This window comes from Arachis hypogaea, chromosome 14, assembly GCF_003086295.3.
Source record: "Arachis hypogaea cultivar Tifrunner chromosome 14, arahy.Tifrunner.gnm2.J5K5, whole genome shotgun sequence".
NCBI lineage: Eukaryota > Viridiplantae > Streptophyta > Magnoliopsida > Fabales > Fabaceae > Arachis > Arachis hypogaea.
The window spans coordinates 134,674,254-134,800,126 of NC_092049.1; the positions used below are offsets into that span (position 1 = coordinate 134,674,254).

The 125,873-nt window shown below is 33.3% G+C and overlaps 5 protein-coding genes across 7 annotated transcripts; 2 read left to right on the top strand and 3 right to left on the bottom strand.

Annotated features, from left to right (window-relative positions):
* Positions 1–35,990: 35,990 nt before the first annotated feature.
* Positions 35,991–36,605, top strand: LOC140178758 (uncharacterized). Its single transcript, XM_072215999.1, has one exon. The coding sequence runs from the start codon at positions 35,991–35,993 to the stop codon at positions 36,603–36,605; it is 615 nt and encodes a 204-aa protein (XP_072072100.1).
* A 15,056-nt stretch (positions 36,606–51,661) lies between these two features.
* Positions 51,662–57,202, bottom strand: LOC112744365 (subtilisin-like protease Glyma18g48580). The gene is made up of 11 exons (XM_025793975.3): positions 56,986–57,202; positions 56,775–56,884; positions 56,552–56,649; positions 56,281–56,439; positions 55,180–55,303; positions 53,766–54,312; positions 53,560–53,654; positions 53,199–53,450; positions 52,956–53,070; positions 52,649–52,865; positions 51,662–52,430 (listed from the first exon to the last, which is right to left on the bottom strand). The coding sequence occupies exons 1-11, from the start codon at positions 57,073–57,075 to the stop codon at positions 51,886–51,888; spliced, it is 2,352 nt and encodes a 783-aa protein (XP_025649760.1). The 5' UTR covers positions 57,076–57,202; the 3' UTR covers positions 51,662–51,885.
* A 14,004-nt stretch (positions 57,203–71,206) lies between these two features.
* On the top strand, positions 71,207–75,146 carry LOC112744367 (uncharacterized). The gene is made up of 2 exons (XM_025793977.3): positions 71,207–74,149; positions 74,594–75,146. Exons 1-2 carry the CDS (start codon positions 71,296–71,298, stop codon positions 74,953–74,955), a joined length of 3,216 nt encoding a protein of 1,071 aa, XP_025649762.1. The 5' UTR covers positions 71,207–71,295; the 3' UTR covers positions 74,956–75,146.
* Positions 75,147–77,648: 2,502 nt separating this feature from the next.
* On the bottom strand, positions 77,649–83,917 carry LOC140178903 (uncharacterized). 3 transcript variants are annotated; one of them, XR_011871894.1, is made up of 7 exons: positions 83,504–83,917; positions 81,590–81,680; positions 80,744–81,465; positions 78,825–79,058; positions 78,528–78,620; positions 78,335–78,435; positions 77,649–78,222 (listed from the first exon to the last, which is right to left on the bottom strand). XR_011871894.1 is itself a non-coding variant. In XM_072216130.1 (6 exons), exons 3-6 carry the CDS (start codon positions 80,783–80,785, stop codon positions 78,403–78,405), a joined length of 402 nt encoding a protein of 133 aa, XP_072072231.1. In that variant the 5' UTR covers positions 80,786–81,465; positions 81,590–81,680; positions 83,504–83,917; the 3' UTR covers positions 77,649–78,402. The 3 variants fall into 3 exon arrangements, 1 of the variants encoding a protein (XP_072072231.1); XM_072216130.1 differs by having other exon boundaries at positions 77,649–78,435; XR_011871895.1 differs by having other exon boundaries at positions 77,649–78,435; positions 78,528–79,165.
* A 30,347-nt stretch (positions 83,918–114,264) lies between these two features.
* Positions 114,265–115,301, bottom strand: LOC140178759 (uncharacterized). Its single transcript, XM_072216000.1, has 2 exons — positions 114,995–115,301; positions 114,265–114,896 (listed from the first exon to the last, which is right to left on the bottom strand). Exons 1-2 carry the CDS (start codon positions 115,299–115,301, stop codon positions 114,265–114,267), a joined length of 939 nt encoding a protein of 312 aa, XP_072072101.1.
* Between the last annotated feature and the right edge of the window lie 10,572 nt (positions 115,302–125,873).

The following is a 125,873-nucleotide window of genomic DNA, read 5'->3' on the forward strand; positions in this document are numbered from 1 at the left end:
AAATTTCATAAAATCGATAAACTCATTTAAAATTATAATATTGAAAGATTTAAAGAGTTAAATCGAGATTCTAGCTACTGTTTCTATTATCTTAATTTAAGAATAATTAATTTTTAAATTTATTATTTTATTAATTTCTTCATTTTATACATTAATGTATGTAGAAAAAATTTTCCATTTAATAGATAAGTTTAGTTAAAATAATAAGTATATATCTTAAAATCTAATTAAAAGAGTTTGGATTCTAGTATTAATTTAAAATTGTAAAATATATTCTTTTATTAATATGGAGTATTTTAAAAAGAAATGTTTGGTGTACGTAAAAATAAAGAAAAATGTTGTTATTATAATATATTATATATTATATCAATTTCGCTATGTTACCAATAGTATTTCTGTCAATTCTTATTTATGAATGTATTTAATAGAAGTATCTTTGTCGATGTGTCTAATAAAAATGTCTTTTTTATGGCTGTGTCTAATGGAAGTGTCTTTATAGATGTATTTTTTAGATGTGTCTCTTTATACATATGTTTAAAATATCATAATTAATTATTATTGACAATAAATTGACAGATATTATATTGGTACCCTATACTTTTTATATAATAATAATAATAATAATAATAATAATAATAATAATAATAATAATAATAATAATAATAATAATAATAATAATAATAATAATAATAATAATTATTATTATTATTATTATTATTATTATTATTATTATTATTATTATTATTATTATTATTATTATTATTAATGATAATCAGTGGTTAAGAGAATAGGGGGTTGAATCTTAGCCCTTTTTTCTTGAATATTATTCTCTGACTTTTAAGGAAACTTTAGGAGATATTTCTATTTTTTGTCTCATAACAAGTCAAGAGACATTTTCTTTTTGTCTAGTAACTGGTTAGGAGATATTTTTCAATTTTGTCTCCAATGCAACAGAAACAGAACAAGAGTATAAGAGAAAGAGAGAATCACACCAAAAAGTATCCTGGTTTAGCTGCTAAGTGCAATGCAGCCTACATCCAGTCTCCATCACAACAGTGACGGAACTTCACTATAATCATCAGACTACAAATACAAATTCTTCCCTAAGATCTACCCAATCCTATCTGGGACAAATCTAGATTCTATCCCCAAATCTGAACTTGACTTGGACTCCTACCAAGCTTTTAACCGCAAAGTGCTAACCCAACTTGTAAGAAAATCCCCACAGGATCATGAAACACAAGATATAGATGTACAAAGAAACTCTGAGACATCTACGACTTTTTTTTTAATTTTGCTCACTGCCTTTTTCCTCTCACTGGCTTTTTCTTACAAACCTCACCATGTTTGCCTTTTACCATGAGACTTGTAAGGTCCCACATCGGTTGGGGAGGGGAACGAAGCATGCCTTATAAGGGTGTGGATACCTCTCCCTAGCATGACGCGTTTTGACGAGTGAGTGTGGGGGGTTTCGGCTATCATCCCTATCGTCAAAGGCAAAACAGTGTGGCCTTGTGCGCCAAAGCGGACAATATCGTACTAGTGGGTGGTCTGGACTGTTACAGATGGTATCAGAGCCGGAGCCCGGATCGATGTGCTAGCGAGAGCGTTGGACTCCCTTAGGAGGGGGTGGATTGTAAGGTCCCACATCGGTTGGGGAGGGGAACGAAGCATGCCTTATAAGGGTGTGGATACCTCTCCCTAGCATGACGCGTTTTGACGAGTGAGTGTGGGGGCTTCGGCTATCATCCTTATCGTCAAAGGCAAAATCGTGAGGCCTTGTACGCCAAAGCGGACAATATCGTGCTAGCGGATGGTTTGGGCTGTTACAAGACTCAGACAGACAAAACTAAAGAAAAGAATACAAAATAAACACCTTTGAAGGAGAAGAACTCAGGAAGCTTGGGTAGATATGAGAATTCTGTGCTTTCTCTCCTTTTTTTCAACCCTTGGCCGTTCACCCTTAATATAGAGGGGAAGCTTCCAAAGTTAAAATCGGTTCAACCAAGTCAGTAACATCTTCTCCAAGAAACAACAGCAGTTCGGACAGAGAGAAGAGAGAGAGGAAACCGAAACAAAACCAACATGCATGTACCTCTCTCAACCCTTCTCATCAAGTTCCTTCACTCTGAGCCCTTGATCTTGACTTTGGCTCCAAGAAAGAACTCTGACCCTTGATGAATCTCTGATCCTTGACAGCTCCTTCCTTTCCATATTTGCTTCTTCCTCTTCGTAGCTCTAGTAGCTACCTTCTATCTTAGAATAACAAAAATGGAAATGAGCTTTACCCACAAAGATCTTTTTTTCTGACCGAGACGAATCTTTCCTATTTTTGGCATGGAAGATTTTGAAGCTCTTCTTGAAATCTTGCCTTCAATGGCAAAGATCTAGCCACACTATGTTTCGGATCTTTCTTTTGCAAAGGCCATTATCATCCTAGCCTTTTTTTTCTTCCATTAACTCCACTGTTTTACTTTTTCTCTTTCTCTGATAGCTTCTACTTGCTTCTTTTCTCTGATTGAAGTGACAACTGAAAACAAGAGAGAGAGGAGAGAGAAGAGACAAATCATTTAATATAAAATTAACTCAATTTAATTTTATGTTTCAGTTACCTATGCAAGTAATTAATTCATTTGAATTTTGAATTCCATTCCACGATGTAATAGATAACCGTGGCTTGTATGGAACCTGTCTCTCTTCCTTTAATTCGGACCAAGGCTTTGTTGGTCTATAAAAAAAATTGTTTTGGGCTGTGTACACATTCTTTAGGCCAACTAGCCTTGCTATCCTTTTAAATAATTCAGCCATATAGTATAAAATAATTTTACACAAAGACTGATCACATTTTCATCATATTAGACTTATATTACCTTTTAACCTAAATTAAAAACTTACTTTAATTTTCTGCATACTAACACATTTATTATACAAACAATTAAAAGCAATTATTAAATTAATAATTTTTTTCATTAGTATTTTTAATTATATTTAATCATCATAATAATTTAAAATTTTTAAATTCAATAATAATAATAATAATAATAATAATAATAATAATAAATATTATTATTATTATTATTATTATTATTATTATTATTATTATTATTATTTTCTTTTTATATGCATAAATAATTAAATAATAACATGGTCCACAAGTGTTGCCACGCCCCCTCCCCCTCCAAAAAAAAAAAAAAAAAGAAAAATCTCACAATATTAAAATTATAGCACTACAACCGCCCTTGACTAGTTGACTATACTAAATTTTTGTACAATAATGAGTAGATCATTATTATTTATTAAGTGACTCCTTATATACATGAGTCATATTAAATATAGAGTATTTTCTCTAAGATGAATAAATTAAATGTGATAGAAATTTTGTGGATTATTATGGTCCACACGCATGCATCTTGTATGCCTCACAAAGTTGAAGCCACTTTACGTGAGGAAGAATGTAACATGCAAGGCCTAACCTTTTCTCTACCTTTCTTTTCTTTTCTTTTCTTTGTTGCTTCGCTTTTCCGAAACTGACCTGCATGCTCCATGCATGTTCTTTGTTGTTTTTTTTTTTTAAATATTATTCGTACAACAAAATCAACCACTAATATATATATATATATATATATATATATATATATATATATATATATAATTTAATTTATTTTTAATATATATTTATATTTTAATATATATTTTATACTATAATTAATTTTAGTAGCTATATACACATAGTATAATCAATTTTTTAAAGGTGTTATGATAACTATTAATTTATTATGACTATAGTATTTTAAAAAGTAATATTTAAAAAAGTGTTACTAAAATATAAAAAAAATATAATTTTAATTTTAATAATACTTATATAGTTACTACAGTCACTATAATATAGTCATACTATATTATTTTTTATGCACTCAAATTTTATTATTAATAAAAATGTTCTCAAATAATTTAAAAATACGATAAAAATGTCTAACATTACTACCAAAAATGCGGTGATTAGCCACGGAAAAAATCGTGGCTAAAATCAAAAAAATTCGTGGCAATTAAGCGTTAACAACGAATACATTTTTGTGGCTAACAAGGGTGACGCCTTTTCAGTTAGCCACGGTTTTCAGCCTGTTAGCCACAGTTTTATGACTCGTGGAGACATCTAAATAGCCATGGTTTTTACGTTATTGGCCACACTCTGAACCGTGGCTAAATAACAACAGTGTGACCAACAAGTGTAGTTTTGCCACAATTTTTTCGTGGCTAATATTGGTAGGTTGGACTTTTTTGCTATATTTTTTTTGTGGCTAAACAGTTCTGGGTTATTTAGCTACGATTTTTTTTGTGACAAAAAAAATGCACAAAAAATATTTGACAGGTTGGATTTTTTTCCATGTTTTTTTCCATGGCTAATATTTATGGGCTATTTACCAACACATAAATCCGTAGCTAATTTTTTTTTAATTTAAAAAAACTCTCAGCCATAATTACCAATTGAATATTTTTTTTTTTAAATTGATATTGCATATATTTATTTCTATATATATATACTAACATATTAAAAATATTTTATAACAATAAAAACAATCAAAGCAACGATAATAACTATTAAAACAAAAAAAATAGCAAACTAAGTAATAATAGTAAATTAAAGCATATGCATTGTTCATATATATAATAAAGAAATAACAAAAATCAAGTTCTATAATTCTGTACGACAAAAAATAAAAGTATCTCTAATAACAGTATAAACTAGATATAAATTAAAATTAAAATAAACATAACATGAGGTGCATCAATTCGACTGAATGTGTAGCACAGAATTAGAGAAGGTATGTACTTCATCATCGTATTTCTGTTGTAGAAATTTATAGAGAGTTGCCACTTGATTTTTAGCTTCTTGAAGTTGCCTCTCTAAATCTGCAACATGCTATTACAATGCACTGCTAGAACCTCCGCATATTGCCCCTCCAAAGATGCGCTTTGACTTACCAAAACCACTGGGACATGCAGCATTACTAAAGCCACATACTCGCTTACCATTTTCAGGACCGCAAACTTTTCCAATTGCAACATCTGGATGAGCCAAGACTTTTGAATGAATACCTTCAGTGGCAGCACGCTCTTGATCTTCAGGCAAATGCTTTGCTATTTTTTCCTATAAACAAATACACATCGCATTGGAGTAGAGTATTGATATAATCAAGGCATATAAAAAAATATACAGCCATATAAAAAAAATTGAGATACTCACAACTAATCGTTGTCCTTCCCCGCTTACATAACTCTCATCTTTCTTTAGTAAAGTTGATACAATAACTTCGCTTCGATATACAGGCCTTTCCAATTTTTTCTCCTAATACAATAAATAGAATATTAAAGGTAATCACAAATTTAATTAAAACCGCTAATTTTATAGTAATAATATAACAGCACTAGGCTCAATAATTAAAAAAAAAAATACCATCTGAGTTGCTCTTCTAGCATTGCTTTTACTTTCACCGGCATGTAAAACTATAAGCTTCTCACGATTTCTGGCGTTTTGCAAACATTGTTTCTATGATTTTCAAGAACAAGAAACTGGTAAATAAATGTTACCAGATATCCATAATAAATATTCAATAAAAAATTAAAAAATCATAGATTAATTATTTACCTTTGTTTTATGATCCATATAATGATCCACAAAAGCAATCCATTCAATAGGTGGTATGTTTGAGGGATTCGCAGCTAGAATTTCTATCTTTCTTTTGTTAGGAAAGAAGTATTCTCCTCGTAAATTATACTTATGGGCCTTCCATCTATCACCTAAGGTTCTCAGAACCCATTTGACGCCAGTAGCATAATCAAACTCAAAATTTTCCTTAAAATATTTCATATAGGAGATCAATTATTAAAAAATATGCGATTTGATAACCATACTACAGATTATATCTTAGAAAGATAATATTAAAAAAAGACCTTTTAAAGCTAATCCTAACCCGTGCTTACTATAGTTTATCCACTTCTGAAACATTCATAACAGTATACTGTAACACAATGTTGTGTCAGATAGCTGTCTAGCCCCAACGGCAGATATTTGAAAAGAAAAAAGATTGAGAAAATGGATGATATATAACAAAGGCCTACTTATAAGTTTTTATAATGAACATTCTTGCTATAATATGATTATAAACATGTATCAGCAAAAAAAGGAGGGAATCCAATATACAAGCCTAGTTGCAAGAAAACTCACGACCTCAAATACATAGCCCCTTTTAAATTCTGCTAGGGTAGAGCTAAAGTTTTTCTGATTGTAATTTTATCAGTTTTCATCAAACTGAGACAACTGTATATCTAAACAAAATTTTTCTCTCAAGTATATATTTTGCTCTCCAAATATTAATTTCAAAACATTCATGAAATTAGCAAATGAAACGAGAAAAGAAATCCAGGAAGTGTATCCTAACTCCTAAGAATGAAATGCAACTAACTTGACAATATTGATAGCAACAACATATAACCTTTAGCAGTATATGTTTAATACCTAATCAATTCATAAATCATAGAGCAATGACATCTTGTTATAGCTTACTTAAAGTACCTCCAAATGAATCCATCTACACTAAGATTTCAACTCTTACACCATTTCTTTTTAACAAGAAATAACAATAATAAACAGAAAACGCAAACCTAAATAGAGGCAAGCTAGGAGCTAAATTAGGATGACAACAAATCAATAAAAATGCACATCAAAGTGAAATAAACTTATTTCAATAAATTTTCACTATCTTTTTGTGTTATCTTCTGGCATCTTATCCCATCTTTTGATTGATATGGGACAAAATATAATTCGACGAGCTACTTGACCAACAAATCTCACAAGCAGGTTCGAGCCATTACCTCGACCTTATCCATCTGCATCCAACTTCATCATAACTTTTTCACTTTTTTCAAGGCGCAAACTTGAATCGCTGTCATCTTGCGAGTCATGATTTCTCCAGTAGAGGTGTCTAAATTAATGGAAGAACGTCAAGTCAAACTAAACCAAAATTAAAAAAAAAAACAAAACGGCATAGATGACAAACTTAAATTTATCAAATTAATTGTACACATATATATCACTAATTAATCTAAATTGCATACACATATCGGTACCAAACTAAATATAGTATTCGACAATAAAATCACAGTGGGTTGGTAAGAAATTGTCTCTAGAATCTTGAACTTATCAATTAAACAAGTGCGGCTTTAATGAAACGGAAAATTAGATTATATGGTTCAATGTTTCGTTACACTAAAAGTAGTTACCAACAAAGTAAACAAGCATATTGCTAGTTTGTCCATGCATTGATTAATCAAGATAAAAATAATATTATTAAAGCAAAGTATATAACAATAAGAACCAATTCAAGGCCAATAATTCCAACCACAACCAGTGATATTTTTATCCCATATATGACTTTTTCTTAATCATGTATAAAATGTATACAATCACAGTATCCAATAATTTTAAAATATATTTATAGTTACACATATCCAAGAGAAGACAGAAAAATCACAAATATATTTTGTGCAGAGCAAACATAGAAGGAACCAAAACTAAAGGGAACAAAAACTGAGTTGTGTAAATTAAAAAACAAGATGAGAAAAAAATCAGCCAGCACAAAGTTAATAGATTGGACTCAAAGAGAAGTTAGAATTTGAATAAACCTACCTTTGACCTTCACAAGCAGTGGCTCATTTTCATCTCTTTTATTCTTAGGTGCAGCAGGTTCTGGTAGATCAACACCACTTTGATTTAATATCTCCGTCTTTGAAATTTGATCCCCATCATCATTAAGACTTATTTGTTCCAACTCATCTTCCGAACTCAAGTTTATGTCTTCACTTTGTCTTCGTAGCTCTTCAAGGATTGATTGTCCATATGCTTTTTCATCCATAATGAATAGTGGGATTGAACGAAAGTTTTTGTCAGAAGCTTCTGGTGGATTTTCCGTTGTTCCAGTAGTCTCTGCAATCATGGCAGGTGCAATTAAGGTTCACCATCATGGCAGGTACAATTAGGCTTCATAAGATTCAGCTTTCTTTGGTCTTCAGAAGCATTTCTAATTGTTGAAATATCTTTAATTAAAAAGGAAATACATTACTGGTGTTTTCATAAACTCTGTTGCACTAAGGATTCACGTAACTCTTTGATAAGCTTTTGTAAAATGACACTGCCCCTTTTTTACTCTCAAAAGCAAGGGGAAAGACCGGAAGATGGAAAAATATAATTGGCATGTGTTAAGTTTTTCAGTGTCACAAAAGAATAAAGCATCTCTTCTGAAGTGAACACAAATATCTTAGATCCCTTACATGAATCTATCATGTATTAGATACATACTTAGCTGAGGCGTTTTATCGAGAAAATTGTCCATCTTATCTCTTAGGTAGCGTTTGTCTTTAGAGACAGGATAGAACATGACACTGAAACAGAGACAATAGGACAGAGACATTAAAAGTTATTCTTTGTGTATTGTGTTTGGATACGATGTACAAGGCAGTAATGTAATGTCCAATATTATGTTTGGATACACATGAACAAGACTAAAATATTATATGAAATGACTAAAATAGTCATGTGATTTCAAATTTTTTGGTACAAATTAATTTAATAGAAAATGAGAATACGTAGGAGTACAGACAATGGGAACTTAAAAAAAATATTTGAAAGGGCCAAAAATTTTAATAAAAAATTATATAATAGTATTTATATTAAAATAAAATTTATAAATATAATTATTTTATTTTTAAATTTATTATTAATATGTAGGAATACATATGGTTAATATTAACAAAAAAATAAATCTGAGTTTGATTAATAAAAAATTTCGTTTAGGATAGTAAGCCAAATTAATTTTAAATACAAAATCATTTTTAAAAAAGAATCCGTTCACATGAAAAAAAATTATTTTTGCACATAAAAAATTATTTTTATTTAGAAAACCAAAATTTTTTTTATCTAAAAACTGATTTTTCTTTTTAAAAAGTTGATTTTTCTTTAAATTATATAAAATTAATTATAACTTATAAATTATTTTTTAGCATTTTAAAAGATCAATTTTATCTTTATAATATTTATCTTTCAAAAGTCTCAAGACTAATTATTTTTGTTATTATTTTTATTACAAATCAAATAATATAATATAAGGTTAAAATGATATTGAAGTAAGAACGATAAGAAAAAAGAAATTATCCAGCCCAATAAAAATTTCTACAAAAAAAAAAGAGAGAGTACCTGAAAAAAGAGAAGAAGGAGAACGTAGAGATAGAAAAAGAGCATGGAGAAAAAAAGTACTTTTTGAGAACAACGCAAAATAGGAAAAATAAAAAAGGGTAACAGTGGAATAATAAAAAATATCTATAGATAAAAAAGAAAAACAATTCATAAAAAAAGTCCGTGTCCCTCTTCTAAATCCCGTGTCCATCATTGTCCTTCGTAAAAGAGTGGACACAAAAGTATAAAAAAACTGTCTCAGAGACAATATGTTCAATGTCCATGTCTTTGCTTCCAAACACTTTTTAAAGATGTGTTGTCTATGTCTCTGTGTCCTATCTCTGAAAATAAACGCTACCTTAGTGTTCTGTAATTATTTTTCTCGTGTCACTAATCTTAGGGAATTTTCTCAACTAATTCTCTATAGATGTGTAAATTTTTGCAGTGATCGTTGGGGAATAGCCAATTTTGCAGCTTATGCACTTGCACATGCGATTCGAGTAAAAATTATTGTAGTTTCTTTCTTGTTGCATACTATTGGTTATGAGCGTGAAAGCAGTAGGAATGGCTCTGAAGCTTACATTTGAAGGCACAAATCAATTCTAGTACTTTCAGACCTTATTTGTTTACAATGATCGTGTTAGGATGTTGCCTTTTACAAATTAATTACTTGAACAAGGTAATCTTTGGAATCATATTTATCAGTGATGTAATGTATTCTATTTGCTGATTATTGGAGAATTAGAAATAAGAGTCATCTCTAATGTTCCTAGAACTTTCAAAATATTTCTCAATTTTAGATGGATATGTCCATGGCTTTTTCCAAAATAAAAAAGATTATGCATTCTCCCTCTTTCAGGCTTCTGTCATGATATCAATAGCCAAATGACCACGCTTTCATTGTGTAATTCAGTATATAGCATTTTGAGAAGTTTTAAACAAAAGACTTTGTAGTGTTTTTTTTCAATTACAATTGATTTGTCCCGGATGAATAAAGCTTGAGATGCAATACTCTAGGAATCGCATGGCAACTTACTTACCACTGGACTCACGATAGAACTTCGCCTCATTTTGGCATTTTGTCTGTGAAGAAAAAATAGGTTTGTTGAGTTAGCAGATTGTGATAAGAACCTTTCTAAGTAAGCTGTAATGCTGTTAGTTTAATTTGGAAACATTTGCAAGCATTGGACACTTTCAACACTGCTGTCGTATCACCATTATACTATGTCATGTTTACAACATTTATCATTTTTGCCAACATGATCATGTTTAAGGTGACTTTTACCTTTGTGCCTATTATGAATTTTTTGTTCCAAACAATTGTTACTTTTTTTTAGACCTTAGAGCTGCGATACTATCTTCAAATCTAGTAGTTTGTGGAAATAAAAATGCCTTATTCAGAGTGCATGTCAACGTAAAATTGAAAGATAAAAGATGGATGGAAAATGTGATAAACATCACTACCTATGGTATTAACAATAAATCAGTACCCTCTGGCTAGTTTTTACAGAACATGGACATGAGGACATCTATATTTAGGGACACTGAATTTAACAATATTATGTGAATTTGATTAGTTGAACCAGTGATCACGCTACTAGAGTTACAATATAGAGAAAAATAAATCTACTCTGTTCACAATGAGGTTCTAATTTGTATTTTAGACACGAAGACTCCAAGATTATACTTTAGAATCTGTTGATATGTTATCACATAAAATCTGTATTGGCACCTTGCAAATGATGTTCTTCTCTACTTTGGTGGTTTATTTTTGGTGCTGTGCAGGACTGGGCCTCACAAAATGCAGTGCAAATCGCGACTGAGTTGTGCGGCTTTGTCACGATTTTATCCGGGACCTTTCTCCTTCACAAAACTAAGAACATGTGAGAGAAACTGGTACTTCCTCCTCATGTGTTCATGACTCCAAAAGACACTAGAAATGTCTCAGAAACAACATAGGCAGTGTACTTCTTTGTAGTGATGGTCTTTTCTCCTTTATTTAGAGAAATCTGATGAAGGTTATGCTAAATGCTCTTTCAAAGATGAAAGCTGTAATGGAAAAACGGCAAGGCCAAAAAGACATCATCTTCCAAAGATTACAAGAAGCATAGCTGGAAATTGTATATAGATACATGCCACAGTTTAGTTGGTCCTAGGCTTTCCTGTTGAATAATTTTTCTTTTTTGTACAACTAAATTATGGAAACAGATACTTTTATTTTATTGTTGGCCAAAAGACTGACAATAATCTTGGTTGAACATGTATAATTTCCTTTATTTATGTCCTAACTATGACAACATTCACCAGTGGATAATAAAGTTTTTGAATTTATTAATGTTATATACGATTTTGGTTTATAGAATTAACAACATTACTATTAATACCAAGTATAAATAAAAATGTTCACATGAAAAATAAAACAAAACAGAAAACAGCATCATAAATTGAATTGGAAATTTCAGTACATCATATAGTCATATAGCATGTTCAGATGAAAATCAAATGTAACATTAAACAGAAAGACTAAGCTTAGATAAAATTGGAATAGGAAACTAAGAGAGCTAATAATATAGTGTGGTTATGTTCAATAAAACTAAACTAGAAGCACATCAGACATAATATTCTCCTGGATACCAAATATCACAAAATCGTCTAGCTTTCTCACGAGCAACAGGATCCAAATCCTCCTTCCAGAATGGCTTCTTGTTGAGATCAAAATCCTTTACTGCAGCCTGAGTTTTTGGTGATTCAGTTGTAGAGCGAACATATCATCTCTTTTGAAAAAAATTGCAATGTGTTGCTCTATGATGATAAATTGTTTTCGACGTGCCCACTCAAACTCACATGCTGGCTTGGTTTTAACGCTTGTCTACATAGATAAAAAATGCAATGATTTATATTCAATGTACAATATTATATACAGGTGCTAGCAAACAATTTATTTTTAAAAGTTACCTTCAGATCCATTAATATAACATCCGCATCCCAGTCAGAAGAAATAGTAAAATATGGAAACCCATGCCTTTGCAAAGTGCATATATCTCCTACAAGTTTCCAACCAAACCGAATAACTATAGAGAATTATTAAATGGTAACATCATGTTAAATTCGATAACAAAGTGCAAACAGAATATTAAAGGCAGCAAACCTCTATACTAGAATCTATAGCAGAAGATGGAGCACTAATGTAGAATGCATGTGAGAAGGGCGACTTTTCACAGATATTGGTGTGAGCATTGAGTGCTATCAGCCAAGAATGAACATTAATCTTGTTACACCAAATATCGGACGCCACATCGAGTGCGTGTTGCAACGAGGAGAATGGAGAAGTAGAAGCAGAAGCCATCTTCGTAGCAAACTTGATGCTTCCACAGCGTTCAAGCAAGTCACGCTCTTCCATAGTAATCCAGGTTGAATCTTTTCTGCAAGGTCGTGCGATTGTCATTTTGTGTAACCTAAATAGTAATAAATACATCAAGATTTAAAAGTATAATTAGTCATATTTTTTATAATTACGACAATTAATTAGATTCATATAAACAAATAAAAGACTGAAAAATCACTAGAATATACTAACAAAAAAGTAGTTCTCATTCACTTCACACCCCCAATTCAAATCATGCTCCCTATCAAAAGGAGTTAAACTATACTAACATACTATAATTATATATAGAAGTAGCCATCAAAACTAAGAGTTAAAGATGAAATTCAAAACAAAATTAAAACCCGACCATGAATAAATTTTGCATGTTCTTTATTATTTGTATTTCTTATCTTTTTATTTTTTACTATTTATTTATGGTGAATTTAAATTTTGATTCTATTTGAGATACATATTTAAGAATAATGATTGAAAGAGAATTCAACACTACAATAATGATCCATCATATATATATATATATGAATAAATATAACTTATATAAAAAGTGAGTTTTAATCGTTAAGTAGTTTATAAAATTAGTTTCTTTTTGTACTCTTTTGTACTCTCCTTATAATTTTAACATATATAACATGGATCATTATTATTGTAGCACTGAATTCTCTTCTAATAATTTGATGATGATTGTAGTGACTATTGTATTTGTACTCTCAAATATACATGTCAAACATAATCAAAATTTAACTCCACCATAAATAAATAGTAAAGAATAAAAGGGTAATAAATACAAACATAACCACCATAAATAAATAGGAAAGAATAAATTGCATTTGGCCAGAAATAACATCGATAGGAAAAATGAGCATGGCAAAAATGAAAGAAAGAGCGAAATTGCAAATTATGATCCGCATCTAATTTCTATACCGCTAATGAACAACATAACTGTTACACCCTAATATACAGATATTTATGCTCGAGTCATAAGTTAATGATATTAAGGTGGTACGATTCTCAAGATGAATTATAATTCGTAAATATATATATGTTAAAGGAAAATATTAAACGAGAAGGCTGAAAATGAGTAGAATAAAATTGCGAACAAAAATAACACTCTCGTATGTAGATAACAAATGATAAAGCACGCTCGAAAAGCGTTAAGAAACTAATTCATTAAGAAAGAATAAGGTAAGGATAATATATTTACATATGTATAGACATAATCATAAGTAAATTAGTCTAGTCACAACCTGCGAAGTTTAGGCCGGCTAGGGTACAGAAGCTTAATACTAGATTGACAACAGTAATTCCTATCTCTCCCAAAGATACATCATCGCCTCTATAGACAAGTTGCAAATTAAACATTTACATAATTCATATTGAAGGTTTTCAAAATAAATTGGAGAGATTCTAAGAGTACAAAACAGAACCAAATATACTTTGCCGCCTTCCAGATGAATTCAGCTCACTGCAGAGTACCAGGACCTGCATCTAAAAAACAGAGAATATATACGAAATGAGAACTCCCGACCCACGGATTTTCAGTACGGTAAAGGTGCCAAATAAATACAATGCACTATAACATAAATTCACTAAGCATCTTAAACTTCGTATCTCGACATATCTGACCTAAGTCCTCACTAATCCATAACTTGGCCACTATCATAGGGGGTTCTAAATCTAATCCAATATACTTCATACCTCCACTACCTTTCCAACAGAATATTCCAAGAGTCGAACTTTATGCAAACACATACAATACCAACAAATAATGCACAAGTAAGGCAAGTAAGACAATTAGCAAATAATCAGGAAACATGTACACTTAGGCATACCAAAGCGATTAAACAAACCCAAACAGTTCAAACATATGCAAATGATGCATGCCTGTCTTATTGGTTGTTGATATCAACTGTCGGTTACATAGCCAGCCCGACATGTCCTCAAGCTCAAAACTCACCATGGGGAGAATCCCCAAGTTGACATAGGGGAGACAACACCCCAAGCTCAATAACATCCCTGGAAAAAAGTCCCAAGCTAACATGGGGAGAAGAGACAATACCCCAAGCTCGAAAATTAACCATGGGAAGAATCCCACGCTGACATGGGGAGACGACACCCCAAGCTCAATATTATCCACGGAAAAAATCCCTGGCTGACATGGGAAAGACAGTACCCCAAGCTCAAAAATACTCAACCTTTAGCTCACATATGCATCTCCGGCATACTCGCAATACTACCGCACTTCTTCAATAAATCATAGCCATTTACTCATTAATTCACCACTCAACATCAATCTTCCTACGCTTAAAATTAGTTCCAACATATGCAATATTACAACAACACAGCTCTACACCTTTTTACCCCTTTCTCAACATATCAATATCCACTTCTATCAAGTTCAATCACGTAATTCATAATCATACAACATATATTTATCACACACCAACATATCATTATCAAATCTCATCAACAAGTGTCTTAACCCTTTTCAACTCAAGCCACACATAAATTATCATTCATACAAACATCATCATTACCATCACCTATACAAGCATCATTCACCTTTCTTACCTTTTTCCGGCCTCCGGCCCAATTTCACGGCCTCTGGCCCCAATTCACGGCCTCTGGCCTAATATTTATCAATTCAATATACATACATCTTACTCACTATTCAATACAATTTCAATTAACACAACAACAATGCATCATCCAATCCAAATACTAAATTCAAGCTTACTCCTAGAGGCATCTAACCTAGGAATTCACATTACACACACGGTACTTAAATGAAACTTAAACTGTACCTTAGCCGATTCCTCGTAAAACCCGAAGAATCCTCGATATCAATGTTCCTCAAGAATTCACAGCCCCAAAGCCTCTTCGAACTGAATTTTCGCTACCAAGGTCCCACAATCAAGCTCCCAGCATCACCAATGTTTTCCAAATCAACAACATTCAATCTAATCCCACAACATATCACTATAATCAACATTCAAGCTTGCTAACCCATAAATCAACAAGGGCTTGAAGTTCTTACCTTATTTATGTATCAATTGTGCAAGACCCACTAATTTTCTTCAGTTAATTTAACCCTAGAACATCAAAACAACTAAAAATCCTCAACTCCCAAACCTCAAAATCGAAACTGTGAAGGAAAGATGGGGAAAGAGAAAGTAAATTTCTTACCAAATTGGTTAGTGGATTTTGTAGAGAATTCCGAGACGAACCCGTGGCCGCTGACGCATCGTCAATTGGAGCTCCGGATAAAAAATTATGTTGGATTGAAGGTTTGGGTGAGGGTTTGCATGTTTCCCCTCCCCCCGCTTCAGCGTGTTTCTCTTTGAGAAAAAGAACAATGAGTTGAAGCTCATGTGTTTTAATGAGATGGGTTGGGCTTTGGGCCCAATACGGGTCCGGTTCGTCCGATTCGGCCCGTTCGACTCAATTTTGGGTCAAATTCTTTAAAATTAGTGTCAAAATTAAATTTCTATTTTAATTTTCTCTAATCTATTAAACTATAAAATTCTATTTTCTAATTTCTTGATTAATAATTATTTTATTGGCTAGTTATTTACTAATTTTCTTAGATTTTACAATAACCACACTGAGAAATTACTATTTAATCAAAAAGCAAAAATTAACAACTTTAGGAGAATGTGTGAAAATTGTAAATCATGTACCGCATCTAAAATTAAATAATTAACATACCTTATTAATTCTTAGTGGCAACACTGGGAATGAGGGAGAAGAAACCAACTATCAGGAAACTGAAAAAAAAAACCTGCACCTTGGTATTTATCTGCGGTTAATTATGGTTTAAATTTAAGAAAAATATGAACTGTATAAAAATATTTTGAAAGGGTTGGAGAGAAACACCAAATTAAGCGCGGAATTGGAAGTCGACATCGTTTCATTTTGTCACGGTGATCATTGGGTCTGTGACAAACGAGAAAACCCATCTCAAATTGGCCACGGACAAACAAGAACGTCAGAAAACTTTACAAAATTTGGCCACAGAGATATAATACGTTGCAATTGGTTACCACGGCCATTGAGATTTGCCACTGTTTGTGGTTCGTGGGTACCTTCCCGTTGGCGACTCCCGTGTTTTTTGGTAGTGCATTAAATATGTATTCTTAAAAAATGTTTTAGAGATTGAATTTTGATGCGATTTTTTATTTGCATGCATGATTAAAAAATGAGATACTTTTATTCTTAAAATTTTGTGATTTTTCGCTAAGTATATATTTTATTGTGATTTTTTTGTCAACAACCAATAATACATTAAAAAAATATAGAGATCAAATTTTTATCTCATCTTTCGTGTGCATTTTTTAAATAGTTATCTAAATATTTCTATAAAATTTTGGAATGAATGCATATATAAGTGGTTTGTCAAATACAAAAGTCGTTTGCCACTTACAAAAAATATATTATTTTTGGACATTTTTGTCATGTTTTTAAATTATTTGAGAATATTTTTGTCGATAATAAATTTTAGATGTATTTTTGTCAGCGATAAAATTATTCAAATATATTTTTAGTAGTTTATTCTTATCTTTATTATAAAATTAATTTTAAACTCTTATTTTTGTTTGGAAGATTTAGGTTTTAAGGTTAAGATTTAAATTTTTATGATTTTAGACTTAGGATTGGTTTAAAATTTATAATTTAATATTTATAATAAAAAATAATTTCAAAAATTAACTTATATCAAATAAATAAATTAATTAGCTCCTTAATTGAACTCGCAGGTTAGATTATTTCATTCTTTAAGATAATTAAATTCTATAAAACATAAATATCAAGTATCCGATCAAATAATTTATCATTATAATTATTAATTAATCATGTATATAATGAATTTTGAGTTTTGTTCTCACTATTAAAACTTCCTCTCATTAAATTTCATATAGTCAGGTCAATAGAAATCAATTATTCTCCACGTATAAGTCATTTTTTTATCAGAATTCATACAAGTCATTTTATCTTAATTCACCTCACGCGCCTTTTAATCTAACTAACTTTTCAATAAACACGTAAATATATAACTGTCTTTTTCGAAAAAATTTCGTTTTCGTTTTCGAATTTTTTCAACGTTTTCGATTTACGTTTTCTTCCATCTCTGCGTTTCTCTTCGTTCGTTCTCTACGTTTTTGAAATCAAGTTCTAAAATAAATTTTGAACAGTTATTTCGTTGTTGAAGATAATGAATAATTCAAGTTCAGATTGTCAATTGAACCAGAACGAAGTTGATTATTGTTTTGAATCAAATCAAGTGGTTGAAGTATGGTTCGATTCTAGTTAATGTTTTCGTTAGTCGTTTATGATTCTGTAAGTGAATAATGTTGTTTTTGTTTGTGAAAATTATTGTTCCTCGTTGATGGTTTGAATTGAATGTAATGTAAGAGTTCTACATTAAAGAAAGCATTTTTTTTTGTATTTGCAGCAAATTTCGGTGTAACACGAAGATATTTAAGTGTATTATTTAAGAATTTTCGGTGTATGCGTACTGCTAAGTTCTGCATAATTCAAAACTCTTCTTCTCCCTCCTCCTCATCTTTTGCTGCTTCTTCCTCTTCTTTTTTTTTATCATCATCATCTTCTTCTTTTTTTTCTTATTCATCTTTTTTTTCTTATTTTATCTTCTCAAGTTTCTTCTTGTTTTACTCTCTAAAGAAGAATAAAAACAAAAAATCAAACAAAAAAGAAGAAACACATAATACTGCAAAATTACTTGGAAGATGATGAACTTACATTCATTCAACTAAAAGAAAGAAAGAAATAAGAAAAAAAAAGAAGACGAAAAAAATACAGCATTAGAGAAAATATTTTTCTATATTTGCAGCAAATTTGGGTGTAATACGAAGATATTTAAGTTTATTGTTTAAAAATTTTCGGTGTATGTGTGCTGATAAGTTCTGCATGATTCAAAACTCTTCATCTCTATCCTCCTCCTCATCTTCTGCAACTTCTTCTTTTTCATCATCATCATCATCATCATCTTCTTCTTCTTTTTCTTTTTTCTTATTCATTTTTTTTTGTTTTACCTTCTCAAGTTTTTTCTTATTCTACTCTCTTAACAAGAATAAAAATAAAAAAATCAAGTAAAGAATAAGAAGAAACACATAATGCTACAAATTTACTTGGAAGAGGATGAGCTTACATTCATTCAACTAAAAGAAAGAAAGAAATAAGGAAAAAAAGAAGAAGAAAAAATGCAGCATTAGAAGAAACATTTTTCTGTATTTGCAGCTAATGTGGGTGTAACACGAAGGTATTTAAGTATATTATTTAAGAATTTTCGGTGTATGTGTGTTGACAAGTTCTCCATAATTCAAAACTCTTCCTTTCCCTCCTCCTCATCTTCTGCTGTTTCTTCTTCTTTTTCTTCTTCATCATCATCATCATCTTCTTCTTTTTTTATTCTTTTTTTTATTTTACCTTCTCAAGTTTTTTCTTGTTTTATTCTCTTAATAAGAATAAAAACAAAAAAATAAAACAAAGAAGAAGAAGAAACACATAATGCTACAAATTTACTTGAAAGAGGATGAACTTACAATCATTCAACTAAAAGAAAGAAAGAAATAAAGAAAAAAGAAGAAGAAAAATGCAGCATTAGAAAAAATATTTTTCTGTATTTGCAGCAAATTTGGGTGTAACACGAAGATATTTAAGTATATTGTTTAAGAATTTTCGATGTATGTGTGCTGATAAGTTCTGCATAATTCAAAACTCTTCCTCTTCCTCCTCCTCCTCATCTTCTGCTGCTTTTTCTTCTTCATCTTCTTATTTCATTTTCTCATAATTCTTTTCGAATTCAGCTTCGCAACTTCCTTCACTTTTCGCGACGATTTTAATAAATTTTTGAAAATTTTGATCCTTATTTAAATTTTGAGCGTTGTGATTTTGATTGAGAGAAGAACCTTTTGCGCTATTCAAGAGTTGGGAAAGCGCGTATTTACACGCAATCTAAATTAACAGTTATTTTTGTTGGATTTAGACTAACTTGTATGAACTTGTATACCAAAAAGATTTATTATATATGTAGCATGCCTCAATAGAAATATTAAAGTCGACATGTAAAGATAATATATGTATCATGTATTAAAAGTTTTTTTTATTATTATATATATCATATTATTAACCAAATGGGGCTTTTAGAAGGGAAAAAATTGTTTAAATAAATTTAGTATATGCAATCTTAAGTTCATGATCAAGGTACTCATTAACTTTTCACAGGTAACCAAAAGTATACTCAAAATTTTTTAATGCTTGCACGCTACGTGTGATATTTTTTCTTTCATCCAATACTTGTATTGCTTATGGGAATTAAAGTAGAATACAAAGAGGGACCAGCATGCACCATTATATGTCAGCAAAATAAATCATGATAAAATTAAATATGAATAACCGTGTATATAACTTTCGGCTCCACAACCCCTTAAAGTAAAAATGAAATGATTTACTACTACTATAGGTTAGTAGCAGGTTAGGGGACAATTAAATTAAAATTTTCTAAATTCCAATTTTATTATTTGCCATGTATATTATTTGCTTGTTATTAGATGGTTTCTAACTCGTGTGGTGAACAACATCTAATTATATTTAATAATTATAATCTCATCATCATATTTCAAATAATTCTGTTTATTTGTAATGACTTGTGCAGTTGTGCAGAAGAATAACAACCAATTTTAATTACAACATCATGATGTTTTTCATGCAATTATATCTATATATTTTTTAATTGTTGTAAGTTTTGTTTTTCAATAATACATATATATCAATCGATTAAAGAAATGATAAGGATAATGGAATAAGATCTCACACAAATATTCAGTACTTCAACTTGAGAGCGAGTAAAACTTTTCTAATTAATGTGAGTTGATTTTTTGAAATTACTTTTCTATTTTAAATTTTAAAATTAAAATTTCAAACTCTAAACTTTACGCTTTAACACTTTGTTTGGATGCAAGATAGAAAATGGAAGGAAAGAAAATGAGAGAAAAAAAAAATGAAAGGAAAAGTTGATTTTTTTTTATATTGTTTGGATGAAGAGAAAATGAATGGGAAGAAAGTATAAATTTTTTTTTATTTGAATAGAAGAAAAAGTAGAGAGAAAAAATTATAACCAAGTAAAATTACATTAATACCCTTATTTATATTATATGTAAATTATAATATATTAAAGTATTTAAATTATTTTTTAATAAAAAAGTGATCCTAATTGTATTTTAAAATTTTAATGTATTATCATTGTTAACAATAATATTTTTTTAAATTGATCGTTTTTTTATTTTCAATTAAATGTTATAAATTTTGCTTTGCATTTAAACAATAGGCATATTAGTAATTTTATCTTTATTTTAGAATTTTCGTTGGTTTTCTTCGCAGGTTTGGAAAGAAAACTTAAATGTGGGCCCACGTCATTATTTTTCTTTTTCATCCATTTTCTATGCTCATCCAATCAGAGGAAAACTTCATTTTCCATCAATTTTTCCTCCGTGCATTTTCTTTCCTTCTCATTTCTATTGATCTAAACATAGTGTAAATTCTATAATACGAACAAGCCAATTTGTCATGGTTCGAATATACCAATTGTAGATCCGACAATTTATGATAGGCCAAATGTACTAATTGCAGATCTAACAAGCAAAAGAGCAAAAAAATCACCTGTGTAGATGAAGGATTATGAAGCGTGATGTAGGGGTGCGTCACGGAAAAATTATTACAGTATGTTGAGGTGGAGAGTTAATTACAACAATAGAAATAGTACATGTGTATAAAGAGAGAGTAGTGTAATGGACAATGGTAGGAATTTTCATATGGAAAGTTGTCAGAATATTCTTTCCTGAGTCAGAGTTGCTATTATTACTGATATACTACAATTATATTTTTCACTGTTTCATTGATTACTTGATAATTTTCTGCATCGTATAACCTCACTTGCTGATCTTGTTCTTATGTGAATTGTATTTTGATCGTTAAATAAATAAGTTTTAATTTTTATCTTTCTTGTCCTTTTATCATTTTCGACTTCTTTTGCATTAATATTTGTTTTTACTCCTCCATACGTTTTTTTTATATCCCCCTTTTTTCAGTTTTTCTTTACTTGAGGACAAGCAAATTTTTAAGTTTGGTGTTGTCGCTTTACTTGTGGTTTTTCTATTTATTTTAAGGGCACCAAAGGGAGGCGAATCATCTTCACGGAAGAGCACAGCCTGAAGAATGAGACGGCCACTAGGATAACTGAGGTGGTTGATTTCCTTTGATTCTATATTTCCTTCCATTCTTATTATGTTATATTCATGTTTTTTGCTATTTTGTCTTAGTGTCTGCATGATCTTTGGTTAGTTCAATTCCTAGGTTCTAGTTTAATTTTGCTAATTTTAATTCTATTATTTGCTTTTAATTCTAAAAAGTTATCTCATGTACCGCTCACTAAGCTTAAATCTAAAAAGAAAAAGAAAAGAGGTGATGTATTGCATGAAAAAATGAGTTTATATTAAAGAGTAGTCTTATTTACTTAAATGTGGTAGTGTATCTATGATTCTGAATGCATGATATGAACAGTACATATTTGAATTTGAATCAAAGGATGTTGATGCATAAGGAACAGGAATTTAGAGAACTATTATGAATTCTCAGAATTAAACAAAAGCTTAATCCTTGAAGCAAAAGAAACAGCAAAGAAAAATAAAAGCAAGGTCCAAGACTCTGAGCATCAATGACTAGGGAGGTCAGACATGATTAAAAGCTCAAAGAGTTATTTCTCTAGTCATATGCTTGTGGTGTAAATGTGTCAAGTAATCCTTGAGACAGAGCACTAAGAGTCGAGATCAAGTGCATTTAACAAAGTATGCTAAAGGCTTTGAGCACCACTGTCTGTGTAATACCTGGTCTAACCAAAATTAATTAAATAATAAGTTAAATAGGAGCGAATATGGTTGGAAGATTTGGCAATTGGAATTTGATAATTTAAATATGATAATTGGATTCAGTGAATTTTTCCGAGTCGGAAAACATAGTTTTCTGCGTAAAAGCGCGCAGTGGAATTTTGACCGGCAGTACCGGCCGAGATCTGTCTGGTACTGCAGTTGAGAAAATTGAGTATAAGTAAATAAGGTTAAGAAAGGAGGAATTTTAAATAGGGAAAGTAGAAATATTTAAAATGCGATTTGGAGCGCTAATCTTAAAGGTTTTGGCCCGAAATTGAGCCGACGGACAAAAATAAGTGAACCGGGCCTAAGTGGGCCCAAGACCCAACATATATAAACATTAGTTATGAGCATTTCAGCTCATTTTACTCTAAAGAGAAGGGTTGGGGCGCTGAAATTGAGAAGAGAGAAGAGAAGAGAGAAAACCCAACTCTCTTTGATCTTCAAACCACCTTAACTTGAGCTACGGAGCTCCGATTGACGAGCCGTTTACGGCCACGCATCGCTCTTTTGATCCTCTACAATTCTATCTAAGTTTTGCGGTAAGTATTCCATTCATCTCTGCCCAGTTTTCAAATTTTCCTACTGTTACACGTTTTTGGGTAGTTAGTGTTGAAATCTTGTGGTTTTGGGTGTTTAGGGATACTCCAACATGAATTCTAAGTGGGTTCTATCCCTACTTCATATGGGCTGAGGTAAGATGTGCTCAAACCCTTGTGATTTGTCATTTTTATGAGCCCTAGGTTGATGTATGTATGTATGTGATGTTGGTGCACAATTGGGAGATTGGTATTGCTTGAGGAGCTTTGGTGAGGCTTGGAGCTAAGGTTGGTGAAGACTTCCAAAGAAGAGGCTCAATTGGTTTGGGTACAAGAGGTACGGTTTAAGTTTCATTTAAGTACCGTGTGTTGTGACGAGAATTCCTAGGCTAGATGCCCCCTAGGATTAAGTTTGGATTGTGTAAATGGTTGGTGCTAATATGCATAGTTGGTATGCAATGTGAATTAATGATTGGGTTGAAAATTGTGTGGCCATGTATGCTTGGTGTATTGAGAATTTGATGTACTGGGTAATGAGTATTGATTTGTGGTTCATGCATTTAAATTGTGAAAATTGGGCCGGAGGCCGTGAATTTTGGGCCGGAGGCCGGAAAGAGGTAAGAAAGGTAAGTCGATGTGTGCATTGTATGATGGCACAAGTGATTGGATGAATTTCAGATAATGAATATATGAATGATTAGGTTGGTTATTGAATAATAAGGTATGAGGAGTTGAAGTGCGGAATTTGGTAATTTTGGGTGAAATTATGTAGATGAGGTATGTTTGGTTTGGTTGAGATATATTATGTGATCATATATGTAATTATGATTATTGATGCCTTGATGGTATGATGATGCATTAGAGATATGTATGTTGTGATATATGCTTGAGGAATGATTAAGGTTGATTTGTGGGTGAAACCACGTGATAGTGAGTATGATGTTGATTAGGTATAATGATGGTTGATTTGGAAATGGTATTATTGGAAATTGGGATGAGGAAGGATGTATGACATGATATTGTGTTTATCCTTTAGGCATTTGATTGAGAAGTGTTGAAATGGTTGGATGTGGTTTTGAGAATTTTGGTAAAGTGTCAATGTATGAGTTGAGGATGGCTTGATGTTGATTTTGGTACATTTTGATTGATTTCAAAAAGGGTTGAAATTGGCATGTTTTGGTTGACTTTGAAAATAGTTGAACATGGCTTGTTTTGAAAATGGCACCTTGTGGTTTTGTATGAAAATATGGTTTTTGGGCATATTTTGATGGGACATAACTTGGACTACGGATCTCTGTTTTGTGCCAAATTTGTTTAGAAATGAAATTGGATCCGGGATGTCCATGCCGTTTGAAGAACGGGTGAAAAACAATTTAAAATGAGAGAGTTATGTCCGTCGGAAGATTGGGGGTTGAATCTGTAAATTCTGCAGCTTTTAACTTAGAAAATTTTTAGCAGAACGACCCTCCGCGCGTAGGCGCACTTGGCGCGTACGCGCCGTTCTTCCAGAAAGCACCATCCACGCGTGCGCGTGGTGTGCGCGGGCGCGTCGATGCGCTGCACCAAATGCCCAGCTATTTTCCAGAGAGTTGTGCCAGGGTTGTGCCAGTTTTGTGCCTGGGCGCAAGAGCACCCACGCGTACGCGTGGCTGACGCTTGCGCGTCGATGAGTTTTTGGCCATCCACGCGTGCGCGTGGAGTGCGCGTACGCGTGGCCCTGCTTTCATGCCAAAGTTGGTTTTTGAGTTTTAAAAGCCAAATCTCATACTTCTAAGCCTCCGATCTCACCACTTATGTCTTAAATCATTATGATATGCCTAGCAATGAGAAAAGGAGCTAGTGAATGTGGTAACTTACGAGTGAAGCAAGGGGAAAAGTAATGATCAATGATGATCAAAGATGATTATATGAGATATGGAGGATGACGGTGGAAGTACCGTGTATGCCATGAACCGAAGGGCTGTATTTATTGATAAATGGCTGGTTCTCGATTGAACCTTGAGTTGGATGGCTGAGTTATTGCCGGATACGGTGGAGCCATGTTGATAAATTGGCTAGTTCTGGATTAAACTGTGAGCCGGATGGCTGAGTTATTGCCGGGTTACGGCAAAGCCATTATGGATTATGGCTGAGTATAAATGCATATATGATAAATGAACGAATATGATAAATGAATAATGATGGAAAATGTTGAATGTAAGTATGCTTGTGTTTTCTCTCTGGTTGTAAGGGTGACAGGGCACCGATACCCTCTAATGGCGACAGGGCGCAGATACCCTCTAATGGCGACAGGGCGCAGATACCCTCTAATGGTGACAGGGCACATATTCCCTCTAATGATATTAATGCGCAATAGAGAGACTGTGCCCGGGTTAGCTACCGGACACGTCGGGTTGGCTTGATAACCGACAGATGATATCATCAGCCATAGGGCAGGCATTCATCATTTGCATATGTTTGAATTGTTTGGGTTTGCCATTTGTTTTGGATTTCTACATCATATATGCCATGTTACCTGACTATATGCTACTTGTTCTACTTGTACCATATTTGTGTATTACTTGCCTGTATTGCTTGTGTTTATACAACTCAGAGGCCCCTCATGCTGGTGTCGGTGGGTGTGAGGACTGTTCTTGATGGGATGAATTGATGATGCGATTGTATGATGATGATGATTATCGAATGAGATAATTGGAACTCCCTGGGTAGACGCAGTGATGTGGTTTCACTAGCTCCAGGCGAGGGTATGATGTATTGATATAGAATTGCTGAGGCAGAACAACTGGTGATAGTTTTCCTTATGATTCTGAGTCTGACTCGTGGAAGAGTCAGCGAGTTTGGAAACATGTGTAACAGGAACTAGATTTAGTATCCCCTTACGACAGTTGCCTATTCATGGATCAGTGAGAATTTAGGCTGGATATTTGAAGAAGTTTAGGATGCTCAGTGAGTTTTTATTGCAGTGCATTGTATTTATTTGGCACTTTTACCGTACTGGGAACCCATGGGTCCGGGGTTCTCATTCCGTATATATCTCTTGTTTTTCAGATACAGGTCCAGGTACTCAGAAGTGAGCTGTGGTTCGTCTGAGAGACGGCGAAGATATTTATTTTCTCTACTTTGTGTTTTGCTTAGAATCTCTCCACCTTTGTTTTGAAAAGATTATATTATGTATTGAACTCTTTTGGAACTTGCCTATAGAGGCTCTTATGTTTCCTTTGGGAGAGATTAGGATATACTGTTGTCATCTACTTTCATACTGTACTCTAGCCGACCTAAACTTCGCGGGTCGCGACTAGTGGCTATTTACTTATGCTATATATATCTATCTGTTATCTATCTCTTAATCTCCTTTATGCCTTGTCCGTATATCGCGTTTGGCTTAACAGTTTAACTTTTCGTTGTCGAAACGTGAGTGATACGTCTTCGCGATTTTATTTCTACTCTTTTCAGGCTTCTCGATTAATACTCCTTTCGAAAATTACCTATATTTATATATGAAAAATCCACCTGAGAGTCGTACCACCGTAATATCATTGACTTATGACTCGAGCATAAGGATTTGAATATTAGGGTGTTACATTATGGTATCAGAGCAGTTCGTCCTCGTGAGCCTGAGAGATGGAACTGCTTATGCTCCAATGCATACTCTGAGTCTGTGCCTGTGCTAGTTAGGGTATCTAACCGATACATCTAGCATGAAGTCCATGAGTGTACCTTTGGTACTTTGAAGCACTATACTTCTGATATTGAGACTGATCAACTTGATATCGATTGTTTGGTGTGTATAGGAACCAGATGGCACCTCGTGGATCCAGTCAGGGACGTGAGAGAGACCGTACTAACACGCAGGAACCGGAAATTAACCCGAATAACCCGGTAAACCTTATGACGGCGTTGGAGAATATGGCTGCGGCTATGCAGGCCACTGCGGAGGCTCTTGGGCAACAGATAAACAATAATGGCAATGGCGGAAGGGAAGCTCAGGGCCCGATGACACTGGCAACCTTCTTAAAGGTTAATCCACCTAAGTTCAAGGGAACCACTAACCCGACTGAAGCTGACACCTGGTTTCAGGCCATGGAGCGAGCACTGCAAGCGTAGTTGGTTCCTGAAGAGCAGTGTGTTGAATTTGCTACCTATCTGCTCACGGGGGAAACATCGCATTGGTGGCAAGGGGCTCGACGTCTCCTGCAGCAGGGAAATGATCCTATCACCTGGGGTACCTTCCAAGTGGAATTTTATAAGAAGTACTTCCCGAATTCTGCTAGAACGGTCAAGGAACTTGAATTACTGCAGCTGAAGCAGGGTACAATGTCTGTATCTGAGTATACGGATAAATTTGAGGAGTTATTCAGGTTTTCTCGTATGTGTCAAGGAACCCCGGGAGATTTCAAGGAATGGAAGTGTATTAAGTATGAGAGAGGACTTCGGAGTGAAATCCTGAGCTCCGTTGGACCGATGGAGATTAGGGTCTTCTCCAAACTTGTGAACAAGAGCCGTATTGCTGAAGAATGTGTGAGGAAGGCTGTTGAGGCGAAGAATGACCGTCAGGAGTCCCACCGCAGGGAGCACAATCAAGAATACCCAACAAGGGGTCAAGAGTTTAAGAGAAGAGGATACACACAACGTTTTTCCCAAAGGCGAAATGACCTTGCAACGAATAAGAATTCCCAAGGAAAAGGTAGGGAAAAGCAAATAGTGGCTGCTTCGGATGTTTTGAGCTGTTAGAGATGTGTAGGTCATCACCCAAATAGACCGTGTCGTTATGGTTCGGGTTTGCGTTACAATTGCGGAAAGCTAGGACATTTGGTCAGAGATTGCCCACATCGGAAGGACCGGGAGACTGCCAGGTCTGATTTTCATACCTAAGGTAATAAGAAAACTGATAACTTAATTCTTTACCACTTTAGATAATGCTGAAGGCTGGTATTCACTCATAATACATGGTCGAATGAAAAATTATGATCTGTTCTAGATAACCCTAAGTTATCTTAATAGAAGGTTTGGTGAGCATAAGTGATTAGGTAGGCCTTTAGCAGAAAGCAATCTCAGAGTGGAATGACTGGTGGGCGATGTCAAAGCCATCATCCGGGAACTCCGTGTCGAGGTGGATTGGGACTTTGCCATGGTTGTAGAGGAGTTGGACACGTGTCCTGGAAACGTCCTAAGAAGGTCAACCGGAATACTACCAAGGGCCAACAACAAGGTCGTGTGTTCACTACAACAACGGGTGATACCGTTAGATCCGACGGTTTGGAAATTGATAAGCGAAAGATCAGTAACAACGTGTTAAAAGTACGATTAAGTTGGTATGTGGTTTTGGCTATCATAGATAGAAATCTAGTGAATGCCAGTCATGCTAAGTTGTGGTTGAGTACTTGAGGAAGTAAGTGATAGAACTCGTACTAGACGAGAGATCAGAATAAAACAGCGGAAACTTGTGGAAGCAGTAACGCAGGATAGCTACGAATAAGAGCTGTAAAAGTTTACTATAGTATCTTATGTTTGAATACTAGAAGGGTTAAGTGGGTCACTGCAAGTAATGATCCCCAAATAGTTGAAAATGTTTGCGGCTGCGAGCTTTGATGGTTCTAAAGTGGATGGGGAATCTATCATTAATGGACAATTGGATTTAGATGATGAGAGAGTGCAAGTTGTCGTGTTTGAGAGATGAGTACCATGATGTTGGGTCATAGTGACCTTGGATTTAGATTGAGATTTATAATGATTGGTTTTGAAAGACGAATGTGAAAACCATTAAATTGAAATATTGATGCGGTACTGAGATTGGTTTGAGGGAACTCGTGACAGGTGGTAAACTCCAATTTTTGGGGAGGTACTGCTGAAAATTCTTCCCCAAGAATTTGAAAGAGTGTTGGTTTTGGTTTTGAAGATGATTTTTGATATGTGTAATTTTAACAAAAGAGATGTGTTTCAAATGCTTTTATAGATTATTAAAGGAAATGCGGATTCTTATGATTTTGTTAACTTGCTATTCCAAACTCATTTGATTTCTAGAAATGAAAGGGGTTTTTGATTGATAAGCCAGAGACTTTATATCAGCAAGTCATGTAAAGATTTGAGGGTTTGAGAATAAGAAAGTAAGTTTGGAGATTATGCTTGGAGTTGAACTGTGATTAGAGGAATTGGCTTGGTAGAGAGAGAGAGAGGATAGTGATGGAGTATGATTAAGGTGTGGTGATGATCTTTAATTGATTATAGTGATGTGGGATAATGACTATGATTAACGATGATGGCAACCTTATTGATGACATGATTCGAGATTTAATAAGGTGTGAGTTGATAAGACGATAAAAGTAAGGAATGAGATTGTTGGTCGGCGTTGAACGAACGACCGAGACCCTTAGGGATAGAGAAATCAGAGCGCGGCAACGGAAGCACGCAGAGTAAAAGGACCTTGAAACTGTTATGCGTTTGATATAAAGGCAGACTATGCTCGCGTACTCGTAGTGATGGATGGAATTTTCGAGAGCGAAAATTTCTGTTAGGGGGGTAGAATGTAATACCTGGTCTAACCGAAATTAATTAAATAATAAGTTAAATAGGAGCGAATATGGTTGGAAGATTTGGCAATTGGAATTTGATAATTTAAATATGATAATTGGATTCAGTGAATTTTTCTGAGTCGGAAAACATAGTTTTCTGCGTAAAAGCGCGCAGTGGAATTTTGACCGGCAGTACCGGCTGAGATCTGTCTGGTACTGCAGTTGAGAAAATTGAGTATAAGTAAATAAGGTTAAGAAAGGAGGAATTTTAATTAGGGAAAGTAGAAATATTTAAAATGCGATTTGGAGCGCTAATCTTAAAGGTTTTGGCCCGAAATTGGGCCAACGGACAAAAATAAGTGAACCGGGCCTAAGTGGGTCCAAGACCCAACATATATAAACATTAGTTATGAGCATTTCAGCTCATTTTACTCTAAAGAGAAGGGTTGGGGCGCTGAAATTGAGAAGAGAGAAGAGAAGAGAGAAAACCTAACTCTCTTTGATCTTTAAACCACCTTAACTTGAGCTACGGAGCTCCGATTGACGAGCCGTTTACGACCACGCGTCGCTCTTTTCATCCTCTACAATTCTATCTAAGTTTTGTGGTAAGTATTCCATTCATCTCTGCCCAGTTTTCGAATTTCCCTACTGTTACACGTTTTTGGGTAGTTAGTGTTGAAATCTTGTGGTTTTGGGTGTTTAGGGATACTCCAACATGAATTCTAAGTGGGTTCTATCCCTACTTCATATGGACTGAGGTAAGATGTGCTCAAACCCTTGTGATTTGTCATTTTTATGAGCCCTAGGTTGATGTATGTATGTGATATTGGTTATGTTAGTGTATTTGGTGATGTTGGTGCACAATTGGGAGATTGGTATTGCTTGAGGAGCTTTGGTGAGGCTTGGAGCTAAGGTTGGTGAAGACTTCCAAAGAAGAGGCTCAATTGGTTTGGCTACAAGAGGTACGGTTTAAGTTTCATTTAAGTACCGTGTGTTGTGACGAGAATTCCTAGGCTAGATGCCCCTAGGATTAAGTTTGGATTGTGTAAATGGTTGGTGCTAATATGCATAGTTGGTATGCAATGTGAATTAATGATTGGGTTAAAAATTGTGTGGCCATGTATGCTTGGTGTATTGAGAATTTGATGTACTGGGTAATGAGTATTGATTTGTGGTTCGTGCATTTAAATTGTGAAAATTGGGCCGGAGGCCGTGAATTTTGGGCCGGAGGCCGGAAAGAGGTAAGAAAGGTAAGTCGATGTGTGCATTGTATGATGGCACAAGTGATTGGATGAATTTCAGATAATGAATATATGAATGATTAGGTTGGTTATTGAATAATAAGGTATGAGGAGTTGAAGTGCAGAATTTGGTAATTTTAGGTGAAATTATGTAGATGAGGTATGTTTGGTTTAGTTGAGATATATTATGTGATCATATATGTAATTATGATTATTGATGCCTTGATGGTATGATGATGCATTAGAGATATGTATGTTGTGATATATGCTTGAGGAATGATTAAGGTTGATTTGTGGGTGAAACCACGTGATAGTGAGTATGATGTTGATTAGGTATAATGATGGTTGATTTGGAAATGGTATTATTGGAAATTGGGATGAGGAAGGATGTATGACATGATATTGTGTTTATCCTTTAGGCATTTGATTGAGAAGTGTTGAAATGGTTGGATGTGGTTTTGAGAATTTTGGTAAAGTGTCAATGTATGAGTTGAGGATGGCTTGATGTTGATTTTGGTACATTTTGATTGATTTCAAAAAGGGTTGAAATTGGCATGTTTTGGTTGACTTTGAAAATAGTTGAAAATGGCTTGTTTTGAAAATGGCACCTTGTGGTTTTGTATGAAAACATGGTTTTTGGGCATATTTTGATGGGACATAACTTGGACTACGGATCTCTGTTTTGTGCCAAATTTGTTTAGAAATGAAATTGAATCCGGGATGTCCATGCCGTTCGAAGAACGGGTGAAAAACGATTTAAAATGAGAGAGTTATGTCCGTCGGAAGATTGGGGGTTGAATCTGTAAATTCTGCAGCTTTTAACTTAGAAAATTTTTAGCAGAACGACCCTCCGCGCGTAGGCGCACTTGGCGCGTACGCGCCGTTCTTCCAGAAAGCACCATCCACGCGTGCGCGTGGTGTGCGCGGGCGCGTCGATGCGCTGCACCAAATGCCCAGCTATTTTCCAGAGAGTTGTGCCAGGGTTGTGCCAGTTTTGTGCCTGGGCGCAAGAGCACCCACGCGTACGCGTGGCTGACGCTTGCGCGCCGTTTGGATATTTTCAACCCGCGCGTTCGCGCATATGGCGCTTGCGCGTCGATGAGTTTTTGGCCATCCACGCGTGCGCGTGGAGTGCGCGTACGCGTGGCCCTGCTTTCATGCCAAAGTTGGTTTTTGAGTTTTAAAAGCCAAATCTCATACTTCTAAGCCTCCGATCTCACCACTTATGTCTTAAATCATTATGATATGCCTAGCAATGAGAAAAGGAGCTAGTGAATGTGGTAACTTACGAGTGAAGCAAGGGGAAAAGTAATGATCAATGATGATCAAAGATGATTATATGAGATATGGAGGATGACGGTGGAAGTACCGTGTATGCCATGAACCGAAGGGCTGTATTTATTGATAAATGGCTGGTTCTCGATTGAACCTTGAGTTGGATGGCTGAGTTATTGCCGGATACGGTGGAGCCATGTTGATAAATTGGCTAGTTCTGGATTAAACTGTGAGCCGGATGGCTGAGTTATTGCCGGGTTACGGCAAAGCCATTATGGATTATGGCTGAGTATAAATGCATATATGATAAATGAACGAATATGATAAATGAATAATGATGGAAAATGTTGAATGTAAGTATGCTTGTGTTTTCTCTCTGGTTGTAAGGGTGACAGGGCACCGATACCCTCTAATGGCGACAGGGCGCAGATACCCTCTAATGGCGACAGGGCGCAGATACCCTCTAATGGTGACAGGGCACATATTCCCTCTAATGATATTAATGCGCAATAGAGAGACTGTGCCCGGGTTAGCTACCGGACACGTCGGGTTGGCTTGATAACCGACAGATGATATCATCAGCCATAGGGCAGGCATTCATCATTTGCATATGTTTGAATTGTTTGGGTTTGCCATTTGTTTTGGATTTCTACATCATATATGCCATGTTACCTGACTATATGCTACTTGTTCTACTTGTACCATATTTGTGTATTACTTGCCTGTATTGCTTGTGTTTATACAACTCAGAGGCCCCTCATGCTGGTGTCGGTGGGTGTGAGGACTGTTCTTGATGGGATGAATTGATGATGCGATTGTATGATGATGATGATTATCGAATGAGATAATTGGAACTCCCTGGGTAGACGCAGTGATGTGGTTTCACTAGCTCCAGGCGAGGGTATGATGTATTGATATAGAATTGCTGAGGCAGAACAACTGGTGATAGTTTTCCTTATGATTCTGAGTCTGACTCGTGGAAGAGTCAGCGAGTTTGGAAACATGTGTAACAGGAACTAGATTTAGTATCCCCTTACGACAGTTGCCTATTCATGGATTAGTGAGAATTTAGGCTGGATATTTGAAGAAGTTTAGGATGCTCAGTGAGTTTTTATTGCAGTGCATTGTATTTATTTGGCACTTTTACCGTACTGGGAACCCATGGGTCCGGGGTTCTCATTCCGTATATATCTCTTGTTTTTCAGATACAGGTCCAGGTACTCAGAAGTGAGCTGTGGTTCGTCTGAGAGACGGCGAAGATATTTATTTTCTCTACTTTGTGTTTTGCTTAGAATCTCTCCACCTTTGTTTTGAAAAGATTATATTATGTATTGAACTCTTTTGGAACTTGCCTATAGAGGCTCTTATGTTTCCTTTGGGAGAGATTAGGATATACTGTTGTCATCTACTTTCATACTGTACTCTAGCCGACCTAAACTTCGCGGGTCGCGACTAGTGGCTATTTACTTATGCTATATATATCTATTTGTTATCTATCTCTTAATCTCCTTTATGCCTTGTCCGTATATCGCGTTTGGCTTAGCAGTTTAACTTTTCGTTGTCGAAACGTGAGTGATACGTCTTCGCGATTTTATTTCTACTCTTTTCAGACTTCTCGATTAATACTCCTTTCGAAAATTACCTATATTTATATATGAAAAATCCACCTGAGAGTCGTACCACCGTAATATCATTGACTTATGACTCGAGCATAAGGATTTGAATATTAGGGTGTTACAGTCTGGGAGTAACTGAAAGAAAAATCAGAACCAAAAGATAGTTTCCCAGTCAAGTGCTTGTGGTGTTTTTGTGTCAAGTAAAGCTTGAGACAAAGTATTTAAAGTCACAGCTAGGCTCAAGGTGCAAAGCACCAAAGAAAAGAGAATGAAAGAAATTTTGCTGTGTTCAAGGATTAAACCAAAGTATGAAAGCCAGAGAATTTATAATATTATCCGGATTCCAATTCCAAATGACAGTGACATTCCTCTGATTCAAAGGATAGTGAGATGCCATAACTATTCAGGATTGTAGTGTATAAACCCCACTTTAAGAAGAGACAGAAGCTTAATTGAACACTCACTTTTCATGTAAATTCACATCCTAAGCCTATATTAGTTTTGGTTGCTTGAGGACAAGTAACAATTCAAGTTTGGTGTTGTGATGCGTGAGCATCTTTTTTATCTTTTCTAGTGAATTTGCATTTGAATTGTTAAGTTTAATCAAGATTTAAATATCTTTTAGCCACTATGGATGCTACTTTGAGTTGTGTGTAATTCTATTTATTTCAAGTAGCATTCGGATGGATTTGATGGAGTTTCTGTAGAAAAAGAGAAGAAAGTGAATGATGCTGTCAACTTTGGCCTCCTTGTACTCCAATAGGAATAACTTGAGCTACAGAGGTCTAATTGATGTGATTTCAGTGACATTGGAAAGCTAACTTTCAGAGCTTTCCAACGATATAAAGTAGTATATACTTTCCTCCTATTTGGTATGGTCAAGGTGGCGCCTAACTTGAAGTTTCTCAAGTTAGGCGCTAGAACATCAAAGCTTGCACGTGAATTCAGTCAAGGTGGCGCCTAACTTGAAATTTCTCATGTTAGGCACCACATGAAGGAGCCAGCAGCAATTCCATTTGGCCATGGCAAAGTCTAACTTCACAAATGTGAAGTTAGGCACCAATACTAGTATTTGCCATGGTCCCCACGCAAAAAGAAGTATTCGAAGATTTTGTTTTATATTTTGATTAAACTTTTATTTTATTTATAAATAGGAAAATATATTATTTAGTTTTATAAAATATATTTTACATTAATTAGGATTAGATATAAAAGGGAAAAGAATCAGCCCTTCGGGGGCTTCTCTTCTCTCGGATCTCATTCTGCACTTTACAGTTTTTCAGAATCCTTATTTTCTCGCTGAATCATGAGCAACTAAACCTCCACTGTTAAGGTTAGGAGCTCTGTTTATTGTATGGATTGATACTATTACTTTTCTATTTCAATTCATGTACTGATTTCAGTTTCAAGAATTATTTTCGTTCATCATCTTATGAATCTGGATGGAACGGAAGTATGACCCTTATTCTAATTGAGTTCTTGCAAACCTTGGAAAAGCTCTTTACCTGAACAACAGTTTGAAAACAAATTCTCCTAAATCACTGATTATCTAGACTTAACGGGATACGTAACATATAATCCTCTTATATTTGAATAATTAGGATTTCTGTGGCACATAAACTAGTTTTGAACCTAATCCTCTAATCGGAATCAAGTGACCAAGTAATTGGCAGTTGAAAAAGGATAGAGGAGACTAAAAAGGTCTAAGAAATTAGGGTTTAGTCACATATAGTTTGCCATGAATTGAATCTTACATGATTAAAATAGTTGGTAAGAAATAGAAATCCAAAAGATAAACAACTCCGAAACCTTAACTGTTTTCTCATATATATTTCACAATCCATTTACTGCTTGCTTTCTAATTCTCTGAATTTACTGTTTAATGTTATTGAACTCTCAAACACCATTTTCTGTTTGTTTGACTAAGTAAATCACTCAACCATTGTTGCTTAATCCATCAATCCTCATGGGATCGACCCTCACTCACCTGAGGTATTACTTGGTACGATCCGGTGCACTTGCCGGTGGTTATAAATTCCGCACTATCTGCCTACCTCAATTGGACAGAGTTCTGTTACAATAATTATTTTCACTCTACCATTGAAATGTCACCACATGAGGCCTTGTATGGGTTTTCTGTCAGAACTATACCCGACTATACTAGTTGCTCTTCTTTTGTCCAAGATGTGGATGATCTATTGCGAGTCAGGAAGATTCTTGACATGGAACTCCAATTTCACCTCTAGCAAGCCCAAAAACGCATGAAACGCCAAGCTGACTCTCATAGGCGTGAAAAATCATTCAATATTGGTGATTTAGTTCTTTTAAAGCTCCAAACATATCGGCAGGGGTCGGTAGTGACGCGAGGACATTTGAAGCTTGGTAAGAAATATTTTGGACCATTTAAGGTGCTCCAAAGAGTGAGAACCGTCGCCTACAAGCTGGAGTTGCCAGTTGGAAGTGCAATTCATCCTGTTTTTTATGTTTCACTATTGAAGGAGTTTAAGAGTGAGTCTATTGTGGCAGGGGGCATCAACGAGCTTCCTCTTTCGCTGCCCTTTGAACCAGTGCCGATAGCCATTATTGATACTAGAACCTTGCAGCTTGATGATGGGTCTCAAGATGTTCAAGTGTTGGTGGAATGGCAAGGAGCACTAAGAGAGGAAGTAACATGGGTGAGTTGGACTGAATTGGTGAGAATGTATCCTGCGGAAGACTTTGAGGACAAGGTCATTGTAATAGAAAGAGTGATTGATACGAACAACTCAATTTATGATGGGCTGAATACACCAATTGCAGATTCGGCAATTCATAATGGACCAAATACACCAATTACAGATCCAACAAGAAAGAAAACAAGAAAATCACTTGTGTAGATGAAAGATTATGAAGTAAGATGTGGAAGTGCGTCACGGAAATTATTATATTATACTGAAGTAGAGAGTTAGTTACAACAATAGAAAAAATGCTATGTATAAAAAAAGAGTAGTACAATAGAAGATGATAAGCATTTTCATATGGAAGATTGTTAGAGTATTTTTTTTGAGTCAGGATTTTTGCTATTACTGATATACTATATTTATATTTTTCACTATTTTATTAATTATTTGATAATTTTCTACATCGTTATATATTTTACTTGCTGATTTTGTTTTTATGTGAATTGTATTTTGGTTAGCCTATTATTTTGAATCCTATAACTTCTAGTTCTAAACCCTAAATATTTTTTTAACAATACAGATTAAAAAATAATTTTAAAGTAAAACAGTTGACTAATATTAATTAATTACAAGTTAATTTTTTATTATATTTATTCATCATTGAATTACAAATATATTAGTCACCAAAAGAAAAAGAAAAGAAAATTAAAATATATATGTAGAATAGTACTGTATACTATTAATTGGCTCTACTATATTAGCCTTTTTTTTTCTCTTTCTAATAATTGTATTTACTAGATTTGATGGAGTTAATAATAAATATAAATTCGTGGAAATTAAGATTTAGTTTGATAAAGTTTTAATTTTTTAAAAGTAGCTTATAAAAGCTAACTTTTAAAAGATAATTTTTTAAAAGTTGTAGTATTTATGTTTGGTGAATCAAATTAAGAATAGCTTTTAATAAACACAAGCAACAACAATTACGTTTGGTAAAATAGCTTTTAAAATTTAAAAATACTATAATAGACACAAATGCAAGTATTAAATTTGAAAATTAGTTAATATACGAAGTTATATTAGATTTTTAAATTTTAAAAAATACAAGTCAACTTTAAAAAACTCTATTTTAGGTGCTTTCAAAAGTATCCCGATCTTTTAAAAACTGCAAGTACAAGTACATGATCTTTTTTATTTACCAAACATAAAATGAGGAATTTGAACTTTTAAAAAGTACAAACACCTCTTCAAAAAATTTTACCAAACCAAATTTAAGACAAACGATAACTATAATTACTTCTAAAATATATTCTCAGTTGACGAAATAAAAAGTATTTATAAATTATAAACTATAAATACAGAGGAAAGTATAACTTTTTAATAATAACTTTTAAGAAGTCACCAAAAAAAAAATAATAATAATAATAACTTTTAAGAGATCAATTGGTATTTCACCATAAAAGTTCCTTTCCCTCACCACATTATTTTCGACTTAACATTATTTTATAAACATAAAATACTTCTTATTTTCTTAATATATCCGCAAACAGCCTTTTAATTACTAAATGAATAACGGTGGAGATTAACTGCGCTCTACTCCTATTATTCATTCGAGCTTATATTTTTTTTAATAATCAATTGACTTTAACTCAAAAAACAAAACTACACAAAACTATTTTAGGGAAAGATACTCTTCTAATATTTTTAGAAAATTGAAGCCAAATCATATTAGAAAGTGAATCATAAACAACTAAGTAAATAATTTAGTTGTATTTAAATTTAGTTAAGTTATTCACACAAAATTTTTCAGGGTGATTGAAAACTCTTTAGAATTTAATTTTAGTGTTTAAAACAAAAATATTTAAATTAGTTTATATGAAATTCAATTCAATTTTATTATTTTTTTTCTCAAAATTAGTTTCAAACTAAATAAGTCTGATTTGAAATTGTATTCTATTGGGATTTCATTTAAAATTTAAAATGTCTTTATAATCTAATAATGCCTTTATAATTTAATTATTTTTTTTTAACTTTTCTCTCACTCACTTTCTTTCAAAGTCTCTCACCCTTTAACACACATTCTCTCTTCTTTTACCACCTTCGTTCCTTTCTCTTTTTTTTTTTTTAAAACTCACTTAATATAATATATACTTTTTTTTAAGTTCTATTATATAGATCTAAAAAAAATCCACACGTATAAATTTTATGTGTTTAATTTAGATTAATGACATACATACACTAAGCATTTACCAATACGTCTGAACATTAATGACACTAAGCGTTTGTCAATACATCTAAACATTTCAAGTGAACAGTCACCAAAAAAAAAAAAACATTTCAAGTGAAGTTGTGTCAATCATGATACTACTAGTAAAAAGTAGCATAATTTCGTTCTATTTTAATAACATGAATTAGTTATTATAATTTACGGTTAATAACTAATTTTTTTTACTTACTATGTCATTAAACTACTCAACAAGTTGTTTCTTGATAGTTGATGTTTGTTTTTTGTTATTAGTTTGTCGATAGAATCAACTATAAAAAACCATTTAATTTTTTAATTAATAAATATTTTTTAAATTTAATATTTTTAGATTAATCTAATTTTTATTTTTTTAAAAGAAGTGAAAAAATTTTAATTGAAAAAAATTTTAATTAAAAAATATAATTTTTTAATTATTTTATATAATTTAATAAATAAATATATTTATTATTTGAGAAAAAGACAAAAAAGTTCTTGACCTTTGATCCGTGAACATTTAAATTCTCGACATTTTCAAAACTTGGGTCTGTTAGACCCAACGAAAAAATCAAACGTGATTCCCATATGGATGCACATATGAGAGAGTTTTAAAATGAGACAAATTAAACCCAGAGATCAATATGTTCAAATTTTAAAGAAGTTAGGAACTTATATATTTTTAAATCTTTAAGAATTTAAATGTCTGCAAACTAAAAAGCCAAAAATCGATTTATTTTTTTCTCTTATTATTTAAATATGATATTAAATTAATAAAAAATAAAGTTATAAAACTATAATTCATTTGACATTTTATAATTTTATTAATTCGTTCCAAACATTAAAATTGAATTCATTTCTATATCATTAAAAGTTTCTAACTTTTTAAACATACCATTCAGAATACATTAATTAATTGTCACATTTCACTTCTTAACTAGCAAAGTCTGATTTGCTGCTACAAGAGAAAAAAACTATATGAGAGTCATAAAAATAGTTCTGACAAAACTTCAAAACTATTTGAGTTTATTTTTACTTGGATGCTGTTATATCATCATTGAATAAACGATAAAAAAAAACTCAGAAAATACCCTAAAATTTTGCTAAAGTAATTAAACAATTATCCAGAGTTGCACTAAAGACTGCGATGAAACTGTCATGGTGATTTCGGAGGATGCGATTATAAGCCACCGATCTCAAGTCAATAACAGACTCATTTGTGTTGAATTTTATCCAAAAATCCAGTAAAAACGCCAAAGAATGTAAATAATAGATTATTCAACCAATTGAATATTACTCTTACTCAAATTAACTTAGTGTCATTCAAAATATCATTAATTTAATTATTTGAGCTTATATTTTGCTAATAGTAATAGCTCAAATGGTATAGACTTCCCATAATCAATTAAGAGGTTGCGGATTCGAGTCTCCAAAGAATTAAGTGAAAAAACATAAAATATAAGATGAAAAGACACCACATCCAACTCAAAACCTTAAAGTAAAAAGTTAATGGGTCTCTCATCTTATAAACTATTCACTCTTCCTTACTTTTTTTTTTATGTGAGACTAACTTCAACACTCTTCACACTTGCAACATTAACAATTTGTACTTCATTTTTGTAAATCTTAGTTATTAGTTCACCTTTTATACAAAGAAGAAAAGACATATTTCCCGGGTTAATTATTATATTCATATACCTAACGGCAATATGTTTTGTCATGTTTCACTATTTCAAGTTGTTTGAGCTGATTTTGGTTAGCGACCAAACAACTTTTTAGGTGGAGAAAAAGAGTCTACAACCCTTCATGAGTTGTCAAATATTAATAATTGTGATCACTATATATATACACATTGAGAAAATACTATATAATGTTCATTTTTATTTTCCTTTTGGGACTCCATTTGAGAAGGATCACTAGTGTTTAAGTTGATAATTTATTTTAGATAATTTTAAAGAAGTTCGATTCAAAATTGGAGACAATAACAACTATTGTAATATTGCACTATTTCTTTCGACATTGTCATCAAGAATAATTCAACACTACTTGATAAAAGTTGATATATGATTGTAAGATTTCATAAAGGTTACTATTGTAAAAGTATACTTTGATCTAGGGTGCTGAAATATCATAGTATATATATAAAATGCTGCTCCAATATGGATCACATTGTCCTTGTATAGAATATAAATAACGTTTTGAAGGTTATGAAGATAAAATCAGATTTGGTACAACAGTCAAAACCATTATGAATGAAATTTGTTTCAATAAAACAACAATGCTAGGAACCAATAGGGTACCAGTCAAAAACCAGCTAAATACTTCTAGGTGAATCCAAAACTTTTATATAGATAATGCTTATATTAGACATTAGGATATTTTTTCTATTAAATATTAAAATGTTTCTTTTTCATACTAAATGAATGTTCTTTTATATATTTTATATATTTTTTATATACTAATAAAAATTGGGATTGTTGAAAGTTCCATAATTCCCGTCCTTATTTCTCCAACATATCATTCAAAATTTTAGTTTGGGATGAGAAGCAATTAATATTAAATATTATAAATTAAAAACAAATAAAATTAATTAAATATAATTATAAATTAATTAAATTATTTATTTTTTAGTTGATCACTTTTGGTTCTATATATTTTTCATAATGAAATGATATATAAGAAATCGTGTTTAAGACTCAAGTCAAATTAAAGGATTTGCTTGATCGTAATTGGTTGTACGAGTAATAAATATCTATATAGAAATCAAAACGGATAAAGATCTTGCCAACAAAGAATATCCTCTTATATTAGGACTTCATATTCTTTATTTTCATATTCCTAATGAGATTTAAGGTTTTGAATAGTGATGATGTGGGGGGGATGATAGTGTAATTCCTTTTCTTTATTGGACGTTCGTTAACCTCGTTTCATTTAAAAAAAAAAACCACTCATAGCATTAAAATCTAACTTCAAAAGAGAGTATATCTAATATTCGTTTCAGACCAGCTAATTTAATCTTAAAATCTTATAATAACTATGAATTTTTAGTTATTTCTAACATTGTTTATAAAATACGATAATGTCAAAGGATAATATTTAAAATTATCTTATATAATATAATATTTATTATTTTATATATAATATTTGTAATTATATATTTATTATATTTAAAATTATACAATTATTTTAACGATAATTAATAAATACTAAATAAAATAATTTTAAATTGATTGAACTGATTTTTTAAATATTATTGTATAAAATATTGGTTTGATCTCAATGAATATTACATGTCACACAATTAATAATAAATGGGATGACACATGGCATTAACACTATTAATTACACGCACGTAATCTTCATTAAATCACAAATGACCTAGCTAACTTGGTTATCGAATTTGTTCCTAATTTGGGACACAATCCAAGATCAGCTTAATTCCAATTTGATCGGAATGAGATCTTTATTATTATCCTAATTAAATATATAATAATCTTATTTTATGAAACCTATATAGTAGGTTAAAAGTTTTAATTGGAGAAAAGGAAAGGATCGGAAAAGGTTTATGGGGACTACCAAAATTTTTTAGAGAAGACGATAATGTTATTAAAGATTTAAAGGTTCCCTTTATCTATATAATTTGAGTAACTCATTTAAGCAATATAGTGGGGCACAATGGAAACCTCTTTGTTAATGCAGGAAACTAGTACTATTTTAACACGAATATTAATTATGTATAGAGAAAAAAAAAAAGATGTTTCCATTGAAAAAGACTTGGTCTATATCTTCACAACAATGTACAAAATGGGATAAATGCTATGAATTAAATAAGAACAACTTTTTGGCCATGTTGTGTGTAGTGTGTACCACCTGAATTGATGAACGTAGGGTATATGCCCTTTAGTTCATGAAAGGTTTTTTGGGTCCTAAAAATGGTTGAGTATCACTTTACAAGTTTGAGAAAGGTACTCTTCTCCTTTTGTAAAAAGAAAGGTATACTTTATTTCCAAGGGTTCTTAGGGAAGTGAATGTATTTAATGTTTTATAGAAATAATAATTGTGGCAAGTTGCAATTGGATCCTTAAACCTTCTTTCTATATTGTATAACATAACGGATAGATTATTGAAAGTGACACTGATTGAGGTATTTCAACCATTAGGTTCTTCTTAAATAATAACATTGAAAAATCAAAAGGTAAAATTCTAATTATTTTAAATAATAAAATTATAAATTTATCGGTGATGATTACATATTATTTTTTCTTGTCTTAGAAGATAGAATAATCTATGTTCTAAAAATAGAGAAAATAAAAAATAAAACTATAATTATAATCACTTTATCATTATCAATTTATTTTTATTATATAAATTTTAAAATGCATAGTATACATTTTTGCATCAAACATTTTGACATGACGGATTTTATATCTTTTTGATAATTTTGTTGATTATTTTGTTATTAGTATTTTGATTTACAGTTTATAAGTGCATATTTTAAAATCAATATCTTTTCTTGTATTTTTCAAGATGAATGCATATCTTTTGGTTTGTTGTGAATGTCACGTATTAGTGGGTTACTAGTAGAATTTATTATTTTTTGTTGGTGAAAACTCAGGTGCAGTCGACTTCATGTGAAGTTGATATCTAAAAGCTGTTAAATAATTTGATTGATTTGACTAAATTTTCATCTAACGGCTCTCAGGTATCAACTTCACGTGAAGTCGACTTCACCTCAGTTTTTACCTTTTTTGTTATTATTTTTAATTATTAGTTCAATTTCTTTCATTTAATAATTTAATAACTTTTAATCTATATTTTTAAATATTAATAGTTAATTACTGACAAAAAATAATAAATTCTATTGGCCTTTTAATATTTTTTCATGTCATAATAATAATAATAATAATAATAATAATAATAATAATAATAGAAGAGAAAAAGAGGTAGTACGAGAAGAAAAAAAATAATATTATTTAAAAGATATTAATTTTGACAAAAAGATGAAATAAAATATTTTAAATACTAGAGACCATATTAGAATTTAATTTAAATGTTAGGAGTTAAAAAAAATACTTTATCTTAAAAATTATATGTATAAGGAATGGATTGATTAATTTTGTTGACATATATATAAGAAATATATGAGTTTAAACGATAGAATTTTAATTTGACTATACAAAAGATTTAATAGCTATAAAATTATAAAGTTTTAATAAGAATAGAAAAAAATTATAATAATGAATTGTAATTACTCATTTGATTATTTTTACAATTTAGGTGACCTTTCATTTTAAAAAAAATAAAGAAAAGTATTATGTCATTTAATAAATTTGGTGGTTTTAGCATATTAGATAGATAAAAATTAAATATCATTTATACAATAAAATCAATCATTTATATATAAATATATGTGTAATTTAATTTATTTTTATATATATTTTATATTCTAATATGTATTTTATATCAGTAATTAAACTTTGCGATTAATTTTAGTGTGCACTTAATATAATTATATTCAGCTAGATATTAAATAAATAGATAAGAGTGGGTGGAAAGGTGGTCCTTTGATCCACTAATTATTTTTGAAATGGTTGTTTAAGTGTTGTTACTTGTTATGTGGGATGGTGGGTGAAAGCAGTGTTATTCACAAAGATGGCCGATTGGCAGGGACCCGACCTCATGAAAACGAGAGAAGAAAAAGAAGCTGCTCTGTCTCGCTGCCAAACAAGTATCTATTATATTCCCTGTATTTTCTCATTTTTGGTCCAATATAATAAATTTTCAGCTTCATCCACTAATTATTTTTATGACAAATAACAAGATGGCAGTTGAGCCGTTGGGCAATAACATTTGTTTATTTATTTATTTTGGTCAAGGCAATAACATTTGTTTATAAATATAACAAATTGATATTAAAAGTGCCATGTCCCTTTTAAACTTTTTTTATTCTCGAACAAAATGAATTTCAATAATGAATCCATGTTTTTGACCAAAAAAAAAAAAAAAAGAAAGATACCAATACCATCAGATGATAATTCCGTTTTTTTTTTTTTTGGTTCAACTTCCAATACTTGTCTATTTAGTCATGGAATTACCAATATCTTTTTTTTTTGTCTACAATATTTTTTAGTTTGACGGTCTAAAGATTAATCTGTTGTGAATCTGAATTTTATTTAAGAATCTACCGTTGATTAATGAATTGCTACATATACAATATGAGATTCGGTTCCGCTACATTACCAACAGCATATCTGTCAATTTCTGTCAACTCTTATTTATAATTGTGTTTCATGGAAGTGTGTTCGTGGATGTGTCTAATAAAAATGTCTTTTTTATAGCTGTGTTTAATAGAAATGTCTTTATAAATATATTTTCTGGATGTGTCTCTTTATATATGTATTTAAAATATATTAATTATTAGACACATCCACGAACACACTTCCATGAAACACAATTATAAATAAGAGTTGGCAGAAATTGACAGATAATATGTTGGTACCCTATACTTTTCCTATGAGATTTAAACCTCCAACACTTACTTATGGCGGTAGAACTACCAACACTTTGGTTTTGCTCTTCTATTTTTGTTTGTTCCGAGTTCAAGGCTTATTAAGGCCCAGAATGTTTGGATCAAAGCTTTTTTTTTGGTCAGGAGAATGTTTGGATCAAAGTTGAAGCTGGCTTATTACTGATCCCTCCTTATTTGGCCCATACTTGCCTTTTTCTGAACAAATTTTTTGTTAAGGAACATCTATGTAATTACATAGAATCTTCTTTCTTTGTCAAAACTTTAAAAGTAACCGTTAGCAAAAAGCTATTTTCTCTCCGTACAGTTTCTTTCCGTCTTTCCTTTCTTCCATATGACCGTTAACGGGAGGCCGGAAAATAATCCGGCCGACCACCAACCCACCGAACAGGAACGTGATCTCCTACAACGAAGCATTAAAAAAGTGAGAAAGGGTGAGGAGGGATTCACTGGCACCTCCATCCTCACTCCAAGAATTGAAGACTGGATGCTGGAAGAACCGGAACCCGGTAAAAGGTCATATGCTAATATGGTCCGAGGAGAAAACCCAGAAGATGAGATCGAGCTGGGAGACTCTGAAGATGACGACATGTCAAGGGAAGAAGGCAGCCAACCTGAAGACATCCCTGAAACAGAAAACGAAGAAACAACAGATAAACATAACAATACAAGCAAATCAGATATCAAAGTGGTGGACTTGGGGGAAGGCCTCTTCAACATCCTGATCAGTGAAGCAGCGGAACGTGAACTATGGAAACCTTGGTGGAGGTCTCTAATAGTCAAACTGCTAGGAAGGAAAATAGGCTATGCAGCCATGAAGAGAAGATTGGAAACTATTTGGGGCAGATTTGGTGGTATTGATGTCATAGATTTGGGAAATGATTTCTATATCGTTAAATTCTTGGCACAGGATGATCTTGATCATGCTCTACTAGATGGTCCTTGGAAGATATATGACCACTACTTGGCTATTAGGCTGTGGGAACCAAACTTCAATCCTCTTCTTACAACCATAGACAAGATCACAGCTTGGGTTAGATTACCCGGACTCCCCATAGAGCTCTACAATGACCAAATTCTAAGGAAGATAGGAGATCTCATTGGAAAAACTTGCAAGGTTGACTACAACACCTCCCATCTCTGTAGAGGAAAGTTTGCAAGATTGTGCGTGGAGGTTGATCTCACGAAACCTCTCCTTGGGAGATACATGGTCAATGGAAAGCTATACAACATAGAATATGAAGGTATACATCAAATATGTTTTACTTGCGGAAAAGTGGACCATGATCAAAAGAATTGTGCCATGGGAAAAGAAAGAGTAGAACAGTCCAATGATAAGCAAGATGCCAATAAGGATCAAGCGGGAAATGAAGCCTACAACCAAGCGCAAACAGGGAACAATAATCAAACAAAACAAGATGACAAAGAAGAAACCAGTAGAAAGGACAAAGGAAAAGCCATAATGAATCAGAGCAATGACAATTTTGGCCCTTGGATGGTAGTCCAAAGACAAAGAAGGGGGAAAAAAGAATCAAAAGAAGAGGGCACTAAAAATGGAGCAGGTACCAGCAAGACCACAGAAAAGAAAAGGGATATTTCAAGATTTAGTGTCCTCGAAATAGAAGAACCACAGCAAGGTACTGAAGAACCACAAGCAAACAACGAAGCCGAAAACACCCACCAGAACAACAACACAAGCCAGCACCATATGACAAAAGCTAAACCCCAACTAGAACAACAAACGGAGGCAATAAGAGGAAGCAAGTCCAAAAACACAAGTTCCCAAGCCAAACAATACACAAGAAAAAATCTAGTTACAAGGAACCAAAAGAACATACAACCTGAAGTAGAAACCAAAGACATTCCCAGAAGCCGTCAAGAAGCGGCATGCAAAGAAAACTGGATAGAAGCTAATGATGACACTCAAGATCAGGAGGAACAACATGCAGAAAAAGAGACAAATACACAGCAAAATATGGAAGAAGACAAACCACCTGACCCCACACACCTATCGGAAAGCAGAAGAGAAGATATGGAGTTAGAAATTCAGAAGGAAATATCAAAATTAGTTGAAGGGGTTGACTTTGAAACCCCACCTAGCAAGGGTTGGAAAGATGAAGAATCTGCAGATATGCAGTTAAACTAATTTCTTTGTTTTTTACAATGATCATTATGTCATGGAATGTTAGAGGTGCGGCTAGTGCGACTTTTAGACGCACCCTCAAAGAATACATGAGACAATACAAGCCTGATATAGTTATTTTGATGGAAACAAGAATTAGTGGTGACAATGCTAGGAACACCATTAGGAACTTGGGATTCAGCTATTACATTATTGAAGAAGCCCAAGGTTTTGCAGGAGGAATCTGGATTTGTTGGAATGATAGCGAGTACAATATTACCCCCATAGAACAACACCCACAATTTATACACACCATTGTTAAAAGACCCAGGAGAGAAGACTGGTGCCTTACCGCGATCTACGCCAGCCCCCAAAGCCATAATAGAAGAACCCTTTGGCCTCACCTCCAAAACATTGCAAATGCAATGAATAAGGCTTGGTTGGTCATAGGAGACTTCAATGAAATCAAAGACAGTTCAGAAAAGAAAGGTGGAGGTAACACGGACACTAGATCATGCAGAAACTTTGCGGCTTGGATCAACAACTGCGGCTTGATTGACCTAGGTTTCGTAGGCTCAAAATTCACTTGGAGAGGACCTCAGTGGGAAGGACAAGATAGAGTTTTCAAGAGACTTGATAGATCCCTTGCGAACTCCCAATGGAGGCTTTCCCACCAAGAAGCCACGGTCAATGTCCTACCTAGATCCAATTCGGACCACCACCCCCTCCTTATAACTGAAAATAAAAATCTTAGCAGATGCGGCAATAAACCATTTAGATTTGAGCTCATGTGGTCTACACATCCTGAATATGATGGTTTGCTTCAACAACATTGGAAAAATGATAATAGCCTCATCAGCAACCTCAACAACACCAAAACAGCACTCAACACTTGGAATAAGGAAATTTTTGGTAACATCTTTAAAACAAAAAGAAGGATCATGAACAGATTGGCGGGCATCCAAAGGCATCACTCCTATGGGAACAACCCTTTCTTAGAACAACTTGAAACATCCCTCCAAAAAGAGCTGAATGATATGTTGGACAAAGAAGAAATTTTTTGGCTACAGAAATCCAGAGAACAATGGATTACGGAAGGGGACAGGAATACGAGGTTTTATCATACAAAGACCATCATCAGAAGAAGGAAAAATAAAATTCTGAAACTTAGAGATCAGGAAGGCAAATGGATAGAAGAGGAGCAGCAACTAGAAAACCACGTTATTGATTATTTTCACAATCTCTACAAAGAAGAGGTAAATATAGCTCCTGTACATTCTCTAATAACTTCTTATCCTAATATAGATCCCTCTACTTGCAGAAACTTGGAAGCAACTCCAACAGATGAGGAGATCAAAAGAGCCCTTTACAGCATAGGATCAATCAAAGCCCCAGGAGAGGATGGGTTCCCTGCTGTTTTTTATAAAAACAACTGGGAGCTGTTGAGCAGAAAGACGAGTGACCATATAAAAGACTGCTGGAACAATCCAGAACATATCAAAGACTCCAACACCACCCTCTTGGCTCTTATCCCAAAGACTCAAAACCCGGAGTTTGTCGCCCAATTCAGGCCCATAGCCCTTTGCAATGTGAGATACAAAATCTTGACAAAGATCCTTGTAAAGAGATTGAAGCCCCTTCTTAATGAAAGGATATCTCCGCACCAGTCCAGCTTCATACCAGGCAGGAACATCCAGGATAACATCCTTATAGCCAAAGAAATTATGCATTCCATGAAAAGGATTAAAGGGAAGAGAGGATACATGGCAATAAAGATTGACTTTGAAAAAGCCTACGACAAAATTAATTGGAAATTTATTCAGAGAAGGCTGAGCGACTTCAAGCTCCCTACCAAGATCAGCAACATTATAATGCAAGGGGTACAATCGGTCAACTTTAATATCCTGTGGAATGGTAACAAAACCAAAGATTTCAAACCCGGTAGGGGAGTGAGGCAAGGAGATCCAATATCCCCCTACCTCTTTGTGATTTGCATGGACTATCTATCACAGTACATTGAACAAAAAGTGGAGGAGGAAAACTGGAGTCCTATAAGGGTGGGGAGGAATGACCCCAAAATTTCGCACCTCATGTTCGCGGATGACCTCTTGCTATTTGCGGAAGCTTCTGTCAACCAGATTACTATAATTAAAGAAGTGTTGGAGAACTTTCATGCCATTGCAGGGATAAAAGTCAACAAGGACAAATCCACCATAGTATTCTCCAAGAACACAACAACCCACATCAGACAGGAAATTACTAGCAGAACAGATTTCAAGGAAAATAATGCTTTGGGAAGATATTTGGGGGCTATGATAAACAACAACAGGAAAGGAAAGGAGAAATTCAAAACAGTTATAGATAGAGTCCATAGTAAGTTGAAAGGTTGGAAGAGCAAGTGCTTATCCCTGGCGGGAAGGATCACCTTAGCTCAATCAGCCATCAGTCCCAGTGTAAACTTTGAGATGCAAAACGGAAGGGTGCCTAAAGGAATATGCGAAGAAATTGAGAAGATGCAAAGAGGTTTTATTTGGGGAGACATCGAAACTCAAAGAAAATTTCATGCAATAGGATGGAAAACTCTCTGCTCCCCCAAGCATGAAGGGGGATTGGGCCTAAGAAAACTAAGCGTTATGAATGACGCTTTTCTTATGAAGATAATCTGGCAACTTGATAAAGAACCAGATTCTCTCTGGGCAGAAGTCATTAGACACAAATACTGTAATGGCAACAGACAAATCATACAACCAATAGCAAGAAGAATGGACTCACCTTTATGGAAAGAATTAGTCAAAGTTTGGCCAGAATACAAGAGGAACACATTTTGCCAGATTGGGGATGGACTCTCAACAAACTTCTGGCGAGATCCCTGGGTAGAAGACATAAATAGCCTGCTAGAATTCGCAACAAAAAGCATTTCAGACACTGAATCCGCTGTTTGGGAATGGACCAACAACAAAGGGGAATGGGACACTAACAAATTAAAGGAATACTTACCGGAAGATATTGTGGCCAAGATCACAGCATCCCCACCTCCATCCCTGGACCAAAATGAGGACACAATAGGCTGGAAGCACACGGAGGATGGTGATTTTTCCATTGGAGCTACATACAAAGGCCTGGAGAAATGGACAAAACCCCAACAAAATGATTGGACCAAGATATGGAAATGGCAAGGGCCTCAAAAGGCTAAAACGCTAATATGGAGACTTTTACACGACAGATTGCTAACTAACCAGAGAAAATCCCACACCTTTGGTGGTGATGACACATGCCATAGTTGCAGAACTCAGCCAGAGGACACTTTACATGCTTTCAGAAATTGCCCGATTGCCTCAAGCACCTGGATGATCCTGATAAAACCGGTTGCAGTGCAAGCTTTCTTCAGAACTAATTTGAAGGATTGGATCACTCTAAACCTCAACAATCAACTAGGAACCTCACCAGATACAGAATGGAAAGACACTTTCATCATCACATGCTGGAATCTGTGGAATTGGCGGAACAGAGAACTCCATGAGAACAGCTATCAAAGACCTCCCAATGCAAGCAGGGAGATTTTAAAAAGGGTGCGAGAAATCCGTGAAGCTTTTGACAGAAAGAAAATCTCACCTTTGGGAACTCGGAAGGAAACCATCCATGTGAGATGGAATCGGCCACCATCAGATTGGATCGCACTGAACACAGATGGCGCTATGGAGGGCACGACGATGAAGGCGGGTTGCGGAGGACTCCTTAGAGGCAGCAACGGGAAGTGGATTGGCGGCTTCTCCCTCCACATCGGTCATTGCTCAGCTTACAAGGCTGAGTTGTGGGGCATTCTGAAAGGACTGGATCTAGCCTGGACTTTGGGAATAAGGAAATTAGTTATACAGTGTGACTCCCAAGCTGCTATATCCATGATCAATGGTCAAAAAGATCTCAGCAAACACCCTAATACCTTGATCAGAAACATTAACCAGTGGAAAAAAAAGCCTTGGGAAATTCTTTTTGTAAATATTTATAGGGAGAGCAACAGATGTGCTGATTGCCTAGCTCGAAAAAGTCTAAACTTAGACCCAGGCTTTTATTTTTGGGACCTGCCTCCTAGAGAGGTTATTAGCATCTTAGCTGATGATGAACAAGGGGTTTCTATGCCCCGATTAGTTTGTATTTAGTCTTCTTTTGGGTTTTGGCCCCGATTAATCACCAAAAAAAAAAAAAAAGAATCTTCTTTCTTTTAACAGTCAAAATCATAAATGAAACACATCTAGCCATTTAATAAAGGATCACCAACTTTGATTAGAAAAACAAATATATTCATTAATTTAAATTAAGAAAAACAACTATATATATATATATATTCTTTTTTTTGGTAATTCAACTATATGTATTCTAGAAAATAGAAATGCACAAAATAGTCAAAGGTTATGCGCATTTCTCTAACAATCAACAAGTCGCAGAAAAGAACAAAACTAATAGGATAGCCCATACCAAATAAAAAAACAAAAGCAAAATTATGAACACTAATAGACAGACAAACATCCAAAATAAGAAAATGAACAACTCATATCATGTCATAGGTCATACATAGCCATATATTAATGTATTAATATTAATTAGTATATACTTCTCATGATGTGCGCCTCACAACAATTGGACTTCTAACAATGTGCTTCCCATTTGTCCATTTCAACTCTCCAAATTGATAATTCCCATTCTGACTCACACTTCTTGCCTTCACAATTACTTGGAACCTCTTCTTCTCACCAACTCTCTTGAACGTTAAGGAACTTGGCACCACAACAATGTTAAATCCAGGCAACTTTGCATTTGCAACATATGTTCCTGGAGGTCCAACATTAGTAACCGTGCGAGTAACATTCTCCGCGTCAGATCCGAGATTTGGTAATGTGATTGAAGGGTAATTTAAGTCTGTTACTCTGTGAGATCCAGAGCATATGAAGTTCTTGTTGGAATTGAGTGATGCTATGAGGCTTTGACTGTATCCAGAAGCACATAAGAAGCTCAAGTAATCAAGAATGGTAATGTCATAAACAAGTCCAGGGTCCATGGCTAAGTCTGGTTGAACATGCCCTGAACCATAAGCAAAAGGTGTGGCTAATGTATTATCAAATGCATCTTGTATAGCTCCATTGGTGTTATCTTGAGTAGTTGCTGAAAAAGTGAAGAAAAAGAAACAATATAGTAAGGCATGCATATGAATAATCATATAGCATAACAAAATCATGACTACAACTTGACGTTAAAATGATAGTTGAGAATTGTTAGACGTTTAGTCAAAATGTCAAATCATCTGTCAATTCTCATATGCAAGTGATCGCCTAACAAAATAATTAGCCTTAGGATACACAAGAAATGCATATTTAGAGTACCTGTGGTCATGATTGCGGATTTAATAGCTGCTGGAGACCAATTTGGATGACGAGTTTTGAGAAGACCAGCAACACCAGAGATATGAGGGCATGACATGGAAGTTCCTTGTAGCACATTGAACCGGAACCCGCGGCGTGTGTCTGATGGCAAGTTAGATGCACTTGCTGCTAAGGAATATGAAGCCAGTATGTTTACCCCTGGTGCAGTTATATCAGGCTGAAACACAAAGCAGGGGAATGTTGTTAGAAATTAAAATAAAATTTTGAATAATATGTCAGTAAGGAGCATCAATGACTATATATAAACCTTGAGTATTGATGGTTGAATCGGATTTGGACCTCTAGATGAGAATGAGGCCATAACTGGAGCTGGCTTTGTTCCAAGCAATGTTCTTGCTGCAGACATGTTAATAGTAGGGCTCCTGAAACATTTTTATGTAACCATAAGTTGAAGTGTTGAACAAAAATTTACTTGCAATTAACTATAGTGTTTTAAAATGTTACTTAGAATTTGTTAAGTTATTATATATATGGCATAATTATTACTTACGTGGTACTGTTGTAATAATCATGAACATTTTTGTCCTGGTTATTTTTAGCCACATTTGTAGTGGACAAAACATGAGGCTCAGCTAGAACTGTGTTTCCACTTTGAGCATCGTTTTCCATAACCACTCCAACTGCACCTGCAGATAAAGCTTCTTGGCCTTCAGCAACTGACCTTATTTTCCCACCTCGAAGGCACATGACTATTTTGCCCCTTGCTTTTGCTGGATCGAGTGTTCCAGGCATACAAAGTTGACTGCAATAACGTATAACAAGTGCATATACATGATTAAATTTGCGCGACTTTGTATCTATCTATTATCTTGTTTTTCAATTAATCAAAGTTTTGTAGGATTTGTACTTACGCGTTTTGAATTGTGGCATTAGCAAATCTAGCATCAGATGCAAGGATCAGAGGAAAGGATTGACTGGATGGTAAGTTTACGAAAAGACTGGCTCCCTGGTAATTCAAGTTTACATGAGCATCACCAAATTAATTCAACACATTAAAAAATGTTAAATAAATTTTGAAAAAAGTACGAAATTAAAGTATTTTATGTTAGAAACTTACCGTGACTTGTTGATTGTTACCAAGAGTTACGTTACTGCTGAAGTCCCTATCAATGGTGCTAGCAGCAACCGTGAATACCCATGGAGCCACGTTGACAACACTTGAAGGTGTGGGTCCTTCATTCCCCGCCGAAGCAACAACAACAACGTTTCTTGAAAGCGCATGGAACGCTCCTATGGACACCTCATCGGTGAATATCTCATTAGGGTTTACCTCTGTTCTGCCACCAGCCGAAATGGAGATGACGTCAACGCCGTCGCTGATGGCTTGGTCAATGGCGGACAACACGTCTGCGCCATGGCAGCTTGTCTCGTCGATCGTTGACCAGCACACCTTGTAGGCAGCAACCCTGGCTCTTGGTGATCCACCCTTTGCGGTGCCGTTGCCGTTGCCGAAAACGCTTGCGCCGGGTACGAAGTTGCCTCCGGCCGTTGATAGAGTGTGGGTGCCATGGCCTTCGAAGTCACGTGCCGTGTGCTGTGATGGCGCAATTTTGCCTATGCTTGCCTCGTAACCTTTGCTGAAGTATCTTGCTCCGATTAGTTTCCTGATTAATCATAATATAGTATAAGCTCAATTAGACTAACTAGCCAAGTAATTTTTTTTTAACAATTTAATTTTAATGTGGTAAAAACACAGTTATAAAATCAGATTTATGCTTTTTGACGACATTTTTAAGTAACAAAATTTAAAAGTTAATTATTTTTTTTTTTACTAAAGCCACAACTAGGGACAAACGGGGAAGCTTGTTCCGTCTCGCCAAAAGTCCGTCATCTGAAGGGTTGGTCTGTTTTGCCTCCTCTAGTAAGATGATCTTGAATTTTTCTCTCATCTCATCTAATTGTGTACTAGTAGGTTAGTGGGTCAAACCCACTAAATCTCTTTTTTTTTTTTTATAAATTATTAAATATTAAATTATATATAATTTCATAACCATTTCAATAAATTTATAATTTTTAAAGATATAAAAAATAATTTTTAAATTTATAAACATTAAAGTCTTTATAATTCTAAAACAAAACAAACATTGTCTAAAATATATAATTAAATATCTTTAAGTTTATAATCAATCAAACATAAAATATAATGTAAAATATAACTTAAATTATTTTTAATTATTATCTTCATCCTTTTATAGATTAATAACATTATAAAAATTTATAAAATATTAGTAGTGACCATAAAAACGCCTGGTTCAACCAAAAAACCGCTACTTCCCGCCAACTCTAGCCACAATACATTATTAATTATCATATAAAATTCTTTAACTCTTAATGATATACACGTACAAATTAGTTTATCATTTTTAATATTGGATTGAATTGATAAATCTAGTGCTTCTTTAAATTTGCAATCAAGCATACATAGCAGAACATGCTTGTATCTGCAGAAAATATTATTGAGAAAAGAGAACCTGTTGCATGGAGTTTTCTTTGAACCACGAAATTTGTTAATTTCACACACATTACCGCCACGCCATTTTGCTGGAACAGGACCTATTCCTTTGTCACTAAAACTCTTAGATTCAGGCCAAACACCTGCACGCATATGTAAGATGTGAAATTTAATATAAACAATATATATATATATATATATATATATATATATATATATATATATATATATGGTTTATGTTCGAATTATATGATTTGTTTGGGAGCATTTAGATAAAGATGATTTTTAGTAATTAAAATTTAATACATATAATCGATTCAAGCGTGTTATTTTTGTTAAAATTATATCAGACAAATTAATTTAGCCAAAAAATCAGTAAATCAAACTTTAAATTGACTAAATTAATATTCTTTTTTATAAAAAATGACTACAATAACTCTATATATATATATATATATATATATATATATATATATATATATATATATATATATATATATATATTCTTTTTAATTTTGATAAGTCTAAATCCTAACTCCATGATGGCATAGAGATAAGAGAAAGGTTAAGATTTTTTATTCTCAAAAAAAAAAAAATAATAATAATAATAAGAGTATTTTAGTTATTTTATATATATATATTGTAGTCATTTTTATTAAAAAATATTAATTTAGACCGATTCAAAATATAGTTCACTGATTTTTTGGCAAAAATAAATTTATCTTATCTAATTTTGACAAAAATAACATAGTTTAATCAATTATATGTATTAAATTTTAATTACTAAAAAATATTTTTCAAAAAAATGTTTTAAACGTTTTTATATCTAATAAGTAGGTCCCAATTTGTTTACAATTGTCTATTTGTCTCTAGATTTCATAAAAGATTCTTATGTCACAAAGAGTTGTTGTTAACTACAATTTATCAGATAACGAATTATTAGATATTTAATATATTTAATTAAATTATTGTCTAATAATTTTTTAATTATTAATTTAAGATGAAAATAAACAATGGGTTTTCATGGTAATATAATCCTATTGGACCAACTCATTATCAATAATATATGCAGTTCTGATTTTGATTATGAAGTAGCATATGAGATGTGGAGAAAGCTTACCTGTATCAATGTTAGCTATGATTGTATTTTCACCATATCTCCCTTTCTGCCATGCTGTGTTCATACCATTCCTCCTGTGCAGTCCAAGAAACTCCCATGAACGTGTAGTGTGTGGTTTATACTCTTTGCTCAAGAACACTGACACAACATTTGGGTTTTCTGCACCAAATTGAATTCCCAGATAAACATTATTAACTATAAATTTTGTTTATTAATTAAGTCCTGAGCGACAATATTCCTAATAATGGAAAAACTAATATTGCATCCTTACTTGAAATTTGTGCTGCTTCTTCCTCTTCGAGTAGTGCAGCAAAGCCATTTATGTGTTTATTATATGAATAAATAATTGCTTCTTTGGCCTTCTCATGGCTGTGAATTCAATGTGAATGATGATGATCAAAATATATATGCGATAATTAGTCCATTTACTGCATGGTTTTATTGTGAATTACACTTAGTCGATCTATATATGATATGATTGTTTAATTATATACCTTCCCAAGGTTGAAGTTAGTAAATCATGATGAGAATTTGTAGCGGATTCAAGGTCATAAGACGAAGGGTTTGGACCATGAGAATGTGCTCCCAAATACACAATGTAGCACTGAAATTTACAAAATTAGAAGGCTCATTTATTTGAAACACAGTATGAAAAATGAAAAAATAATAGTAATTAGAAGCTAATAATAATAATAAAGATCTTGCCTTTTTGGTGGCTTGTGCAGCATTCAGAAAGAAAGTAGAAAGAAGAAAAGATGAAACAAGAAGATGAAGGTAAAAGATATAACGACCCATATTCTTGATGCTCTTTAATTTTGTGTATACTAATTAATAAGTATATATACTTTCAATTCTATGCATTGGAAGGAGCTCTGCAAAATTTTCTCCTTACTTAATGAAACATCTATCTATTTTTTAAGATAAACAAAGAAAAGAGATAGGGTTGTCTCTTATTATATTATATTACTGTTGGTCTCTTTTTAACTCCTATTAATTTAAGGTTTTCCAGCTCTGATCTATTCATGTATATTTTTCACACTCTCATTTATTTAGTAATTTTTTCAAGGCATGTTCCTTGTGTATGTATATATTAGTTTAATATTTATTTTTAAAAAGCAAAAAGTCTTCATAGAATTTAAAACAAACACCGGAGATGTATGCATGTGTATCGAGAATCTAAGAATATATACCATGCGATTATGTTAGGTGTATATTAAAATCAGTCATAATATAAAATATATGTTAAAATATAAATATATATTAAAAATAAATTTAACTACACATATACGTATATTTATATACAAATATACAAATATATTAGTAATTGATTTTCATATCCACAAAGTATATATTTTTGTATAACATGCATATGTTAGGTGAGTGTAACAACAATAATTAAAGTCAAGAGGGAGACTGGCTCCTATATTTAACTAAGGATAGCAGGAAGAAGGAGACTATGAGACAAATGAGATTAAATAATAATTTTTTTTAATAATACTTTATATTCATGTAAAAAATGCATTTAAATTATTCAAGTAATATTGGCTAGACGTACTCTCCTCTTTCTTCACTCATTTGTCATACACGTGCTACATATAATGTACTGTAACCTAAAGTTTTGCTCGACGTAAATCTTTTGCTGCAACATAAATCTTTTTCTCTGCTCACATTTTTTTTTTCTTTTTTTCTGCTTGCGTTCTTCTTTATTGATCTACATTGTCTTTATCGTTCTCCTTTGGTCGCATTCATCTTCTTATTTTCTTCTTTCGATCTGGTTACATTGCATTTATCTTCTTCCTATTCTTCTTCGTTTTTTTCTTCGGTCTACACTTCTGAATCGAAACAATGAATGACTCAACTTCAAATCAGTTGAATGAGGCCGATTTGGATTATTCTTCTAAAACGAATCAAACTGACGAAGTTTGGATTATTTAATTTTGAATCGAATTGAATTGAATAGACGAAGGTGTACTGAATTGAATTGAATTGAATTGATAATTTGTAAATTGTAGGTAGAGCTGTTTGAATTTGATTTTATATAATGGATTATGTTTCGTTTACTCAGTACTATACAATTATTTCACCATAAGTATGTGTTCGGTTCATTATGCAGAAAGCTGTTTGAATTTGATTTTATATAATGTATTATGTTTCGTTCATTCAGTATTATACAACTGTTTCACCATGAGTACGTGTTCGGTTTATTATGCAGAAAGCTGTTTGAATTTGATTTTATATAATGGATTATGTTTCGTTCATACAGTACTATACAATTGTTTCACCATGAGTACGTGTTCGGTTCATTATGCAGAAAGCTGTTTGAATTTCAATTTATATAATGGATTATGTTTCATTCACTCCGTACTATACAATTGTTTCACCATGAGTTATATAATGGATTATGTTTCTTTGGATTATGTTTCTTTCACTCAATATTATACAATTGTTTCACCATGAGTACGTGCTCGGTTCATTATGCAGAAAGCTGTTTGAATTTGATTTTATATAATAGATTATGTTTCGTTCACTCAATACTATACAATTATTTCACCATGAGTACGTGTTCGGTTCATTATACAGAAAGATGTTCGAATTTGAATTTATATAATGGATAATGTTCTATTCATTATTTAGTACTATACAATTGTTTTACCATAATAACATGTTCGGTTCATTTCTGTTATGCACAATTTAAAACTCTTCCTCCTCACCTTCTACTGCTTCTTCACCAGAGAGAAAGAGGAAAAGACAAAAAAATACAGCAGTAATAACAATAAAAGAATGACGCTAAGGAGAAAACACGTGAAAAAGAAGTAACGCAAAAAAGAAGGAGGAAAATGAGGAGGAGGAGGAACACAAAGAAGAAGAAGAAGCGCGAGAAAGAAGAGAAGAAGAAGAGAAAAAGCGTTGGGAAAAAACAATTTCGTATGTGTTAGACGTGTGTATTTTATATTTTATTTAATGGTATTGAATTTTTTCTATTAAACCAACTTAAATAAATTTAAATATAAAATTACATGAATGTATAACATCACTGTATTTTTTTTTTTTTAATTTCTCTTTCCTTGTTTTAATAATAACATAGGTGTACATAATAGATAATAATACACCCGTGATTGTCGTCGTTCCTTATATATACAGTCATACAGAAATAATTATTTTACCATTCTTCCTAGAAACTACTAGAATGTTGACAAAATTCATGCATTAGTTAGACCAACTTAGCAACGCGTGTATTATATTGTGTATCTAGTTTATACATACAAAATCTAAAACATGATCTTCGTGAATGTTGAGCTAAATTAAAATTAGCACAATAATAGTAATATAGTCGGATTTAGAGAACGACGACTCCGTAAAGATAAGGACTTATTACATGGTTGTCTTTCTTTTTTCTTTTATACTTCTATTAAGAAAATAATGATAATGTTGAGAACCACAGGTTGGACAACTCAAGAGTGTGTCTAAGGACAATAGATTTTTTTAATTATTTAATAAAATATAATTTTTTATTATTTAATATTTTTTATATATTTTTTATTTTATTTAAAAATATAAAATAAAAAATTATAATTTACTAAATAATTTAAAAAAAATTAAAAAATCCATTTCCGTGTCTAACGGGTCTTCTATACCAATATTTATCGTCATAATAATGCGTTCTTTGTTTTTGCCATCTATATATATACATGCTTGATGCTTAGCTTCTTGATAAAGAAAAAATAGAATAATCACATTATTGATGATGAACTATTAGTAAAACCAATTATCTAAATGACCAAAAGTTTTAACCTAATATGTGGTTAATAATCTCAGTTTCACTCTCTTTCTTTTATAAAAGAAGTAAAACTGTAAAACATACACAATTAATTAATTGCTTTTTCATAAAAATATTTAATAACAAAAAAAATCAAAACACCGAAATTTATCTTATTTAACATTTATTAATTATTATTAAAATTAATAAATATTAAATAAGATAAATTTAAACTTTTTTTTTTATCTTCCTATAGTATAATATAATTAGCTACAAAACTATTAATCATATATATAGCTTTCATTACTTGTAAGTACTTATCTTTCATGCTACTAAATTATGAACATCTATATAACACACATAGAGTGTATATATAAAAAAAGACGAATAGGAATAAAAAAAAATGACTCCGTCGTTTTTTCTCTCTCTTCTTCAGTAATATTAATAGATGGTATTAGAACCGTTCTTCTTCCATTCATGTCAGCATTTTGTATAGAGGTTATTATGTCGGCGATGGTGTCCTTATCCATAGGAAAATAAATGTTACCCTTTACTTAACTTGAATTTTTGGCGCAATCGCCCGGAAATTGAGACAGTTAAATTTAGTAGATCTGTTCTGCCCAAAATGGGAATGGGCTAGGGTTATGAACTTAGAATCTAGAATAGATAGTATCTAGAATTTAGAATATTCTTATCCAATAAGTCAATATGAGTCTAGTATAGATATTTGTTACAGATATTAAATTATTCCATTTTTTCTTCTAACTTTTCACTAAATTGAATTTAGTGAAAAGTTAGAAAAAAAAAAAAGAAAAGCGTCCATTATCTAATGGATAAAACAGAGGTCTTCTAAACCTTTAGTATAGGTTCAAATCCTATTAAACGCAAATAATTTGTATTATGTATTTTATATTTATATATTATAAATATAACTCTAAATAGAATTTCTATATTTCTAATATATATATATATATAGTACGTACAATCACATGGGCATGTAAATTAACTACAAGAAACTCATCGTCATTAAAAAGGACCTATTTAAATAAAATTTATAAAGAATTAAAGACCAAAAATTTGTTTTAAAAAGACAACAATACCATTAATCAATCTCTCTTAATCTATTTTTTTTCTTAAAGAATGACTTTTCACTATATATATATATATATATATATATATATATATATTAAACAAAAAAGTATTCTTTTTAATCTTTGAGTTTTAATTCATTCATCGAACTTTTTTTTATATTGGATTATTAGGTGTAAAATCTTCAATAATAAATTAAATTATGTGTTAAACATTGCTATGACCATTTATAAAATATTACTGATATTTTATGTTTTTACACTTAAAATAATATTTTTTATTATAAAATGTAAATGACATTTTGTCCTTTTACAATTAAATTTTTTTATTATAAAACATTACTGATATTTTGTATTATCACCATAATAATATAAAATATTAAAATAATTAAATATTTTTATATTTCATATTAAAATTATCCATATATAAAAATTTTAGTCTCATTCATCTTCTTTGATGTGAACTTTAATTAAAGAAGATGAACTTTAATTTTTAATTTGGTGATTGCTCCCATACCCTAAGATTTGTGATAGAATTCATACATTGTTAATGTGGACCAATACAATATAAATATGTCACATCATTAATTTCAGTCAATTAATAATTAAATAATTTTAAAAAATTAAAATTTAATGTATTTTAAAAGTATATTAAATATTATTAATTATTTTATATACAAATACGAATATGTATATACCTTATTAATCATGTATGATTAACTATAGTTAAGTATTTTTATTTATTAAAATTAATATAAAATTTTTAAAAAAACTCTCTTCTCTTTACCCTCAGCCCTCAGCTCTATCTTCCCAAAACACGACACGAGTCCTGTGCTTCTAATCCAGAATACTTCACCATCAACCTAGATGTGAACTTCTCCCACCACCGCCGTTCACCACTGCTCACCCACACCGCCAAATTCCTTATATCTTTCACTTCTTTTTCTATCTCCATCTCCATCACCCTCTATCCCGTCTCCGTGACCCTGATTACAACGCCCCCTGTTTCCACCTCCAATAGTAGTTTTGTCGCCGTCTCTCACGTCCTAAGCCTCCGTGACCTTTGTGTCCGCCACCTCCGATCCACCAGTGTAGCCGCGTCTCCATCGTCCACACGTGACCCCTGTTCACACCGCCCGCGTCCGGCTCCTCCAACAGCACCGTCGTGTTGCGTCCGCTATCACTGTCGACAGCAATCTATTTCTCCCTCACACGGAGCCAACGGTGACATTAGATTAGGTTTTCATCCTTCAAATTATTCTCTGTTCACTCTCTGTTCAAACAATGAGTTTCATTTTGGTTTTGTTATCTGGACTTGTTTCGCTGCTTGCATGTTCAAACCATGAATTTCATGGTTTGAGTTTCATGGTTTGAACATACAAGCAGCGAAACAAGCCCAGATAACAAAATCAAAATGAAACTCATTGTTTGAACAAAGAGTGAACAGAGAATAATTTGAAGGATGAAAACCTAACCTAATGTCACCGTTGACTCTGTGTCTTTGGCTCAGAAGGGAGAAATAGATTGCTGCCGGCAGTGACGACGGACGCAACACGACGGTGCTGTTGGAAGAGCCGGACGTAGGCAGTGTGAACAGGGATCACGTGTGGACGATGGAGACGCGGCTACGCTGGTGGATCGAAGGCGGCGGACACAGGGGTCACGGAGGCTCAGGACGTGAGAGACAGCGACTACACTGCTGTTGGAAGCGAAAATAGGGGGCGCTATAATCGGGGTCACGAAGACGGGATAGAGGGTGATGGAGATGGTGATAGAAGAAGAAGTGAGAGATAGAAGGGATTTGGCGGTGTGAGTGAGCGGTGGTGAACGGCGGTGGTGGGAGAGGTTCAGATCTGGGTTGATGGTAAAGTACTCTGGGTTAGAAGCACAAAGCTCGTGTTGTGTTTTGGGAAGAGGGTGAGGCCTGAGGGTAAAGAGAGGAGAGTTTTTTTTTTATTTTGTATTAATTTTAATAAATAAAAATACTTAACTATAGTTAATCATATATAATTAAAGTATATACGTATTCGTATTTGTATATAAATAATATTTAATATACTTTTGAAATATATTAAATTTTAATTTTTAAAATTATTTAATTATTAATTAATTGTGATTAATAATGCCACATGTCTATATTGTATTGATCCACATCAATAGGGTATAAATTCTATCACAAATCTTGGGGTTTGGGAGCAATCACCAACTAACTTTTTTTACTTTCACAAAAAAGACACATGGCATACCAGGCCAGTTACCAAGAGTAATTCAAGCAACTATGGTAATACCATCTAGGGATGTCAATGGGGCAGGGCGGGGGCGGGGGATGCCTCCCTGCTCTCCATCCCCGCCCTAAGATTTGCTCCCCATCCCCGCCCCATTCCCTGCCGTAGGGGAATATTGCTCCCCATCCCCATTCCCACGGGGCCCCATTCCCCGCGGGGACCCCATTCTCCATGTACATAATAGTTCTAACTAATTATTAATTTCCATATGAATAGAGCTGCAAGTATCTATCTTATACAAAAACTGCAAGATTTTATACAAAAAGTCTAAATGACACGATGGTGACTTCTTTCGAAATAACGCAATGGGGACGCAACGACGAACCAAAGGACAAAGTAGTAGACAAGGTGGGAGACGCGACAATAGAAAGGAGAATGGACACGACGGCAGAGTTACGAAAAGGAACGCTGCAAAAAGAAATTATGACGCGGTAAGGGTGATGGCACGATGAGGTGTGACGATGCGGTGAGAAGGGTGACGAGGGGGTGGCTGCAGAGAGGTTGGATGAAGTATGGACTGCCTTAAGAATCTCTGAATTGAAGAAGGGTTATGCAAATAAAGATTAGGAGTTTTGGGTTTCTATATATATGTGTGTGTGAGAAATGTCTAAAAAACATATATGAGAAATAAACTATTAAGGATAATTCAAGGAATTCATAAATTTCGGGGAATAGCGGGGACGGGGCGGGAATCCCCACTCGGGTCCCCGCGCCTGCTTCGGGGGAATTTTGTCCCCATCCCCATCCCTGCAGAAAAAATTCCCTACAATCGGATCCCCATTCGGAACAGTCCCCACAGGGATCCCCGCGTCTCGGGAAATTTTTCCATCCCTAATACCATCAAGCACCAAGGCAAAACAAGTAAATTTGTACAAAGGGAACTATTGCTAGACTTTTCAGACTAGACCATCACTGCCAAAACTCAATTCAGCAACGGATGATCTCTTTTTTTCTCAAAATAAATTCCTTCAATCCTCTATTTTTAAGTATCAATAGTGTTAGAGTAAATAGCCAAATTGGTCCCCGAAAGATAGCCCATTCTGCAAATGAGTCCCCGTAAAAAAAAGATAATAAAATTTGTCCCCGAAAGTTTTAAAATTGGTAACGTTTGTCCTTCCGTCAAATGTTTCAGTAACGGCGTGAAGATATGCTGACCTGGCCGTTAGTGTGACACGTAGGCTAAGGATGAAACGGCGTCGTTTTCTTAGGGGCTCCTTTACAACGCTTGGTTTTCATCCCTGTTTCGTATTCTCTCTGAAGTTGCATCCTTCTCCCGAAAAGAAAGAACCCCTGCAGTCCCTTCATCTCTCAAGTTGTTTCCTCCAGGAAGACAAAGCATTGAACGGCGACGACCAGGCTTGACCGACGACGACAGTGTGCTGGAGTTGTTGGTGAGCAGTTTGCGACGACGTTGGTCAACCGAAAAAGGCACTCCATCGCCTTGCGTGAGAGGTAGGTTAGCTAGCTTTTCTTATTTTGTGAGAGTGATTCTGGTTTTATCTCCTGATCAATGTGGTTGTGTTATTGTTGGACTTCCATTTTTACTGTTTGCAATGTTAGGGTTTAGGAGAATGTGTTCAGGCTTAGGGCTTTGGTGATTAGCCATGATATGACCCTGTTTTTAGATTGTTGAGAACGTTGTTTGTGCTATGTGTATGTGCATGTGTGTGTGTTAGATACATTTTGGGAGTTGATGTTGAATATGCTTTGCCTCTCCATGAAATAAATTTGCATGAGTTGTTGCTGTTTTGGTTTCAGATGGAAGGTCCCCCAATGACCTTTGTATTTCACCATGGCGGGAAGTTCCAAACAGATGAGTCAGGCTATCTGTGTTATGAACCAGATAATACTGAAGTATTAATGGGTGTAAATGCAGACACTCTAGACGTTTTCTTTGTGAAGGGATACTACAAGGAGCTGGGATATGCTGAGATGAACAACTGCCTGTGGAAAGTTCCTGGAACGCTGCTGGAAAATGGGTTGAGGAAGCTAGAAAATGACACAGATCTGTTGAAATTGGTTAAGGATTGCAGGAGGAATCATCACCTTATCAACATCTATTTTGAGCATGTTGTGTCTAAGCCACACGTAGTTGACTGCATGAGTGAGGATGATGATGAAACACTTTGTTTGCCAACCATCCCTGAAGAAGCAGAGAAACCGAAGAAGGACCACAGTGATGCAATGTCCCAAGATTACTGTAAGACAACAAAAAAATCACCTCAGCCAAAAAGAGCCAAAACTCAGCCCACTCCTAAGGCTACTCCTCAGCCCACACCTAAGGTAACTCCTCAGCCCACACCTAAGCCCACTCCTCAGCCCACAAATAAGCCCATACCTAAAGCCACACCTGAGCCCACACCTGAGCCCACACCTAAGCCCACACCTCAGCCCACTCTTGAGCCCACACCTAAGCCTAACCCCCAACCCACATGTACGCCCACACCTAAGCCCACTCCAAAGCCCAAACCCAAGCCCATGCAAAAGCCCGTCCAGCAACCCAAACCTTGGACTAAATCCCAGGCTGCTAAAGGGAGTAGCAAGGCTACAGCAGCCGAGAAGATCAGCAAGAAGGTGAAAGCCACAACCACTACAAGATCTGGAAGGCAGGCTAAGGCAACTCCAGTTGCAGTTGATAGTCAATCTGATGATTCAGATTCATATGATAGTGCTGAAGACAGTTTGTACAAGCCTGCAAAAGGTGCAGGAGATTCCATAGACAGCAGTGAGAGTGATAGTGGAGTTGATGGAGTAGAGTCTTCTTGGGCCAGGAAAGTAGATCACAGAGAGAAACATAGGCCTGCTGCTGACAGAAGAAGGGAGAAAGCTATTGACACTGATGACTCGAGCTATGAGGACATCGAATCTGATGAATGCTCTGATGGAGGTATTTAGTGATTAATTGTGTGTCTGTTATTGAATTTACTTGTTTAACAGATTTGATTCCACTAATGTAGTTTTTCTACACAAATCTGATGGTATTTTCATGTAATTTCAGATTCAGATGACGAATTTGGTTGGGAAGATTCATCAGATGGAGATGAGTGGAAGTCAGAAGATTCTGCCCATAAGTTAGACTCTGAAGATGAAGGGCCAGCTGTGTATCCACATTATAATGACAAGGCCAAATTTGGTGATCTGAAGTTTGAGGTAAGTATGGTTTTCAAATCCAAGCAACATTTTATGGCTGCCACTAGAGATTACACTATACAATGGGGTAGGAATATTAGGTTATGTAAGAATGACAAGGTTAGAGTGAGGGCGGTTTGTAAGTGTGAAGACTGTCCATGGGTAGTATATTGTAGACACAACCCCAGTGATGGTTCCTGGCAGATAAAAACACTAGTTGACAATCACACTTGCGCAAGAAAGCGAAAAAACAGAGCTGCAACATTAGAATGGACTGTGAACAAGTTATACCCAAAACTTAGGAAGCACCCTAAGATGAAGCATAGGGAGGTGTATGAGTGGTTTGTTAGGAAGTGCAATGTGAAGCTGAATAGTTCATGCATAACCCGAGCCCTTAAGGCATCTAGGAAGATAGTTGAAGGGGATGAGATTGCTCAGTACGGGTTGATATGGGATTATGCACATGAATTGCTCACTGCCAACCCAGGATCCACAGTTCAGGTGGGTGTGATTCCCATAACTGATAATCCACCACAGTTCGAGAGATTTTATGTCTGTCTAGATGCTTGTAAGAAGGGTTTCAAAGCAGGTTGTAGGCCATTGATAGGTCTAGATGGTGCATTCCTGAAAACTTTACACGGAGGACAGCTTCTCACTGCATGCGAACAGGATGCAAACAATCACATTTTTGTGATTGCGTACGCAATTGTTGATGTTGAGAACAAAGAGAACTGTAAATGGTTCTTGGAGCTGCTCCTATCAGACCTGGGAGAATATGAGGCAAAAAACTTGTGTTTCATATCAGACATGCAGAAGGTGAGGACTAATTTGAATCACGATTTGATTTTTAAGGACTCTTTTGATTTAATGATGCTTCTTTGAGGACTGTTATGACTGTATATCTTGTCGGGCTTGACTTTTTTTTCCAGGGGTTAATACCAGCAGTCAAGGAACTCGTCCCAGCTATTCCACACAGATTTTGTGTGTGGCATTTGTGGAGGAACTTCTCGAAACAGTGGGGCAGCGTCGAACTTAAGGACTTGGTCTGGGAGTGTGCAAGATCGAGGACCCCGGTTGAGTTCGAGAGGAATATGAATAGAGTCAAAAGGATCAATCAAAAAGCTTGGGAGTACTTAGCCAAGTGGCCGAAGGAAGCTTGGAGCAAAGCCCATTTCAGTGAAGGGCCAAAGGTGGACAACATTTGCAACAACGCTTGTGAATCCTTCAATGCAAAGACGAAGCATGACAGAGGTAAGCCTATTCTGAGTCTGGCAGAGGAGGTACGAAGAATGGTTATGAAAAGCATGTCTGATAATAGACTGAAGCTTCTGAGTTATCAAGGAAAACTTGCTCCATTTCAGCAGAGTAGGCTGGAATCTCTTATTAAGTTATCCAGAAACTGGGCTCCATACTGGTCGGGTGATGCGAAAGAGGAAGTATATGAAGTCCAAGGATGGCCTACTAATATGGTGGTAGATCTGGGGAAGCATACTTGCTCCTGCAGGTTTTGGCAGTTGACAGGTTGAATTCATAACTTATTTCATCTTTCATATGCATACCTTGAAAAATACTTAACTGAATGCCTTTTTTTTTCTGAAAAATATAGGCATGCTTTGTATGCACGCAATATCAGCCATCCAAGAAAAAAATGATAAGAGTCCTGAGGAGTATTGCCACGAATGGTTGAGCATGGATGCTTACAGAAGAACATACCAATTCAATGTTAATCCTGTCAAGGGACAAGATCTATGGGAGAAAACTGGTTCTCCTGCACCTGTTCCACCTCCTATCAAACCCAAACCAGGCAGACCAACAACAAATAGAAGGAAGGACAAGGATGAAGGACCCACTGGCACGAACACAAAAATGAAAAGGAAGTATGCTCCAATTCGGTGCATGTACTGTGGAGAGGTGGGCCACAACAAGAGAACTTGCAGCAAGAAAAAGCAGGACGATGCTCAGGAGAAAGCAAGGATGATGCAATTGCAGCTTGCAGCTGTTCAACAACCACAACCTGCACCTGGTCCAGAAGCAGAAAAGGAAGATCACACTCAGCCTATACAGACACCACCTGCAGTTGCAGTAGCTGCTCCAGATGAACAAACTGAAATTCCTGTTACTCAGCAGCCTCAGCTTCCCCTGACACAACAGTCCCAAACCTCAAGCAATGTCACTCAGGTAATGTTGTAAAAGGTTTTAATTTTAGCATTGTTTACTGTAGCTATTTTTGATTTCAGAGAATGATGAAAACTGTTTGATGCAGACTAGAAAAAGAGGAAGGCCTCCAAAACTCCATGTAACCAGGGCCAGGGCAAAGGGAAATGCCTCTCCAGGAGCACATGCTGTATCTGCTGAAACCATCAAGGGTAGCAGCTCCGCAACAGCCAAGAAACTTGCCAGCTTCATGACATTTGTTCCAACTCCGGGTTTCAAACCTCCCAGAAAGAAAGACATGGAATGATTTTAAGACTTGAAGACATAAGATATAGGGCATCTAGTATCTGTTATTTTGTCGGGGCTAAATTTTAGTTTTTATAAACAATGTGGGAGTTGTGGTATTTTCAATAGCCCTGTTTTTTGTATAGCCCTTTATGGTGTACTGCTTTGAACTGTCAGCTACAACCTTCTGGATTATTATCATGTTAAAACAATGTTCTTATTTGAATTTCAGACAATGGAAACTACTTCACCATTGGTGATGTTGTCATGTTTTTCTATTCCTACTTCACTTAATTTTTATTCTGCTATGACTGATTTGCTTATATTATGTTATGATCAACAAAAAAATTGCATGTAAATAACCTTTTTACTAGTAAATAAACATCAACATACAGGGTTTTCACAACAACAGAAAACTGTCAAGGTTCACAGCATCATCCTTTTCACCTTTTGACAGTAACTGCTTCACTTCCCACTAAAGAACATACACATAATCATAAAAACCAAAATCACAACTATTAATCCAAAATACAGCTGCATCCTAAGTGCTTTTACTTCAGCTTCTACGGTCATCATTCTCCAAGATATGTTATGGTTTAACAAAGCAGCATCACTCTCCATTTGTGCATCAGTTTTAACTTCTCCTAAGTTCTCTAATCCTTCATAATCGTCGTCCTCAGCCCACCTAAAGTAATTGCAGTGGCTGCCCTTCTGCACAACCTCAGGGAACCAAATTGTCAAAATCCAACTAAAAACATTTGAAGCTTCAAGAACACTACACTGATAACTCACCCGGTATCTTGGACAAGCATGGAACAATCTATCAGGATTTTCTCTTGTCCCAGACTTCTTGATCACTGTCTTCAGCCCACAAAAGCAAACTTGGTCGGAGTTCTTCCTCCGCCACCGCAGCGAAGAGCTCGAGGCATGGCTTCCGTGTGATTGCGACACATGTCCACTGCGACCCCCACCTGCGCTACCCATCGTGCAACCGCTCATGAATTTTCGGCCTCTGCAGAACCAAGCTCAAGCTGCAGCAACAATGGCAATTTAAAACGAAGAGGGGATTAGGGTTTGGGAACCTAGGACTAATTTGACATACATATGGAAACATATCTTGTCACCAGCCACTCTGCGCCAAGCTGGCATGCTCATATGCCACACTGACAGCCAACTAAGCAACAGTTAACGGCGTCACTGACGGAATTGACGGAAGGACTAACGTTACTAATTTTAAAATTTTCGGGGACAAATTTTATTATCTTTTTCTTACGGGGACTCGTTTGCAGAATGGGCTATCTTTCGGGACCAATTTGGCTATTTACTCAATAGTGTTAGAAAGAAAAGACTTGAACTAACTTATTTGGTTGATTGAATGGTCAAATTACTGATCTATTTAAATAAGTATTTAATATTTACAAATTTTAAAAATTTTGAATTAGAATCTTTATATTTTTCTAACATTTTTTTTAATGCCAAAAATTGATTAAAAATATTATTGTCTATCTAAAATAATCTTGTGGTCCATTCTCCTAAAAATTTATTTAAATAGGAGATATATTTTAATAATTTTGATGTAATTAGTCTTTCTTTATAATTAACCCGTGTTAGCGGTCCTCTTAATTAGGATTAATTTCCCAATAAATAATCTCTACAAAAGTTGTTGCGACTATTAAGTAATAGGCCAATTAAATTAAAGGACTAATTATTTTTTGGTGAGCGTAATTCTTTCTTTATATATGTCTTTTTCCAAGCAATTGAAAATTATCACCCCATCCTTTCAGACACAATAATTTTTAGTCCAGTGAATAGTTGACGTACATTTTCTTTAGCCAACTTGCTTTCTAAAGTAATGTATATTCAAAATCCTATAGAAAACTAAAATAAAATAAAAGACACTCATGCTTAATTTTCTTCAAAGTAATGCGACTGGTCATGAAAGACAAGGAGCCATGGACATTGTTTACAACATAGAAGAATAAAATTTATGACAACCAAAATGGGAACGTGCCTTTATTTAAGGACAAACTAACTATAGTTACAACGTAAGTTACGAAACGTTTGTCTCAATTTATGCATAGTTTAAGGATCATGTTTATTTACATTGTAGTCATTTATTGACCTATAACACTCGGTTTCTTTTTACCTTGTGAAACTATTTATAATATAATATATAACATATAACATATGATATAATACATTATATGAGAATCTATACGGCCATACCAACTTCAATAATCATCAACATCACATACCTAATACTATTGTCTTCAAATATTTGAATTCAGAAATCAAATCCAATTATTGTACAAGAATCATGGTACCATTATTGTCTCAAACTATGTTCATCACATTCATCATGTGTATGATTCTAACACTCCCTTCAACCCAAGTTGCTGGAGATAATGAAGATAGTGAAGCAAATGCTCTCCTGAAATGGAGATCTACCCTTGACAACCATAGTCAAAGTCTTCTATCATCTTGGAACAGCACTACTAGTCCATGCAAATTTGAAGGAATTCAATGTGATAATAATAAGTCAAACTCTGTCTCCACCTTAATTCTTGCAAATTATGGACTTAAAGGTACACTCCATGGACTAAACTTTTCTTCATTTCCCAACCTTGTTAGCATAGACATTAACAACAATTCCTTCTATGGTACCATTCCTCCACAAATTGGTAACTTGTCTAGAATTACCAATTTGAACATGTCTTATAATCGTTTCAATGGTTCAATTCCCAATGAAATGTGGGCACTGAGGTCATTACATAAGCTTGATCTTTCTAACTGCCTTCTCAATGGTAGCATATCTGCTAATATAGCAAACTTGACCAATTTGTCACACCTAGATTTAGGAGGAAATAATCTAGAAGGCAAAATTCCCCAAGAAATTGGGATGTTGAGGAACTTAGAGTATTTAGGAATTGCAGGAAATTCTCTTGTGACAGGATCAATTCCAAAGGAGATTGGAATGTTAACAAACCTGAGGTTCCTTGATTTGTCATATTGTCCTCTCTCTGGCACTATCCCTTCAGAAATTGGAAAATTGACCCATTTGACTTTTCTTCAATTCATTCAAAACAACCTCTTTGGTCCAATTCCACCCTCCATTTGGAACTTGACTAACTTGACTAACCTTTTACTTTCCACCAATAATTTTTCTGGTCCAATCCCAAGTTCAGTTGGGAAATTGGTTAATCTTGAAATGCTTGATCTGTCTCAAACTCAAATGTCTGGTCCTATTCCTGATTCTATTGGAAACTTGACAAAGCTCACCACATTGTACTTGTACCAAAGCAAATTCTCAGGAGAAATTCCTTCAACTATAGGAAACTTGGTCAATTTGAATGTTCTTGTCCTTGCAGAGAACAATTTCTCTGGTCCTATTCCTTCAACTTTAGGTAACTTAATTAGGCTCACTGATCTTCAATTAGCCACAAACAAGTTCAATGGTAGCATTCCAGAGGAAATGAATAATGTCATAAACTTGGGAAATTTGCAGCTATCTGAGAACAATTTTGTTGGTAGTTTGCCATCACAAATATGCTTAGGTGGTGCATTAACCAACTTCAGTGCTGATCATAACAATTTCAATGGTCCAGTACCAAGAACCTTGAAGAATTGCTCTAGTATCCTTAGAATAAGGCTTGATTCAAACCACATTGAAGGTAACATAACAGAAGATTTTGGTGTATATCCAAATTTGGACTACATCAATCTCAGTGGCAACAAGTTTTATGGCCACATTTCTCCAAACTGGGGAAAATGTCCTAAACTTACTAGTCTTATAATTGGAAGCAACAATGTCACTGGTGTTATACCATTGGAACTTGTTGAGGCAACCAATTTAGGTATGCTCGATCTTTCATCGAATCAGTTGGTTGGAAAAGTTCCCAAGGAACTTGGCAAGTTGAAGAATCTAGTCCAAGTCAAAATTGGCAACAACCTTCTTTCAGGAAATGTTCCAACAGAAATTGGACAGCTTCAGAGTCTTGAGATCTTGAATCTTGGAGGAAACGAGTTGAACGGCGCTATTCCAAAAGAAGTTGTGGATTTACAGAAGCTAAGGGAGCTGAATTTGAGCAAGAACAAGCTTGGTGGAAGCATTCCCTCTGTGTTTGGCCAATCAATGGTATCTCTTGATCTCAGTGGAAATTCATTGGATGGAACAATACCAACAAGCCTTGGAGGGTTACAACACTTGCAAGTGTTGGATTTGTCACATAACAATCTTTCAGGTACTATTCCATCAAAATTCAGCCTGACATTGGAATTTGTGAACATGTCAGATAACCATCTTGAAGGGCCAATTCCAAATTTTCCTGCTTTTCTCAATGCTAGTTCATTCAAGAACAACAAAGGTTTGTGTGGGAATATCAAAGGATTGGTTCAATGCTCAACCAACCTCAAAAAGAGCAGCAAAAAACACATCTTATTGTTGGTATTAATCATTACTTTGGTGAGTCTAGCAATGGTTCTTTGTGGGGTTGGAATTGCAATGTACTTTCTTTGCAGAAGTAAAAGGAAATTGAGAAACCAAAGTGAAGTCCAAGCCAAAGAAGGAAGAGTTGAACCAGACTTTACAATATGGAGCTATGATGGGAAAATCATGTTTGAGAACATCATTGATGCTACTAAGAATTTTGATGATTACTATCTCATTGGTGTTGGAAGCCAAGGACATGTTTACAAAGCTGAATTGCCTTCAGGACAAGTTGTTGCTGTGAAGAAGCTTCATAATGTGGTAGTAACTGATGGAGAAGTTTCAAGAACAAAGGCTTTTACAACTGAAGTTCAAGCATTGACACAGATAAAGCACAGGAACATCATAAAGCTCTATGGATTCTGTTCACATTCACAGTTCTCATTTCTTGTTTATGAGTTCTTGGATGGTGGAAGTTTGGATCAAATACTAAGCAATGAGACACATGCTGCTGAATTTGATTGGGATAAGAGGGTGAATGTTGTTAAGGGCGTCGCGAATGCTTTGTCTTACATGCATCATGATTGTTCGCCTTCTATAGTTCATCGCGATATTTCGAGCAAGAATGTTCTGTTGGATTCAGGGTATGAAGCTCACGTTTCAGATTTTGGGACTGCTAAGTTTCTCAAGCCTGGTTCATATAGTTGGACAACATTTGCTGGTACTTTTGGCTATGCTGCTCCAGGTTACACCTTTTCCCTTATAACTTTGAAATGATAGTGATCACATCATTTTTCACTTGTCCTGTTTGTTTTAGATTATATTTCATGAATCATTATTGGTGCCTAGAGTTATATTTTACAGCTCAATTTTGCTTATGGTTGAGATGCATTAAGTGATAATGTAAAACTGATTGTTGAAGTTGTGTGACAAATTACACATTATTTCTCAATCTTTCTTTCACATGCTAACATGTCATTTAATATGATACATCGTTAAAAACTCAAAATAACTATATTTGACAAGCAATTAATTACTTACATGGCATAGATTTCAACTATTAAAGTAAAATATACTTGTAATTTCAAATTCTAAATTATATATTTACTTGTATCTTGAGTTTTCCATGAAGAAAGTATTGACTTAGTAATTATATTTTGCTTCTTTGTTTTGTGTTATTTTGGAACAGAACTTGCACAAACTATGGAAGTGAATGAGAAATGTGATGTGTATAGTTTTGGAGTACTAGCTTTGGAGATTATCATGGGAAAGCACCCTGGGGATCTCATTTCATCATTAATGTCAACATCAACAGCATCAATGGTCAATGATTTGTTACTAATTGATATCTTAGATCAAAGGCTTCCTCAACCCAACACCAAGAGTCCAATTGTTGAGGAGGTGATCTTGGTTGCAAGGTTGGCATTTTCTTGCTTGACAACAAGCCCACGTTCTCGTCCAACAATGGATCAAGTTTCTAAGGCCCTTGTAATAGGAAGATCCACTTTGGTGGACCAATTTCCAATGATCAGAGTTGGACAACTATACTGATTGTTTTTTCCAACACCTGAGAGGTAGTAATTTTTTTGTCTGATGATGAACAAGGAGTAGCTTTGTCCCGCTTAGTCTGTAATTAGGGTTTTTTTTTTGGATCTCTTTATACCGTTTCTAAACCCAAAAAAAAAAAAAAAACAACTACACCTGTGCAAAAATTACTCAATCATAATCTTAGAGAACGATACTATTTACGGTCCCAAAAAAAAAAAAACATAGTATAGTAGTATTTAGTATTTACAATGTTGCTAAATAATGATATTATTTCTATGCTACTCCTTTTAAGTATTGCTAATATTTCATAATCATTATATCAACCATAGTAATAGCCACGGTAATTTACTAAAAAAATTAGAAAAAACTACCAAAGTAAAGTTTACGAACGCTGATAAAAGTACTCATAAATTAAGAAAATTAACGTTGTATCTATAAAAGATGGATTCCGTACTACAAAAGTATTCAAATCTTAATTTTTTTTTATTTTTTAATAAAATTTTCAAACTACCCCACCCTCAACCCCATTTTACTGTCACTCTCTCTCTTCTCAGTTCTTCTTCTTTCTTTACTTCTTCCTCTTTCAAAAACCTTCACAGAGTCACAGAACTCTCTTCCTACTACTTCACTGTCGTCTGCAACCCACCTACCCCATCACCGCCAATCTCCTCCCCTCTCACTCTTAAGGCGACTACAACACTTTCGTCGCACGCCTGTGACCCAATCTGAGGATAACGTCGCCGTGGCATGCCTGACTCAGCCGAGGAGAACGTCGTCGTTGCGCTCCTGAGGAGAGAAAAGTCGTGGTGCTGCTGCATGCAGACTAAGGGTTCGATAAAGAGAAATCGGAGAAGAAAGGGAGGCGGCGCTGCTGACCGTCGACGATGTTACACCCGGCGAAGAAAAATGTATTTCTTTTTTTTAAACATTTTTATTTTATTTTTTTTCAGAAATTGATTTAGTTACTATTAAAAAGATACTATTCTAATTTTTTTTAATCTGCTTCTATTTTTTATGAAGGTTGAGATTGATTTACAGAAGATTTAGTTGATGGCTACTTCTACTTCTAATTTTTGCTGAAGTAAATTTTAAATTAGATGAATGAATTTGTTGGTTTTTTATAGTTGATGGCTGTTTCTGTTTTTGTTTTTACTAAAGTGAATTGAAATCGGATGAATGGATTTGAAAATTTTTATATTTTGGGTATTTTTTGGTGTTTGATTGATTTGGTTTGGGTATGAGTTGTAAACTTATGACTGAACTGGTTGAGGTCCAATCCTCCATCACCACCACAACTACCATTGATTTCGGCCTGGTTTATTGTAGGAGTAGTTTCAGACTCCATGACAAGGGTTTTAAAGGTGCAGGTTGGGTTATAGAAGGTTAAAAAAGTGAGTTGAGATTGAGGGTGGGATAGTTTGAGAATTTTATAAAATTATCAACAAAAAATTAAGGTTTGGATACTTTTGTCATTCGGAACTCATCTTTCACGAGTACAACATTAATTTTCTTAATTTATGGATACTTTTGTCAGCATTCGTAAATTTCATGGGTATTTTTAGTAGTGTTTCCAAAAAACTATCCTTACTTTTCTTTCTTTTTTTCCAAAAATTACAACTTCTGAAATTTATAAACTATTTGCACAACTTATAAATTAAAATTGTTAATGTAAACAACTTTCAATGATTATTACAATTAGTTCCTATTTTAAATTTAATTAAGTTTATTGAGTGCAAAAATTATATAGAAAAAAGATAAATATATTCCCTTAATTTTTTGGAATTTTATTCTCATAATATAAGATTACATCCCCAATAGAAAAAAAAGAAGTTCAACTTCTTTTTTCTCCAAATTTTACATCAACATAACTGCAAGTCTGCACCACGTATCAGAATGGCTGTTTTTCCACATTTATAGTGTTAATTAAAACCCTGATATACTTTATGAGTAATACACATTCTAGTCCGAGTCAATTATTTTAAAGACTAATTAAGTGTATCTTAATGATTCAAAAAAGTCATATTAGTCGTAGACTATTAAAAACGTTAGAGAATTCAGTCTCGGTTAACAAACGAGAGTAGCTGATGTAACCTGTTAATAAAATAGTTAAAAGATCGAAATAAACATTTAAACAAAGACAAATTTTACTGCAGATAGAAGAATTCTATCTACATGTGTAGATTAATGTTGACAGTGCTTAAAAGTAACAAGTGTGCATGGAATACATCCGACAAATAGCAGCGGTTATACAGTTGATTCGTAGCGATTTTTAACCGCTGCAGAACGGATAATAGCGGTTGATAACCCGTTGGAAGATAGCGTGCAGCTAAACCTTTAGCAGCGGTTAATAGTAACTGTTGGTATAACCGCTACTAAATGGTATTTTGCGGCGAAATAATTTTGTGGCAGTTCTAACCGCTACGAAAACGTAAATAGGGCTGCTTATAGATGGCAGCGGTTGTTAATCGCTACAAAATGCCATCTGTTGAATAGCTGTGTTTAAATATAGCGGCGGATTTGTAACCGCTGCCAAATGTAGAGTTATAGTTTTTTTTTTTTTTTTTTTTTTTTTTTTTGTAAAAATCCAAATTTATAATAATATATTCCAATTCTTTAATTTCTTATATGTTCTTCCACTAAGTTGCTTTAATTTATTAAAACAACCAACAACCAACCAAACTAAAACACACAAAACAGAACAAAAATATTGATGCAAAAGTCATTCATTATAATAGTAATTTGAATTCAGTGCATCGATGTCTGTAAACTACAAATAAATATCTCAAAAGTCATTAGGATAGTGAACAGTTAAAAAGTATTCACATTCCAAGATTTATCATTCAGATCATTAGTGCCAGCACATCATCTTGCATGGGATGAGGTCGGTGCACTTTCCAAAGAATCCAGATCTGCAGCTATTTTAGGTGGCAAATTACCTCTTTGTTGCTGGATTATGTATCTTAAAAAATTTTCTATTGTCTGTCTTTTTGCCTTCTCCTTTGTTGCCTCTGCCTCCATTCTCTGTCTCTTTGCCTTTTTCTCTGCTGCCGCTGCCTTGAGTTCTGCTGCCTCCGCCTTAAGTTTTGCAATCTCTATCTAATACTTCTCAATCTGCACACCGGAGTCAGACTGCTGTGAAATATTACGAAAACACTGAGTGGGACATGAACCGAAACCTAGTCCACGAACTCGTCTTGGGTGATCCTTTCCAAGCACTTGTGTAAGGGAATCATTCTGTGAAAGTTCCTTACTACTGGAGGCGTCTTGACCCTCAATATGTTCAATTTTTTCATACAAACATGTGAGATTCGGATTTACACTAATTTAAATTCAATGTTATAAATTCAAAAAGAAATTTGAAAAATTAAAGAACATGATTTACCCCAACAACATGTGCATCTTCATTCATATGCGAACCATCCTTTTTTTATGACTCATGGTCCATGTCTCTCATCTACCAATAGGCCTTCTCTGCCGTTGCTCCTATAACATTCATCAAGACACAATCATATAACAAACAACACTATATTACCAAAAACAAGTCAAAATTCTGAAACTGAATTTAAATTGATTACTTCTTCGTGTCTCTTTCTTGCCATTGTTTTAGAACCTCCAGTATGTGTGTACAATTGCTTTGAACGATTTATGGCATTTTTTCTACACTTCTCCTACAAATAAAAAGACAAACATAAATATTAACGGGATAAATTAATACAATGATAACGGTCTATAACATAGCCATGTACAATTTCAGGAAACACAAAAATGCATAAGGTAAAGATAATTTGGGTAGAAGTTTTTCCACTATCATAATAAATTCAGCATGTTTAGTATTAATTCATGACGGTTTAAAATCGAATACAATGAAATACCAACTCAATATTTGTTATCTGTGTGTCCTCCTTCAACCGATATTCAAGAAACCATTTCCAATAATTTGCATCTATTCCTGATGGTTTACGCTTGACATTTTCCTCAAAAGTTTGTTCTTTGTCATAAAGCTTATGAAACAAAAGATTTCTTGCGTTCCTCCAGTTTCTTCCCATTCTTTGTATAATTTCCTGCTTTATTCTTCCTCTTCCATCGTCCTCATAGTGAAAGACTCGCTACAAATAGTTCAGATCATAAGGTAACACAATGTGCATGATAAAGATCTTCTATCAGTGCTTTCAAACTGTCATTGTAACCACTTAACTTGAACTCCATATCCATACTACATCACAGAATTTTATACACGAGTGATCAAATCAACACACAAGCAAATAGATCGAGAGCTTTTGACCATGAAAACTTTATCCAAAAGGCTAAGTTCAAAGAGCAAGTTTCACAACCAATATAACCATATAAAGAGCAAGTTTCACAACCAATATAACCATATAAAGAGCAAGAATCACAACCAATATAAGCATGCCTAATCACATAAGGCCACATAACTTGGTCCACATAAAGATTAACAAGAGATTATCATACAGACAAAAAATCATAGTAGGTGGACCTTGATCATGAACTTCAAGAATAAAGAGACCCTTGACAAAGATGGATCAATATTGAGTATTTGTTTTTCAGTAATCAAAGTTAACTGGGAACAAGCGCATGAAAGCCACTCTTACCCTCTATATTCCCTCCTAACATACACCTTATCAGTAACAGGATCAAATCAAATCTTGATGGACTGCTCACCTGATTATACATGCCACAAATATTCCCAATAATGATAGTGGAAAAATCACCTTCAAGATATGAGAAGAATCCCCTTGCTGGACCAGCTTAGTAGTGATCAAGTATATATCACTTCATTAAATAATGGTATTAGTTACTAATACAATCTGTTAAAACTTTTTGGTAAAAGTACCCATCAATCCTACAAAGGAATCAAGCTGAATCTCTTCTACAATAGCTTTCTACAGGCAGGGACAAAAATAATAAAGTTGAAAGGTGAATGGGTTTTTGGTCGGGAAGGTTGAGGAGGAGCGGACTAAAAATTAACAGAAAAAAAACATATAATAATTAACCTCCTGAAATAGACTTACATATTATCAGAAGACACATCATTATTCATGAACAATTCTCATCAACAAAATTCAAAGCAGTGAACAAAAAGAAACCCAACATGCACTATTCTTCTCTAATTTACAAGACAAAAACAAAAAAAATAGAAAAATAAAGAAATCTATCTACTGACGGAGAATAATAGAATAGAAAAACAGCAGAATTGAAGCTAGTCAATAATCAAATAATCTCTCAATAAAAAATTAAAACCACAAACATTCAAATTTTCAAAGTTAGAAGGGTAACGGATTCCACTTGTGCAAATGTGTACCATATTTATTTTCTTCTGACATTTTGATTTAACCAAAAGTCATAAATAATAGCTAGTCACTCTCTAATTATTTACTATAAAAGCAGCTTTCACAATCTCATGAGGTTTATAAGTTTTATTATTATTATTATTATTATTATTATTATTATTATTATTATTATTATTATTATTATTATTATTATTATTATTATTGGTTACATTGCTATACACGAAGGACCGGATGATTTGGAACTAAGCTATATAATAACGTAGTGCAATTTACACTAAACAAAAGAGTCCTTATATATATATATATTGATATTCTCTAAGAATTTGTATGGTCGATATCATGTGTGTGCGTCTTAATCTTTCCATTGTACTGTTCATTCAAGAGAAAAAATCGAGCATTCTACAGTTGAAAAACGGTTGAACGACCCAAAAAAACTTAAAGCATTGGTATATAGTTACTTTATCAACAAACTTAAAAATTACCTTAACCTGGTCAAACGCATACTCCGTGCAAGCCTTGTTCATTGTCTTCTAACTAGTTTCACAAATTGGTAACTATTGAAAATCAGCCCCCAAAGTCCCTAAGAACCCGCTTAGTAGGCCCATTGCCTGACCAACTTATTGCAACTCTCTGTTATGTTGGAGTACGATCTTCCTTCCAGGAGGAAGTACTAATGCCTCCTTAACAGTCAGCTCCATACAAGAAGTCATGCCGTTTTTTAACAGAGGAAAAAAGCTTTAAACGTTAGTTTACTAAGAGAATTAGAATGCAAGGAGAAGATTAATTACAGTTTCTAAGATACAAGCAAAAAAATAATACCTATGACATCAACTTCCCAAAAATCGGTGTCCTTTTTTTTGCTGTTAGCATTGCCTTGACGTTCAACTTCATGCACGGCAAATAAGTCGTCGACATGGTCATCGAACGACTTAACCTCATCTGCCTCCGGGTTATAGTCTTCATCTTTTGAATAGTCAACTGCAACTTCATGTAAATCTGGATGCTCTGTGCGTGTTGCAGGAGCTCGAGTGTCACCCATGTCACTTGACGGAGCCAGCCGTATTTCATTGCGCGGTGGTCGAAATGGTACAACATTAGCATGATATTGTCGAGCATCGTTGCCGGAATGCAAAGGTGCAAGCGCTCTAGCACGTCGCTGTGCACTTGAAGTATTTGCTCCCGTATCCTTCGTTCCATCCGTGGGCTAAAAACAAAGTAGTTAGTACATCAACCATTTTTTTTCAGTATTCTCACAAAGGATATTGACTAAAAGTCTATCCTAAAAGGCAAGTCAACATTTGAAATAAGTGTTTCATTACTTAACTCACCAAAGTAGCATGGGTTTGACTATCAGGGGCAGCAACAGTTCCGGCTGCAGTACTAACGGTGTACCAAGGTTTCCTAGGTATTTGATTAACCCTTTACACAACATAAGGTCATATTAGACAATTAGCAATAGAATGACAATGCAAAAATCAATAGTTAACAGAACTCAAACCTTCACCAACAGAATACTGTAACAATTTTTTTTTTTTAAATTACAGAGTGTAATTTAATTTTTCTTAAATAAGGAACGTTTGCTTGGGTACCATTATTTGTTTGAAGATCTTTTTCTATAATATTTAGCATTTATCCTAAGATCTTTTCAAGTAATGAAATACACATAATTGAAAATCTAGTTTTTTAATGTCCAACTCTAAAATCCGATTTTTAATATAGTTTTCTGAAATCCAAATTTAAAATCCAATTTTTTTTTGAAAATCCCAGTTTAAAAGCAGATTTTTTAGCCCAAAAAATCAGATGTTTTAACCAAAATTCCAATTTTAAAACCAGTTTTTAGAAATTCAATCTCCAAACTAGATTTTTTAATCAACAATCTAGTTTTAAAACTAGTTTTAACAAATCCACTTTAGCACATTTCGCTGGAATATTCTTTCATCTAATAAGAAAGGAAATGATAAATACTAAGTAGTGGACACCATTTTTGAACTTTGTTTTGAATTTGGTTGTTACCAATTAATGTGCATGCTAGAAACATGAGTTAGTGTGTGCATTAATGGTTAAATCATTAACATAAAATCTCGAAATGCATAAATATCACAGCCAAACTAATTTGAAATGCACTAATATCAAAATTCATAAATATCACAACTAAGAAACAAACCAGGAATCAAGAACAAAAACAGATAAAAGATCAACAACAACATACACTCTAGATCCAAGACTCACAACCAAAATCATACTAGTAAAAAACAGATCAAATAATTACATAACAATAGAAAACAAGGTCAACGATCAACCTTAACCAGGATTAGAAAAATCAAAACCAAGAACAAAAATAAAAAAGTTAATCAGTCCATGCATAAACCATAACCACCTCAGATGTGCTCAGGTCCAATAACCACTAAAAATTGTGGACCCAGATTTTTAGGAACAAATTTCTTTAACAAAATAAAGGAAAACTCAGAATAGGAAAAAAAGTAAAGAAAAGGAGAAACAACGACAAACGATGAACCAGAAGTCCAGAATATGCAGAAGCAAGAAGGATATATAGTTGCCCTTGTGACAGTCAGTCGGCAGCAACCCCACATAAAAAAGATGTATTAAGCCCTATCCACAGTAAACTACAATAGTTACACAAAAACTCAAATCAGCATCATGAGACTTCAAAAACAATAAATTAGGGTGCAAAAATTATAGAGGATAATTTTAGATTTTATACAATTATTTAAAAAATAATCATGAATCAAGCTAATATTGCTATGACATTCGATGAAGCCTATGAGAATGGCATATTATGAATTTAACTGTCTCAATTTACCATCAGATAGTTAAATTTAGGATGAATTTTACAAAACCAAACAAAATTGCTCCAAATAAACAAAAGGAATGGATATCCAGATACATGCAGGTAACAAAGCAAAGTGCATTCCGTTTAAAGATTTGAAAGATGTTCATACTTGCTCTCTTCTAAATCGAACACCTATTTCCAACCCAATAACATGCAAAACCAACGAATTTCAGAGTGTTGTTGCTTCTAAAATAACTGAACCTGACAATTTACATTGACCACATTATGAAACATGGATTATTGTGAATTGCAATACTGACTCCTGCAGCAACCCCAGCTCAAGACTATCGCAGAAAACTATTTCCAACAAAAATCGAAGCCACAAACCCATTCCAACCAACAAATGTATCACAGAAACACTAAATGCATTATTACAAAATGCATTACATACCTTGACAATGGAGAATACAAGTGGGTTCCTCCAGATAGAGACAGGGGTCTCAAATAATTTGCTTCACAGTGACCTCAGAGGCGACGAAAACAGGAACCACGTTGAGGACGACTCCCTAATCGATGAACACAGGGATGCCGTTGTAGATAACGACGGAGGCTGCTATGCCGATCACTCTAGGAATTCCAAACGACGAAGATGGGGGCGACCTTCCAAGGAGCAATGGCTGACGACACGCACGATGTGCAACGACGACAATAGAAGGCGGTCCAGCGTTAATGGGTGGTGGTGCTCTAGAGGATGAAGCTGACTGGAGTTCTTGCGTTACACTTAGAAGGGTTTGTGATCTGGGGTTTAAGCTGTCTTAGGGTTTTTTGGTTTATGGTGAAGGAGGTGCGGAGTAAGTAAAGCATATAGGAGAAACTGTCGTCTAAAATCTTGGGTGATTTTTTGAATTCCTATCAATTTCATCTCAATCAAATTATTTGCCGGTGGATTTAAAATTTAAGAATTTAAGTTATCAGATTTTAAAAGTCCGTTTCTCATTATAATTATTTTATCCATTCATTTACTTAATTATAAAGAAAGGAAATGCCTTCTGTTTAAAATGTTAGTGACTGAAAATGCGGGAATAGATGGCAATTATGTTTTCTTATCTTATCTTCACAACAAATTTGGTTATTAGTTATATTTTAAAGGTGTTTGGAAGTCTATATAATAACTTATTTATCTCGTATAATCACAAACTCAATAGCTCAACTATTCTTCTTTTCAAATGTTAGGAGCCAACAGTCTTTTGTGATTTTCTTGTATTTTTTTATCAACTACACATTCATCCAGGTACCACATTATCAGTGCTAGATGATAATTTTTTCTCTAATGTGTACATTCAAATATTCATTCTACACAATCGTGCAACAAAGTGAAAATCTCGTTAAAAGAATTTTTAAACTCTTTTTTTTTTATTTGGATGACCATTTTGGTTATTTTATTCTATATTTATCGTTTTCCTTTTTTCTGATTATTTTTTGTTCTATTTAAGGAGAGACTATTAATTGAGGTTAAAACCGTTTTATATCATTTATCCTTTTGTTTTTTTTTTTTGGATTTTGATTGTTGTTTATGATATATTTTATTATTATTAAATTATTCCTCCATTATTGTAAGGAATACAATATTTTTAAATTATTTTTTAGTGTAAAATTTTTGAAAATGTTTCCTTGAAGCAATAAATTTTTGGAAGACTATTTTTAATTTATTAACTCTTTTGCTCATTTTTGTTTTCTTTCACCTACATACATGAATTAGGTGAGTAATGATTTATTTGTAAATATTTTAGTCTCTTTTTTATGTCATCAATATTTTTGGTTTGTGATAACAATATATCATATGTTTATCCAATTTCTATCTGCACTAATATTTAATGTTCCTTAGTATTTATTATTAATTAACAATCAACTATTAATGCATTTTGATGTTATGTGATATATTAAATTAATATTAATGTGTACATTTTTTAATTAACAATATATATCCAAAATAATTCTTATCTTAGTACTTAGGTAAATAATTTTTCTCAAGTTTATATGTGTATTTGTTGTGTTCTTCTACTAAATACTAGTTAGTACTCATTCCACCAAGTATATATATATGTTCTATTTAAGGAGAAACAATAAATTGATTTTGTGGCCATTTTATATCATCGAACCTTTTGTTTTTTGTTTATTATTATGTTTGTTGTTTGTGAAATATTTTTTTCATGTTCAATTATTTTTAAATTATTGTTTTGAATATAATTATATTAAATTATTTTTTGTTATAAAACTTATGTTTCGTTGAAGCGATAAATTTTTTAAAGCTTATTTTTAGTTTACTAACTCTTTTGCTTTTTTTTATAAACATTTCAAACTTTTGTTTTGGTATCTTGGACCTACAAAAATAAGGTGAGTAATGAGTTATTTGTATATTTTTAGTCCCCTTTTTATTTTATAGTATCTTTTGGCTTGTCATAATAATATACTCCATGTTTATCCTATTTGTTACTTCACTAATATTTAATATTCCTTATTATTTATTTTTATGTAATAGTCAATTATTAATGAATTTTGATATTATGTGACATATTAAATTAATATTAATGTATTCATTTTCTAATTAAAAATATAAATCCTAAATAATTAATATTTTAATACTTAGTTAAATAGTTTGTCTCAAATTTTTATGTATGTTTGTTGTGTTCCTCTACTCGGTATTAATTAGTACTAAGGTTCTGAAAATTGAACTGGTCATCGAACCATCTTAGTCACTAGTTCACTCGTTTACTGGTCTAACCGGTTCAACCGAGATGTAACCAAAAAAATCGTTATATAATAAAATAATAAAAAATTATAAATAAACACACCGTACAACATAATTATAATCTAATATAAACTTTAAAATATTTTTCAAATTTAAAACATTACATGTAAAAACATCAATCAAATTATTATCCACATATGCATTATTATAACCAAATTCATTGTTTTAAATCATAATATGTATTAAAAATCTTTGAGCTCATCAATTTAAATAGACTCATTAAATTAATAAATTAATTAATTTAATTGAGCTAATTCAATTCATATATTTTTTCATTGAACTAAAAGGTTAGTCATGATCAATTTACTTCTTTCTTAACAAAGATTGATCATAATTTTAATAAATTTTTTGCATAATTTATTTCTTTCCTAATAAACTTTTAAAAAAATTTTAGCATAATTTTAATAAAAATTAACAAAAATTTCAGCACAGTTTTAACCAATATTAAACAAGTGAACTAAAATCAACTAATTATTCAAATCAATGATTCAATCCAAAGCAGAGAACAAAATAGCACATGAACATAGTTAATCATTCCATAAGGTGAATTTCAATATGAGTAGCGCATTAGCACTAGTAATCCCTGAAAGGATAATGACAGGAACACTAAAAAAGAAAGTTATGCAGCAGAAAAATAGAAGAGATGAGTATTGTGCAAAGGAATAAGTTAAAGATTACACATGGCCAACTAATACAATTGATTACACTTCTTTCAATTTTGTTCTTGATCATCTTGATTCTTTAAAACAAAAGAGCTATTCTTCGTTACAATCCAACAAAAATGAAGAACAAGAGAACGAAAATTAAAAAAAATGAAGCCATTAATAAAATTTGCACAATTTTAAGAAACATTCACCAAAAAACTAAAATAAACTAATCATTCAAATCAATGATTCAACCAAAGCAGAGAACAATACAACACATGCGCATAACTAATCATTCAATTAGACAGATTTCAATCTGAGTAGCACACTAGCACTAGCAGAATCCCAAAAAAAAATTTGTTCTGAGCAAAAAGAGGAAGAACAGAGAACGAGAATTAAAAAAAATTATGCCATTGCCTTCGAGGAAAAAGCTGCGCACCTGCGTGAGAGGGAACAGGGTTTGGGGACTTGAAGAACGATGAAAGGATGAAGAGAGAAGCTCCTGAGTGTGATGAGCAGCGGCTGTGGCCTACTCCTTGCGGCAGTGAAACTGGCGCTGGCGGTGGCTGCAATTTCGACGGCTGAAAGGAAAGCTGGCTGCGGGAATGGAAAGATAGCTGAAAGGAACTTGCGGTGACTTCCACGGACCTTGCGACGACGGCGGTGGCTGGACGGAGGTTGCGCTGGAAGCTTGATGTAGAGAGTGGAGACTGGATACATGGGAACTGAGAGCAAGAGGTGACTGGTGAGCGTGGAGGGATGGAGGCTCGAGAGTGTGCTATGGGTGTTTGGGTGAAAGCAAAAGATTGAGGGTTCCTCAAGTTAAAACGCAGCGTTTTTCACTTTTTTGGCAAAATTTTAAAAATCGGCTGGGTCACAGTTCAGTTCGACTGACCGGTTCTTGGCCGGTTTGATGGTTTAAATTCTGTTTTTGAATTTGACGGTTTTTCCTTCTGTCCGAACCGCATTTGCTAACGGTTCTCAGTTTGACCGGTTGGACGGGCCAGTTTGAACCAATTTTCAGAACATCAATTAGTACTCACTCCATTGAGGATATGTAACTATCAAAAAAATAAATAAATAGGCACATAATTACCCTAAAACAAATTTCTGGTGAATTACATAATGTTAAAGATTTTTTTTATTACAAATATTAATAAAGAATTTACTCTATAAATAACACAACATATATTTTAACTCCAAGTAGAACTGTATAAATTATATCATGCGGATAAAATACCCTAAGCTCTTTAACATTATTTTAGTGTTGAACAAGTTGTATCATATTAATTGTTAAATCATATCTTCGATGTATAATAGATATGGACAAAACCTGGATTCTTAAGCCACGAGATAGCATAGAATATAGACGAGGACTTAACAAGTTCCTAGACTTTGCATTTGCGAATGCATCGTCGGATGACATAATAAAGTGTCCATGTCCTCAATGTGGGTTTCAATATATGCAAACAAGAGAGGATGCGTACGACCACCTGTTGATAAAGCCATTTCCGCCTGGATATACTATGTGGTTGCATCATGATGAGAAACCGACTGAAGAGAGCTCTAGTTGCACATAGATAGTTGAGAAACCTACAACCGAGGTGAATTCATATTTTCAAATGGTGCACGAGGCATTTAACTTCACAATGTCTCATGAAAGTGAGGAAACCACAACGGGCGAACATGTAGAAGACGATGATCTGGAGTTACTGTGCTTGTACGATGGTTTAAGTCGCGAGGCCCGGGATTTCACCGATCTTCTTGCGGATGGAGTGGAGGAATTATATCCCGGCTACTCGAAATACTCATAGTTATCTTTCCTAGTGAAGCTTTATCACATTAAGTGTATGTGCGGTGTGAGTGACAAGGCTATGTCGATGATTCTGGACTTATTGCGGGATATGTTTGAGCAAGCCAAACTCCCGTCCACATTGTATAAAGCCAAAAAAACTATCCGAAAGTTAGGGATTGAATACAAAAAGGTAGATGCATGGCCGAATGATTGCATGCTATATCGGAGTATGATGAGGACGCGACCAAGTGCAAGTAATGTAGACTTCACGATGGAAGCAAAAGACGCGAAAAGGGTTCCATTACAAAACTCAAAATACCTGTCAGGAAAAACGAAAAGCCTCTACCAGCAAAGACTCTCTGTTACTTTGCTCTGATAGCACGACTACAACGATTATTCATGTGTAGCAAAACTTCAACTGACATGTTATGGCATAAAGAGGCTGATAATAATGATGGGTTCTTGAGGCATCCAAGGGACGCATAAGCATGGAAAGAATTTAATGCAAAGTATCCATTTTTTTCTAGTGATTCGTGCAGTGTTCGTTTAGCTTTAGCTAGTGACGGATTTAATCCTTTCAGAAATATGAGTACGAAGTATTCCATTTGGCCTGTGATTCTTATTCCGTACAATCTTCCTCCATGGCTTTGCATGAAATAGGTATCCTTTATACTATCTATGATTATTCCCGGTCCTAAAAGGTCAGATAATGACATAGATGTTTATTTGGAGCCCTTGGTGGATGAGTTGAAGCAACTGTGGGATGGCGTTGAAACTTACGATGCTAACAAGGGGACCACTTTCAAGATGCGTGCGGTGCTAATGTGGACTATTAATGATTTTCCAGGGTTGGGAAATTTATCTGGGTGAAACACGTATAGTGGGTTAGCATGTCCTACGTGTAACGTGGACGCTAAGTCTCAGCGACTAATATTCAGTCAAAAATGGTGTTACATGGGCCATCGTCACTTCTTGAATCAGGGCCATAAATATAGACTAGACCAAAATAGATTTGACGGATAAGTTGAAAGTAGAGATCTACCGAAGAAGTATTCTAGAACAGATGTCTTAAGGCAACAGTCTCACATGCAAGTTTCATTTGGGAAGAACTCAACTGTGACAGCCAAAAGAAGACGTATTGGTCAAGATGCAGATCAAGATGACTCGTATTGGAAAAAGATGAGTGTGTTCTTTGAACTCCCGTACTGGAAGGATCACATGTTGCGTCATAACCTTGACGTGATGCATATAGAGAAAAATATTTGTGAGAATGTGGTCTTCACTATCTTAAACGATGGCGCCAAATCAAAAGACAATCTGAAAGCTCGCAATGATTTACAAAGTATGGGCATAAGGCCTGAATTGTGGCCGGACGAAGGTGGTAAATATCGTTCAGCAATTTTCACAATGTCAAATCCATAGAAGAATGTATTCCTGAAGATTCTACAGAATGTGGTCTTTCCAGATGGTTACTCGAGCAATATTGCTCGTTGTGTTGACTTACGACAGTGCAAGTTGCTTGGGTTGAAAAGTAATTACTGCCACATTCTAATGGAACAATTACTTCCGATTTTGGTGAAGAATGCATTGCCGAGTCCGGTGTCGACTGTGATTGCGAATTTGTCTTCATTTTTCTGAGAACTCTATGGGAAAGCTATAAACCCTATGCAGCTTGGTGGCCTTCATAATCCTGTTGTGCAAACTCTGTGTCAGATGAAAATGATTTTTCCTCCATCCTTCTTCACTGTCATGGTTCACCTTACGGTGCATCTCGTTGATGAACTAAAACTTGGTGGCCCGGTACATTATCGGTGTATGTATCTAATAGAAAGGTTAACTTGCTACTAAATGCCTTTAATACATTTATTTTATCTCATTACGTATATACTAAGTGTTATGTCCTATTTATATAAAAGGTACTAGGACGATTGAAGGAATATTTGCGTAACAGGGCACAAGCAAAAGGCTCCATTGCGGAGGGCTATTTATCCGAGGAGATTTTGACATTCTGTTCTAGATATTTGGATAATATTGAGACTAGGATCAACCGACCAGCGCGAGTTGATGATCAACCTGTTGATATTACACACAATACAGGAAAAACCATGTTCCCAAAAATTGGAAAGGATTCGGGGGCTGTTTCACATTTTAAACTGACTCTAATGGAAAAAGATCAGGCACATCGTCATGTGCTAGTGAATTGCGAGGTTGACATTCCATTTATTGAGTAAGTATGCACATGTTTTTTTGAAGCACGATTATACCTCATTTCACATACTCAGTCGTTGGAATAATTTGCTGTTGTGTCATAAAGTACATTTAGGGCAGAAATGAAGCAAAAATTACGGCATCAAACAAGGTCGCAATCTAAGATTGACCGTGTTGTGCATGCAGAATTTCCTCGCTGGTTCAAGCATGAGGTTCGTAGAAATTTACCCTGATCAACATATTTGTGCCCTAGAATTATAATTTATGAATTCCAACGTCTTATATGAATGAAATCTAATTTATGGTGCCAGGTTCCAATGGACAGTACTATACATTCGAAACAAATGAAGTTGCTGGCATGCGGTCCCATACTTCAGGCAAGACGTTTTGGGGCGTACAATATCAATGGGTACAAATTTAGAACTATCACAAAGGAAGACGGGCTGAAAATTCAAAATAGTGGAGTTTATGTCTCATCCAATACAAGAAGTTATGCAAGCATGTGTGATAATAGAGTGGCTGTTGGTAGTGTTCCATATTATGGAAAAATTGGATAATACAATGGTTTTGTTAAGATGTATTTGGACTGATACAACTACGAGCAGAGGCATCAAACAAGACCATTTGAGCCTTACCAGCGTTAATTTCACTCATCCGATACACACCGGTGATCGAGAAGAGGATGAACCATACATATTGGCATCAGAAGCTCATCTCGTATACTATGTGCGTGATGAAGTAGATCAAGATTGGAGTGTAGTGGTTCATATAAAACCACGAGACTTGTATGACATGGGAGGAGAGAATAAAGAAGTTGAAGCTACTTTTTTTCCACAGCCCGGGTTGAACATGTCAGCGGCAGATGACATCGCACTACAAGATTTATATATATTTGTGGGTATTTTTTAGAGGGGGTTTTTAAAAACCTCTGCAATATATTTTATATGTGACATTTTAATAAACTCCCACCAAATATCTAACAATAAAACTCTACTGTTATCAATTAAAATTTCTTCAAAATCCAAGAAACACTCGAAGAGAAAGAAGAGAAGGGTGAGAGCTCACCAAAACCCTAAGCTCGCTGATAGACATCTCCACCGCCATCTCCATCGCCACCATCGCCGTCATCGCTGCCGATAAAGTTAATCTCCTTTCTACTTCTGCCATAAAGCTACTGAGATCGAGCCAAGGCGCTTCCTTCATCACCGCATTTTCAGATCTAATTGCAACGCCCAAGTCTCTGAGATCGAGAAAAACTGCTTCTTCGGTTAACTCTCCTTGGCCAATGACACTCGTGTTCTCCATCGACATTCTATCCTTTCTGTACGCTCTTCTTTTCACTCATTCTCAATTTCTAGTTCTCCTTCTCTTTTTCTTTTTTATTCGTTTTCTTTGTTTTTAATTCTCAGATTCTGAATGATTTGTTATGTGATATAACATTCGATGAGTTTTATTATCTATTGATTGATAATATTTTTTCAAATTCTCAAGCGCTCCAAGTGTTTGATGAATTGTTTATTCTCTTAATTGAAATCCTGATAAATTGATTTGCTAATTTTTGAATTTTGATTTCGTGATACTCTTTTACTTTGATACTAATGTATATATTTGAAATCCTAATAAATTGATTTTATTTAGAAACAGCTATGTTGCTTGAACCTTAGACTACAGTGAAAATCCATGTGAGCATGAATAACTTTACCTTAAATCCTCTTGTATTTGTCACGAAAAATAGGTACAACTGGGTAACTAAAACTTGTGATTTATCTGCAGGTTTTTTATAACTAGTATGATACTAAATTGCTTGAAATAATCAATTCAAAGTGTGTTCATGAATAGATTCAGTAATAATATTGTAAGAACTAATGAGAAGGTTCTTATTTATAACAATCATTCTTTTTCACCATTTTACATGTGACATTGCACTGATGTCATTTTTCAAGAGAGGAATGAGAGGCTATTTTATAAGCTTCTGATTGATAACATAGAGGAACTGCTTCTTGTTGTTTACACTCCAACTGTTGGAGAAGCCTGCCAGAAATATGGAAGCATTTTTCATCGACCGCAAGGTCTATACATCAGATTGAAAGTAAAGTATGGTTTTTTATTTGTATTTATTGTTCTGTTTTCATCATTTAGCTTTTTAGGTGAAAAAAAAAAAGAAAGAAAGAAAGATAAGAGATACTAAGTTTTTGAGACTCTACAGAGGCTAGGTCCTTGAAGTACTGAAAAACTAGCTAGAGAAGAGCACTCAAGTTGTTGTCACTAATGACGAGCGTATATTAGGACTCGGAGATCTTGGTTGCCAGGTAAACATAGATACTAATTGTGGTTTCTTTCTTATTTAATTTGAAGTTTGTTGTTTGAATTTCCCATCACCAATGCATCTCTATCTAGTTTATTTTGATATATTAGTATTTGTATATATTTTATTTTGCAGGCTGTTGTTTTCATAGATATTAGTCTTAAGAAAGCTATTGAGTTCAATGATTTTTGCCACACTCATCAACCTCTTATTGCTTTTATCAAAACTAAAGTTAGAGGTCTTTTTGCAGAGGAAAAGCCAGTTCTGGACTCGAAACTTTGGCATGCATGTGCTGGTCCTGTCCCCTTGTTTCTTTACCTGCAGTTGGGAGCCATGTGGTATACTTTGCATAAGGTCATAGTGAACAAGTATGTTGAAATACGATATTATTATTATTATTATTATTATTATTATTATTATTATTATTATTATTATTATTATTATTATTATTATTATAAAGTGATGATCATTTTTCTGGGCTTGAAGATTGTTTCTTGCCTCTTGTCTCTCTATCTTGTATTCTTGTTGCCTTAGCTTAGCATGATCTGATTTAATCCTCTTGGAAGCTCAAATTTAACTAGGCTGATTTTTTCTAATTTTATCAGGCGAAGTTTCTAATATGTTTCAACTCAAAATATTTTCAAGTTGATTGATATTTCTGAATGTACTGAGGCACAGTTATCCAATCACAGATCCTGATGTGGAAGGTAATTAATTAAATTTGTCCACGTAAGTTAAATTCCTAATGAAAAATTATTAGGGTTCTCAGTATACATTATATTGCTTTCTTCTTTTTGTTTAATTTACGATCCTTGTTTTTTGTTATTCAGTGCATGGCGAACCCTTGTTGGGAGTTATCAAAGTATGCTATAATATGCACTAAATAGGTATTACTCATTTCTATTTTGTCTTTGATGGTTATAGTTATTAATCTATAGTACTGAGATTCATTCTTTGGCTTTGTAGCAAGAGTCCTATAAACCAAGCAACATCAAAGGCTATGCTGACACAGATGATCACCATCATCTTTAGGAGAACGAAAACCAATCCGGCAAGGGCTTATTTGATATAATAATATTCGATTATGTCTTATACAAAATTAAATTTTAGGAGGTTGAGTTACTTATCTTAGACAAGTTTGATGAATTCTACAGCCCCACATTTTCACAAGCAGCAGTAGTTTTATTCTTCAATAGTCTTGTAGATGGTGGCTTGATGGCTTCATTACTGGTAACTTTCTTACTTTTCTCTAACAAGATTAGAGTCCATAGAGTAGTTATGGTTCATCTTGTGTAACTGAGAGATTAAAATCAATAAAATTTGCCATGGGATGCTGGTGCACGAAATTATGATCATCAATGGCGCCAACAACTTGGTACGCACAATTGTAATCTCAACTCTTTATCACAACTTCGCACAACTAACCAGCAAGTGCACTGGGTCGTCCAAGTAATAAACCTTACGTGAGTAAGGGTCGATCCCACGGAGATTGTCGGCCTGAAGCAAGCTATGGTCACCTTGTAAATCTCAGTCAGGCGGATTCAAATGGTTATGGTGAATTGATAATAAAAAGATAAATAAAACGTAAAATAAAGATAGAGGTACTTATGTAATTCTTTGGTGAGAATTTCAGATAAGCGTATAGAGATGCTTTCGTTCCTCCTAAACCTCTGCTTTCCTGCTGTCTTCATCCAATCATTCCTACTCCTTTCCATGGCAAGCTTTATGTAGGGCATCACCGTTGTCAATGGCTACATCCCATCCTCTCTGTGAAAATAGTTCAATGCGTTGTCACTGCATGGCTAATCATCTGTCGGTTCTCGATCATACTGGAATAGGATTTACTATCCTTTTGCGCCTGTCACTACGCCCAGCACTCGTGAGTTTGAAGCTCGTCACAGCCATCCCTTCCCAGATCCTACTCGGAATACTACAGACAAGGTTTAGACTTTTCGGATCTCAATAATGGCCGTCCATGGGTTCTAACTTATACCACGAAGATTCTAATATCTCAGACTCGGTCCTCTGTATTAGATATCTAAGAGATACTCATTCTAACTTGTTTGCATGTAGAACGGAAGTGTTTGTCAAGCACGCGTTCATGGGTGAGAATGATGATGAGCGTCACATAATCATCACATTCATCATGTTCTTGGGTGCGAATGGATATCTTAGAGAAGGAATAAGCTTGAATTTGAATAGAAAAACAGTAGTATTTTGTATTAATTCATGAGGAACATCAGAGCTCCACACCTTAATCTATGGAGTGTAGGAACTCTACCGTTGAAAATACATAAGTGATAAGGTCTAGGCATGGCCGAATGGCCAGCCCCCTAAACGTGATCAAAGGATCAAAAGATAATCCAAAGATATCCAAAGATGTAAATACAATAGTAAAAAGTCTTATTTATACTAAACTAGTTACTAGGGTTTACAGAAATGAGTAAATGATGCAGAAATCCACTTCTGGGGCCCACTTGGTGTGTGCTTGGGCTGAGCATTGAGCTTTACACGTGTAGAGGCTTCTCTTGGAGTTGAACGCCAGTTTTTAACCTATTTCTGGCGTTTAACTCCACTTTGCAACCTGTTTCTGGCGTTTAACTCCAGAATGCAGCATGGAACTGGCGTTGAACGCCTGTTTGCGTCGTCTAAACTCGGGCAAAGTATGGACTATTATATATTGATGGAAAGCCCTAGATGTCTACTTTCCAACTCAATTGAGAGCGCACCATTTGAAGTTCTGTAGCTCCAGAAAATCCACTTTGAGTGCAGGGATGTCAGAATCCAATAGCATTTGCAGTCCTTCTTCAACCTCTGAATCTGATTTTTGCTCAAGTTCCTCAATTTCAGCCAGAAAATACCTGAAATCACAGAAAAACACACAAACTCATAGTAAAGTCCAGAAATGTGAATTTTAATTAAAAACTAATAAAAATATACTAAAAACTAACTAAATCATACTAAAAACTATGTAAAAATAATGCCAAAAAGCGTATAAATTATCCGCTCATCAGATGCAGTATTTTTTGAAAGCACGTTTCCAATTCAACAAGAACCAATTTGCGGATTTGATGATGATTTCAGGAATAGGAGCAACTCGTACACAAGTAATTAAGCTTTAATTAGTACTCACACCTTCTTAATTATTCAAAATCAATCATTAATCATTCCCTAATAAATTTCACTTTGGCATGCAGCTACTTTGATGCCAATATTAATACCCGCTCTAGGAGAAGAGAAGTTGCTCTCAATAGGGCTCTTAGTTAGCTGCATCAATGTAAGTTTAATTTCCACATGTTTCTTGTTTGATTTGTAACATAATATAATATAATACTGACAAAGTTTTATTAACAATTAATATATGGTTATGCAGATGTTTGTGTACAACATATCTTGGGCAGGATGGGTAACAATACTTTTCTTCCTTCTAAAATCTTTTTATTTTGCTTATAGTATTATATATTTCAAGAACAATCCTTGAAAACCATGCAGGTTCCTTATGCTCTAGCAGGTTGTTCTATTTTTGGGGTTTTTGTGCGCCCCAGTGTAAGTTTCCGTTCCTATTTGGTAACTTATAACTAACTTTGAATCAGTAATTTCATATCTCACATTGTGCTTGGTATAGATATACAGCATTGCATCCAAACAAGTTGGTCCTAATGAACAGGTACCCTTACTCAAGTTAGATATGAAAAATGAATCATGATGTTTTAGCTTCTTATTAGTTTAATAGATTAGAATGATTGATTTGATGCAGGGAATGGTTCAAGGATGTCTCTCTGGAGTTAGCTCCATGGCGCAAATTGTTTCTCCCTTAATATTCAGTCCGCTCACAGGTATCAATCATAATCAGTTACCAAATTAATCACTATGTATTTGTATATAAATAGTTAAATACACGTGTTGTTTCACACATTTTTAATGTGTACTTTATATTTCAACATATATTCTATACGAAGAACTGATTTTTTTTGTATACACGTAGCATAATTAATGAATATATAGTACTACCAAGTATTAACAAGATTCTCCTCAAATTTTAACAATGCAGCATTATTCTTGTCTGAAGAAGCACCCTTCTATTTTCTTGGGTTTAGTATAATGTTCCTTGGCCTTGCAATGGTAAGTTGGTTAGAACGAATGAATCGGTTTCTTTTAGATTTATAATCCATTCATAGCTTATGATGACACCTACCTTGCATTTCAAGTTGTTGCATTTATACAGAGCTTGATGATCCGAGCCACTCCTCCTATCAGAAAAATTAGCAGCGACAGTATCCGCTGCATAGATACATTGGTCTGAGGTGGAGACATGATCTTGTTTTCTGCTTCAACAAAATTGTTCATACTTACACCCTATGAGACCATGAATTATAGGACAGTAAAAGCAACCGTGTTTCATGTTATATAACTAATGAGCATGGAATCAAGTATAGAACTATATACTTTGACACTGGGGGGTAGGAAACAGAACATCAAATGCAAAGCACGGCTAATTAATTCTTGTATGCATAGTATATATACACCTAGACATAGATTGTTTATATCACTAGATAGAGTAATTTTTCTAATATTCCTTTAGATTACATTATAGTTATTGCAGACAGGATCTTAGTCCATTTGACAGCTTTGTTGTAGAATGAGGCTTAGAAGCTGTGCTGGACAAGGCCGTGCATACTGAAGATGGTAAACAGATTATACGGAATGGATATGTTTCTCAAACAGCTTCAATTATATGGGAAGCAAGTAGTTCATTCGAGGTTTAGTTACTTTTAAATTCTCTATAGTTTCATTGAACTTCCATATTGGGTATGAAACTGCTTTTTTTTGTGCGTGGATATTATTATAACTTAGTGGAAAACAAACCTGCTCTAGTTGCTCTTTGAAGAACACTCCCAAAGGTTGTAACTCTCATGTAGTGCAATTTAATCTAGATTCATGTTTGTTCTTGTAATATATACCTCTTGATTGTATTGGGGTAAAAAATTATGAATGGAAGCTCCATGGAAGTGATCCATGTGTATTTTGACCCACGCGCAAAACAATAATAGTTAGATGATATTGAAATATTGAAGTTGTTGTTTTATTTTACTTTTTAAATAAAAACAATAATAGTTATGTAGAAGAATACCATATGGAATTATGTTTGGAACTGTTGACATTGCAAATTTTTTTATATATTGAGTTATGTCTTATATTGAGGAATTGTGTTATAAAAGATTTAGTTTTTAAATTTTTATATTAAAAAAATAAATTTTTAATTTGAGAATATGTAAATGAGATGTGATTAATGAATTATTTAAAATTAAAAATAAATAAATAATTACAGAATTTGTGGAGGTTTAAAAATCTCACAAAATAGTTTATTTTTGTTAAATTAAAAATTAATTTGTGGGAGTTTTAAACTGTCATAAAAGTGATTTAAAACAGTCACAAAAGTCTAATATAAAACCCTCACTAAACACACACAAAATTCCCCACTGAATAGATTGTGGAGGTTTTTAAAAACCCCCACAAAAGACCTCGTGGCACCTCAAATTTTGGGGGTTTTAGAAACCCCCACAAAATATTTGGTGGGGGTTATAAACCTCCATAAATAGGAGAAAAAACCTTCACAAATAAACAAAAATCTTGTAGTGTCGGTGATTTACAGTTGACAAGGGATGATGATATAGAAGACCCAATAGACGATGTTTTTGATAACATTGATGATGTGGCATAGTGGAAATATGGAAAACGTGAACATCATTTATAGAGGATATGTGTGTGTTTAATAAGTTTAACAATGTTTATAATGTACGCAGTTTGCTGGTTACATTACTATCAGTGTTTTCGTACTTGATTTAAGTTTTCATTTCTTGTTGATTTTCATGAATACCACCAGTTTCTCGTTTCTTCCAACGATTGTTGCTAGCAAAAGTCAGTTTTTAAGTAATTGTTGTTGTCATCATCATTGTTGTTGTTCTTAATCTCCAATGAAGAAAATTATGATATGGAGTAAATTGCCTTGAATAACAATATTGTTATCATTGACCAATATAGTCAACATAAAATAGTGGTGTAACAGGAGAAATGAGAATGGAGGATTTCTCATCATGCTGTGCAGGCACACCACTAACGAAATGGCTATGGCCTCTCCATTCTCTTCATTGGAACATGCAATTACGGTTGTCAGAGACATATGGTTCTGTAAGTTGAATGTTAGGTCTTGGTTGGAGGCTATATCAGGACGATTTTGTTCTAATGAATACTTGAAAACGGCGAATGAAGCTACTGTGCATGTTTGTTCATTAGCTATACCCTTAAAAACTTGAGTTAAACTATATTTGAATAATAAGTATTTTAAGTTGATATATGCTTAGAACATTTAACCAATAATAATTGTTACGTTCATGCTAAAATTTGTAGAAACTTTATGAAGGGGGATCAATGTACGAGGAGAAATTTGGGTATGTTTTCGTGACATTTGTAGCTAGTAGGACCTCTGAAGACATACTTGCTGAATTAAAGGTTAGAAATAAATTTCTAGCATAGAAAGTGAATCACAGAGACATAATATGCTTTAGAAAAAAGACCATGAACTATACATTTTATTATGATACAGACGCGCTTTAAAAACATGCATGTTGTTGAGTTGGATATTGCTTCAAAAGAGGAATTAAAGTATATAGAACGTTCTATTATAGAGCTTATTTCCAAGAAATCTGTCCAAACTACCGACGAAGGAGATGGTAATTGTTAATTTTGTTTTGTTTAGGTTTAAAGTCCTCTTACCATTTTAACGCAATTTTTTTCTTAATTACTAGCTAATGGGAGTTATCATTTTCTTTTAAGTAGACTTAGGTTGTTGTTTGCATGTTCATATTTTCAGTGTCAGCTGAATATTCAGATGAAATAGTTGATGACACTCTAGATAGGGTAGACACTGATTCAGAAGACGATTTAGATGCTATCTCCTCCGATGGATATGACATCTCCAGGAATGTTGAGGTTAATAAGGTTCCGGAAGAAGACAATGAAACTTTATACATCCAACATATAGAAGATGACGTACGACCTGCAAAAAGGGGTTTCGATCTGAACAAAAAGCCATGGTTTGGAGATGACTTATCAGATCCTTTATCACGTGACTGTAGTAGATTTGTGACAGAGTATTTCTGGCCAGGTCAATACGATGTTAAAGAGAAATTTTGACTCAATACTTGTTTGTCTACTTAAGTAATTTTGATTTTTATGCTCTATTGAACTTTGTTTTCACTTTATGAATTCAGACGTTCACTTGATTTTTTCTTTACCATTTATGCTTGAATACAAACTCAAAATGCGCTGACAGTACAAGAGAAAACCTAATTCGTAAATTTGTGCATATTATTAATTTATAAATATTTTTTTAATTCATAAATTATTTTTTACGTAACAAAATCAAAAATGTATCTAATGCATTAAGTTACATTACAGTGCTTGAAACATGTTTTTTAAAAAAAATAGCGAGAACTTGAGTAGATTTAACAAGGCAATGTTTAAACAAAAAAAATTCAAGTTAAAAATATATTGCAGCGATTGAAAGAAAATCGCTACAAAACAAGTATCTAAGTATATTTGCTAACTCGACATTTTGCGATAGTTAAAGCAAAACCGCTGCAAAATGATACGCTTTTAGTAGCTTCTCCCAAATTTGTCGTGGTAACCGCTGGCAGATTCTATTTAACGACAATTTCTAAAAACTGTTGCTAAATGCCCGCCGTTATCTGTCAATTCTCTTGTAGAATGAGATCATTTTTGGACAAGTTGCGGTTCCTTCCAGTAAAATTTGCCTCATTGCAAGTTGATATTTTGTGGTTAACAATTTTTATTTTATATTTTTATTAGATAAATTTGCCTATAAAAAACACTTAAACCCATGTACTTTGTTATGTGTTCTATATATATGAATGAAAAATGCTTTGTACGAATTACATTATGAATATTATTAAGTTTGAATAAAAAATATCATAATATTATTTATGAGAGGGAGTAATTATAGGACTGATCAATTGTGAGATATTAAACTTATATCTCATCATTTGTTAACTGATTTAAAAGTGAAATTTTCTAAGATTTTTTATAATTTCGGACCAATATGATATTTTTAGATCGTTAAAGAATTCTTATTTAGTTCTTTAAAGAAAATGTATCAGAAACTGAAACAAACATTTACCTGTAGCTCTTGAATATATTATCTCATGTAGCATATGATAAGCACAAGGAGAATTTTTTGGAAATTCGGATGCCAATTTATATATATTATTATTCTTGTTGTTTTATTTAAAAAGATGTATACTTTGTTGTTATAATGTTATGTCGCTATTTTCTCCCATTATCCATGTTAACTTTTCTTTTTCAAATTGTAATTAACCAGCCATGCTTTCTCTCTAGTCTTTTTCTAATTCTTGAGATACTTACGATTTTCTAGCCCAGTGCGTGATATGACTTTTCTTCGTGTACTTTTTTATTTATTTGTTGTCTTTTAAAGTGTGTAGGTTGAAAGATACGTTTGCATGTAATTATATTCATTTTCCTCTCCATCAAAGTAAAAACCATTAGACTAGGAGTTTAATTTCAGTTCTTTATAATATTATATACTCTAAAATTGATTAAACCTGACAAAAATCTTTAAAGAAAACATCAGTATTATTTAATGCGTAAAAGTATTTCTTTATATTTAGAATTAAATATTTGATTAAAGTGTAAACATATAGAGCGCCAATTGCAATTGGATCGATGGTTACTACAATATATAACATTAGGATCCTGCTAGGAGACAATAGACTATTTGTATAATGTGTATAATGAATTATTGAGTTACAAAATGAACATCCTCCATATTATTTAGAATAACCATCCGTGTACTAGAAATAATAAACATCTTCTCAAAAGCTTAAATCAATTTTGGAGTTCACCAAGAATCGAACTCTTGACTTTTCAGATCTAGAGTTCTAATACCATGTCATGATACTACTCATCCCAAAAACTTCTAATAAAAAAAAATAACACTAATAATTATATCTCTAATACTCCCTAAACTTTCATTGTACACATTGTACAAATATTCTATTTGTTTCTCATATTTTCCCTCGTAAAATATCATTCATGTAAAAAGAAAGTTGAATTCCTACTCAGCTAATAAATGCTAGAAATAAATAGGAACTATGCCAACTCTAACTCTAACTTTACTAACAGCTTTATAATATATCAATTCTAATCTTAACTACTTCTAATTCACCAGTATCTAACCCTATTTATAGTTCATAAAAAGAAAGTTAATATACAATAATTTGATGAGTATATAAATTAAAAATTTAACATAAACAATATAATCATTTCACAAAATTAGTTTTTATATAAATAAAAATATTAAATTTTCAATTAAAAATCTTATTTCAATGGTTAAAATTTTTTTATATAAACCAAAAGTTTTTGGTAGGTTCAATACTTATTCTCTGTATATATAGAGTAGCAGATTGGTCGGATAAAATTTAGTTTCAACCCACACTCTATCTAATCTCGTAAATAGTTGACAATCCTATCCCATCGAATTGAATCAGATTAGGTACCCGATACGAATAAGATTAGTACTGCTGCCACTACTAGTTTATACTATGAGTAGCATTTAAAATGTGTTTTTATATTTTTAGTCATTAATTTTAATTATATATATATATATATATATACTTTACTTTTCATCAATTATTTAAAAAATACAAAAATAATGCATACGAACAAATTAAAATATCCAAACAATAAGACAAAAAAAAATATTCAAACAATTATGTATTATATATAAAAAGTGTTATATGTACACTGTAAATTAGTCGCTATTAAATCAGTCTATATAAAAATAATTAATATATAACTGACTTTTTCTATATGCTTATTAGAGTTACAAAAATACTGTATATATTAAAATTAGTTATTATATATTTGTGTATAAATATATGTGTCATTTTTAATATGTATTTTGTATTTTAAAATATATTTTATGTTAATAATTAATTTTAGTGATTAAAATTAATATACACTTAATATAATTGTTATAATTTTAATAAATTACAGGGAACTTGACAATCAACATCATATATATGTTGATATATATATGTTGATATATATATATATATCAACACACAATGATAATAATAATAATAATTGACCAATGTATGTGATACAAAAAGTTGTTTATTAACACATAATACAGTTGATATTAATAATGTCAAATCATGTTTAAGTAAAGAGAAGAAAGTGCTTCAGATCACTTCTAGAGATTAGGAATGGGTAACAATTAATGTGGCTAGCTCGCTCTAAATAACTGCGATTATGACGACTAGGATCACTTATAATTTATTTCAGATGTATCTTAATTAGGCATACATCAACACTCTCATAATGATATATACAGTTTCACCTTCAAAAATTCAATTACGATAACTACTATAAAAAAAAAGAATGTGATTGAATTTAGTTAGAACTTATTAGATATTGTGTAAAAAGTAAAAACAGCAATATACCTCTATTAGGGTATATATGCGCCAAAAAAGTATTGGATATATATCCGCAGCACCAATGGTCAGTGATTTGTTAATTTAATAAGAGTGTGAGAAAGGAAAAGCAAAGAGAGAAAGAGAAGAAGAAGAAAGGGAGAAGGGAAGATGGGAAAAAGAGACGCTGAGGGAGGAAGACACACTCTAAGAGGAAGTGCTACCGTTCACTTTTATTAAATTAGAACGACTAATGTATTATCATTCACGTATTTTAAAATTTTTTTGTCATTGCTTGTCAAAATTTTTTGGGTAGCATTTGGAATATTTACTCTTTATACTTTTTCCGTCGTTCTCCGGAATTATTAGCTTTTGCTTTATATAACATGTAAGGAGTCATGCTTTCTATTTTCTTTTTCTTATTCGTTCTCGTGGCTTTTAATTTCATTTTGTAGTTCGTTCTAATCATGACTTTTTTTCTTCTAGTGCTCTTCATTTGTTATTGTCATATTCTTATTGTGCTTTTTTCTTATAACAGTACGTGAACTTTTTATTTTTAATATTGGAGTGGTAGTGGTGTTTTTTTTAAATGTGAATTGTTGGGGTGTTAAACTCAAATATGGAATCGTTTAACTAGAGAAGCAGAAATTGGACCGTCCGATTTGTAGAGGTACAGAAATCAGACCGTCCGATTTCTGAGAGATACACAAATTGGACCGTCCGATTTGTAGAGTACAGAAATTAGACCATTCGATTTCTGAGAAGTATACAAATCAGACCGTCTGATTTGTGTTAAAAAAAATAAAAAATTTTAAGTACAGAAATCGAACCCAGGAATTTGTGTACTTCCACAGTTTTAAAAAATACTAAAAATTACAATGTTAAGATATATCACCACTTTTACTTCCATAACAAAAAAATTTAGCCACAGTACGTTTGCACATGTGATTATCATATTCCTTTTCCCCTCCCAAAGCAGCATCTACGTCCAAAAACAAGGAAACCATTGGTCCCATTACTCCTAGAATTTCATTTTCTAACCTCAAAAAGAATGAATAATCATCAAATATGTAGAGTCAATCTATCTCTTTTATCATGAAAAGTAAATACAATAACACAGAATAAAACATTATTTTTATCTTTAATATTTAAATTAAATTTTAAAATTATTTTTAATATTTTTAATATTTTATTTAAATCTTTAATATTTTAAAATTATTAAAATATTATTCTATCATCAATTCTATAATAGAGATTCACATATAAGACGTTATAATTTACTGTGAAAAATAATCTCATATTATTAATAGTTAAAAAATTAAATAAATAAAAAATAACATTAATAATACAACTGAACAAAAATAATAATATTATTTAAATTTGTAAATACTCATTCCGTTCCTACCCATTTGGAGTGAGTATTTAGTGGATGGAGTGGACTAGGTTGGGTTTAGGTAATATCCATCCCTATTCACTTCGGTGTATATATAACATATATAAATATAGGGTTAACCATGAAAAATATTCTCAATTTATTCAAACGCTGACAAAAATGCACTCGAATTTTATTATTGACAAAAATACCTTTAAATAATTTAAAAACACAACAATAATACCCAATAGTAAATATATATTTCAAAAAATACCTTAAAAATTAAATTTTGATATGATTTTTTTACAAACATAATTAAAAAAATGAGATATTATTATTATTTTTAAAATTTGATAATTTTTTTCTAAGTATATAATTTTTTGTGATTTTTTAAAAGTATTATTAGTTGTTAACAAAAAAATTACAAAAAAATATATACTCAACAAAAAATCACCAAAATTTAAGGATAATAATATCTCATTTTTTTAATTATGCTTGCAAAATATTGTATCCAAATTCAATCTCTAATGTATTTTTTGAGAAATACATATTTAATGTTAGATAATCTTGCAAAAATACTAACATGAAATATGTATTTCTCAAAAAATACATTAGAGATTGAATTTTGATGCAATTTTTTACAAGTATGATTTAAAAAATAAGATATTATTATTCTTAAAATTTGGTGATTTTTTGTTAAGTATATATTGTTTTGTGATTTTTTAAAAGTATTATTGGTTGTTAACAAAAAAATTATAAAAAAATATATACTTAACGAAAAATTACCAATTTTTATGTATAATAATATCTTATTTTTATAATCATACTTGCAAAAAATTGTACCAAAATTCAATATCTAAGATATTTTTTGGAAAAATATATTTACTGTTGGGTATTGTTATGTTTTTAAATTATTTGAAAGCATTTTTGTCAATAATAAAATTCGAGTGTATTTTTGGTGGTTAACCCTATAAATATATATCATTTTAAAATATATAATATATAATATATATATATATATAATAATTAGTAAAATAATTAATAATATTGTATTATTTTTAAATTTTTATTTTAATTGATGTTATGTATATGATAATGGTTATATAAGTTTTAAATTTTAATTTTATTTATTAGATTTTAATAATTATAAAAGCAAATAAGGATAGAACAAATATCTATAAAAACGGATTAGAGTTTAATTTTTTATTATCTCGAATAAAAACAGGACGAAATTTATGCGGATTTTTGTAGAGTCAAATAAAACTTTAAACAGTATAGCTAGTTCGTGTAAAACTCGACCTATATATAGAAAGATATTATTAAAGGTTTAATTATTTTGTCAGTTTCTATGACCTTATACTTTCTTTTCTTTTCGATTGAGTCCCTATATTATATCAGATTTATTTTGTAATTAAGTTTCTGTCTTAACAAAAATGTTAAAATTAACAAAATATTCTATTAATAAATAAAACGAATATATTTAAGTATCTAACACTGGAATATTATGTGTAGTTTATGAAATTACTCATTTTTAAAGTTTAAGTTTATAGAAGGGTATAATATGAATAATTATATCTCTATATTCTTTTTTAAGTATGAATTTTTTTTTTTTGGGTTTGCTTTGATTGTTTGCAAAGATTTTTTTTCTTTTATTTATTTTATTTATTTTTTATTTTTAGAATTTACTAAGGATTGAATTCTAGATTTTTTGGATATAAAACTTTGATAATATGTATAAAATCACTCATTTTAAAAATTTAAACTGATAAAAGAAGATAATATTAATGATTATATCTCTATCAATTATATATATATAATTGATTGATGGTTAATAATAAAGTATTATATATAAGGTAAAAATTTACATGTAATTGTCTTCGTATTAAATTAATAATGTAATTATCTTTATATAAAGTTAATAATTAAAAATTATTAGATGATAATTTAGTTAAACATATCAAATATTTAATTTTTAATTATCAATTTCAGATGAAAATAATTACTGTGTGAATTTTCACCGTTACATAATTATGTGTGAAAATTAAAAAAGAAAATGAGTGGCTCGCTCCTTTTAGAGAATCCAACGGGTGACAACATGTTCTGCAATAACTATGGTGACTATTTTTTGTAAGAAAAATGTTAGGGGCCGCCATTACTTTTTATTACGAGGAAGAATAGATGGTGATATTTTTTATCAATAATATTAGCTGACATTTATTGCACATATACTAGAAGGTACGCGGTGGAAGCTTCAATCAGATACTGAGCAATGAGAGACGTGCAGTTGCATTTGATTGGGAGAGGAGGATGAATGTCGTAAATTAATGGAGTGGCAAATGCTTTGTCTTCCATGCATCATGATTCTTTGCCTTCATAGTTCATCAGAATATGAAGCTCAGCTCATGTTTCAGATTTTGATACGCTAAGTATCTAAGCTTGAAACAAATGAGTTTCTAAAATAATATTTTAACTAATTAGATAGGGTTCATCATCAGTTCATTTGATTTTTTGTATGTGTGTCAAGAAGTTCATCATCATCAGTTCATTTGATTTTTTTTCGCATTGGCATTTCATTTTATTATATAAAGCCTTGTACTTTTACAATTTATTCCAGTGTGAGACTAGGTTTGGAATTCAAACTCCCAATTTAAATATAACAATCCCCCATGTTTTAAAATTATAGAAAACTAGAGAAACAATTTTTTTTTTAAAGGTTAGGAATGAGATTCGAACCTGCAACTTCTAAATGAGTATGAGACTGAGAAACTATGCTATTTGAACTATAACTCGTTGGCAAAAAGAGATAATTAGTTCAGTGGTAAAAAGCTAGAGAAACAATTAAGAAATAATATTATAAAATATTTTGCATTAATGAAGATCTAAAGAGATATATAGATGCACATGGATTTGATGGAACATGTCTTGACTCGTATCCTTTTCTAAATATTGATCAAATTTATTTTTTTAAGTCACCCAATTTTAAACATAATAAAATTTTACTATTTTCAAATTAAATAATTAATAATAAAATTGGGTCTAAAGCGAGTATAAATCGAATCTATATGAAACCTAAACTTAAAATTTAAGATGACATATTTATCAAATCCATTCTCTTGATTGAACTAGGCCATATTTTTTTCAATGGATGCACACTCTCCCATCCCAGATAAATACAGAAATAAAAATTAAGATTCAGTATATAATATGTAAAATTAAAATAAGATTTAATTATTCTATTAAATTTTATAATTTTATTAAATTTATAACTAAATTTATATATTTTTTATTGAATTCTTACGTTATTATTTTTAATTTTATAATTAAATTATTTTCATATCAAAAATATTAAAATTGACGGAATTTTACTGAAAAAACATGTGGTCAAAATCTATTAAGTTCTTAATAATTGATACTTTTAATTTGTAAAAAAAAAATAATTAATTCTAATATTTTTATATTAGAAATGACCTAATTATAAAAAATTAAAAATAATATAGAGATTTAATTTAAAAAAATATAAAAAAATAACAATACTAATTATCAAGCCAACAAGTTATAACTTAAATATTATAGTCTCTTCATCTTTATCTAAAAATCTCGAATTTGAGTCTTACTCCTAACTTAAAAAAACAAAAAAAAAATATAATACCTGCTGAGAATGTGCAAAATTTTCTTTCCATAAACTAATAATATCATTAATATAATAACAACGCCAATTAAGATTCAAGTAAAATAAATAATTTTAAAGATTAAATCAAGGTTTATCTAACTCTTCCTAAGACCTAATTCATATTTATCAAATTTTCGTTCAACGGGATTGGATCGGGTAACTGAAACCTTAACCCTAATTCAGTTGCATGATTTAGCTTGGTCAATTATTTTAGTTTTGCGTGATTAACCGGGTCTTAATGAAACCATATCAGATCTGAGCAAAACCAATCGGTTTCAGATTGAGTCTTCCAGCCAGGCCTCAGATTATGAGCACTCCTACGTATTTTTATTGAAAATGTAACAACAAACAAATTTAAACAAGCTACTCAATTAGTCTGGAAATACACCGTTTAACTTGCTATGTCTGCGGATTAATCAGACTCAGTTCATTTAACATTTTGTTTTTTCGGATGTAATTTTAAAGATAAAAATCTATTTATTTAAGCTAGACAAATAGAATGATACGACAAATTTATCCCATTCTTACTGTTCTAATCTCGTTAACTATTAATTAAGTGGTAATTGATTAATGTTGATTATCTAACATATAAATGGATCCCTTTTTGTGAAAATTAAAATCTCTCGGAACATATGTGTTATCGATATAAACATACATCTATGTGTGTACATATAGCATTTAGCATATAATTGGATATATATTCGGATGCCAAGTTAAAAAAGGTGTATACTTTGTCTCTCGCTATTTTCCCCCACATTATCCATGATAACTTTTTCTTTTTTAAGCTGTAATGAGCTTTCTCTTTTCTTTTTCTTTTCTTCACACTTTTCATTTCCTAGCCCAGGTCTATGACTTTTCTTCAAGTGCTTTTTATTTGTTATCTTTAAGAGTGTAATTTAATTTGAAAGATATATTTACGTGTAATTATCCTTTTTCCTCTCCATCCAAAATAAGAACGATTAGACGAGGCGTTTCATTTCTTTCTATTTATTAAGGGTAAAGATTTTAAATGGTCTAAAAAAGATTGAATCTAGAATATTTTTTAAATTGTTGTTTCGGCTGGGAAAAGAAAAATCATAAGAATTTTTAGTTATATGTCCTAATTTAGTTATTTAGTGCAATATAATTAATTAACATTCAGTTTTCACTACAATAATGATAAAATTTTACTATAATTTTAAAACAATTATAAGTACATGCAATTTCAAAGAATTTCACCTAATCCACCTAAAAATCATCTAAGCTTTTCACTAAGCTTTTTAACAATAAGTTCACCTAATCTAACTTTCACACTAAGTGTTTTTCTAATTAGCAAAAAGAAATGAAGAATCATCCAGATTCATCATCTCAGAAAACAAAATTACATCAAAAATATATAAATGACTTTTTTTTTAAATTTATCTCTCTTACCTTTTCTCACTTGCTTTTTTCAAATGCCTCATATATTGTTTTTTTTTTTAAGTTATAGAAAGATAAAAACAAAAAATATGATATTCAATCAAAGAATAATGAAGGAAAATAAGAATATGGTATGCTGTGAGTGATGCAACTGAGTGCTCTCTTTCTTAATTTCAAAATCTGGCTGAATATATCCCTCTTTATATAAGGAGTGTGGTTTCCAAAAATTGAATCTTTGCACCCTAAAAATCTGAACGTTGCAGCTGATCCATTGGAGAAGAATTTCCTCAAGCTGTGGTTGTACAGCCTGCTGTCCTTGCACTCTCCTTGGTTGCCAAATGTGCAGTCATGATGCATTCATTGTCCTTGATACTATACTATATGAAATCAGCACCATTCAAATTTCCTTTAGCTTCAAGTTTTGATCTTTTCTCTTGAAATGGTCGGATGCTTTTGCGATGAAAACTTGCCAAAATGATGGACTAAGTGTGCAAACGCTGATTTGCTTTGTTTGTCCGTAATAAAAACTAATCAGCAAAGCTTGTCCATAATGCATAAACTAATCTGCATGTTTGCAACTCTTATTGGGCTATTTTTGGTCTTGACTATACTATGTGTATACTAAAATCTGTCACTAAAATCAACTATAAGTGTAAAATACATATTAAAATATAAAATATATATTAAAAATAAATTAAATGATAAAGTACTGAAGCTTTGAGATTACATCAGCAATGAATGAAAGAGAATGAAAGGTTACCAAGAAAAAAGAAACAGGGGCATACAAAGGTTGAACGGCGAAATCCTCTTGTTTATTTTGAAAACAAATAGTACCAATATATATATGTACAAGCTATAATTAATTAGGTTACATTGCCACTAATCTCCTTTAATTTAGCAACTATTCTAATTAGGCAATAGGCATGACAGTCACGTGATACCCGCCCTCAAGCTGAGAATATAGAGATTCAATAATCCTAGTTTGCTACGACACGTGTTGAAGGGAGCCGGAGATAAAGCTTTAGTAAGAATGTCTACTGTTTGTTCAGTTGTCTTGACGAGCAGCAACTTTACCACTCCTTCTTGAGCCTTGTTTCTGATTAAATGATAGTCCACTTCCAAATGCTTTGTCCTTTCATGGAAGATAGGGTTCGCAGCTATGTAAAGAGCGGATTGATTGTCGCAAAAGAGATTAAAAGGTGTCTTATGCTCAGCCTGGAGTTCTTTCAGAAGATACACTAGCCATTGTCCTTCTCTAGTTACCTGGCTCATTGCCCTGTATTCTGCCTCTGATGAAGAATAGGAGACAGTAGTTTGCTTCCTGCTACGCCAACATATAAGAGTTCCACCCAAGAAAAAATAATAACCAGTTACAGATCTTCTAGTATCTGGGCAAGTTGCCCAGTCCGAATCAACAAACCCTGTTAGTTTCAAGTTATTGTCTTTGCATTGGCGAAAAACAAACTCGAACTTGGATCACCCTTAAGATACCAAAGCACATCGAGACCTTCTTGAAAATGTTGATCAGTGGGGCAGTCGAGAAATTGGCTCAAATATCCTACAACATACGAAATATCTGGTCGAGTATTGGTGAGATATAGCAACCTGCCAACTAGTTTCCTGTACCGTAGTGAATCACTCAACTTCGTCCCTGAATTCTTGGAGAGGGTAGCTGAATATTGCATGGGAGTGCTTGCTAGCTTGGCACCCAACATACCAAATTCTTCTAAGAGGTCTAATGTGTACTTGCATTGGCAAATTACCAATCCTTTTGAACTGTGAGCAAATTCCAGTCCTAGAAAGTACTTCAATCTGCCGATATCTTTGATTTTAAACTTCTCATCCAACACATTTTTCACAGTGCTGATTTCTTCCATGTTATTTCCAGAGAGAATGAGGTCGTCTACATAAACTAGAATTGCTGTAAATTCATTCTCGGTGGCTTTAGTAAATAGAGAGTAATCATGTTTTGACTGAACAAAACCTTCTCTTTGTATCACTCAACTCAACTTCAAATTCCACATTCTACTTGCTTGTTTTAGTCCATATAAGGATCGTTCCAACTTGCAGACTTTTCCTTTTGGAGCATCAAGACCTGGTGGTGCTCGCATGTAAACTTCTTCGGATAAGTCTCCATGTAAGAACGTTGTGTTGACATCCAGCTGATGAAGGAACCAGTTTTTGCTCGTGGCAACAGCAAGTAATATTCGTAGAGTGGTCATCCTTACTACGAGGCTGAACGTGTCAAGAAAATCGAAGCCAGGCCTCTGAGTGAATCCCTGCGCAACCAATCACGCTTTATAGCGCTCTACTGTATCATCAGGATTGTACTTTGTCTTGAATACCCACTTACAACCAATGAGTCTCTTCCCAATTGGTAAATCAACTAGATGCCAAGTTCTATTGTTCTCAAGAGCCAAAAGTTCATCTTGAATGACTATTCTCCAACATTCGTGCACCACAGCCTCTTGATAGGATTTTAGTTCGGGATCGGATGAGAGATGTAGTGCAAAACCTTTATGATTTTGTGAAAGAGCATCATAATCTACTGCCTCAGAGAGTTGATACCTGTGTGTGGTTGGCACTTGAGCTTTGGTGAATGTGGACAGGAGCATGCAATGATAATCCTGCAAATAAGAAGGGGGTAGGTCTTCTCTCTCTAGTGGTCCTTCTTGGTTCCATATGTGTGTGTGGTGTAATGTCAGCCAGTTGTACATTTTCTGAATGTGCTAAAGATGATTGTGAATCTTGTGTATCATGCAGTGTTGTGCCTGAAGTGTGTGAGGCAGTGCTTGGTGCTTGTGTAGGGAAAGGCATGGGATGTTCCATGATAACGTGTGGAGTATGTGTGGGAGTGTGTGTAATATGTTGTGGCTCAAGATCTATTGTGAATAAATCAAGGTTAGTAATGTTGTGAGATGGTATACATGTATGTGATGCATGTTGGGAGCTTGAGTTATTGTCTTTGAACTTGTATGGAAAATGAAGATCATAAAATTGTACATGTCTTGAAATAAACATTTCTCTAGAATTCAGGTCAAATAGAATGTATCCTGTGGTTCCTTGTTTAAATCCCAAAAATATACATTTTCTAGCTCTGCTATTTAATTTTCTTCGATTAGCAGTTAAAGTAGAAGCATAAGCTAAACACCCAAACACTTTCAAATTTTTTAGATCAGGTAATTCATGAAACAAAATTTGAAATGAAGATTTTTCATGCAATTTTTTGCTAGGCATTCGATTGATAAGATGGACAGCATGGCTAACAGCAAAATGCCAAAAAAATTTAGGAATATTGGATTGAAATATGAGGGCTCTAGCTGTGTTGAGAATGGTTTGATGTTTCCTTTCCACAACACCATTTTGTTGTGGAGTCTCAACACAACTAGTTTGATGTTGTATGCCTTTGGAATCAAAAAAGGTTTTAAGACGAAATTCAGGCCCATTATCACTTCTTATGCATTTTATAGTTTTTCCAAATTGAGTTAGAATCAAATTAACAAAAGCTTGTAAGAGGAACCTACCTCTGATTTGAGTTTCAAAAAAAATATCCATGTAAATTTATTTTTTTCATCCACAATAGTAAGAAAATACTTGTAACCATTAATAGAAGGAGTAGCAATGGATCCCCATATATCCACGTGAATAAGATCAAAGCAACATTTTATTTCTGTAACACTGTCAATAAAAGGCAATTTCCTTTGTCTTGAAAAATGACAAGAATCACATGGTATGATGTTGGTTTTACAATGAATGAATGGGTGTAGTTTCTGAATGCTATGCATCCTATCTTGTGGCATGTGTCCTAGTCTAAAATACCACAAAATATCTTTATTATCTAATCCATGTGCTATTTCTATTTGTGCTATGTGTGATATGACTTGGGTTGGAGGAGAAACCAATTTCTGATTTGCAAGTAGTTTGAGCATGTAAAGTCCTTGATCCACCTCAGCTGTGCCAATCATCTTCCAAGTATTCAATTTCTGAATTTCACACCTTGAGTCAGTTATAAAACGCTTACAATGCAAATTTTTAGTCAATTTTGAAACTGAAATAAGATTAAAATTGAATGATGGAATATACATTGGTGAGAAAAAATAGTGCCAATTATTATTGCGAGCCATTGGGAAGTTTAACTAAAACAGGATTGATGTGTCTATAACTTGCAGAATTTGATATGGTGTGAGTAACATGGTCAGTGGCTCCTATGTCCACAATCCAAGATTTTGAAAAAAAAAATTTATTGTAAGCAAGTAAGAAATATGTGTTCTCAATGACAAAGCATAAAAGTTACCTGAGGTGTTGGAAGGATTGATTCAGTGAAGAGCTGGGTTGGCGCCTTGAGGCTGAGTGTCTTCTTGTTGGAGGATAGACATAAGGAGTTGCCTTTATTCAAGAGACAATGTCACTGTAGAGCTAGTTGGATCTACCAGTTGAGTTGAGTTTAAACTGCTCTTGTCATCACATTTCTTTTCCGCGGCCATGTTGATGCTAGCGCTTCTAGGCTGCTACTTCATATGGGGGAGGGAACTCGTGTTTTTGGTAGCAAACATCTACCAAGTGCCCAGCCTTATTGCAAAATGAGCAGATTTTAGGGTAGCCTCTACCAAAACTACCTCGACCCCTCCCTCTATTGCTTCTTCCAGATCCACCCCTACCACGAGAATTGAATCTTGAATTACGGTCACGATTAACGAAGCTATCAGAATTTGCAGCAGCGAGCACGATTTGTGAATCATGTACATTTTCGTCAGTCAAATTCAAATGTCTCTCTTGTTGTATGAGCAAAGAAAAGACTTCATTAACATCTGGAAGAGGTTTAGCAAGCATGACTTGAGAACGAACATTGTGGTATTGCTCATTTAGTCCCCTAAGGAATCGAACAGTATAAGTCTCTTTTTTCTGAATTCGAAGCTTTTCCAGCCCACAAACACACGTGGATTCACATGCTACACAAAGAGGAATAGACTTAAAATTTTCAATTTCTTCCCAAATAGTCTTTAATTTTGTAAAGTAAGCAGTGATGCTTGAATCCCCATGCTTTAAAGAGAAGAATTTTTCTTCCAATTCTGTAATCTTAAAGATATCACCTTGATAGTAACGATGCCTCAAATCATTCCAGATATCCACAGCTATATCATTCCAAATGACACTTTTTGAAATTTCATTACTCAAGGATTGAAGAATTCATGCCACAATAAAGGTATTACACTCATCCCAAGCTGAAAACTTAGATAATCTACACTAGGTTTCGGTAATGTGCCATCCACAAAGCCAAGCTTATTCTTAGATTTTAGCGCAATTAACATCACTCTGGACCATTCATTATAGTTCTTGGTATCCAATTTCATAGAAATAATTGAAACCCCAGGGTTTTCGCTTGGATGAAGAAAGAATACACTTGAGGGATCAAAAAGAGGACTCACACTTTTATGATTCAATTGCGACTGCAAGTTGGTGAGTTGATTGAGGAGATGAGATAGAGTGTGAACATCGAACCCTGGAGAAGCACCATCGCTGGGAACGGAGTCTACCATGGAGTTACCACAAAATTGAATAAATTGAAATATTTCCTTCGCTTATTCGTTGATCAGAGTCACCGTCTTGCACAATTGCAGAAAAGGGAGGCGATGTACTTCCAGCAATTTCTGTTGGGGAGTTGTGTGAAGGAAGGAAAAGAGAAGGGGAGAAAGGCTCATCGCACCATGATAAAGCACTGAAGCTTTGAGATCACATCAACAATGAATGAAAGAGAATGAAAGGTTACCAAGAAGAAAGAAACAGGGGCATACAGAGGTTGAACGGCGGAACCCTCTTGTTTATTTTGAAAACAAATAGTACCAAAATATATATATATATATATATATATATATATATATATATATATATATATATATATATATGCTATAACTAATTAGGTTACATTGCCATTAATCTCCTTTAATTTAGCAACTATTCTAATTAGGCAATAGGTACATTTTTATTTTGACCTGCACATCTTATCACACAAATCAAACATAAAAATGGACTTTTAAAACCAACCAAATCAAATGTTTGTCATATACTAAAAAATTAATTGTTTCTTAAACTCAAGAAAGGATATAGTGTAATCGATAAGAAAGGATAGTTAGGAATCGTAGCTGTAATCAGTTACTGTGTGTGGTTAACTGCTATATGCGTTCTCTCTGTCTCTCTATATATATAAGAGCTGCTCTAGGGCTGCATGTATACATGCATGTATAATACTGCACATTTCTTCTAATACAAGTAATTTAGTATTCATTCATTTATTGTTTTGTTCTGGTTTGTATTAAAGTATCACTTCTTGATTTTTTTTCAAGAGCAACGCGATGAAGAATGGTGGAGGTGATGAGCTTCCTAGCGCGGCTAGTGGTCAAGAACGAGGAGGCGACAAAGAATGTTGTTCAGTGGCAAGACAACGAGGCGATAATGAAAAAGGCGATGAGCGGAAGAGGTCTGAGAAGAGGTGAATATTAGTGGTGTTCACTGATAACCAGAAGAGATCAGAGGTTTGAGAAGCAAAAAGAGAGATGGAAGTGAGAAAGATGCACAACGCCGAAAGAGAGGAGAAAATTTTTAGAATTAGGATCTTTGAACTTATTAGCTATATATTATTTATTTATTTAGTGTGGATTGAATCGGCAAATACAAATGTAAAATTCATAATTCCATCTTATTAAAGTACAGATTCAATATTATTCAATCCGATGATTATACGGATTAAATGATATCTGCAAATTGTAAATTCAATGTGGAGAAATATATATTATAGATGTGCGGATAATATTTAATTCATACTCACCCTTAAATATAACATGTATTAACATATCAATTAGTATTTTTATATAAAAATTAGGAGTCATTTAGATAAAGACGTTTAAAACGTCTTTTTTTAAAGATATGTTTTAATAATTAAAATTCAATACATATAATCAATTAAATCGTGTTAGTTTTATCAAAATTAAATCAGACAAATTGATTTGGTCAAAAAATTGGTAAACTAAATTCAGGGCTGCTACACATCCATATAACCATATAACCATATAGGCACAAGCCCAAATTGTTTCAAGCGCATTAAATGCAGAGTGAGAAAGATTCGCCACACAAAAAACCTCTCATTTTTCAATTCGCGCTTCATTATGAATGAACGTTACATCTTCAACATGAAATCAATACCCCCAAAAAACTCACTCTCTTCGAATCTCTCTAAACATCACTCAAACTTCAATCACATTCTTTGCGGAAACCACTGCTGCAAACAAATCGGAAGAAGATTTCGCAAGCAACAACCAGAAACAAACGAAAATAGCAATAAAGACTACAAAAGATATGAGAAAACTACTGTTCATTTAAAATCTTGAAATGTCGCGTTTCACCTATTTTCATTTCAGTTTTACTGGTTTAATTTGCTTCGTTTAGTGGATTGAACTATTGTGAATGATTTTTACAGTATAACTAGGGCTTTAAGATATAGTTGCTTGTTCTTATTGGTTTGGATAGTTTAATTAGAGTTCTGTTAGTATCTTCAGTACTTATTTTCCATTGAAGAACACTATTCTTGTTGATTGAAAATTGATAATGATTTATATTAACCACATGAATATTTTTCGGTTCGGTGGCCTTTGTGATTTTGGTTCTGTACATGAAAGATTTTCGGTTCGGTGGGTTGTTGATGTATTGAATGAGTTTTGTTTAAAAAAATTCACATTAGAGACAAGTCTTTCACTTTGATAATCCATACTACTGTAATAGTATTTTTGTTGATTGAAAGTTGATCATCATTTATTAACCACAGGATCATTTTTCGGTTAGGTAGCCTTTTTTATTTCGGTTCTGTGCATGAGGGATTTTCGGTTTGGTGGGTTGTGGCATTCTAATTGACTTGTTTAACATACACGTGCTTGTGGTTGTTGATGTATTGAATGAGTTTTATTTAGGACAAGTTACATTAGAAACTACACTTTCACTTTGATAAGCCATACTACTATAATAGTATTTTTGTTGATTGAAAACTGATAATCATTTACTAACCACATGAACATTTTTTGGTTCGGTAGCCTTTTTTATTTTGGTTCTATGCATGAAGGCTTTTCGGTTCGGTGGGTTGTGACATTCTAATTGACTTTTTTAACATACACATGCTTGTGATTGTTGATGTATTAAATGAAATATTGACCAAAATTTTTTATTACAGCAAAATACAACAAGAAAATGGCAACAATGAAGGAGAAGGCACATTATAACGTAAGTAGATTAAATATATTTATCTACTTTTATTTGAATAATATCTATTTTGTATTATAAATATATCCTCATATTCTGTTTCAAAACTTGCAGAAAACTCACTATTGCAGATGCCAAACAAAAGCAATAGCAACAGTGTACAGGGAAATAGGTCAAGAAAAGAAAGATATTGTGGAAGGAATGGGATTTGGTGATCTGGCACGTGTGCCAGAAATGAACGTCTCTACTACACTGCTGATAGAATTGATTGATCGGTTTGATATAGAGAGAGGATGCCTGAAAACTAAACAGGGGACAATAAACATAACTCCTCGGAAGGTAGCAGCTGCCCTCGGCATAACCAATGGAGGTAATACATTTTTCACTTACTGCTTATTTTCAGTTCATTGGTGTCCGGATAATTAAATTGGCCGTTTTTGTCTTATTTTTGCTATTAAAATATTGTAAGAAATATTTTTTCTGAAAAGGTTGATTACAACAAGCTGAATCCAGCAGACAAGGAAATATTTGACAGTGTCAAAAATATTTCCTTGGCAACTTTGGCAAGGAATGTGTTGGATATGAGTGTAGAAGGGGAGGAGAACCAGAAAAAAATTCAAGAGGACTTTTGTTGTCTTCATACAAAAGTGCTTCTTGCTGCCCACGACGGTAAGTGTGGCCTCTCCAATCCACAAGCCACCGATCTTTCATGTGGACAACCTTAGGGAATGGAATTGGGCAAAGCATGTTCTCAACTTCTTAATGAAAGGAGTTGAAAACAAGAGAGAGGGGAAAAAACAGTCTGGTGATGGATGTATTTTTGTATTAATGTTGATATACTTCCATGAAACAAAGTTCCTCCGCCCATTTGCACCTGATGCTCCCCTGCACCATGGGTGGCCTATTGGACAAGGGAAAAGATCATTGAACGGATTTCATCGGAAACAACACAACCATTGGTAAGTACTATACTAAAATTCCCCGAAAAATTTGCTTTGAAATGCTTTTAGGTTATAATTAAATTATTTGTCTACTTGCAATTGTTAGTTTTGTTCATTTGAATGTTTCTGCATTAAGAAACATTTTTCTTGATGAATAAATAGTTGTCATGTACTATTCACCATATGAATGTTTTTTGGTTCGGTAGGATTACTTTATTCAGTTCACCGAATTGTTAAATTGTTATTTTAATGATTAATTAATTGAGACCTTGTTTCTGTTTTAGGGACTTTTGTACAAAAAGCAAAAAAAGAAAGAAAAAACAAAAACAAGTAACTTGGAGAAAAAAGAAAAATAAAAGAAAATAAAAAAGAAAAATGTTGAGAGGGATTCTTCTTCAGAAGAGGGAAGACTTTCCGAATCTGAATCCGAAACCTAGTAAGTTTAATTTTCATATCAATTTCATTTAATTTGTATTTGCTTAAATTTGTTCTTATGCGCTTGTTCTTATGTATTGCAGAGAAGAAGAAATAAAAAAAACCACAAAAAAAAAAAAAGAAAACAACCATTGAAGGTTGTTAAAAAACAAACAAAAAAAAAAAGCATGTGCCTATAGATTTAGAAAGCACAAGCGAATCTGAAAACGAGTAAGTATTTTTGTTGATTGCATATATATCTATTTTCGGTTTAGTGGGCTTCTAGGTTTCGGTTTAGCAGTTTAACTTATTTCGGTTCGGTGTTATCTTTGAGTTTTGTTGACTTCATCGTTAGTGTCTTGTCTCCGGTATAAATTTAATGTGTTTATCTGTGTTACAGAGAAAATGAAACTGAGAAAACACCCATAATAAAAAGAAGAAAACAACCAGAAAGAGTGGCAAAAACACCAACCCAACCTGAGAAGGAGTAAGTTTCTTGAATCATATTTTCTTTTACTGATACTTACATTTTAGGTTTCTTGATACTTATTTTATGAACTTTCAGAACAGAACAAGAAAAAGACAATGCTACCGAAAAAAGAAAACGATCATTGGAGATAATAAGGGAGAAAAGATCAAAGAAAAGAAATGATGGAGCTCAGTCAACAAACTTTGCTCCGGATCAGTTTGACTCTCCACAGGGACAAAATGATTTCTCTCAGACGTAAGATTCAGTTTATTATTCCCGAATTCTTTTTCTTACTTGGCTTACTTTTGCTACAACCTTTTCTAATTCCTATAGATTTAATTACTAATATTTATTTATATTGATTAGGGTGCCGACTGCAAATATTGATAGTGAGCAAGTCTTATAGACACAAGAAAGCTCTACACCTTCTGTAGATGCTGCAAGCAAAACCTGGTAAATTGGTTCACCGCATATTGTATTTTCGATTCGGTGGTTGCCCAAAAATGAATTTAATGTCTTTCTAGACCTCTGCTTTTAATCTTAGTTTCTAATTTTAATTTTTTATTTTTTTTTAGGAAAATATCCCGGAAACCCCGGTCAAATATTTTAGAAAAAAAAAAATCTTCCCAAGAAAGACGTCTAAAACTGTACAAGTGTAAGTTAAAAATATTTATGTTACTCTTTTAAATTTAGTTAATAATTTTTATTTAATTAATTAAAAGAAAATTGTGTTTAAATGTCACTAGAGCTACACCTGAATCTGAATTACAAATCGTTGAGTTTCAACAACAAACTCGTTCTGAACCTTTGGAAGTGTGAGTGTTTCAATGTGCAAATTCCTATTTCTCAAAACAAATTCTAATTATTCTAATTATTCAACATTAACTTTATTTTTGTTTATATTCCTTAGACCTCCTCTTGCATTGTCTCTTCCAAGTTCAGTTCAGGAAGTGTTGATGAAGGATGACTTCATCTATGTCCATCCACAAGAGGAAACACAACAAACATCTAATAATGAGTAAGTTAATAAATATTTATTCACCACATGAATCTTGTTCAATGTTTACTGCTTATAAATGGTTTAATTATGATTCAGTTGAAACCAAAAATGAATTCAATCTGTTCTTGTCTTTGGACTCTCTTCTGCTTATTACAGCAGCCCTCAAGAAGTTGAAAAGCACGGTGTTAAAGTATCTCTTACGAGTTCTGTAATTCAAGACTTAATGAAAGATGACTATGTGTATGAAGTTTCTAATGAAGAGTAAGTTTCACATAAAAATTCTTTTTATTAATTTTAATGGTTGTTATTGAACTGTTTTCTATTTAATGCAACATCCCTGCAAAAGAACAAGAACAACAAGCCCAAGAACTAACGGTGCAACAAGAATCAGAACAAGAAGCATCTGTTAATGTGTAAGCACTAAATTCTTTAATATCACTTTTGTTTAATATAATTTCGGTTCACTATAAGTTTGGGTTTTGGTTCAGTATAAGTTTAGTTTTCGGTTCACTATAATGATTAGTGTAATTACTATTAAATATCATTGTTAAATATGATAATAGTTTGGGATAATTATAGAAATATTTACTGTTTAATGCAACAGCCCTGCAAAAGAACAAGAACAAAAAGCCCAAGAACCACCGGTGCAACAAGAATCAGAATAAGAAGCACCCGTTAATGTGTAAGCATTAAATTCTTTGATATCAATTTTGTTTAATATAATTTTGGTTCACTGTACGTTTAGGTTTTGGTTCAGTATAAGTTTGGTTTTTGGTTCACTATAATGATTAGTGTAATTTCTGTTAAATATCAATGTTAAATATGATAATAGTTTGGAATAATTATATAAATGTTTACTGTTTAATGAAGCAGATCTCTGGAACAGCCCTGCGAAGAACCAACAGAGCAACAATCCAAACAAGAAGCACCTGTTGATGTGTAAGTTTTACTGCTTATATAAATATCAATAATGTTTACTGCTTATACATGGTTTAATTATGTTGTTGTCTTTGGACTCTCTTATGTTTCTTATAGCTGCCCTCCAGAACCCAACAAGCAGGGTGTTACGAGGTCTATTACAAGCTCTGTTATTGAACAGTTTTCTAAGGATGTCGATGTCTATCAAGTTTCTGATGAAGAACAATCCAAAGAACCTCCAGTGACACGGCAATTAGAAAAACAAACTCTAATCTTGTCATCATTTGACAGGTATGTTACTTGCTTTTCTTTAATATCATTTTTGTTTAATATCATTTCGGTTCACTGTTTTTTTGGATTTGGGTTCACTATTTGTTTAGATTTCAGTTCACTATATTGATTAAATATCATTTTTGTTTAATATCATTGTTAAATATCTATCATCCTGCAGTGCTGCTCAACCTAGGGAAAGGGAAGGTGAAAGGCCTTCCTTTAGCCTTGGGATAAGTCCACCAGCATCTCAACCAACTCAGCCCTCCCAAGAGAGTGATTCACAACTTGACATCCTGACAGAGGCGGTGATAGAAGCTGGATTAAAATTTGGTGAAGAAACATCTTCAAAACCAACCTTACCAGCGGCTCAAGTTTACAAAACCCCGCAGAAAAAAACAAAAATCACAAACAAGCTTATTGATAAGTGTTATCATTGGATGACACATGTAAAACAGACAAAATATAGTACCAATGAATATGAACCATTATTTGTCTTGAAACATGAGGGACTCTACGAGGGATTAAGAGAATATTTTATGTCTCTAAAGCCCGAAGAACAAGTGCATGCTGTGGTAAAATCCTTTGCCAATTGCGATAATATTATTGATTTTTTTAAACACTCTTATATATTATGTCTCATAAATTTTCATCCTGTAGGTGGTTAGTATACGCAGCTTAATTCTCAACGAAATAAAAACCAAACGGTATCAAGAACAAATATACATTATGCCGATGGATATTGTGGTAAGTAAATTTCTTATTCACTGCTTTTTACTTTTCGGTTCAGTGAGAATGTTAATATTGGTTCACCTGATTCTTATGTCTTCTTTTGAGTACTTTTGGATTTAAAAAACTTTTCTCTTGAAGATTGAATGTTTTTCACGTTTTATTCAGCATATGATTTTTGTTCGGTTCGGTGAAATATGATTTAACTGATGTTGATTTTGCAGAATTTTATCATGGGAACATATGGCGACAAGTACGATGATAAGAACACAAAAAAAGTCCACAGTTTTAATATTTAGCAGTATGACCACCACTGGCAGTTTATTGACAAAAGGAAACTTGCATCCCATCCATTTGTTAGTTGTAATATTTAAAATTGTTTGATAATTCTCTTGTTTGCTATTGTTTCCACTGAAATATTCTATAATTTTCTGAAATTTCAACTATTTGTTCCAATTTGCAATGGAGGGCATTGGTGGTTATGGATTGCTGATGTAAACAATAAGAAATTCTATGTTCTTGACCCTATTAACAAGAAGCCAGACGATATACCTGATTCGAGAAAGGAAATAAACAAATTTGTTGTAAGTTATTTCTTGTAAATTATTGAAATTATTCTGTACATGAGAGGAGTTTAGTTCACTATTGTTGGTTTTATTTATTTACTTTTTTTTTGTCTCTTTCAGAGTTTAATAATTTCCCAGATGAGGGTGTACGCTGGGGCGGAACCCTTAATAAAGGATGCACTGGGAGAGGAAGCAGAGTATATCCCATTAAATGGTCAACGTACAAGGTAAGAATCTTTCTCATCTATAGTGCTATTTTTAATGTGTTTTATTTTATATACTAATGATCGTATTATACTCAATCCTTGCTTAGCTATGATTGTGGAATATTTGTAATGAAATGGATGGAAACAATAGATCTGTAAAAAATAAAGAGCGGCAAGAGATATAAATATAAAGCTTGGACACAAGTAAGTACTTTCTAAATTAATAAACTTTTTTCTTTTATTATTTCATTCAGTTAAGTTGATATTGTAACTAGAGCTCTGAAGTTGGTTGTTACTCTATTTAATAGTTGTTTTCCATGTAGAAAATACTATTCTTGTTAATTGAAAATTGATCACTATTTATTCACCACATATAAAATTTTCGGTTCGGTAGCTCATATAATTTTGATTCACCAAGTGAATGTTTTTCGGTCCGGTGGCTCTTATAATTTTGATTCACCAAGTGAATGTTTTTTGGTTCGGTGGCCTCCTTTTAATTTGTTTAGGTTTAGGGTTACTGTGATTCTATTTTTATAGTATAACTAGGGCTTTGAATTAAATTTGTTGTTATTTAATGTGGTTTTGATTTACTTGATATTTAATGTGTTCAGGATGTAGGGTTATTGTGATTGCATTTTTACAGTATGATTAGGGCTTTGAATAATATTGTTCTTATTTCATTTGGGTTCATTTCTTATGTAACTAATTCATTTCAATTGAAATGCAGAAAGAAATTAATGACTCCAGATACCATTATGGTCCACATTTTCTGTTTCATGAAATGAACAAAATGAGAGACCAAATAATTTTGGAATTTGAAGCAATAAGACTCCCCAAGCCGTCTGCTTTCCTCTCCAACCCTTATTGTAAATACACATCTGGGAATTTAGCAAACAATGCTTCTTTCAAATGTATATATGTCAATGTTAATGTATATATCTATTCTTAATATCAATGTATGTATCAAATGTTAATATTTATATATCTGTTAGAACTGTGTGGCTGCTGTTTTATTCCAGGATCTCAGTGATTGCAATCACTGTATTTACGAATACATTTATAATCCAAAAGAACACAGTGAATCGAAATTAATACACTGGGCGAACCGAAAAAGTAAAAACACACTGAACCCCTAAACCCTGAACCATAAACCCTAAACACTAAATCCCTAAACCCTAAAACCTAAAACCTAAACCCTAAAACACTGAATAGTGAACCCTGAACCCATAAACCCTAAATCCCTAAAACCCTAAAACCTAAACCCTAAACCCTAAACCTTCATAAACCCTGAACCCGAACCCTGAACTCTGAACATAAACCCTGAACACTAAACTCTGAAACCTAAATGCTAAACCCTAAACTCTAAACTCTTAGAACCCTAAACCCTAAACCCTAGACCGCTAAACCTTGTACGCTTAATCCTAAACCCTAAACCCTCAGAAATTAATACACAGGGAGAACCAAAAATGTGAAAGTGGTGAACCGAAATTAATACACAGGGAGAACCAAAAATTAATCCTGAACCCTAAACCCTCAACCATGAAAGCGGTGAACCGAAATTAATACACAGGGAGAACCAAAAATGTGAAACACACTGAACCCCTAAACAATGAACCCTGAACCCATAAACACTAAATCTTAAATTGACCCACGCCTAGATAAATTTACCCGCCTCCAACATCACTAAAATAAATGTGACTTCCACGCGCTTCATTATAAAAAAACAAAATTCTTCTTCAAAACGCACAAAACCTATCCTTCTCTTCAAATCTCTCTCAAAATCACTCAAATTTCAGTTACGTTCTCTGCGAAGAATAGCTAGAAGATTTGGCAATGAACAACCACAAACGAACAAAAATAACAACAGAGACTACCAAAGGTATGAGAAAACTACTGTTCACTCAAAATCTTACAATATCGCGTTTCTCCTAGTTGCATGTTAGGTTTACTGGATTGATTTGCTTCGTTTAGAAAGTCGAACTATTGTGAATGTATTTTTACAGTATAACTAGGGCTTGGAATAAAATTTGTTGTTATTTTCATTCAGTTCAGTGGATAGTGTAACTAGGACTTTGAAATTGGTTGTTACTTTGTTCAGTACTTCTTTTGCATGGAGAAATACTATCATTTAGCAACAGTGTTCAAGAATATGAATCAGGAAAAGAAAGCTATAGTTGAAGAAATTGGATTCGGTGCCCTGGCATATGTCCTAGAAATGAAGGTATCTCACGTCCTCTTAAGAGAATTGATTGATTGCTATGATGAGTATCATAGTTGCCTGAAAACTCTCCATGGAAAAATATACATAACACCTGCCAAGGTAGCAGCTGTGCTGGGGATAAGCCACGGCGG

Coding starts and splice junctions, on each gene's coding strand:
- LOC140178903 (XM_072216130.1), bottom strand. CDS start 80,785: ATGAACAAGGCTTGCACGGAGTATGCGTTTGACCAGGTTAAG. Junction 79,059..80,743: donor ATGCGTTTGACCAGGTTAAG/GTAATTTTTAAG, acceptor AACTATTTGTAG/CGAGTCTTTCACTATGAGGA. Junction 78,436..78,527: donor CAAGAAAGAGACACGAAGAA/GTAATCAATTTA, acceptor TGAATGTTATAG/GAGCAACGGCAGAGAAGGCC.
- LOC140178758 (XM_072215999.1), top strand. CDS start 35,991: ATGAAACGCCAAGCTGACTCTCATAGGCGTGAAAAATCATTCAATATT.
- LOC112744365 (XM_025793975.3), bottom strand. CDS start 57,075: ATGGGTCGTTATATCTTTTACCTTCATCTTCTTGTTTCATCTTTTCTT. Junction 56,885..56,985: donor CTGCACAAGCCACCAAAAAG/GCAAGATCTTTA, acceptor TGTAAATTTCAG/TGCTACATTGTGTATTTGGG. Junction 54,313..55,179: donor AAGAAAACTCCATGCAACAG/GTTCTCTTTTCT, acceptor ATGATTAATCAG/GAAACTAATCGGAGCAAGAT.
- LOC112744367 (XM_025793977.3), top strand. CDS start 71,296: ATGGTACCATTATTGTCTCAAACTATGTTCATCACATTCATCATGTGT. Junction 74,150..74,593: donor TTTTGGCTATGCTGCTCCAG/GTTACACCTTTT, acceptor ATTTTGGAACAG/AACTTGCACAAACTATGGAA.
- LOC140178759 (XM_072216000.1), bottom strand. CDS start 115,301: ATGGTAGACTCCGTTCCCAGCGATGGTGCTTCTCCAGGGTTCGATGTT. Junction 114,897..114,994: donor ACCTAGTGTAGATTATCTAA/GTTTTCAGCTTG, acceptor GGAATGATATAG/CTGTGGATATCTGGAATGAT.